Source organism: Notamacropus eugenii, chromosome 1 (assembly GCF_028372415.1).
Source record: "Notamacropus eugenii isolate mMacEug1 chromosome 1, mMacEug1.pri_v2, whole genome shotgun sequence".
NCBI classification, from domain to species: domain Eukaryota; kingdom Metazoa; phylum Chordata; class Mammalia; order Diprotodontia; family Macropodidae; genus Notamacropus; species Notamacropus eugenii.
The window spans coordinates 416,639,453-416,741,270 of record NC_092872.1 but is presented as its reverse complement, the minus strand read 5'-3'; the positions used below and the strand labels follow the sequence as shown (position 1 = coordinate 416,741,270).

Sequence of the window (101,818 nt, the reverse complement as noted above, 5' to 3'; positions counted from 1 at the left end):
TGTGTCATACCATGAATCTCTATTTGGCATGGCAATTTTTTAATCCCATTCATTTTATTGCAGTGATTTCAACACTGCTTTTATTGTCCCCTTCTGAATTTCCTCTTACTCTCTTCTATTTTTTTTTTAATGTTTCATTGGTGCATCTTTCTTTTCTTCTTTTTTCAGGGTATCACTATCACTACTCACTACTCTGTCCCATAACTCCCCCCACAAATGTCTTCCCCTACAGCAAATACGTATAGTTAGACAAAAAAAATTACATATTGGTTACATCTTAAAAATGTATGTCTCACTGCACACCTCCAATCCATCACTTCTCTTTCAAGAAGTGAGAAACATGATTCATCTTCAGTCCATTGATATCCAGATTAGTTGCTAGTAGATCATAGATTTTAAATCTTTTACAATTGTCTCCTTTTCAATATTGTATAAATTGGTCTCCCAGTTCTGCTCATTTCATTGTGCAACAGTTCATATAATTCCTCTCTGTTTTCTGCTAATTCATCCCATTTTACCTGAATCCGCTAGTGATATCACTGGGTTAAAAGCTAACTTGTAGGAAAATATTTTATTATTTATTCATAATATTAATATTGTCTGAGTCTAGCTTTATATGGCTAGAAAATTTTCTAATCCAAAGTTTACAGTAGAGGTCAGGCTGACCTCACAGATACTCCAAGGAACCCAGATGGTTGCAGGGAATACTTTAGATTCCATCCAGGTCTTGTTTTGGGTCCACTCAAAGGTTATGTTTTGGATTAAGTTGGATTGAATTTTTATACTTACCTGTTGATATGCATCTCAATTTTACTTACAATCTACCCTTTTTCTGGAAACTACCTACTGTTCCTGTGCTGGTATTTTCATCTGAACTCTAAATAATGTAAACCTCACAGATATTCAAAGGAGCCATACCTATCTCTGACACATTTTTTCTGCCAAATGACCAAATAAAATTCTTTCTAAAATTTTTTTTCAGGTTTTGGGATTTGTTTGGTGAATTGGGGGGAATAGTTTCAAATTGCTTTGCAGAATGGTTGGATCAATTCGCAACTCCATCAGCAGTCCATTAGTGTTCATATTCTCTAATAGCTCCTTATTTTCCTTTTAGCTATAAGGTGGAAGCTCAATTGTCTTAATTTGCATTTATCTTATTATTAAAGATTTGGAGCATTTTAAAATGAGTACTGGTAGCTTCCTTTTCTTCTTTTGAAAACTGCTTCTTTGTGTCCTTTGTTCATTTATCTGTTGGGGATTGGTCATGTTTTCATATATTTAAATAAATTCCTTTCATATCTTGGATGTTAGACTTTTATCAGGAAATCTGCTGCAAAAAATTTCCCCCCAGTTAATTATTTTCCTTCTAATTCCCATTGCGTTGATCTTGCTTGTGCAAAAACTTTTCAATGTTACATAATCCAAAATTGTTATTTTATCTCCTTATCTACCAACCTTTTGACTTCTTACTTAATCCATAGCTCCTCCATTATTCATAGTTGTGAAAGGTTTCTCTTTTCCCGCTCCTCAAATTTGTTTGTAATATATAATCTTTTAAATCTAGGTCAGGGATCAGCAAATTATGACCTGCCAATTCTTATAGAAGGGAAAGTAGGTGGTGCAGTAGATAGAGTGCTGGGCCTGGAGTCTGGAAGACTCATCTTCCTGAATTCAAATCTGGCTTCAGACACGTACTAGTTCTGTGACCTTGGGCAAGTCACTGAACCCCATTTGCCTGAGTTCTTCCTCTGTAAAATGAGCTAGAGAGCACTCTTTTTTGGCAGCCAAAAACTGGAAATCAAGTGGATACCCATCAATTGGGGAATGGCTGAATAAACTGTGGTATATAAATGTAATGGAATACTATTGTGCTGTAAGAAATGATGAACAGGAAGACTTCAGAGAGGCCTGGAAAGACTTACATGATCTCATGCTGAGCAAAAGGAGCAGAACCAGGAGAACTTTATACACAGCAACAACCACAGTGCGTGAGGATTTTTTCTGGTAGACTTATAACTACATTGCAATGCAAGGACTTAAAAAATTCCCAATGGTCTCTTAAGGCAAAATGCCTTCCACATCCAGAAAAAGAACTATGGAATTTGATCGCAGAATGCAGCAGATCATTTTCTTTTGTGTTTTGCTTTGGTTTGTTTTATGATTTCTCCCATTCATTTTAATTCTTCTATGCAACATGACTAAGGTGAAAATGTATTTAATAGGAATGTATATGTAGAACCTATATAAAATTGTATGCCATCTCGGGGAAGGAAGGAAGAGGGAGGGGAGGGAGGGGGAAAAAAATCTAAGTTATATGGATGTGATTGTAGAACACTGAAAACAAACAAAATAATAAAATTTTTAAAAAATAAAATAAAATGAGCTGGAGAAAGAAATGGCAAACCACTCCAGAATCTTTGCCAAGAGAACTCCAATGGAGTCACAAAGAGTTGGAAATGACTGAACAATATTTTTGTACAGCCTGCAGCCTTAGAATGATTTTTGCATTTTTAAATGTTAACAAAGATAAAAAAGAACAATATTTGTGATAAATGAATATCTGAAATTAAAATACCAGTGTCTATAAATAAAATGTTACTGGAATACAGTCACATTTATTTGCTTATAAATTATCAATGGCTGCTTTTATGCTACAACTGGTGAGTTGAATAGCTGTGACATAGACCATTCATATGTGGTGCATTCCTCTTTTCCTTGCTCCAAACTGCTACTAGACACACTAGAAATTGCAGTGAAGTAATTATATGTCAAGAAAACATCTCAAGCACCATACACATCACTTTAACAATAACTTTTTTTTTGTTACCAATGCATATCTATCATGTCAAAACTTAAAGTTTTATTACAATATTTTAAGCTCAAGGCCACAACTGAAATTTTTTTTGAAAAAGAAAAATCATCAGCCACTAATGTCAAACACTGAAAGGTTTTGGAAATTTGTTTTGCTACAGGCTTGATAATGTTTGTTAAAGAATTCAACCTAAAAATTACAAGGCAAAACAGTGCTTATAAGTGAAACTTATACTGCCCTAAAGTCAATTTGACAACAACTAACACTGTTTGAATTACAAGTAATATCAAGTTGCTTTATATATTTCCTATGCTGCCAAAAGTTAAAAGAAGTCAGATCTGCATTCCCACACAAATTTGCAGCAAAAATACTTCCTGAGCTCAAATTACAGTTGCAGTAGCATTCTTTGGGAATTCAAAGCAAGTATGAAGGAAATGTGTATATTTCAAAATCCATTGAACTGTGTAATCGAGGAGCTTCTACTAGTCTTCAATTGGAATTAATTAATCTGCAGTGTAATAATGTGCTAAAAGGCAAATATTGAGATGAATGTAATAGAATTCTACAAATGTCTTCCAAGAGACGAATATGTACAATTGAAATAATATACTCCTGGATACTGTCAGTCAAGAACAAACCTCAAAACCTGAAAAAGTTTTAGAAAGAATTTTATTAAGTCATTTAGCAGAGGAAAGCCAGAAAGTGGTATGGCTCCCCTCCTCAAGTCTTTGTGAGGTTTACATTATATAGAGTTCAGTGAAGATGCCAGCACACATAGGCAGTTTGCTTGAATGCATGTCAACAGATAAATATAACCATTCAATGAAACTGGAGCAAAACCTAAACAAAAGCTATCATTTGAGTGGACCCAAAATAAACACCTGGACTTCCCTGGAGGGTTTCTGAAATTAGCAATAATTAGAAATTATTCCAGTTGAATAATTTTCTAGCCAAATAAAGCTAAGTTCAAACAATATTAATAGATAATAAATAATAAAGTATTTTCCCTGAAATATCAATATTTGGCAGTACCTATCTGTATGAAAAAACACTTTAAAGGAGTAAATAAATAAAATATCTCATTACAGATCAGTATTAACAGATGAATATTTGCAATCAATTTTGATAATAGGGAACAATTTGAACCCCAATTAAGCAAAATGTTGTTTTTTTTAAAAAAAAAAAAAGGATTCCATTCATCTCATTAGTAGTTCTATATTATAAGAAACAAATTATAGGGCAGCTAGGTAGCAGAGTAGACAGAGTTTTGTGCCTGGAGTCAGGAAGATTGCTCTTCTTGAATTAGAATATGGACTCAAACTAGCTGTGTGACCCTGGGCAAGTCACTTGACTCTGTTTGCCTCAGTTTCCTTATCTGTCAAATGAGCTAGAAAAGAAAATGGCAGATCACTCCAGTATCTTTGCCAAGAAAACTCCACATGGGGTCACAGAGTCAGATGTGACTGAAAAATAACTGAACAAACAAATAAAAAATTATACTCAGTTATTGTTATTGTATATTTTTTATTTCATCAACAAAAATTTTGTAGAAATTTGTTCTCTTTTGTTATGTAAGTACCTATATAATGTGCCTGCTTTGGCTTCTTGGCTTACAAAGCCTAAAATATTTACTATTGTACCCTTTAGAGAAATTGTGACCCCACATCTAAATTTTGTCAAATGATCAGTTTTTACTGCAGGAGTTGAAGTCCTTGGATTTATCAAAGACTATACTACTGTAAGGGTGAAGGCCAATTGAATCAATCAATCACCCCATCCTATTTAGTCCTGTTCCACTGAGTCAACCAATCAGAAATATGAACAAGGCCTAGACATATCTTTTGAATTAATCAATTAAAAGAATTTCGACAAGATATAACAGGAGGCATATTCTGATGGAGGAAATGTGATCATGCCCTGTGGGCTTGTACAAATCTAGCAAGCTCATTTGAATTTAGACATTCAAACATGTCTAATGGTAGTCTAATGATGGAGGCTGGTCCAGCTAAGCTCCTGACAAGGAACAGCTGGGAGAATGAGAGAGAATAGGGAAGCACCTTAGCCTCTTCCCACTCCTGGGGAAGCCCCGTATTGGGGTGAATATTTCAGAATAACTGAGCAACAAAGCCATCATTCCATTGTTTCCATAAACCATTTCCTCAAGAAGTCAATGGGACTCAAGTTAAAAAAAGGAACCTTCTTTCCATCAATACTTTCTCAGTGGAGAAGAGTAGGTCCTAGAAACAATCACTTCCACAACTTCTCTGAAGGACTTGGACAGTAGGAGCCAAAGTGTGAGAACATGACCTATGATTCCACAGTTAATGTAAGCTGCCTTGAATGAATGTAAACAGCAAAAGAAGCTCTAATTATTCCATGGGAAAACTTGCGTGTGACTCTGGGCCATCCTGGACACTACCCATTCTTTGTTCTGTTTCTGTATAGCATCTAACTTGACCTAAGGGAGTTGTGGGGACTCGTTACTCCTGCCACCAAGGACCCATATCGTGAGTAAACTCCCTAAACTCCCCCAAATAAATCTACAATATACCCCCACACTATCATGGATTGCTCTTTTTAATTTGATATCTTGGTATTTTTTTGGAGTCTTCTATCTAACAATTGGCCTGATCAGGGCAGAACAGATCTTGCATCTTTACCATTGGTGTAGTTTGCAGGATACTTAAAAGGTCTCTCATAGGGGCAAGTTAGAGGTTGGTCACCCACATGATTAGAGGTAGGGGGGGCCTGCAGGCTAGATGCCTGATGTGGGCCCCAGGAAACAGGCTTCAATGGGGGAGATCCCCAAGTTGGTCACCTGTGCCCATGTGTGGAGGGCAATAGGTCAGCCAGTGATAATCTTGGGTACAGCCGGCTACATGAGTTCAGAGTATAATATTTACAAAAATATAAACTGCCTAAATTAACAAAAGACCAAATAAAATATCTAAATAAACCTCTTTTAGAAAAAGAAATAGAATAGACCATAAATGAGCTGCCTAAGAAAAAAGTAGCAGAATCAGATGGATTTGCAAGTGAATTCTGCCAAGCATTTAAAGATCACCTAATTCCAAATCAACCGTGAAGGACCTATGAAGGAAGGTGCTATTCACATCCAGAGAAATAGAAGTTTAAATAGCATGGTATGTGTGTGTGTGTGTGTGTGTGTGTGTGTGTGTGTGTGTATGTGTATGTGCATGCATATATATATATATATGTATGTATGTATATAAAATATAATTTATATTATATTATCATTTATATTTGTGGGTATGTATATGTATGTGTATATGTACATACATGTGTATGTCTATTTAGGGATTCTAAATTCTATATGTATACACACACACACACATACACACATAGAATTTGTGTCCAATAGTAGCCTTCTCTAGGGTGGGATAGAGAGGGAGGGAGAAAAAAATTAAAATTGCACAGCAGAGAATAAAAGAAAAATTAGAAGGAAGCGCAGAAAATCAGGGTAGCTTTGAAAATGATGTGTAGCATTTATTACATAGTTTTTCAAAAGTAAATAGTGTGAAATGGAAATTTAGGGTTTTATATTGAATCCTCTTCTCATGGTATACTGTATACATGGAAAAATGTTCTTTTTTTTTTAATTATCTGGTATTAAAGATAGAATTCCTTTCCTCTAGCGAAGATGAAAATTTTGTTGTTCAATTTTTTTCAGTGATGCTCATCTCTTTGTGACACCATTTGGGGTTTTTCTGGCAAATATTGGAGTGGTTTGTCATTTCCTTCTCCAGCTTATTTTACAGATGAGGAAACTAAGGCAAACAGGATTTAGTCACTTGCCCAGGATTCCACAGCTAGTAAGTGTCTGAGGTCACATTTGAAGTCAGATCTTCCTCACTCCAGGCCCAGCACTCTATCCACTATGCCACCTAGCTGCCCTAAAGATGGCAATAGCAGGGACATTTTCTGCTGTTTCTTGGTGGGAGTGGGGAGGCTCCATGAAGCTGTGGTGATGAGAAAGCTCATTTCTTGCTGGGTCTGTTGCCACTACTATAGGCCTATACTGATGGGGCTCTGTAGATGTCTATCCCCTTCCCCACCCCATTCAGTTCTGGAACCTAAACAAATTAATTCTACCATTGTACCTGGATAGGTTGTATCAAGCTACCTCTCTCTACAATCCCATTTCCCATTCCTAGTAATGTTCTGGACCAGTGTCGCTCATTGGCCACCATTCCCCTTTGAATGTTATCTTGTATCCCCAGAGCTTAGCACAGTGCTTGGCACTTAGTGAACTTTTAATAAATGTTTTTTTCATTCATTCATTCATTTACTAGCAAGCTCTGTTTTCAGTCCAACTTTCTGATATCTTTATCTGTTGCCATTCCACCTCTCCCTTTGCCTTGTGACTTCAAACCATCTTCTTCCTACTCACCACAACCTCCTCTAGTCTTCAGTTCTTTCCCAGGCATCACATCTGCATTTGCTACACTTGCCTCCCTTCCCCATCTTGACCCCTTGGTGAACTAGTTCAATTCTACATTATCCTCTTCTCTCAAGTCTCTTGTGTCTTTATTCTATTGTGGCAAGTAAAACAACACTGAAGCAAACTGAGGCACACTTTTCTTTAGGGCAAGATTACAGTTTATTAACAGTGATACTCATAGCTGTTAATAAAATCAGTCTCACTGGCCACTTCAGGAAAGCCAAAGATTTGAACATGATCAATTTATTAATTAGATTAGAAGAAACCAATAATTTTGGTCCATGGTCTCTCTCCATGACCAAGGCCCCCAGAGAGGGCCAACAGGATCTTTTAAACCTAGGTGTGTCTTCCTTCTGATTAGCCTGACAGTACATCATTTGGACCTCCCCTGGCAGAGGTAAGACAATCCCATTGGGAAGACATTTTAATGAGGAAGTCCTTTAGGAGTTACCTCTACTCCTCCCTGTTACTTCCTTGTTGGAAGATGATAAAAAGCCCCAAGTGATAGGATTAGTTTGTAGCTGGGGACTGTGGGTTGGCCCTCAGGTGTGACTGATCATTTACCTCTCTGAAAATTAAGGAATGTTAATTGTTTTATGGGATTCAGCTGCCTCTAGTGTTGTTTAACCTTCTTTCCAACAACATTACTGGTAATGTCTTTACTTGCAAGTGAATTGAATTTGAGGCAGACTTGTGCAAAGTCATTTCCCTCACTCTCTTCCACAGTCATCATAGTCCAGTGGCAGGACAAGAGTCAGGATGACTGGTGATGGCCCTGGATGAGGTGGATGACCTTTGCTCTTTAACATCTGACCAAGCTCTAACGATTTCACAATGTCTGCTTCAGCTTCTTCATGGTTGTTGAAACAAATTGTTCTCATCTAACCATTCTGCCTGAGGAAGTCTTCACATGTTTGGAAATTACACTCCTAAATCACTGATGGGTTTGACATCCTTCTGGTACCCTCAACCTGGTTTAGCCCATCTGCTACGATGGGTGTGGCCATTATGCATGCTACAGCTTCTTGAAGCCACAGATGAGAGTTGGGTGAAAGGTGGATGAGCATCCCTAGACAAAGTTTGACAAGCCATGTGCTAGTTCTCCCTAAACACCCTATATAAGACTGCTTTTAGTAATCTTAGCCAGAAAGTCAGAACCACCCCAATCAGGATTCATTCTCCCCACTCCCGCTTAGCATTCCCTTTGAAGACCACCAAATCACCCCTAACTTTGACAAGGAAAAGGAATGACAACCCTTTGCTGGGGGGGAGGGGCAGCCCAAGCTGGTCCTTTGTTTATGGGGTGAAGGAAGCATCCCACTTTAAACTGGTTAGCTAGCAAATGCCCTGGGGGCTAGGAGTGATCACATTATTCAACCAGCCTTTATTTCAGATTGGGAGACACTATTTTATGAATTAGCCTGAGAAAAGGTATTTGACAAAATGGGGAATAGGATAGATTACAGAGTAATATTATTAAATGATACAATATTGATTTTCCTCACTATCACTGATCATGCCCTGAAAAGAAAGCCACAGCCTTGAATATTGTGAAAAATGTTTTTTCATGTTTTTGGAATACTTATTAATCATTATACTGTTCAGATTTAACTGTATGTGATTAGAGAGTGTTTGAATCCTGAATATTATCCTGACCTCAATAACTCTAGGAATATAGGAGATGGCTACAAGGAATTTTGGATTCCTTCAGGTCTTAGATCCATGTGGCCAACCATTTATATTTTGAATTAACCACATCCAGATCTTGTTTGGGGTCCACTTGTTTAGAGTGGGTACACTCAAGCTTGTATTTTGGATTCCCCTGTGTTTTGGCTTCTGCCCTAATTTTAATCAAATGCTTACATTCACTGATAATTCATATCAATCTGCCTTATTTACAAGATTACATAACTTCATCCTGTAATTTGTTTGTGGGTATCATCAGTGGATAGAGTGCTGGGCCTGGAGTCAGGAAGACTTGAGTTTAAATCTGGCTTCAAACATTTACTAGCTGTGTGACCCTGGGCAAGTCACTTAACCTGTTTGTCTCAATCCCCTGTAGAAGGAAATGGCAAAATGCTCCAGTATCTTTGCCAAGAAAATCCCATGAATAGTATCGGTGTGCTATGGTTTATGGGGTCATGAAGAGTCAGATATGACTAAATGAACAACCACGATGCCTTTGTCAAAATCCTACACAATGTGAGCCTTCCAGAGCCACATCTCCTTTTCACTTGCTCTCGTCTACCAAAACTAATATTTTTCTTTCTAAAACTATTTCAGATTTGGGGGTTTGTTTTTTATGAACAAGAGAGTACTCCCACCATCTGTTGCCTTTGCTCCAATTTACATGCTGCTGAACCAGACTGGAGAAAATCACACACTGGTTTTACTACAAATTTGTTGCACAATCTCAGTTGGGCTCTCACTGCAGCAAGGAAATTCTTTTCCCCCTCACTAATTGATTCACTATCCTACTCACTACAGCAGTTTTCATTCCTCCTCAAACATTCACTTCCCTCACATCTCATGTAAACCTTGCTTCATATTTCACTGAAAAAAATTGAGTCCACTCACCGACAGCCCCTTCCTCTCACCCTCTCCTTATTTCACATCACTCAGATGCTTTTCCACCACTGTCCCCTCCTTCACCCCTTCTCCTTGCCAAGCACGATGCCTCTACATGCAAAGGCACTTCTATTCTATCCTGCCTTCTCTAGCAGATTACTTCTTCTATCACCCCCAACTATCTCACTAATCTTTAATCTACCCCAATTTACTAATTGCTTCCCTGCTGCCTCCAAATACACCCATATCTCCCCCATCCTCAAAATATCCTCCCTTTATCCATCCTACTATGTGTCAGGCACTGCACTTAACATGGAAAGCAAAAAAAAGTAAAAGACAGTCCCTACTGTCAAGCAACTCACAGTCTAATGGAGGAGACAACATGCAAATAACTATTTACAGGAAAGATATGAACACAAGATAAATTGAAGATAAACAACAGAGGAAAAGCACTAATGTTAAAGGGGATCCAGAAAGCTTTCTTACAGAAGGTGGGACTTTAGCTGAGACTGGAAGGAAACCAGGGAATCCAGAAGGCAGAGATGAGAAGGGAGATAATTCTAGGCATGGTGACTGAGAAATCATTAGCAACTTTGGAGAGAGCTGTTTCCGTTGAATGATGAGGTTGGAAGGTAGACTGTGGAGAGCTTTAAAAAAATGAGAGAAAATAATGGAGGCACCTATTGTAGCTGGCCTCAAGGAGTTTAGCCAAAAAAGACAGGTGGGATGTGGGACAATAGCTAGTAGGGTTAGATGGACCAAGTGAGGATTTTTTGAGAATGGAAGAGACACAGGCATGTTTGTAGGCAGTGGGGAAGTGGCCAGTAGAGAAGTAGATATTAAAGATAAATGGCTCCCCATGGCTTTTCTTCCACTAACCCTCTCTGTGAAGGACTGATAACGTTTGTCTTCTATGTCACTGAGAAAATTGAGACCACTCACTGAGAGCTCCCTCTTTTCCTCTCCTCCTCATCTCACATCACTCAAAAGCAAGGAGTAGTACCATCCAGAGGCAACCACTGGTAATGAGCATGACTCCCATCTCTCTGAGAAATGGGATATGGGAGAGAAAAATATCTTTCTGGCTTTCTTATTTTAGACCACAAGTCTGAGGCAGGGAGAAAACACCCCTTTCTTCTGATTTCTTTTCCATGAGTGAAGAGATCTAGGAGAGCAAAGAGCTGGAGGGCTAGGAGATGTTTGGAAGTGACTGTTTCCAGATGGGAGTATGTTTGATTTTGTGTCTTTTTTACCCTCTTCCATGTACTATTATAAACTCCTGATAACAGTTTGCCAAATTTCTGAGTCTGTCTATACAATAGGAAGGGAAGTGAACTGAGACCTCGAAATTCAGATGAGTTAGAGGCTCTGAATCAGGTATGGACAACAGATTTCACATTTTATATAGTGTGAATGCTAGATTTCATCCCCTAGTTTAATTTCAGACCCAACCAACTTGGGGTTAATCTGTTTGGCTTAGTGAGGCCTCTGGAAGCAGCTGAGGTATGTGCAGGCTGAGCAACCTAACGCTGAAGAGCAGTGATACTATATCCTCTCAGAAAAGAGCTATCTAAACCAGAGAGCTAAAGACAGTAGTAACTTAGAAAGACCAGGCCTCGTGGACCATGTAAAGCATCGCGTGGGCAATTCAGACATTGCATTCTATCAAAGGAAAGCATTGATGTGTTGTCTTTCTGTAGGCTTCAGAAAAAGAGTATCTGAACCATACAATCAAAGGTCTCCATGTAGTAGGGTAAATGTCACATGGGCAAATACCACATTAGGTACAAGCTGTGATGACAAAGTCAGCTAGGTAGCACAGTGGATAGAGTGCCAGACCTGGAGTCAGGAAGACTCATATTCCTGTGTTCAAATCTGGCCTCAGATACTTACCAGCTGGATGACCCTGGGCAAGTCACCTAACCCTGTTTGCCTCAGTTTTCTCATCTGTAAAATGAACTGGTGAAGGAAATGGCAAACCACTCCAATAACTTTACCAAGAAAACCCCAAATAGGATCATGAAGAGTTGGACATTACTGAAAAATGACAGAACAATCACAAAAGATTTAGAAAACAAGAGAAGTTTCTCGGACAGCCCCAGCAGACAATGTCTATCTCAGTTTTAGCACCCCATCTCTTCTTTTTAATCTGCTTCCATTTTCTCCTCTCCTTCTTCCCCAAAGCACTGTGGGAACAATGGTGAGGAATGAGAACTGTACCTCAAAAGTAATTTCTCTACTCTGGTAAGCAGTCACCAGGAAGGTAGCCCTTTAAGACCCTCATAAACACCTGGGGGATGGAGGCAGTGTGGGAGTAGAAGGCAAATAGGGACAGGTATAATAGAGGGAGTAGAAAGGGGCCAGAGACAAACTTCCCCTGCTTTGGTTCTGCCTGAGCCCCAGATTGTTTGGAAAGAGGATTAGGGGAACTCATAGGTCCAATCCCTATGGAAGATAGGCTGGATAATGAGGATAATGAAGGAAGAAATGTCCAGGAAGGAATCCAGGGGCAGGAGCAGGGCCAGGGTGGAAAGAAGAAGCAGAAAGTGGCCAGAGTGGTCCTCTGGGACATTCCATTTATTCAGGTGTCTGAGAACGGGGAGTAGAGGGTGCTCCTCCCATCACCTGGGGAAAAGGGCCATGGGGTCTATCAACTGCACTCCATTCCTCTTTCTCATCTTCTTCTGCCAGACATAGGCAGTAGCCAAAGGGCTTGTATCCACATCTAGCTTCTTTTCCAGCAGTTGCAGCCGGGCTGTGGTGTCTGTCAGCATATCCATGAGGAGTTCTTGCTGGAGCTTCAAATAGTTGTTTTCTTCCAGCAATGCCTTGTTCTTGCTCTGGTGGATAGGATGCTGCCAGTAGGCAGTGAGGTTCAAGGGTTGCAAGTTACCCGCGCACCCTCCTTCCATCACCCACTTCCCAGCCTGGAAGACCAAGGTATATTCACTGAGCTGAGTGCGAGGAGGACCATAATTGAGACCTAGCTCAGCCTGGCGAGTGTGGTGGTCCAACAGGTAGAAGGTGGACATGGAGGAGAAGTGGCGCAATGGGGGTCGCTTGGGTGTAAAACGGCGGGAGAAGTGGTCAGCCCAAAACTGCCGTAACTGATCCATCAGAATAGAGAATGAGTTCATGCTAAAAGTTTGGGGAGAGGAATCCAGGCTGCCAAGGACTGATGGACCAATTGAGGGGAGGAGAGAGGAAAGATTGGAGGCCCCACCCACTGGCCTTGGTTGCTCAGTGGCAGACTGTCTGTAGGGGAGCCCCAGGATGGAAGTCACTTTAATGGCCAAGCAGCTGGGTTCTGGATAATCACCAAAGGTTTCTGTGGGGAGACAGGATCAGGATGAGTAATTCTCCTGCCCTGCTCTTCCCAGGGAAGCTTCTTGTAGCCACTAATAGTAGCCCCTGTTTCATTGCTTGCCCACCAGAACCTTTCTCTTCTGCCCCCTTTACCTTTTTCTTCCTTTCCTATATCTTTTAATGGTTAGGGACCTGGACTAGAAATCAGGAAAACCTAGGTTCAGATCCCACTGCAGACACTTCCTATCTGCGTGACCTTAGAAAGGTCACCTAACTCTTTAAAAATTAGAGAATAGGACTCAATTTTATTCTAAGGTCCTTTCCAGCTCTAAATCTATGTGAGCCTATGATCCTTGACCACCTTAAATCTAGGACCTAGAGCACAGCTTAGCCCCGTGGAAGGCTTTGGATTCCTTCTTCAAACAAGGCTGAACTTCAAAGCCCTCTTTGTCCCATCCCTATCCCCTTGGCTCCTACCAGACACACCATCATCAGCCTCATGACCATTCCTGTGTGTCCTCACTAGTTTCTGCACAGGAAGGCTGTATAACATGATGCTGGAATTTACAATATGTGTAGAATATCATTCCTGACCTCAGCAAGCTCATACTTTTAGGCTGTCTAAAACTCAGGAATCATGCAGACTCTCAATATGGGGAACAGACTGCTCCATGGAAAACCTAATGCTATTGATGCTGTCAGGTCACCACAGAGACATGGATTTTTTTTTTTAATCCCTATTCTCACTAAGATATGATTGGGAAGAGCTAGGCTGGGGCTGAACTCTCAGTAAGTGATGCTGGTCTCACTTGATTACTACCACTTCTAGGGATATATAGGGATACTACTGAGTCACTCTTCTTGCACTCAAGTTCACAGGTGAACTCTGGTTCTGTTGACATGTGACATCTTTATCTATGAGCTGACAGGCAGGACAGGACCAAGTACATTCTGGGGCTTGGGCCATCTCCCCAGAAGGGAATGCTGATTTCTGATCCTTCTCTACATCCTCTCAGTCCCCCTTATAGCTCATCTATCATACTTACCTTCAGCTTCTTTCATGGGCCCCATACCCTCAGCTCCCAGTCAGCTCAGCTCCTGACTATCTCATATGACTCACAATGACTGACCACTTACCTGGCTTTGTGGAGTCTACTACAGCTACAGTGTAGCTGAGGGTCAGTCACACTGGGAAGTCCAAGCCTCTTGCCTTCCTTACATCCCAGGTGGTAACATCAGAGCTCTTTACTCCTTCTAACTATCTTTCTAACTATCTAACTAATCTTTCCAAAGCACACATCCATCCTGTGACCCTCTGCTTAACACCTTCAGGATACATTGATACTTCTAGCACTCATGGTTTCTCCCAGTCTGTGTCTAATGATGTTGCTAGTAGAATCACGGATTTGGAACTGGAAACTTGGAACCTTAGATAACATTTGGTTCAACATCACCACTCCATTTTGTAGAAGCTCAGAGATGGGAAGAGACCTTTCCAAGATCACATACCAAGCTAGTGACAAAATTGGGACCAGAACCCAGGTATCTTGATTTCTGGTGTTCTGGTGTCTCTCTACTAATACTATGCTGCCCATTTCCTAGAGTGTTATTAGGTGAGCAGCAAATATTTGACTAAAAATTTAAACTGATGACCTAAAGTCTAAAGTCAGGGTGGGCTCATAGAACCTGACTGTGAGGGAGACCCTCATCCAGGGGTATCCTGGTGCCAGCTCTAAACAGATTGGGAGAGCCCATTGTTAAATTTTCAGTATAAGTATTTCCACCTCAAAAATTGGCAGTGAATACAAACCAGGTCTTGTTTTATTATTTTGTTGATTGTCTAGCCTTAAGGAGGTGCTAATAATTCAGATTAACCATAAAAATATATACATACATTTCCCCCCAGAACATATTTGTTAAGCATTTCCCAGCACACTTCTGCCCTCATGCCACTATTAGTCCATCCTTAGACATGGTGCCAGAGAAAGCTGTATATTCTCCTCATTCTCTAAAAGTAGGGTAGCCAATGATCTGGGTTTCTTGGGGGCCTGGGAAACAAGCAAGAGAGGACAGAGAAATGGGAATTTCCTTTGATAAAACTCCAATTACCTCTTTGGTAATACTGTAATATTTCTGACTGTTGTCAGACATTGTAGGTGTCCCTCCCCAACATAGCCACAGCAGAACAGCTGGAAAACAAGGCAGCAATAATAAATAGGTCATGTGACTAGAGTGAAGCCAAGATAGCTTGTAACTTTTGTTAAAATATGGTTGGATTTTCTTTGCTTCAACGCCAGCCTCTCCTTTAAAGAGAGGTAGCACACCCACAATGACGTATCATCCTTGGTAGAGTACAATAAGACTGCATTTGATCTTTCAGAATCTAGGTTTAGATCTCAAATCTGTTATTTATTAGCTGTGTAACCCTAAGTAGATCATTTGACCTTTCTGGGCATGTTTCGTTACCTGTAAAATGAAGAGTTGGGACTGGATCAGGAGTTCTTCATCCTTTTTTGGTCATGTATCCCTCCAACAGTCTGGTGAAGCCTAAAAACCCCTTCTTAACATAATGTTTTAAATGCACAAAATAAAATACAGAGGATTACAAAGATTCACTCCAGGTGTCCTTGGATGATTTCTAAAATCTTTTTTTAAACCTTTAGCCTATGAATGCAAAAGGTACAAGTTTGACCTGCAGCCTTCAGGGGTTGCTGAGAAGTTAGTTAGAGCAGCTTTGTAGTAAAAGCAAAAGTGAAGCATTAATTACATATAATAATCTGACTTCACCTGGGTGCACAGCATTTCCACTTAGCTCTTTGCTTTCTCTCTGGTGGCCTCGTGAGACAGCACTTTTGGGACTCCCATCTGACAAGTAGAAATGAGTACAAATAAAGCTCTCCTCTTTCTCTGGTGGGGAGCAGGGAGCCTTGAATAGTCTTATGGGTCTGGATTTATGCTTTCTTTGGCATAAGCCTCCCTCTATGAACTTGTAGATGCAAGTCTGGTGCAACTGGCAAGCATTGTAACCTGAGGACACTGAGAAATACTGAAATGGTTTGCTCAATATCATCCAGCCAGAATATGTCAGTAGAGGGACTGGTCTCTCTGAATCCCAGGTGTGCTCTCTATTATGCTACATTCCTAGAATGTCAGGGTTAGTAAGGCAGTCCACAGGTATTCTTCAAGCACTTAAAATATGCCAGGCGCTGTGCTGAAGAGAATACAAAGAAAGGTAAAAATGCTGTTTCCCTCGTAGAGAAACTGTATCTTAATACAAATTCCTTGAGAGTAGGAAGTTTCATTCTTTGTATTTTTAACTCCAGAGCCTAGCACCATGTCTGGCACATAGTAGACACTTATAAATGCTTACTGGCTGATTGATTAAAAAAATAAAAGCTCTTATTCATGTCAGACAAGTTACTTATGTGTCCAAGGGGAAAAATAAAAATGGGAACCAAGTCTCCTGGATCAATAAAACCAAACCTCTGTGTCCCTTGATTATACAGCATGACACCTTTAGTGAACTTTAACAGACATACTCCATGCTCCAAATGTATGACCTTGAAACTTAGATGTAGTTAGGGAGAATAGCAGGCTCCCCAGCTGCCTTTCTTGACCTTCTGTACCCAGCACAGTCAGACTAATGGAATAAATAACTACCAACACTGGGTATCATTCTTGGTTGTTTTTTGTTTTGGGGGGTTTTTTTGCTCATCTTGGGAAGAAGAATCTTTCCTTACCCCAAGGCTCAGTTAGGTGGGATACTGAATGAGGTAGAAAGGAATGGGAAATCAGTTTTGTTTATTGACTCCAAAACATGAAGAAGAATTCTTTCCTGAAACTGTTGGCCAAGGCCAAGACATTTATAAAGGCTCCTATGCCTGCCTGCTTTCAGCAAATATCCCATTTTTCTCCCAATATATTTTTATTTTGTTAAACATTTCCCAATTACATGTAAATAAATTTTTAACATTTATTTTTAAAATTTTTGAGTTCAAAATTCTTCCTTTCTCTCCTTCTTGAGAAGGCAAGCAATTTGATATATGTTATACATATGAAGTCAAGAAAAACACATTTCCATGTTAGTCATGTTGCAAAAAAAGAAAAAGACCAAAAAATCCAAACAAACAAAAAATCAAATTCTAAGAAAATTAAAGTAAAAAATTATGCTTCAATCTACATTCAGACTCCATCAGTTCTCTCTCTGGAGGTGAATAGCATTTTTCATCATAAGTCCTTTGTAATTATCTGGGATCATTACACTGATCTGAATAACCAAGTTATTCACAATCATGCTTTTATTATGTACAATGATCTCCTGCTCAATTTTTGGATCAGTTCATATAAGCCTTTCCATATTTTTCTGAAACTATCTTGCTCATCATTTTTTATAGTGCAATAGCATTTCATCACAATCATATACCCCGCTTTGTTCAGCTGATTCCTAGTTGATGGGCATTACTTTGATTTCCAATTCTTTGCCACCACAAAAAGAGCTGCTATAAATATTTTTGTACTGTTTGTACCGTAAAATTTAAAACTGATTTTAATTATATTTTAAAGAATCTATTTAAAGAATCCTGTAATTACTCAGAATTCAATTCTGTTCTGAATTAAATCTTCACCCTTGTATTGTCTACCTTTGTAACCTCATCCACTACTCACTTAAGTTCAGGGGTGTATGAGGTGTTTCAGGAGGACCAGCCTCAATGGTGTGAGGGCTTGCTGAGCCCTTTTCAGAGCTACTCCACCAACTTTCGTGTCCACCTTTCACCTTTTACTTAGCTATCACGTAGGGCTCCAAGAAGCTGTAGAATCCACAAAGGGCCACCCACTACCAAATTGGGCAGATGGGCCAATCCAGTTTGTGGGTAACCCAAGGGCCTCAAACCTGTGGGTGAATGATAGGGATGCCTACCCTAAGCATGTAAACTCTTCCTTGGCAAAATAGGCAGATGAGAACAATTTGTTCAGCCATGAAGGCAGCTGAAGCAGTCCCTTAAAGTGAAGAACTCAGATCTTGGTTAGACATTGAAGATTCCAAAGTAATCCACTACATCTCCACCACCGCCAGTCTTCCTGATTTTTATCTAGCCACTGGCCTATGATGACTCAGGAGGAGAGGGTGAGGTTGATGACTTTGTGCAACTCTATCTCATTTAAATCAAATTCACCCAAGATTCAAGTTATTGGTCCTCTTAAAAAGCAAAAGGAAAACAATTCAGATTCAAGTTGATTCAAGTCTGTAGGCTAACCCTTTCAAGTTAGGATTGCTTTTATCTCCCCAAAAGGAAGAAATGAGAAGGAACTGAGGTGATTCAACCCACCTCCTCTTTAGAAGATAATACACTTAGAGCACCGGAAATTTTTCTCTGTCATCTTGTCAATTGTTATAAAAGACCCTGTTAGCCCTCACTCAGGGTCTTTGGTCATTGAGAGAGGCCATTGACCCAATTTATTGGGTACTGCTTGCCTAACTACTAAATGTATCATGTTTGGGATCTTGTTTCTCAGTTTATCTTGATTTCAATCATAACAGTACATATAAGTTCTTTTCTTTTTTCTTTGATCTCTTTGGGATACAGACCTAAAAATGATATTCCTGGGCCAAAGAGTATATAGGCCTTTGGGAGTAGTTTCAAATTGCTCTCCAGAATGGTTGCATCCCTTCACAACTCTACCAACAGTTCATTAGTGTCCCAATTTTCCCACTTCGCCTCCAACATTTGTCATGCTCCCCTTCTGTCATATTAGGCAATCTGATAGGTGTGAAGTGGTACCTCAGAGTTGTATCAATTTGCATTTCTCAAATCAATAGTGATTTAGAGCATTTTTTCATGACTATGGATAGCTTTGATTTCTTCTTCTGAAGACTTCCTGTTCATACCCTTTGACCGTCTATCAAATGAGAATGACTTATATTCTTATAAATTTGATCTAGTTCTCTATATATTTGAAAAATAAGACCTTTGTCAGAGAAACTTGCTGTAAAATTTTTCTTCAATTTCCTGCTTCCCTAGGTATCCCAGTCTTAATTAAGGAGGTGAAAGGTTATTTGTATTTGGGAACCCTTCTCAAGTTTCCTTTGGCTGTACTATCTGTCCCAGATATACATGCTGATAGGCAAGTACTATAGGTTGTCCAGCCAAATTTATGTTGTAATCTGGGTAAAAGGTGCTCTTCTTCCACTTGGCCTTTCTGGTATAAATAGTCCAGTCAGACTTCTTTGACTGATTATTGGGCTGCCTATTGGAGTTCTGCCTCTAATAGATTCTGGTCATGTGACCAGACAAGTTTACGTCTCAGTGTCTTTGATAACTCTAAGACAAGCAGTTACAGAGGAGTTTCCTCAATGAAAGCATTTTTCACAGGAGAGCTCCCCAAAATGATGAAAAAAAAATCTGTTTTCTCCTTCGCACACTGAACATACACAGTTCCTTCAGCTGATCATGTCCAATTCCCTCCTCCATCCGAACTGCCAGACTTCTTGTTTCAGCTTGTTCACGGGGTTCCTAAAATACAGCATCCAGAACTGGACACGGTACCAGTGCAAGCGCTGCCAGCTCCCTCCCTCCGGACACCAGACTTCTCTTGGTGCGGGCCAAGGTTGCACTCCTTTGGCTGCTATGTCATACTGTGGATTTAGCCACATGACAGGGCTGCGCATGAGGGAAATAGCTTAGAAGAGTACACAAGTGTGCAGAGTGGGCTGGGGAGAAATTGGAGACAGAGAATTTAGAGGGCTACTGAATCAGCCAAGAAGAAGAGCCTGAAATGGGGAGGTGGCGGAAAGGGGGACTCAATGGAGACGGGGTAGGAGAGAGGGGTCAAAGGTAACACCATGGTTTTAATCCTGGCTAACAGAGGGGAAGGCTCTGCCCTTGACAGAAAATGCCAAAAGGGTCAGTTTTGGCAAAAAAGTGACAAGTTCCAATTTAGACGTGTTAAATTTGGGGTACGGTAGGGCATCCTGTAGGCATTTGGAAGTGCACCCATTTAATAAGGGTGCCCCAAGGGAAAGACAGAGAAATTGGGAAACATGCCCTTTCCAACTCCATCAAGCACAGGCCTCAGGCAACAGGGGCAGTTGTTTCCCAAAGCGGAGAAGAACGTCTGGTGAGCCAGCCCAGAGAGCGGATGGACGCAGGAGAGGAAGGGGGTGCTGGTGTCATAACACAGACCAATAAGGAAACGTATCCCGGCCTTGAATGTTTAACTTAAACTGCTATCCCGGCCGGGGCTCACAACACTGACCCTGAATGAAAGAACAAGATCCCTCTTCAAGCTCCGGGTTCAAAAAGCCCCAAAGTCACAGGAGGCTGAGGGGCCTGCGGTCGTGGGGGCGGGGAAATCAAGCCCGAAAGGCTGGAGAGATCTCCGGGGCCTGGGAAGCGTGACGTCCGGGTGTTTAGACACATTCACCCAGTCCGTTACTTCTTCGGTACTTCTACGGCCAGCAAGGCTTCACAGACAAGGCGGCACCGGCCGTTACCCACGCGGGACGGTCTGCTTAATGCGCTAACTCGGAAAACCACCCGACTGCGCGCAGATCACTGCATCGCTGTCAAGTCTTTGGCCTGCCTGGCCCGGCTGCCCATGTGTACACTGGGAATGCGAATCCCATTCATTATCTGTGCCAGCCCTTTCAAAAGGAGGCGAGCTGGGAAGCCTGGGTGCTCCTAGGCCAGTGCCTCTCCAGCCTGTCTACGGGGGGGAAAGTGGGAAGAAAGTGTCGGGTCGCAAAGCCCTCACAGGAAAGCAACGAACGAGCCGGGCTGGCTAGAGTAAAGCGGGCGGCAGGCCCGGGAGGGTGCCCAGCGGGTGTTTATCTCTAGCTCCGGGCCAGGTCGCCCCTCCCTGACCCAGGAATCTGCACGCCCCGGCTCTCTCCGCCCCGAGCCAATCATGAAGGCGGGCGCACGCGCGCGCGCGGGAAACCGAAGGGGGAGTCAAGGAAGAGAGGGGGAGAGCTAAAATCCTGGGTCATTTGCACTAGCGCCACGCGGAGACCAGGGCTACCGACCCTCTTCTAATCTCCCAATCCCAGGCTTCCACAGGAGGCGGACGGGTGGAGTCCAGTGCTACAATCCAAAGGCCGTCACCGCCCAGTCTGGTCTATTCCTGGCCCACAGTCAGTCGGGAGGGCCTTCCCTCCTTGCTCTTGCTCCCTTCCCCCACCAGCTGTCTTCCATCCAATCAGCAGGCACTTCCTGCCCTCCCTTTTAGCCAATCCGCATCCTCCACGAAGAGTAGCCCTAGGGGGCGTGTGGAAAGGTATCTGGAGCGATGGTCAAACAGACCAATGGAGTGCTAGCACGATGGGAGAGAGGCAGGGTTGAGATGCAGCATTGACCAATCAGAAACTAGGGGTGGGGCCTGGGCAGGGCGCCGCGCGCGTTGGGGTTCGCTCGGCGTCCTCCTAGTCCTGAGGCACGTGACGTTCGCTTCGGGACGATCCGCTGCAGCATCCGAGGTGCTGGGCGTGGGGCGAGGGGGTGGGAAGTGGCGCCGGCGCCGGCCGCGAAGCACGAGGTGAGACGGACGCAGCTGCCCTAGTCCTGGGGACTTGGGCGGCCGGGGTCTGGGAGGTCGGTTCACGTCCGGGGCGGAGGAGGGCTGGCCTAGGCTGGCCAGGCTTGAGTGGTGGGGGAAGAGGCCTGAGGCCCTGGGGACCAGAGGACTGGTGGGAGTGACGCGGTCTGGGGCTGGGGACCGGGACTGCCCAGCGGAAAAGCAGGATGGAGCCCGGAGCCGGGCCCGTGCGAAGATTTGTGGGAGTGGAGAGGCCTGCGGAGGGAGGCCGGACGGGAGGTCAGCGGGGCCGGAGCCCGGAGGGGGGCGTGACCTCCGGGCCGGGCTCGCCGCAGCGGGCGGCGGCCCAGGCGCCTCGGAGGCCCGCGTGCCCCTTGTCTGTTCGCTCATCCCCAGGCGGGCGATGTGCGGCCTGGCCCAGCCCGAGTGGGAAGGCCTCTGGGGAGAGACAGGCCTGGGGCGGCGCGGGGGAGAGAGAAGCCATCTTCCTGCGTTTAGGCAAGAGCCCGGGAACGTACCGGACGAAGAAGGCAGACCCTCCCGGCCACGAGGTGGCTGAGATGTTGAGAAACCAACGATCTCGAAACGGGGGCAGGGTGGGAAAGGGGACCTCGCTCAGGGGGTAGGTAACTTGTTGGGAAAGAAACTGCTGGAAGACAGGTCGAAAAACTTGTTCCTAAGTGTTAGGAACGTGGACGTCTGTCTATATATAGTTCTTCATTTGTCTTTAGAGAGTCATAAGTATTCCAAAGAGTTTTGGGAATCTTATCTCTGGAAAGATAACCTTTCCAGGGCCGATCTCCTTGTTTTAGTGGCCCAGAGAAGGGAAGCAACTTGCCCAAGGTCACACAGCCAGGTGATTGGCAAAGCTGTATGGAACCTCATTCTTCTAGTACTTTCTTTGGTGGTCTTAAGCCCATACCATTTTCTAGGTCCCTTAAGCTCTGATACAGTACTAGAAGTAATATTTTCTCTGTTTCAGGCATTATATTCTCACTTTTAAATTCTGTCTTCCACGTGGGTGCTCCCCATGAGACTTTTCTGTCCTTCGACAAGCACTCTCTTGGCTATACCACTATCCAAGTTTCTAACCCTGTGCAGATAATTCCTCAATTTATAGTTCCAGACACATCTCCAAATGCCTAAGGAATATCTTCATTGGACATCCTACAGAGACCTAGACCTCAACATGTCCAAAAGCACATTAATTATATTTTTATCAAAACAGATTCCTGAGTACTGGTTTGTATCACCACTCTCTACCTAGTTTGCCCTGAGGGCAGCGGTCCTTTTGCACTGGCAGGTGTTTAACAAATGTTCGCTGAATTGATTAAAATTTTTGGAGTCAATCAGTGTGACTAGATCTTCTGGAATCCATCCATTCTTGAACTCTTAACCAGCCCTTTTCAATCTTTCATTCCAATGCCAAAATAACCTTTGAAAATGGATCTGGTCATGCCACACTTACAAACAAAAGATCTTTTTAAGTGGCTCTCTCCTGCCTACTGAGTAAACTTCAACAACTATTCCTGGTATCCAAGGCTCCAAGCCTGGAATCACCCCATCTACCTTTCCAAACATTATTCTTTAACATGTTCTGATCCAGCCAAACTGGACAACCTTGTGTTCCTGAGCGCAAATAGCACACTCAACTTTATGCCTTTGTTGAAGTTGACCCTCTTTTTCCCTAGTCATCTTGTGAAATCCTACCCAGCTTTTAAATCCCAATTTAAATGTTAACTTCATCCCAAATGCCTTCTTTGATAATAATCACATTCTCCTCAGACCTCACTGGCATTTTGCTTTCTAATTCTTCAAGGTTCTTATATGGTATTGTGTTGCAAATTCATATTGATGTTGTATTTCTCTAGATTTTTAGAGGATAGGCAGTATACCTTCTATATGTTTTATAACATCACATAACCATTGCTCTGTATTGGTAGGTGCTTAATAAATGTTTGGGGATGGGAACAAGCATTTATTGAGCACCTGCTATGTGTCAGGCACTGCACTAAACATTTTACACATATCTAGTTGAGATGTTGGGGAGAAGGCAGGGAAATTTAGCTGTTTACCATAAGCAAAGGCATTTATGCTGATGAAGAAAAATAAACTTGGAGTTGGTGGTAAATCTCACCATTGCCACTAAGGGACAATTTGGAAGGCAGTACTGACATGTGTCTACAATATGGGAGAGGAAAGAAATATGCTGGAAGGGAAACTCCAAATTACTTTTAATTTTGAATTAGATTTTTGTGTGGTTTTGAATATTGCTTTGGAATCGAGCTTTGTTGAATATTTTTTTAATGGGGTACTATTGTGATGATCTGTTACCAAATATAAAGTGGATCTTTCTTGAGCCATGGAGGCAGCTTTTCTTTTGATTCTTTCGCTCTAGTCCGGGCTTAAGAGTAATTGTCAATTTCATGGTAATTCTCACTTTGTGCAACCTAATGTAGTAGGTGAATGAATTATAAAGAAGCTTTGGTTAAAAAAAAAAAATCTTAAAACTGAAATTAAAGTGACATGTATTGGCACTACAGGTATATGTAGTAAGTTAAATTTGAGACTAGACAGGACTTTTTTCTGTTAAGATATTGGGGGATCTGAGTATTCTTTTCTGATTTTACTAATACACAAGTTGTATCTATTGTAAGTGCCTTTATCACAGTAAACGCAGATCCTTGGTATCAATATGGAGAGCAGACTTTTGTTTTTGATAACTAGCATTAAACTGCTGAATGATAATCTTACAAAGCCCACTGAGTTAAGTGGTTCTAGAAGAAAAATCCTTGCTGCTACTTTGTTACATAATATTAGGCTGTGCATTTGCCCCCCAAATGAGGCAATTTTGGTTGGTAAAGTGATAGCTAACACTAGGGCTGGGTAATGAATGGTGTTTATATGTAGCAGATTTCAGATTTAATCTGGGCCTCAGTGTCTTCTGTAGTTTGGAGAGATAACATGGAATTCAAACCAGATGATCGCTCCAAAAATATTTTGAAAAGCTTAAAATACTACTCAAATGTAAACTAAAATAAATCACTGTAAGATGTGTCAATACTCAGAAAAGAATAAAAACGCATAAACTATGTATGTGATCCAGTACATTGTATTGAAAACTAAATGTTAATAATAAGATGAAATAATACAATGTTTAGAATGACAATTCAGATAATTCTTTAGGTAAGTTTAAGTTTTACACTTTTAAAGAGTTTGCTTTTTAAAGAAATCAGAGACTCGAATATTTAGCATTACTATTTTATAAATGCAGTTGTAAAGAATAAACAACTGGGTCTTCTGTTATTGACAGAGGCCAAAAAAAGGGAAATAAAGAGGTAGTGGAAGTTATTCTTGCAATTGATGGGTGGTAGGAAAGACTAGGGAGAATCTGAGAAGTGCACATGGATTCAGCCTTCTTGATTTCCAGTGGAGTGAACAGAGGCCCAGAGGTAGGGGCATGACTTGCCAGGGTGTCCAAGCTAAGTGGCTAGATTCAAGCCTGCATCTTTTGATTGTCTTTTATGAATCATTTTTCCTCCTTTATTTTTAAAATAAAATTTTATTGATAGTTTCATGAGTATTTTTTACATCACCAGAATTTCACCAGTGTCCTCTAGCAAGTCATTCCATATAACTGTTTGGGGTGGGGGGAGTGTTGGTAAACACATCAAAAGAATCTGAAGTGCCATACCTTTGGACCTCTTCCCTTTACAAAGATTTGGGATTATCTTTACTTTGAAACTCGTTCTTTATAATTTGACAGCATTACTTTTGGGGGGAGGTTTGTTTTTTGGGTTCTTTCCATTTATATTTTTGTCACTGTTTTCTTGTGTTCACTCTGCATCACTTAATGTAAATCTTTCCATGTTTCTGCACCATCATAGTCATCATTTCTTACAACAGAGTAATATTCCATTGCATTCACATTAGCCATTCCCTAGTTGATGGTCATCTACTTTGTTAACAACTTTTTGCTTTCACAAAAAATGCTACTATAACCATTTTGGAGTATATGGAATACTACTTACCTCTTGGGTTTTGTTTTTGTTTTTTTGTTTCGTTAAGTGTTCACTTTTTTTTTTAGCCCTGAAGAAAGATTATGTTAAACTTTGGGAAATATTTTCACTTTGGGTCCAATTCTTTACTTATAATTACACAGAAAGGTATGTTTACTATTAACCTATTTATCCTTTCAACAGTGACCAAAAAATGATATGGACTAACAACCTTAGAAATTTTTGTTTTTATACTTTTAGGTCCTATGAGGAAGTTTTGGCATAGTGGAAAAAGGACCAGACTTGGAGATAGAAAACTGAGTTTCTAGAGCTAGCTAGCTATTTTCACTGTAACTTTGAGAACAGGTCATTTTCATTATCTAGGGGTCTCAGTTTCTTCATTTCTGAAATGAGTGAGTTAGACTTCTAGTTATAATATTTCATTCTCCTGTGTTATCTTGAGAATTATTTGAGGACCAAAATTAAATGTAAAAGCTGCTGAAGAACACTTCCTTTTTGGTGAAAACCAAATCTTTATAAATTAAGGAAACTACCATTTGATAATTTTATTGACAATTACTGACATTTGTGCAATATTTCATAATTTGCAATGTACTTATATATTATATTATGTGAACTTAACAAAAGTCCTTTGAGATAGGTAATATTATCCTCATTTTGTAGAGGAGGAAATTGAGGTTCAGAGTTAAGTGAACTAGCCTGTGATCACAGGGCTTAGTAGTTGTCAGGCAGATAAGTTTCTACCTGAACAGAAGAGGCAGGTACTGAACTCTCATGCAAACAGTTGACTAGCAGTGAAATATAGTTATCACTCCTGCAAATAGATGTCAGTTACTTTAGACTTTAAGCTTCCAGAAAACAGTGATCCTTTTCTGATTGAAAACCTAATTATATTTGATTGGTCAGTGATGGAAAAAAAAAATCTTGTTTCTAGAAAGGACCTTGTAATCTAATCTAGCTCAGATTTCTCATTGTTTAAAGTAGTGGTGTCAAGCTCAAATTCAAAGATTTCTTCAGGCCACAAATTGACTTAGGAAAAAACCTTACATTAACATTATCTATATTCTATTGTATTTTTGTTAACTATTTCTCAGATACATTTTGATCTGGTTCCAAGTATACTCTAAACTGTTAAGGGCCTTATGGTTTAGAGGACCAAGATTTTTAAAAAATCAGTGTGTTGGTAGCTTAACATTAGGTCATATTAGGTAGCTTCATTAGGTTACTAAGTCACTAAAGCCAGAGTGCCTGTTTTGGAATATATGGGGGGGAGGTACTTTTTAGTAGCATTAATTGTATTAGGATTTGTGAGGGCTTGCCTTTTTTTCCCCTAGAGAGAAGAGAATGGTGGGTCATCAGTGCTGTTTTAAATGCCTTTGACATTATTTTCTAGGTTTGAATATTTCCTTGCAAGGATATCACCATCAAGCAAATTGCTTATCTAATCTTGTGTTACTAAGTTGACAGTTTCCTGAATAAGAGGTGAAAGAAGGCTTGTACATATCCACCCTCAACTATCTTTTCTTTCCTGTAGCTCCAACCAGTCTAGAATTTTTTTATATGGTGGTTTGAGATGACCTTGGGATATAAGCCATATTTTTACTATCTTTGATATCTTTGTATATTGGTTCTTCAATTTAGTTGTCTTTAGCACAGAGCCACTTTTTATACACTAAGTTTTGACAGCTTTTCCCAGTTCTGTTATTTTTGTATTTTTATACTGCCATTTTTAGTGCAATTTCTGTCTCTTCTGCCCAGAATGGTTATGTTAGGGGCAAAGTATGGTGGTTCCACTGTCCTTGATCAATGAAACAATTATGTAATTTTAAAATTCTTTGCCATTTTTCTTCCATTTTCATCCCTGAATGTCCTTGGGATGTGTTACTTGGGCTGTCTTGCCAGTCTTTCTTTATAAACCCTCAACTGCTTCTCTGCTTTATGAAGACAACCATGCTCATGATCTTTTGTCATCATTTTTTAAGATTTTACAAAGTAAATGTCTCCCTATGGAGTAAACTCAGGTTCTCTCCATTAACCTCAAGGATCAAATATAAAATCCTCTTAGGCATTGAAAGTCCTTCAGAATATGACCTTAAACTCATCTTTACCACTTTATGGAACATTTCTTTCTCCATGGGCATGGAGTGCATGTAGTCCAGCCATACTGGCTACTTTGTCATTTACGAGGCACTCACTCGCCCACCCAGCTCTGTGTCTTTGCACTAATTGTCCTCCATGCATTTTTTTATTCTAACTTTTATCAGCCATCTTTCTCTGTTTGGCACGGTGTCAGATGTTTGCTGCGTAAGGCACTTTCTGGGCTGTTTTGGTGTCCTAGTAGCAGTTAAATTTCTTGATAAAAGCATTATAGTTGATGTCATTTTTGTTGTCTTTTTTAAAAAAATTATTAGTAGTTCAAGGTTAAATTGACTTACTTGCATGCTTTTCTTCAACCCCAACCCCCATTGTTTTTGTTTTTGTTTTTAATTCTGATTTTAGCTCTGACTAAGCCAATGGACTGACTGTACATAGCTGCCTCAAGGATAACTCCCACATAATTATCAAGTCTTTTCCTATCCGTTAATATATAATCTATTTTGTTCTTTGTGGTATTATTTGTGCTCACTATGGCCAGTGCCTACCAATTATCTTCTTGAAGATGATGTCATATAGAAGTCTGGAGGCTTCTTACAGTCTACAAGTCTTTAGTATCTCTTATTCTTTGTCCTGAACTATATTTTCCCACTAAGAGCAAAAATGTCTTATTTCTCTAGTTCTAAACTTCTTGAGAGCAGAACAGTAATATTTTATCATTTTTATTGTCTGTGCTTTTTCCTATGGACCCCTTGACCCTCCTGTCTTAAGTAAGTGCTTAGTAAATAAATATGTGTTTAATCAGAAATGGTTGAAGAGAAATTCAGTCAGAATTAGTGGGCAGCTCTTATTGAAGGTTTTCTGAATACTTGGAAGTTTGTTGTCTTGGGTTATTAATCAGGATACCTCCTTGAGCTGGGTGTTTGAGGATGAGCTTAGCATTGTTTTGAAGTTGTTGACAAATCAGTATTCACTTTTAAATCATTTTTGCTGTTTTTCTGTTTTCCTTAACTGCTAATATCATAGCACTATTATTTTATTTCAGTTTCATCATGAGCTAAATAGTTTTTTGTGTGCTGACCTGGGAAACTTAATCACCCAGTGTAATATTTTCTTTTTGGAAAATATGTACTAGGTTACAAACAACTGACAAACTTTTTGAATATATATGATTGAACTAACTACAATAGCCTGCACAAAGCAAGTGTGATCATTGTTAGTTTATATATGTATGGAGAGAGAGAAATTATTTTGACCATGGTGTAGACAGTGGTAGAATATTCCTGGTGAATAAATATAGACTTGAGTAATTAATATTTCATTGTACTCTAAAACACGCATGGAAACATTGCGGAAAGCAGCAGAATACTGTGGAAGGAATGTTGAACTTGGAGTCAGATAAGACCTCAGTTCAAATTCTACCTCTGATGACCTTGTGATCGAAGACTACAGAGGGACACCCCCTCTCAGTGATGTTTTCCTTATCTATATCTATAAAATGGGGGATAATGCTACCTATAGTTCAAAGCTGTTATGAGGATTGAATGATTGGGTATTTTTATCATTATACTTAGGAAAAAGTTTATCATTTATGTAAGAAATTTTTTTAAATCATATGTAGATATAAAGATGTGAACTGTTACCAGAATGGGCTTACAGTTGATGAATACAGCTTTAGATTTGGAAGCAGTGTTGGAAGATAACTTTAAATCAGCTTCTCCACTACAATAAGACCTAAGAACCCAAGGCAGCTTAGTAAAAGTGTATCCAACTTTAAACCAGCTTTATGTAAATGTCTAGTTAGAAAACAGACATTTGGAAAGTATACTTATTCGCTTTATAGCGGATTCTTAACTGTGTAGAGGAATCTTTTGAATGTAGTATGTATGGAATATTCTGATACACACAACCTTCATTAAAGTCCCAGTACCTCCTCATGCTGTGAGAGATGAGTGACAAAGGAATGTTGGAGGACTGTGTCAGTGGAATGAGCACAAGATTTGGAAGGTTAAATATGGGCCTTACAGTGGACAGTGTTATCTAGGAACTAGTCTAGCTAAGTACAGAGGTTTATCACCAGAGGGTTAGGCCATAGTAACACATGGAACCTCTGCTTGGTTACAGAGAAGCAGTAGTCTGAGTGGTTGGAGAGAGTGAGTACCCAAACCTTTTAAATCATGGATCTCTTCAATTATTCAAGATTTACACTAACTTCTTAATGACATTAATATTACATGAAATGGGGAGTTTGTGCATTTTGGGCACTTCTGTGTGAATCAAGACCTTGTGCTCATGAATGAATTACCTTTAGTTCTCTTCTAGATAAAGATCAATAGAAATGTTTCTTCTACCTGTGGTTGCAACCTCCTTGAGAATTTGCTTAGGTGGTCTTTTAAGATTTGCCATGCCAAAAAATTTATTATATTTCAACCAACCTGGTAAAAGATCAGTACTCAACCCTCCCAACTTGCAGTACCTGCCAGATTTTATGCTGTGTTGACCTTACCCTTCAGGGTCATCTTAAAGTGATGAGCCTAAAATAGTAGAGGTAAACTAGTCAGGCTAAAACTTAGGTTTGTGAACCTGGAGACTATTCTGTGCAGGTTTAATATTTTTCACCTTTTGTATTCCCCTTCCTTTCATTTGTATACCTTTAGCTGTTATAATGGAGGACTATTTGGAAAACTGGTTTTAGAAAAATGTGCTTAGCCCTGGAAACCAAAATTAAGTGGCATATTTTGACCAAGGTTAATTGACTTAAGTACTTTTTAATATTCTAGGCATTTTAAGCCAAAGTTCAGAGATTGTTCCACAGCACCAGTGGATTAGTCTTTAAATCTAGATGAATGTGAGAAATTATGCCAGCGAGCTCTACTGCCTTTGAGGACTTGAATCTAAGCCCCATTATTGAATCTGGCTTCTGGTAAATGGGACTGGAAAGCAACAGGGCCAGCAACATGCTTCCAAATTGATTGGTCAAGACCCCACTCAAATTATATTCATCTAGGGCATTGTGCCTCGTAATTGCATGTTTCTGCTGTTGTAGAATTGGTCTGCTTTTATTGGAGAAGATGAAACATCCTGAAAGAAAAATAACTCAACTCCTGTGTTCTCTTAAGATTAAGAAGTTTGACCATCATTATTTTTAACTACATCAAAATATAAGCATCATTGAAAGCTAATATGAAAATGGGTTTTTGGTAAATGGTACTTTGAACAAGATGTTGGCTGTGAGGCTAGTGATTTGAGCAAAGCTGAGAAATCTGTTTGCTTCAACTTAGATGTTTGTCTTTTAAAACAATTCATGTAGTATAGTGGGAAGTAGATTGGCATACCTAAGGAGATTTGTAATATAAGAAACTCCAATAGACAGAAATGAATTGTCGTACTGAAACTGTATTGTATCAAAAAATAATTTTTTAATCAGCTGGCCACTGGAAATTAGAAATTAAACTCTTGGATGACTAAGTTAAAGAAAAAACCAAAAAGTAACCAAAAAAGTGAGCATTTCTTAATTTGTGGCGTTGTCTTTCCTTGTCTAAAACGACTCAAGCATCAGGGAGGTGATGCCATAATATACAAGTGAATTGATTTAAGTGAGGGAGGGCTGTGCAAAGTTACCAGCCTCATTTTCTCCTCTGGATCCATTTGGGTACAGTGGCAAAATCAGGACAACTGGAAATGCCCCCATGCAGTGGGAGACCATGATCTTTTTTTTTTTTTTTTTTAAGGTCTTTCCCTGTCTCCCCTTTTGTCATGTATTTTAACCTACTCCTAAAGGATTTGGAAATTCATTAAGAGCTTCTAGCTGTATCCTGTTATAGTAAGTTATTTGTAAACATACTTAAAATTGTGTATAATGGGATTTTCTTTTAGATCACTGTCCAAAAAAAATTGTACTGAAGATACTACTTCAAGATGTCTGGGTTGAGAATACCTCATACTTGATAGATAGGGGGAAAATCATTAAAATAATTTTTTGCTAAATTTGGGCCCAAGAAGATGAACAGGTGAATAGGGTGCTCTTAAGGCAGCATGGGCAACAGCACTGGAAGTTTCTTGCAAGCCACTTTCCTGTATACGTGGAGTCTCCTTAGGACTTCTGTTTCTGATTTGGGGCCTTGTTTCTTGGAAGGGAATGGGCAATTGATTTCTGAATAGCCATTGGGTATAGTACTCAGTACAAACAGTTTTGGCTTTTTGCTTGTATTTTGTTTTTGTGAGAGAAAACGGATCGTAGAATGTCAACTGGAAGCAACCCTAGAGATCATCTAGTCAACCCTCTCATTTACACAGGGGGAAACTGAGGTAGGGAGGTGGATGCTCAAGGTCATATAGGTACCAGGTTTGGCAGAGTAGATAAGAGAACCAACTAGTTTTGGGTGGGACCCTCTCAGCACTTGGAAGAATTTATAATTGGCTTTTTGGCATACCCTCAAACATCCTTTCCCTTTTTAGCCTTGGGGTAGTGTGGAGTGAATGGAATGAAGCTCTTTGTTGCCTGTGGGAGTTTGGCCTATCCAAGGCCTCCTTAGTGTTTGTTTAGGTTTTAAACCTTGAAGTCTTCAGTTTTAAGAAATTAGCTTATTGTTTATTACCTAAGTTGGTTTAACAAGCATTTGAAAGCCTATAGTACAGCGTTTAAAGCACACATAGGATTCTGAAGCAGGCAGACAGTTCCTATCTTAGAAGTTTGTGTAAAGAAAGGAAGTTTAGCAGTTCTAGATCTTAAACTATGTTATAAAGCAGTAATTATCAAAACTATCTGGTACTGGCTAAGGAGTAGAAAAGGTAGATCACTGGAATAGAGTAGATATACAATACACAGTAGTAGTAAATGATTGTAGTAAATCTTGTATTTGAAAAATGCAAAGATTTTAGCCTTTAGGATAAAAATTCAGTGGTAAAACATTGTTGGGAAAACTGGAGATTATTCTGACAGAAACTAGGTATAGACCAATATCTTATACCATTTTCCAAGATAAAATCAAAATGGATGAGAAGAATTTTTGAATACACAAGAGATAGTACTGTGAGATGGAAAATGAATAATTTTGATTACATTAACTTACATATGCATCTGAAATTAGAAAGCCAAAAGAGGAAGTTTTTGTAGATGGTTTCGCAGATAAAGGCCACATATTTCAAATATACAAAGAACTTTGTCAAATTGTAAGAATATGAGTCATTCCCCAATTGATAAGTGGTTAAACGATAATGATCAGGCTGGTTTTAGAGGCAGAAATCAAAGCTACATATTGTCATGAGAAAAATACTCCACATCACTCTTGATACTTTGAGGTACCATCTCACATCTATCGGATTGCTAAAATGATAGAAAGGGAAAATGACAAATGTTGGAGGGGTGTGGAAAAATTGGGACACTAGTACTCTGTTGGTGAAGCTATGAATTTATCCAGTCATTTTGGAGAGTAATCTAGAATTCTGTCCAAAGAGTTATTAAAAAAACTGTTTAATCTGTGACACAGCAGTACCACTGTTAGGCCTGTTTCCTGAGGTGATCAAGGAAAAAGGAAAAGAACCTATATGTTTTAAAATATTCATAGCAGCTCTTTGTTGAGCGACGAGCTGAAAATTGAGGGGATTCCCATCAGTTGGAGAATGGCTGAATAAGTTGTGGTGTGTGATTGTGATGGAATACTACTGTGCTATAAGAAACGATGAGCAGCTTGATTTTAGGAAAACATGGAAAGACCTGCATGAAATAATGAAGAGTAAAATGAGCGGGACCAAAAGAATATTATAAACAGGAATAGCAGTATTGTTCAGAGTCAGTGAGAATGACTAAGCCTTTTTTGAATTATGTGAATATTCAGAACTACAAAGAACTTATGAAAGAAGATGTTATCCATCTCCAGAGACAGAACTGGTATATAGCACTTTGTCAGAGTTTCACATTTCTATGTCAAATGTTGGCCCTCTCTAGTGTGGAGTTGGGGGGAAGGAAACAGCTTAGAACTCAAATGTAACAAAAAATAAAAATTTTTAAATGCTCCTTTAAAAAAGAGTGAGGTAGGATTAGGTTTATCAGATTTTTTCAAGTAACAGGAAGTTAGGAGAGATAACTAATACATTATTGTGCCAGATCCAAGAGACAGTTTGATAAAAATAAATATAAAATCATTTAGGTTTTGAAAAAGCCAACAGCTTCTTAAAAATCTTCACTAAAGAAGAGCTGGCCAAAACTTGATGCAGAAAAGACCAGGAGATTTTAGTAAACTGCAGACTTAGCATGAATCTGGTGTAACTGAGTTTGCCAGTTAGGGAAACCAAATGATTTGCTATGGCGTTGGAAGAGGAGGGGGCGGTGCTTTGACTATCCTTAGAAAATTACTAGTTAGGGTTAAATTTAAGTTACACATTATGATGAAAGTCTTATAAAAGACTACTCTTGCAGAAATAGGCTTCTTATTTTGATTATTTCCCAAGTTTTTGTGATCTGTTCTGTGTGCACAGAAGTGTATGTATCTGTGTGGGTATGTATGCAAAATTGTTTGATTTATCTTGACTATTGCATTTTCTACCTAACTTTGTGTGACTACAGCCTTAGGGGAATAATTTTTCTTGAACCTCTGCTTTTTCCTGTATTGTAAAGGGGTTGACCCAGATGATCCCTAGGGTTCTGCATGAAAATAAAGTGCAAGAGAAGTTTAAAGTCATTTCAGCTCTCCCATTTGCACTTACAGACCATGGAACCCAAATGGTGGTTGTTTATGGTTTTGCTGCTCCTGGGAACAGTGATTCAGGCACATGATGGACATGATGATGAAGATGATGATGATGATGATGATGATGTAATTGATATAGAAGAAGACTTGGAAGATGGCATTGAGGAAATAGAAGACTCAAAGCCTGGAGACGGTGCCACTCTTCCACCTCCATCACCAAAGGTTGGAACACCTTTAACATTACATATTTTTGTTTTGCTATAATTGATGCATTAAGATAAACTGAGATCTTTATATTTCAAAGCCAAGAATATATATTGAGAATGTATTTTAAAAAAACAGTCCTGAAAGAAAACAAGCTTAGTTTTGTTTTTTTTTAAATACTCTATCTTTACAAAAGGAAAATCTGGCCAGTTTAAATAGTTTTTGAGTTGGTTGGAAACAAAGAAAGTGGCACTTGCTACCCAAATAGATCACTGAAGATTCAGTATTGATTTTTATTTTGTTATTGTTAAATTCAGGTCACCTACAAAGCCCCACTTCCAACAGGGGAGGTTTACTTTGTTGATGCCTTCGATAAGGGAATGCTCGTTGGGTAAGCATCATGATTTGGGGGGAAATGTTTAAAAGAAACAGATATTCTATAAATTGAACTTAGAGTGATGTGGTATGGAACTTGGATCTTTTATATATACAGAATTTTGCAAAATAACCTGAAATTAAGGTTCCCTTTAATTTTTTTGATTTTGAAGTGACTGTTTATCCTAGGGTTTTGTTGCATTGTTATAGTACACAAATAGTAGTGAGCTCTACTGATAAGAGTATGTGAGGATTATTTTACACATTTTAAATTTAGGACTGTGTGGTTGAGAAAAATATAAGTATTTATACAGTGTGTTAATGGGTATATAAGATAGATTTCCTCCCTTCCCACCAGACTATTTTTGTAATATAAAAAGGGGGAAAATTCAGTAAAACCAACCAATATAATCACTGATTCTGATAGTAATATACACAGTATTTCACATGCTTATCTCCCAACCTCTTCAGTAAAGGAAGGGCAATACATTTTCTCAAGTATTTGAATCCAGGGTTAGTTGGACCAGTCTTTCCATTCCATTGTTATGGTCAGTGATACTTGCTGTGTTCTTGGTTTTGCTTATTTCACTCTGTATCAGTTTATATATCTGCCCCAGGAGTCTCTGAATTCTTAATATTTATTGTTTTCTACAGCAGGGTTAGAATTACACGTACCATAATTTGTTTATCCATTTCTCGATATATGAGAGTATATTTTGTTTCTACATCTTTGCTACCCTGAAAAATTTCTGCTTTGAATTATTTGGTGATAAGAGACCTTTAAACTTAGAATACATTTCTAGCATGAGGATTACCAAGTCAGAAAATACTTCGAAGAATGGGAATAGTAGAAATGTGAATTAATGCATTTTGCTTTACCAGGAATGTTGTTGGCATATGTAACGAAAATTATCTTCAAAGCTGAACTTTTAGCTATATCTTAATGTTTGTTTGGGTTTGTTTTTACTGCAGATGGGTTCTATCCAAAGCCAAGAAGGATGATACTGATGATGAGATTGCCAAATATGATGGTGAGAATTCCATCTAACTAACAGATTGGAAATTTATAACTTAGCAAAAATAACTCCTTGTCTTTTTGCTTTACTTTTGTTTGCAGGGCAAGTGGTGTGGGCAAAGAACTTGATCTCTTAGGCGGTAGTTTAATTCTTACTATATTCCTGTCTTCCATATACAGTAATTTGAGCCTTTACTAGTTTGAGCAGTAAACTCAAAGCTTGTTTGTAGCATGTGATGTCAGCCTAGAGAATTTGTCAAACATCTATGACCTCCCAAAAGAGTGTATTACAGCCTCATCTGTAAAATGAAGAAGGATTTAGAGTTGGAAAGGGATCTTAGAACACATCTAGTCTAGTTGTCTGTTTTACAGATGGGGGACCTGAGGTCAAGTCATGTGATTTGTCTGTCAGAGACATGTAGCTGAGTAGACATTTGAACCCAGACCCCCCTGACTCTAAAGCCAGTCCTCTTTGTACTGTATCATACCTTGTTTCCTAAACTAGATTGGGCTACATGAACTCTTAAAATTTCCTTGTGCTTAAGATTCTGTTACTCAGTACAAATAACGTATGAATAAGGAGCCCTGAATACATGTGTTGTTATGCAGGTAAATGGGAAGTGGAAGAAATGAAGGAATCTAAACTTCCAGGAGATAAAGGGCTTGTATTGCTATCACGAGCCAAACATCATGCCATCTCTGCGAGGTTGAACAAGCCCTTTATATTTGACACTAAGCCCCTCATCGTTCAGTAAGTAAAAACTAGCTTTGATTGCAGGTGCAGGGTGGGGAGGACAGTATTTTTTAAGTTTTGATCTGAAAGTTACACTATTTCTAAAAGTGCTCATTTTAATTACTCTTCTGGGCTTTCATATTTTAATTCTTAATTGGCCTTTCCTATAAAATATAAATGGGATAGCTTTTCCCCCCAATAGTGAGTGAATATGTGAGCTTTTCTGGTAAAGAGCACTAAAGTAAGTGCTTGAGGTGTACAAAATAAGATTAGTACACAGAGTAGTAAAGGATTGCTTTTTACTTTTGGGGTGGTACCCTATTAATGTAGGAAATCTCTTCTACTGGTATAAATGAACCTGTAGTCTCTGACTTAATTTTAGCTTCCTGGGGTACTGAGTGGTTAAACAACTGGAGATACCAGAGTCTGGACTTAATTATACCACAACTGACCTGTGTCCTCCATGCCGCAATGCCTCTCCAAAAGCGTTTTATTAGTACTAAAATTAAGAGTGGGTTTTTTGCTTTGGAGTTCTGTGTTTAAAATTTGTTCCTGTGAGACTGCTGTGAACTCATGGATTTTGAGACTTTCCTTTCCACAGGTGTGGAGTTAGAATTGTGCTGTTAGCCATACACCTATAACCAGCAACATGTTAGTTTTTGATTCACTTTCTGCCAGCAAAAGGAATGACAGTTTTTCTAGAATGCTAACATTAGAGAGGGAAAACATTTCATTTTTAAAGTTATCTCCTTCCCTCTAGCCAAAAAAAAAAAGAATGCTTATATAGCCTTCTGACTTTCTATTTAAAATCAGGTATGAGGTGAATTTCCAAAATGGAATAGAATGCGGTGGTGCCTATGTGAAGTTACTTTCAAGAACCCCAGAATTGAATCTGGTAGGTATTTTTAATTTACTGTATCCAGATAAAAAAGTGGTTTTTGTTGGATTTTTTTCCCCTCCAGAATCTCCAGGGATAGGAAACATTTTAAGTCACATGGGAATGCTTACTTCTTATATATTCCAGAAATTTTAGAGCAGCTGCCTCTTTTCATGAAACTAGTGTTTTAAGAATTAGGAGTAAAGGAGTGGTGACCCTCTGCTAATACAGATAACTAAGAGTTTTTCTGTACTTCCCCTTCTAGTTAGAACAGCTTGATAACATTTTGCTACATACAGTTCCTTATATAATCAGTTCTGAGTACTTTGCATCTTTCAGTTGGAGGTGTCTTTGGAAATGTGTTTAAAGACTTACCCATTGGCCCTTTGAGCTTGTCCTCAGTTTACTTTACATCTTTGACTCAGAAATTGAGATTTAAAGAATTGAATAAGTTAGGGAAAGTTAAGGGGGAAAAGGCTAGGATAGGCACTTGAATCCAAATCCTAATGTAATCCTTCATAATTTGTTTTTGTCTCTAAAGGATCAGTTCCATGACAAGACCCCTTACACAATTATGTTTGGTCCAGATAAATGTGGAGAGGACTATAAGCTGCACTTCATCTTCCGTCATAAAAATCCAAAGACAGGCATCTATGAGGAGAAACATGCTAAAAGACCTGACACAGATCTGAAGGCCTACTTTACTGATAAGAAAACACATCTGTATACATTAGGTAATAGCCATGAGGCTGAGCCTGGTGGGAATATCAGAAATTCTCTCTTTATTTGAATGGAAGCTTCCAAACAAGGAAATTTTAAGTCTAGTAATAGAAGTCTATAGTGACACTATTTTTAAGAGACAAACAGTTGTCGGTTTTTAGCACTGAAAGTTAAAGATGGCAAGTTCAGCTGAAATCTAAGCTTGAATGTTTTAAGAGCAAACTTCTGGTCCCAGAGCACGTGTTTTACAGAGAAATGTTTCTAGCAAAGAAAGCACTGTATGACCTATCTTAATTCCTTTGTTGTTGTTCAGTTATTTTTAGTCTGTCTGACTCTTTCATAACCCTATTTGGGGTTTTCTTGGCAAAGATACTAGAGTAGTTTGCCACTTCCTTTTCCAGCTCATTTAACAGATAAGAAACTGAGGCAAGCAGGGTTAAGTGACTTGCCTAGGGTCACACAGCTTGGAAGTGTTTGAGGTCAGATTTGAATTCAGGAAGATGATTTCTTCCTAACTCTAGGCCTGGCGTTCTATTCACTTTGCCACCTAGCTTCCCCATCTTAATTCATGATTAGTTGATTAATTCTTAATTTATCTTAATTCCTTACACACCTTAGTTTCTCTTAGATTTTGTTTTCTTTGTTGCTCAAATAATGTTACAGTAAATTGAATGGGATTATTTAAGTGAAAAATATGAATGCATGGAGTATATGATTTTCCCACTGTTTTGAAACATTTTTTTTCATTACTTAGTTTTTAAAATTAAGAAGATAAATCATGCAGTGAAAACTTAGATACCTTTTCCCTCTAGAGCTATATTGATTTGCCCCAGGGATTAACCTCTCCTCTCTGTCCTTAACTGGGGTGCCCTACTCAGGGGAAAGTACACTACCATGGCTAAAAGCTGCCTTTTTTCCTTTGGGTTTACTGACTAGATTCTTGCTCAAAGACCAAGCCCTAACCCAAATGGAGTTCATAGATTAGACAGCAGGTCCCTGCCCACCTAGCACAGAGTGAATGTAAATACTAAATAGTAACTGTTTCTCTTTTACCCAGGAACCCTGTGGGTCTTCCCCTCCCAGTTGGATTTTTTTTTTTTTAATTAAAAGGGGCCATTCCTTGAGTAACTACTTAAAGAGGCCTATTCATTGAATGGGTATATCTCATTCAAAGTGAGAATTTGATAAGAACTTAGCCCAAAATGGCCAGGGTCCCACATTGCATCCTGGGTCATGTCCAGGCATCCTGATGAATATCTGGCCACTGGACTCAGATGACTCTGGAAGAGAAAGTGAGGCTGGTGACCTGCACAACTCCTTCACTCAAATCAAAGTCAACTGCAAGTCATGTCATCATCTTAATGTCATGGTCCCCTTTGAGAACAAAAGACAAACACAACACTTTGTGCACGTCAGTGGTATGAGTGAGGTAGAATGTAAACCACCTTCCATTCTCCCTTCAGATCTTATGTTGGATATACACTTTTGAATGAATGGCCTATTGATCAGGTCTTGCACAGAATATAAATGTTTAATAAATGCTTGGGTGATAAGGCCCTTCTGTATTAGAAGGAAATCGGGAGCGATAAAGATGATTTATGTTTTGGGCAGTGGATAGAAGGAACAGTATTAGAATAGGCAAAATTCCTCTTAGTCTGTAATATTTTCCTGTAATTTTTCTTCATAGTCTTGAATCCAGATAATAGCTTTGAAATATTAGTTGATCAAACGGTTGTGAATAGTGGGAACCTGCTGAATGATATGACTCCTCCTGTGAATCCTCCCCGGGAAATTGAGGACCCAAATGATCAGAAGCCTGAGGACTGGGATGAGAGGCCCAAGATAGCAGATCCTGATGCTGTCAAACCAGATGACTGGTGAGTGAGGGCTGAGGGTACTTGAATATGAAATGGGAACTGTTGTGTAAATTCAGAATTTTAATGAAATTATTATGTGGTTGGAATTTATCTTTAAGAACTCTTAAAACACACCTCCATTTTGCACATTGGGAAACTGGCTCCCAGAAAGACAGAATTTTTGAAGGTCACTTAGCTGGTTCAGTAGCAAATAGACCCCAGGCCTCAGGTTTCCTAATATATTATTTCTTCTTCTATACCAGGACTGGGTCATGTTTACATTAAATAATTGAAGCGTGAAACAATATAGGAACAATTGTAAACCACTTGCTTTTACTGTTAATTTAATTACTTTTAAGTTTCTAGCTCTTGGTAACAAGCCAAATTATTTATATCTAAGCAAAGCTAGATTACAACAATAAAGCTTAAGTTATTGTCTAAAAGAGTTCAGGAGAAGAGAAATATAATATCAGATTATAAGCATGTATAAGTGATTTCCATGTGCCTTCAGGTGTACACATGTTAAATATAGTCCATATAAATACAAGGCTGTTGAGGAATGAGGAGGGTACTTGAATTTGGCAGAATCAGGAAAGGTTCCATGTAGAAAGTAGTGCCTGGGTTAAACCTTGAAGGAAGTTAGGTATTTGGTGAGGACAAAGAAGACATGGGGGATTCATGTATAAAGAATAGACAGAAAGGCAGTTTGCTAGACCCAGAAGTGTTGTTGTATTTGCCCTTCAGTCTCGAAGAGGACCATGACATCAGGGAGATGATGACGTGACTTGCAGTTGACTTTGGTTTGAGTGAGAGAGGGCTGTGCAAGGTTACCAGTTTCACATTCCCCTCCAGAGCCATCTGGGTCCAGTGGCCAGATATTCATCAGAGAAACTGGAGATGGCCCAGGATGCAATGTGGGACCAGTGGAGTAACGCATATAGTGAGACTGAAGATAAATTGGGTCCAGATTGTGAAAGACTTTAAAAGGCCAAACACAAGCAATAGGGAATCCGTGAAATTCTTTATTAGTGACATAGATACATACTTTAGGAAAGTCACTTTGGGAGCTATGTGGAGGATTGGATGAAGAAGAGACTTGCATCAAGGGAGACCAATAAGGATACTATTGAAATAGACCAGAGAAGATGAGATGAAGGCCTAAAAATTAAGGTGTGACTGTGTACACAAATAAGTATGATACAGATTTATAGTTTGGAAACCAAGGTAAAATATTCTTAAGAAAATTTGAGTAAGCAAGGAATGCTTTGAGTGAGCTGGGAGGGACCAGGGCAGAATATAGCTCACGTAAAACACACCTGGTTCTCTTCTGTCATATTCTTTCCTTGAGCTTCAGTAGAACTAAAAAGCTATTTGGTGTCTGAAGGGAATGCTCAATGTAGAATCAAGAAAGCTGAATTCAAATCCTGCCCTCAGTAACTTAATGTAATTGTACACCAGGCACTTAACCTCAGTACCTTAGTCAACTTCCTCATGTTTAAAATGAGGATAATAATATTTATGCTGCTTTATTTAGGGGGTTGTGAGGAAAATCCTTTGCAAACCTTATATAAATGATATCAGTGGGTTTGGTGGAGCATGGTGCTAATAATTCTCTATCAAGTCACCTTATATCTGTTTTCCCCCTGACTCTTAAGGGATGAGTCTGCCCCTGCTAAGATTCCAGATGAGGATGCTACAAAACCTGAAGGCTGGTTGGATGATGAACCTGAATATGTATCTGACCCAGATGCAGAGAAGCCAGAGGATTGGTAGGTCTAAACTCTCCCCACCCCACATGCCCCTTCCTTTTTTTTTTTTTTAAAGGAATTCTTAGATTTCACTGGGACTAAGGATCTGTCATCAGCAGAATATTTTTAAACTATTGAAATAATAAAGCATGGTTGTTTTTAAAAAGTATCTTAGACATTTTAAAAAGTATCTCAGATATGTAGCAGAACATATTTAGAATCCTAAAATTTTATTTCTAGGGATGAAGATATGGATGGAGAATGGGAAGCTCCCCAAATTGCAAACCCAAAATGTGAGTCTGCCCCTGGTTGTGGTGTCTGGCAAAGACCTACCATCGACAATCCCAATTACAAGGGCAAATGGAAAGCACCTATGATTGACAATCCTAATTACCAGGTTGGTGTCTGCTGTTGGTCTGCTCTCTTGACTCTTTGGGGACTTTGAGGATGGTCATTTTGTTGAGAAGTTAGCTGCCTGATTTCTTTCATTGATTCTGAGAGTACTCAAAGTTTACATTGAAGCTGAATTTTATGTTAATGAAGAGATAGCTGAGTGGTTTTAAATGTTATCAACCTAGATAATGGAGAATATAATATGTCACTGTATAATTTACAGATTTGTCCCTTTCTCTCTTTAGGAATGCTACCACCAGGTGGCAGCGGTGCTTCAGTCCTGGAGCTAATCTCTGAACCAAAGAGTCAGAGATCTGGGCTCTTTTCCTAGCTAATCATTCTTTCATGAGCAAATCATAAGACCTCTCCTAGCCTTTGTTCTCCTTTTCTCCTTAAAAGTTAGGGAGATTTCTCTCCGAGCATACATCATAGGGTCGATATGAAGATCAAATGAGACTGTGTAAAGTTACTTTAAATTATTTAAAAATTAATTTCTATTAAAACAACTTAATATTTATCAGATAATAAATTAGAGAGATACATACATTTTGAGCAGCTTTTAGGCAAATCTGTTCTGATTCATTCTCATAGTAGTGCTTTGTTAACGTAAAAGACCTTTGATTAATTGTTCTAAAAGATTTTTTTCAGAATCCTAAAAAAAATACATGTTCCTTACACAGGAGAGATTGTCTTGAATAAAGGTTTCATTGCAGTGCATCAAGAGAAAGGCTTACAATGATTTTGGAAAGAGGAGAGTAGAAATATTTGAGAAGACAGGAATCTTTCAGTAAGGAAATTAAAAGTCTCAACAGTTTTAAGGGACATTCTGATTTAATGGATTGGAATTAAGAATAGTACCTTGACATCTACTTTGGGGCATAGACTTATGGTACAACTTTTTATCATTCAAACTACAGAATGAAGGCATTTCCCTTTGAGAGATGGATCATTATATAGATGTTTTGCTTTTTCTAAGATATATTTTAAGTGATTTGAATCTAATTGGATAGATTAAAAAGTAGACTGAAATCCATTACCTCCTAATCTAATGGTTACAGTTCTAGTGATCTTAAATGCAATTTCCCTTCATCTGTATAAATCTGTTTATTCCTTTTTTAGAAATACTTAAAATTTTTGTTTTCATGATGAGAGATGGTTTACAGTTATATGCATGTGCCTTGGCAATTTTTATAAGGAGTATAAAGAGAGGATTTCGCTTTAATTAATTTTCTTGTTATTTTCTTCATAGGGAATCTGGAAACCCAGGAAGATTCCAAATCCAGATTTCTTTGAAGATTTAGAGCCTTTCAAAATGACTCCTTTCAGTGCTGTGGGTCTGGAGCTGTGGTCCATGACGTCAGATATCTTTTTCGACAACTTTATTATTTGTGCAGACCGAAGCGTTGCAGATGATTGGGCCAATGATGGATGGGGTCTGAAGAAAGCTGCCGATGGGGCTGCAGAGGTTGGTGATGTGCTTCTGAGAAGACATAAGAATTCACTAAAGTATTCAAAGGGACTAGAAAATTTGAGCCTCACTGGCCCATGCAGAAAAGCACAAGTTCCAAAAGAGAAGGGAAATGAAGGCAAATTGAGCTGGATCTTCTATAACTTAAGGCTCAATTTTAGAACTTCATTTACCAAATTGATATAATAGTTTGCCTTTTGATTGTCCCATCTTTGTGAATTATACTTTGAAAAGTCAGAAGCTTAAGTTGCACACTGGCTCCTTTTAATAGACTTTTAAGAGTGTAGACATTGTAGAATTAGAGCAGGAGAATTGAGTGAACTTCTCAATCAACAGGCATTTGTTAAGAACCTCCTGTGTGCCGTGCAATATGCTTCGTGCCTAGGATACAAAGCCCTGTCTTTGGGAGACTCTTGAGGAACAAGAAGCACGTTTTTAAAAAAATAACATATTCAAGGTAGTTTGGGGGAGGGTGGATAGCACCTTCAGTAGGGGATCAGAAAAAGCTTTATATAGAAGGCCAGACTTGAATTGTGTCTTGAAGGACCTAATGAGTGTGGTAAGATAGAGGTGAGGACAGTTTAATGAAGAAGAGGGAAAAGCTAGTGAAAACCATAGGAGCTAAATTTTAGCCAAGATTGAAATCAAATGCCTTCTGCTTATATTCCAGCCTGGTGTCATGGGGCAAATGCTTGAAGCAGCTGAGGAACGTCCATGGCTTTGGGTGGTCTACATCCTTACTGTGGCCTTGCCACTGTTCCTTGTGATCCTCTTCTGCTGTTCTGGAAAGGTATGGGTTTCTTTGGAGAAAATTATATGGTAAGATAGGAAATTTGGTGACTTAAAGATAAAAGCCAGGTTCTCCTGGACAGCTTAGAAGAAATAACAAAGCTAAAAGGGCTCTATAGTCTCTACCCTAGACTGGCTCACCAATTCACAAATACTTTCCTAATTTGAATTATTTTGTCCTAGTAATGCACTGGAAATGTGTAAACCTTCAGTCAGTTTTATGAGGATTTTATTGTTTTAGAAACAGCCCAGTGCTGCAGAGTACAAGAAGACTGATGCTCCTCAGCCAGATGTGAAGGAGGAGGAGGAGGAGGAGGAGAAAGAAGAGGAAAAGGAGAAGAAAGATGAAGAAGAAGAAACTGAAGAGAAGATTGGTGAGGACACATTCAGTATTTCAAATCTGTAGCACTAAATAAAGGGCAGCTAGGTGGTGCAGTGGATAGAGCACCAGTGCAGGAGTCAGGAGGACCTGAGTTCAAATCTCACCTCAGACACTTGATACTCACTAGCTGTGTGACCTTGGGCAAGTCACTTAACCCCAATTGCCTCATCCTGGGTCATCTCCACTCATCCTGATGAATATTTGGTCCCTGGATTCAGATGGCTCTGGAGGAGAAGTGAGGCTGGTGACCTGCACAGCCCTCCCTCACTCAAAACAAAGTAAAGTGCAAGTCATGTCATTATTTCTCTGATGGCATGGTCTTCTTTGGCAACAAAGGATGAACACACACACGCTAAATAGTATCTGTTGAAACTCAGGATTGAAAGGCTAATAAATGCCAAATGATTTGATTTTGCCAAAAGTTTTTACTCATAACTCTGAATGAATTTCCACATAGCATGTCTAAAACTAAATTTACTCTTTCTCTCCCTAAACCTGTTCCTGCTTTTGCTATTAGTCTGTGGCATTAATCAAGCTTTAAAAAAAAATTTTTTTTAATTTTTATTTTAATGCTCATTTTTACAGAATTTTGAGCCCCAAATTCTCTTTCCCACCCATCCTTCCCCTTGCAAAGTCAAGTAACATATTGATTGTACATGTGAAGTCATGCAAACATTTCCATATTAGCCATGCTACAAAAGAAAACAAAAAATAAAGTGTCAGAAAGTATACTTCAAGCTATACCCAAGAGTTTATCATTTCTGAAGTCCTTTGGAATTGTGCATCATTGTACTGATCAAAATAGTTAAGCCATTATTCACATTTTATAAGTGTGCAAAATTGCTGTTACTGTGTACAGTATTCTCCTGGTTTTTTTCATTTTATTTTGCATCAGTTCCTTTAAGTCTTCTCAGATGTTTTTGGAGTCATTTCTTATGGCATCAAACACTTGACTTTTTTATCTCTTGCCTCATCCAGTCCTATCAGTTATACTTCCAAAATAGCTCTCAGCTGTACTCTCTTTTACAAATGGAACCACCTTAGTACAGGCTCTCATTATCACGATACTGCCTGAACTATTGCAGTAAACTCCTTATGCTTTCTTTTCTGTCCTTGAAATTGCTGCTAGATTAATTTCCTTTATGAATAAATCTAATGCTCAAAAGTCTTCCATGGCTGCCTATTGTATACCAAATAGCATTTCTGGTCTTGTACAATCTGTCTGGTACTTTTTGTCCTCATCTCATTGCTCACCTTCATGCCTTTGTTATGTTCTCCCTTCCTGTTGAATGTTTATCCTTCTTTCATGATTCCAGTGCTACCATCCCTGACTTCTGTTCTTCATACACCCCCTCCCCTCCATTCTACAATCTGTCTAATTTCATTTGCCATGTAATGTCATTGTGTTTATTTTATCTCAACCTTCTCTTGAACCGTAAGCTCCATGAAGGCAGGGACTGATTTTAGCTTCTTATATCCTTCTAAGCAAAGAAAGGACTGGTTTAATGTTTACTGAATTTGTTTTGTATAGAAGGTTTTCTTAATTTCTTTAACTTCTCTCATAGAAGAGAAGCAAAAAAGTGATGCTGAAGAGGATGCAGGTACTGTTAGTCAAGAGGATGAAGATAGAAAACCTAAAGCAGAGGTAAGGAAAGGCCAGTTTGGACGTGAAACAGCAGTTTTTATTTCTTTGAATTCATACTAAAAACAATTACAGTTGTATCATAAGTTGCACTTAAGAGATAGTTAAATTCTACAGGTCATGTGTATACCAGACTGGTCATGGAAGGGATCAAGTTTTACTTCTTTTGAGATTATATAGTTACAGTACCAGTACCACATTTTTCACAATAAATTATATGAAAGATAAATTCTTCAGTTTTCCTAATATTTTAAAGAGTTACCCTAATTTAAACTTAAAAATTGCTTCATACTTTCCCATCTGAACTCCTTAGTCTGAAATTCTGGCCAGTGTCATCACTACAGCCTTTCACTACTGCTTAACACAGATTAATCCAGTCCTACAGGTGTTTTCATTGTCCCGTGGTGAGTGTCCCACAAACAGCCTTGCCTTCGGTCCTTTATTTATATCTCTCCTTGAACTTGTCCAAATCCTACCCTTATGTCAAAACCCTGCTAAAATATCATCTTTTCCATGAAACCCTTAACTCATCACACTAGTCAACATTGATTTTTCCCTTTAAACTTCTAGTTTTTCATTGTTTCTTATGCGTCAGCATTTGGCATGTACTTGGCATGGCCCTTGTACTGCTTAGTTCTTATGCTTCTTTGGTCCCCAACGTCCACTACAGTCCTAGATGATGAAGTCCAATCTGGCACAGGATCTAGCAGTCTAGAAAGGTCTTGTTCAAGCCTGATGAGTCCCAGTGTAAACCCGTATAAAAATTGGCCATTGACAGACAAAAGTTTTTCAGGTCACAACTACTCACCTGTCAGATTTTGTTTGTCAGACTTTTGAGGAAACTGTCTTGTATTCAGGTTATTGTATGGCCTGTCTTCTTAATTAGATTGTATGACCCTTAAGGGTAGCAAATATGTCTTAGCCACACTAACAAGCATTTCCGTATTTGTTGATCATAACAATGGATTTCTTATGAAGCACTCTAGCTTGCATTTCTGTATTTGTTGATGATAATGATGGATTTCTTATGAAATTCTTTTCAATCAACAGGAAGATGAAGTTTTGAACAGATCACCCAGAAACAGAAAGCCACGAAGAGATTGAAAGAATTTAAGAACTTGATCTGTGATTCCTTTTTTCCCCCACCCTCGATGTGATCCTAGGAGAGGACCTGGGATACACCTTATATGTTGAAACCCAGAAAAACCTCAAGACTTCACTATCAACAGATTCCAGTCAACTACTATCCAATGAAAATTTGAGCATCTAGCAGTAATTAATTGCAATTGTGATAAAAAAAAAAAAAAGAACACCATTCCTGTAGAAAGAAAGCATTTAATGTATGGTCTATGGATTCTGGATGTAACATAAAGCAACTAACTTGTTGGGGTTCTTTTATTTTATTTTTTTTTTGGTTTTGTTTTTTGGTTTTAAAACACTTTTAAAAATAGAATGTTAGAGTATTGCCAATCTTCAAGAACCTTGGCTTAATTTAATGTATTAATCTATCCATGGAAAAATAACAAGCAAAGTTTAGAAAATGCTAGGTGATGAATTGCAGTTTTTATAACGTAGTTTTTTTTTTTTTTATAAACTTCGATATTCCAAAACACTGAAGTGTCTATGTCCCTTAAAATTGATAATCATGTTTAAAGTGAAGTCATTTGTGTGGATAACATTGATTACTCTCTCCCACTCTTTCATTCTTCCTCTTCTGGAGATTTGAGATTGGGGGAGAATTCCAGACTATAATAGATACTGTTTGATTAAGCTGTATTAAAAACAGAGCTACAAAAAAGGCCCTTCTTTTTCCACTCCGTGTTGGAAGGAGCATAATCAGGCCACAATATGTGCGTGTTGTGTTGCCTTTGGTTACTGCTAAGTTCCCAGTATTCCATAGTTGGCACTGAGAGTAAATAGGTGGGGAGACTTACCATTGGTACTTAGGCATTCAGGCTTCCCAGGCTGGTTGTCTGGGCTCTAACCTTATGTGGTTTCTCTAGACTTTGAGCACTACTCATTGGGGCTGTCAGGGGGTGTGTGTGTGTGTGTGTATGTGTGGGGTTTTAACAATTTCTCCTTCCACTCTGTTAATGTTCCCCCCATCCCAGGCTTTTCTCTGCTGCTATGCAGTTTCTTCAGAGTGCAGCTTGCCCTCCATTGCTGGAAATGATTATATGCTCAGCACAGTGTTAAACTTGAGTGGTGATATATATATATATATGTGTGTGTGTGTGTGTATATATATATATATATATATACACACACACATATATATATACATATACATACATATATATACACACATACATACATAGGGTTAAAAAGAAAAAAAAGACCCAAATGTCTTCAGTGTCCAAATACAGAATAGAGCATAGTCCCTCATTTTTCCATTTATGTCTTTAGAGATTATATTGGTCAGAACAGACAGGCTGATGCAAATTTGATTTCAAACTGAATGCAATTGTTCAAAGGATTTGACTAGCCGATGGAGTTGTCTGGGACTTGTAGCATGAGCTACCTGGTATACGTAACCGTTGAATTTGTTCAAATTTTTATTTGCTTTTCATGTAACAATTGCATCATAAAGTACACTGAATGTAAGGGATTCCAATTCAAACAAAAAGTTTGCTAAGTGGCTTAGTGTATTGCTGGTCTTAAGTCTTTGGAGGGGGATTAAAATGCAGGTGAGGGTTATCTGAGCATTTTACTCCAAAGAGTTAGTGCTTTGTAATGACATCACACTCTACTGAAATATACTGGGAGCTGGATGTTGATATTTTAGCTCTTATTTGTTTAGAATAGCTTGAAATGTACTGATTCACTGTCCTTGCACTGAATATGTAAACACTCCACAGTGTTCTTATTGGGAACAGCAGGAGGTGATATTAGAATTCTCAAAAGGAATTATGTCAGTTTATTTTGTAGACTACTCCATGACTGGCACCTTTCTTTAAAGGTTGAGAGGCGACAGGTGGTAGAGTAGAGAATATTTTTTCTGCCTGTTAAATGCTATCTCCTTTCATGTTATCTTGCTAGGTCAAAGTGGCCATAAATGTAGCAATGAAGTCCAGTACAAATAAACCTTTGTTTAGTAAGGGCCTGAAAGCATGTTTACAGGTATCTACTTGAAGCAAAAGTATGGGACCATTGCACTTCCAACTGTACCTTCAGAACATGTTGTGTGCCTCTCGTTGAGTTTTGGTGATTTTTCTTCTGCCTGGGCTATGGAAACTTAAGCTTACCCTGCATTATTTTGATTCTTTGAAACAGGCAACTTCACACACCCTATGTGACCAGGAAGTTTTCAGGACTTGTCCCATAGACTTCATATTGCTTAACACAAGTGTTTTTACAAACAGTGGCTCTTCCTGGTTCATTCCTTTCCTTCATAGTGTAAGGTGAGGCCTCCTACTTCAGTATCTGACAGCTTTGTCATGGATGACCAGCAGCACTTTGCACAGCAGCTCAACAAGAGGCAACAATGTTTAATTATTTTATACTCCAGTTGTCTGGTTCATTAATGTGCAAATTCCTGTCCAGCAGATGTACTCCTCAGTTTTTCCCATTCACAGAAAAAAAGTGCTATTTTTCATTTGTCAAGCTACTAAATGGTGTTGCATTAAAGCTACATGTTAATCTCCTGCTTTTGACTAAGCTTCTTTACCTTCACTGTGCATGTTTTCTCCTTCAGTGTGCACTACTTTGATTTTTGAGGGGAACAGGGTGTGTTAAGTCAGTCTTCCCCTTAATTTCCAACATATTGTGAGAAAGTTAATATAGATCTTGACTCAACAAAAAGTATTGGGAACTGTCTTAGGAAAGTTTTGATTTTTATATAATTGGAATTTAGGTTCAGAAAAGGAAGCTGGGAACGTGAACAGCAAAACAAAAAAACATACTTGTTCGGTTTTGTTGGTCAGATGATAGAATTCAAGGTATTTTCGAGTGTTAATTTGTTTGTAGGTGGTAAGTATTTGGAGGGCCAATGATGATTTTTCTCAAAAATTAACCATTGCTACTCCAAACCAGATATTCAACTCCAGTTTTAGTTTCTGATACTGGGAGTATTTCTGAAAACTATGCCAAAAGGAAGCTTTTCTACGAATAGAGGATTTTTTTATGTTGCTGTACTAAAGGGGGTACATATAGATTCAGCAAAATTGATTTCTTATTACTGGCTTGTATTTGGTTTTATCTTTAAATGAAGGAAATGGAGAACATTTCTAATAGATTAATAGGAAATCTGCCCCAAGATGTATGGTGACCTTAGGAAGAAAAGTTGGTGAATAGGGATGGTGTTAGTGATAAAAGTGATGGTCATGCAACGTATGTTTCTTTCTTATGCCTCCATTTAGGGCAGTAAATAGGGTGCTCTTAGCCAGTGACTTTATTTTATTTGACTTGATTTGGGCCCAGACAGTCTCTCAAGCCAGCATTGCCTCCATAAGTCCTGGGAGCAGTTTCCTTGTACTGCTGAACAGGAACTGTTCTCTCAGCAACCACTCCCGTGTCTGTTGTGGAAGGATAATTATAGATGCGATATGCATATATAAATATATTGGATAAGTTATAATGTAACAGTTTACTCTAATAAAGAAAATTAAAATCTATAAAGCTTTTCCCTTTTTTTTACGAATTCGCACCAGACCTGAGCAATGGGGGCATGCCTAATGACCCAAGACTTCCTTGGAGGCAGAGAAACAAGTTTTCGGTTTTACAGGAATGTCACCTGTCTCGCAGTTTAATGTGAGGTAATCTCATACCCATAAACTATAAAAATTTGACATTTCCTTTTGTTTCCACACAGAAGTAGCAGCTATTTTCTGCTTTAATAAATTCATTCCTCATCTCCTGTCTGCTCCTATAGGTGAAGGGTGTATACTTCTTCACAGTCGCCCCTTTCTGTACCTGATTTGGGTTTTTAAAGGCTGGAAAATATCCATTGCCTATTCATCTAATAAGGAATAGTGCACACTTACCAGCATTTGCAACTTGATGACTGAAGTCAAGCATTTTTAGCCTTAGTCTACTCTCACTTGGTCACAGAGAGGGTTCCAGAGGACTTCAGTGAGCTTCCTTTTTTTCCTCCTGGGTTTGCCCCCAGCAATACTAGACATACTGTTGATATGTTTTTGCGTGGGACTGTTTGGTATGGAGTAACGGTGCTCTCCAGTCCCAGGAAAAGCGCGGCGGGAAGCGTCCTGGTGGGACGCGGACCGTACGCCGAGTTCAAACTGCTAACCTAGGCTTAGTGGACGCTTGGAAGTGGGCAATAACCTTTAAGCCCGGGTGGGAGGCCGCAGAAGGCTAGCTTGTGCACGCGCGTTCCTCTTAACGTAACCCACCTAAGTGCATGGACAGAAGGGCCTGAGGCGGTGGCAAAGTCAGGGGCGCCTCTGGACACCTGATGAGGAAAGGCTGCCTTGGCTGGCTGCTAACCATGTCAATCACTTTCCAGCTCGCCCAGCCCCCTCCTGTCTCATCCCTTACCCAGTCCCAGACCCTCGCCTTGTCATTGGTTGCCTTCGTTTTCCTTCTCTCTTCAGTTCCTTTTAAACATTATTTCCGTCCCAGACCTTCGCCCTCTCATTGGTTGCCTTCGTTTTCCTTCCCTCCAGTTCCTTTTAAACGCTATTTTTCCGAGCCGGGGTCCCGCCCCGTACACGTAGTTCCAGGTGCGTATGTCTCCTGCTCCTCTCGGGTTGGTAAAAGGCCTGTACGTCAAATCATGACGTCAAACGTAGGCTCCGTCGCCGCCGGCGGAGGGCCCGCCTCCTCCCGAAAGCGTCCCGAACAATTTCAAGATGGCGGTGGCGGAGGCGGCGCGGAAAACAATGGAACTAGGGCCGCGGGGGTCGGCCTGGCTCTGAGGCGGGGGATCGCGGCCTCCGCCGAGCAGACGCTCAGCTCCCGGGCCTGCTGGGCCGCCGCTTCGTCCTCCGTGCGCGGCGCCGGTCTCGGGGTTATGGCCGTGCTCTAAGGAGAGCTGCCGCCGCCGGGACAAGGAAGGGGAAGGAAGCAAGCACAGGGGCCCGGGCCCGGCTCGGGCCGCTCGGGTGGGACAGCGGAGGAGGCGGCGCGGCCCGGCGCCCGCGGCGGCCCATGGTGCTGCTGCCGCCCCCCTGCCCCATGGCGGAGTTCGCGATCCCGCGGCACAGCGCGGTCATGGAGCGCCTCCGCCGCCGCATCGAACTGTGCCGGCGGCACCACAACACCTGCGAGGCCCGCTACGAGGCCGCGTTGTCCGAACGCCTGGAGTTGGAGCGGCAGCACACGTTAGCCCTGCACCAGCGCTGCCTACAGGCCAAGGCCAAACGCGCCGGCAAGCACCGGCAGCCTGCGCCGCCCTCCTCGGCCCCCGCCGCCGCGCCACCCGCTCCGGCCCCGGTCCCTGCCGCAGCCGTCGAGGCCTCGGACGGCAGCGCCGCGGAGCAGAACCGCTCCAGCAGCGCCCTCATCGCGGTGAGTGAGCCAGCCCCCGGGGCGCGGCGGGAGGGTGCCCCCGGCTCCATTCGGGGGCCCCGCAGTCTGCCAAGCCCGGGGCACCTCGCGGCGGCATTCCTGGGGCGCCTTTTGGTCCTGAGTCGCGGAAGGCTGCTAGGAAAGGTGCCGCCGCTTTGTGCGTCCCGGGGCGAACGGAGTGCGCGGGGCGGGTGTGAACCGCAGGGGCCCAGGGAAAGTGACGAAACCGGTTCTGATTTGAGAAGTGGGAGGCTTCCCCTGCCTGCTTCTATGGGTGTGAAGTCGGGCGGGACTGGGAGGAAGCGGACCCCGATAGGGAGAGAGGCGCCGCGGCTGGAAGCGCCCCCCCACCCCCGAGCCCCTGGTGCAAGTGTCTGGCTCCCAGCGCAGCTCCCACAGCTGAGGTCGCGATTTCCTAACCCTCCCTGTGGTTAGGCACCAGAAAGGCGGTCTTGGCACGTTCATTCCCCGGGATCGGGGAACAATATGGTTTTATTCCATGCCTGTTTTTAGGAGGTAACAGTTCACGTTTATAGAAACTCCCTAAGGGTTGCCAGAGTACTTTCTTTCCAACCGCGAGTATTATCGCCGTCTTATAGCTGAAGACACGGTCCCAGAAGCGATGTTCTTGGACTTGGGGGCTGGAACCGAAGTCCTTTTACATCCAAACCAGACCAACGTTTGAGGATGTTTTCCCATAGGTAGACTTTGAAGTAGACTTGGTGACAGCGTAGTTGTGTGAAGTTTTCTTTTCGATAATTCGGTATACTAACTTAAAGATTGCCCACAGCATAAGTAACTCCTACACGGTGTGAATTGTAAAAGAGTCCAGACCCTAACGGTGTTAGTGGACCTGATGCTGAGGCGAGGAGGCTTGTCAGGAATAGGACAGGATGAAATATTGTGAAAGCAAGTTCTGTAAATGTAATCTTACAGCGGCACCACGGAAAACTCGCTAGGAAACCTTTGAGTCTTGGAATTTGACAAAAATGTTTCTCACAGTTTTGAGATTCCTGAGAAGCTAGAGGACAGTTCTAAAGGAGGCTGTTGGGACTTTGTCCATATGGTGGTAAAGTGACAAATGTATGGTATAAGCAAACACTACTAGGATCTTTTCCTTAACTGGGTTTTCTACTATTGGACTATTCTAACATATGGCTTTGTTCTATAGCAGTTGTCAAGGAAAGATCCTAATAGCATAATTCCACTTTTTAGAATGGATGTCAGTTTTAAACTTTGTGTAAAATGTGATTCCCACCATACTGCAGTTGTGACAGTGGAACATTTTATAGGTACAGTGAGAATCCCTAGTGTGAAAGGTAATGTGTAGTCACATGGGTGAGCTTTGTTGATGTAGGGTTTTAGTTCCTCCCAGGAAGAAATAAAACAAGAAAAAAGCACGGAAAGATTTTCTTGGGGCTTGAGGGGATGTTGGTTGGTTTGTTTTTAATGATTTAGTAATTTCAAGGAAGGAAAATGGAAGTACCAATTTAAGTATTAGTGGTTGTAATACAAGTTTAATTGGTTTTGTTAATGTTCAAAAGTATGCTTACAGTTTATAAAATGAGGAATCCTTGACCAAATTTGGCATGTGTTCATCCTGATTCAAGTTCTTATCACTTCACACCTGGATCAAAACATAGCCAGAGCCTGGCACTTACTAGGCACTTAGTAAGGTGATTGATGAATTGCTCAATCGTTCTACCTCCTATTTCTCCCTTACATTCCAGTTGTACGCTGAAGCCAGAATAATCTGCATAAACCTCCTATTTCATCAGAAAATTTGCTGACATGATAATGTTCAAAATCTTTTACCTGCAAGACTTAAATGTAATCTGGCCAAGATCTTATGTTTCCAGTCTTAGTTTCCACCACTTATCTCAATCTGTCCACCTCCAGCCAACCTGAAATACTCTGCTTCTCCCACCTTTATGCCTTTCCTGTTCCCCACATCAATCTTTGCCCATATTCCCCTTTCCTCACTTCTGCCTCTCTAAATCCTACTCTCCTACAGAACTCAGCTCACTTCCCTCACCTTTTGAAAAACTTTTGAAACCTTCCCTCACCTTTCAGCCTACAATGATCTTTCCCTCCCTCCTTTCTGTCCCTGTAGCTATCATCTGTCCTACTCTAATCATTGCCACCAATCATGTAACTGTCTTGTCTTTACAGTGTGTGTCTTTTGTCTTCCTAGTTAGATTGTAAGCATTTTGAGGGCAGAAGCCATTTGTATCCTTTCATAGGGCCTTGTATTGAACTACCACTTCCTAACTGTTTGTTGATGTTAAGGATTTTCCTTTTCTGCAAGAACTGTACTCATTGAATAAATGATCTCCAGTGCCCACTGGAAATGATTTTTCTCAACATACAGTGCTTGTTTTAAGAAAAGATCATACTGTGTATTATGTTGTGTGTTCATTTATGATGTTACTCTTCAGACAAATACTTGTAAGACAACATGGCATAGAGAAGCTGGGCAGGAGACTTGCATAGGAATTCTGACAGACAGGTACCAGAAGTGTGACTTTGGGCAGGTTATTTTGCTTCAAAATGAAGGTGATAATACCTTCACCACTCACCCACAATGTTATGAGGAAGGACTTTTTGCAAACCATAAGTGTTATTATTAAAAACTTAATTGACATTTATCTCTAATTAATTACAAGCAGATGGCTGTGGCCTTGGACACTTTTTAGACAGTTTATTTAAACAATAATCACATTTAATATGTTCTTTAATTTAGTAGATTCTTAAGTACAGCATTCTTCATTAAAGTTATTGTCAGAATTCAGATTATACAAATTTTTTAGTCTGAAGTTGTCTCAGAAATTTGATGAGCTTTTTAAGACAACCAAAAATAATTTATCAAGCTCCTACAGTTGTGATAGGTATTGTGCTAAGAAAACATAGGAAGAATGAAACAATCTTTATTCACAAACAGCTTACATTCTAAGGGGAGTGGGAATGTAAGAAGAGAGGGAGGGGGAGAGAGAGAGAGAGAGAAAAAGAGAGAGATAAAGTGAATAAATAGAAATTGGAAAGTCATCTAACTTCCTTTTATCTTAATTTTCCTCACGCTAAAATAGGAATATTAATACTGATATTGTGTACCTCACCAGAGTGTTATAAAGAATACCCAAGTGCTTTAATGTGAACTCTTTGAAGTGATACAGTGTTTCACAGAGATGTTTCTGGTTTTCAGGCATCCATTAGCGTTTAGTAGTTAGCACTTAGAGCCTATTTCTTACCCTTGAGACTGAAACCTGAAGGTATCTTTTGATTACTATTATTTTTTTAGCAACTTCATTTGTGAATTTGATCGTATTACTTTGCATTTTAATGAGACCTTACTGGTTTTTTTAACCTACTGTCTCAGCACTGGCTAGCAAACCATTTTACACAGCAGAAAAGGGGCTTAGCTTTTGAAAAACTCTTTTCCTGTAGAGCCTTTACTTCTCTACCCCTAAAATGAGGAGATAGAGACTACTGTTTGCTTAATTACTATCTAATCTGAGTCAGTAACAGATTTCAGGTTGTTGGGTTTTTTTTTAAGTGTTTGGGATGTATTATGTCTATATTTTCCTTTAAAAAAAAACCAGAAGTAGCTAACTAAGAGTTAAGGTTGAGTTGTTTACAATGGGTCTAGTAGATTGTGGAATTTTGCCCTGGAATGTTCACCAACCTTCACTCTGTAAACAAAAAATAATAATTCAGAATATCTGAAGCACTTCCTTTTAGTAAAGTGGTACAAAAATCTTGAAATGATCTCTTCAGCTCTTATGCAATTCTGTATCTGTGGAATTTACTAAATGGGCAAAGGGAATGAACATAAACAAATTTCCTTAGGAAGATAGTGTTGTCATTTCTTAGCTTTCAGTTGACAAAACTTTGATACTGATTCTGTGGAGAGGAAACATTTTATCATTTTAATTTAATTTTTTTCAACTAACAAAAATCTCATTTTCTCCCTCCTATCTGCCTCCCCTTCCCCATTGAAGAAACTAAAAAGAGAAATTTAAAAAACCCTTGTAATAAGTACAAATAGTAAAGGAAAATGAATTCCAGCATTGGCCATGCACAAAAAAATACGTCTCATTCCGCTTCTAGTCTGTTACTGCAGGAAACGTTTTAAATAAACAATATGCAAATAAACTCACCGAGTTTCTCCTTTTGGGACAACTTTCTAAACAGTTCCATACCTATTCAGTCTTCTTTATGTAAAATAGTAAAAAGAAGGGGGTTGTAGGACTGCAGTAGTGTCGGTAACTTGGATCTGCTGTCATCTAAGGAACTATTATAAGTGTTGGGGGCGCTTCATGGAATTTTACCCCTAGTTGTCAGCAACTCATGAAACCATCTACTAGGGAAGTGTTGACTGCATTATAAACTATGAAACTGAATGTCAAGGTCTTTTGCTATTTATTTCTTGAAACTAGAGTTTAACAAAAAGAGCCACAATGTATAAATATTGTTCTTGATTTGGTGGTGGTTAGGGAAATTCTTTTTTACCATTATGGCTTAGAAATATATTTTGAAAAGAGTTATGTCGAGAGAAAACTTGTTTTCATAGTTCTACATTGAAAAATACAAAATGGAAACAATATTCGGTTTTCTTTTCCGTAAAAAAAACTCTTCTACTGCATTAAAAGTTACATGGTTTAGGTTCTGTTATGACCTTTCTTTTTTAAAAAGAATAATTTTAATAGTTCCGACCTTCAGAGTATTTACCTTTGCACAGTGACAACATACTTTCAATAGTTTGACTTTGATCTTTAAAATAACCCAACCTTATAAATCAACTTGAATAACCACATGCATCCCCTCTGGTGAAAACATCGAAAGGAAAAGGAAGATAGGGCAGGAGGTCGGTAGAGATTAGTTGTTTTTTTTAAGGTGAAACTGTGTTAATGGAAAAAAAGAAAGAAATCCTAAGGTTAAGTAGAAAGAATTTAAAAACATAAATGAAAAATACTTAATCATCTAGATGATGACCCAATGAATATGATTCTTCAGTATTAAGCTCCTCTTTGTGAATGAATGAGGATAGATGGAGATGTTTCTAACTCATTTCCTGTTAAAACTTGTGATAGTCACAGAAATTAGAGTTTGAAGTGTTCCAAAATGAAGTGCTTGGTGATCATTTTACAAACTGAAGCTTGTAGTCATTTGATCAGTTGCCACACAGTGAGTTAGTGACAGAACCAGAACTAGAACCAAGTCTTCTGACTAGTGAGCCCAGGCTTTTTTCTAAAGATTTTCAGTTTTCCAGTACAGAATATCTTAATACCATTTATTCTCCTTTTTTAGGGGGAGGCAATTGGGGTTAAGTGACTTGCCCAGAGTCAGACAGCTAGTAAATGTCTATAGTCACATTTGAACTCAGATCCTTCTGACTCTAGGGCCAGTGCTCCAGCCACTGTGCCACCCACCTGTCCCAGTAACATTTACTCTCAAATGAGCTACCTGTATATAAAAAGTAGACTTTTCCCCCTAAAATCTGTCATCTATAAAACCTGAGCACAAACTTAATTTTCCTTTTGAAGGTATCACAGAATGGTCTGTATTGGAGATAAAGGAACATGCTCATTGTAAAGAGTTATTCCTAGAAAGACCCACATGCTGTTTCTAGAAAGGCCGAAGATTCAGTAGATTCACGAGCCTGAAAGATTGCCTAGTAGTCAGATTCACTATGGAGAATACCAGCAGATAGATGCTGTTCTAGAGGCTGTAAGAAGTAAATTGATGCTTGATAGTATTTCAAGTGAAGGATGTAAATGGTAGGAATTAGTCAATAGATATGTACATCTGTTATGCGCAAGACACTCATCAGGTGTTGAGTGGGGTGTAAAGACGCACAGTCTGGTTCCTAGTCTCTGGGAACTTAGAGGAGATAAATACGCAAATAACCAAACATGGCACTATAAAACATTAATTTAAAATTTTATATTAGGTAAACATAAAGATTTTTAAAGAATTCTTCTGTTTCTTCTCTTTTCAATCTGATGTCTAACAGTAGAGACCAATGGTTTATATTTAATTTCCTTTTTCTACCATACACTGGTTTTTTGGGTTTGTTGTTTTTTATTTAGAGTCATCTTAATGAAGTAGAAAGAGCACAGGAATTGGTATCTGAGAACCTCAATTCAAATCCTAGCTCTTTTCTCTGTGGGACTCTGGGCATGGTTCTTAACTTCCCTGGACTTCAGTTCTCTCATCCATAAAGTTAGGGTATTACATAGTTTGACTTAATGTGCCTTCAAACTTGCTGTGAATCTGTAGTTCTCCCCTCTTAACTCATACTCTATATATTTTATCCTACTCCCTAATTTCTTCTTAGCACTATTTTTTGACTGAGAATAAACCCTTAGCTTTTCAAGCCTAATTTTTTGAAATTTTTTTCTATGAGAATTCTTACTACCATTTGAACTACTTTAAACTAGGCAGTTATTTAGCAGTCTTCCTATTGCTACATCTGATTTTGTCTGGCTGCTTTGCTCCATACTCTGATAGCCTGTTTCCATGGTATCATGGTAACACTTAGAACCAACAGAAGGCAACTATTCCATACATTATGCCAAAGATCTATGGTTTCATTGGATACTTCCTTCACCAGTGCAAATCAGGACCATTCCATATCCTAATAGATGGTCTTCACAAGTTACTATAACAAAAATAAAAAGAAATTATCACTGTGGCCAGCTTTGTGGGAATGAGTGTCTCCATGTTTAAGGCTAGTTCTCAGATGACAGACCTAATGCAGTTTGTACTCTGCTGGCATAAGCTTTTAGAACAACAAGCCATCACGATGGAGGATACTATACCTTATTCACTGTTTGTTAACTTTATTGGAAAAAGTTATATATTCACTTAAAAAAGCAAATTATTTTCTATGTCCAGTTTCTGTGGATTTGGCTAATACCTATTCTGAACACTTCTAGATAACATCTGCATTGATTGAGTCGGACAAAGCATTTTCTCAGCGGAGAGATTAGAAGTTCCAGCATTTAGAAATCAGCTAATATCTGGGCTTGGTGAGCTCAAAGTAGTTATGCGCTGTCCTCATACAGTCAGGGTTGCAAACCTAATCCTGTCCATGATTTAGTGGAATGAGCACTAGACTGGTAATCACTAGTCATGGGTTCACTTGGAGCTTTTATATTAGTTAACCCCTATCTTTTGAATGGGATGCCTCTCAACTCAGTGTTATTTGCAAGGATAAAAAGTAGAGAATATGTGTGAAATACTTTTTAAATGTATTTATTTTTTAAATTTTATTTATTTTTGGTTTTCAGCATTCATTTCCACAAGATTTTGAGTTACAAATTTTCTCCCCATCTATCCCCTCACCCCATCCTAAGACACCATGCATTCTGATTACCCCTTCCCCCAATCTTTTCTCCCTTCTATCACACTCTTCCCTTCCCTTATCCCCATCTTCTGTCTTTTCTTGTAGGGCAAGATAGATTTCTGTACCCCATTACCTGTATTTCTTATTTCCCAGTTGCATGCAAAAACAATTCTCAACATTCATTCCTAAAACTTTGAGTTCCAAGTTCTCTCCCTTCCTCCCTCCATCCCCCACCTCCACTGAGAAGGCAAGCAATTCAGTATAGGCTATACATGTGTAGTTATGCACAAGTCTTCCATAATAGTCATGTTGTGAAAGACTAACTATATTTCCCTCCATCCTGTCCTGCCCCCCATTTCTTCTGTTCTCTTTTGACCTTGTCCCTCCCCAAAAGTGTTTACTTCTAATTATTCCCTCCTCCCATTTGCCCTCCCTTCTGTCATTTCCCCAATACCCCACTTATCCCCTTCTCTCCTACTTTCCTGTAGTGTAAGATAGATTTCCATACCAAATTGAGTGTACATGTCATTCCCTCCTTAAACCAAATGTGAGGAGAGTAAGCTCCACTTTTTCCCCTCTCACCTCCTCCCTTTTCCCCTCCATTGAAAAAGCTTTTTCTTGCCTCTTTTATGAGAGATAATTTGCCCCATTCCATTTCTCCCTTTCTCCTCCCAATATATTCCTCTCTCACCCCTTAATTTTATTTTTTTAAATATCATCCCTTCCTATTCAACTCACCCTGTGCCCTCTGTCTATATGTATATAATCCCTCTAGCTACCCAAATACTGAGAAAAGTGTCAAGAGTTACAAATACTCTTTCCATATAGGAACATAAATAGTTCAACTTTAGTAAGTCCTTTATGATTTCTCTTTCCTTTTCATGCTTCTCTTGATTCTTGTGATTGAAAGTCAGATTTTCTATTCAGCTCTGGTATTTTCATCAAGAATGCTTGAAAGTCCTCTATTTCATTGAATGATCATTTTTGCCCCTGAAGTATTATACTCAGTTTTGCTGGGTAGGTGATTCTTGGTTTTAATTCTCGTTCCTTTGACTTCTGGAATATCATATTCCAAGCCCTTCAGTCCCTTAATGTAGAAGCTACTAGATCTTGTGTTATCCTTATTGTATTTCCAGAATACTTGAATTGTTTCTTTCTAACTGCTTACAATATTTTCTCCTTGACCTGGGAACTCTGGAATTTGGTAACAGTATTCCTAGGAGGCTTTTCTTTTTGGATCTCTTTCAGGAGGTGATCAGTGAATTTTTTCCATATTTATTTTACCCTCTGGTTCTAGAATATCAGGGCAGTTTTCCTTGATAATTTCATGAAAGATGATGTCTAGGCTCTTTTTTGATCATGGCTTTCAAGTAGTTCCATAATTTTTAAATTGTCTCTCCTGAATCTATTTTCCAGGTCAATTGTTTTACCAGTAAGATATTTCCTATTGTCTTCTATTTTTTCATTCTTTTGGTTTTGTTTTGTAATTTCTTGGTTTCTCATAAAGTCATTAGCTTCCATCTGCTCCATTCTGATTTTTAAAGAACTATTTTCTTCAGTGAGCTTTTGAACTTTCTTTTCCATTTGACCCATTCTGCTTTCTAAAGCATTCTTCTTCTCATTGGCTTTTTGGACCTCTTGCCATTTGGGTTAGTCTATTTTTAAAGGTGTTATTTTCTTCAGTATTTTTTGGGGTCTCCTTTAGCAAGCTGTCAAATTGCTTTTCATGATTTTCTTGCATCTCTCTCATTTTTCTTCCCAATTTTTCCTCCATCTCTCTTACTTGATTTTCAAAATCCTTTTTGAGCTCTTCCATGACCTGAGACCACTGCATATTTTTTTTTTTTTTTGAGGTTTTGGATGTAGAAGCCTTGACTTTTATGTCTTCCTCTGATGATATGCTTTGTTCTTCCTCATTAGAAAGGGTGGAAGAAAATACTTTTTCACCAAGAAAGTAACTTTCTATAGTCTTATTTTTTTCCCTTTTTTGAGCATTTTCCCAGCCAGTTACTTGACTTTTTGAGTCCTTTGTCAAGTGGAGAGTATACTCTAGGGACCTGTAAATTCTCCATTCCTCCAAGGAGGCTCAATCAAGGGAGAGGAGTTTACTCCTCTCCTGGCCTGTGCTCTGGTCTGGGAGCCAACCTCAAGCTTTTCTGCCTGGGATCATCTCCAAAGTCTCCACCAGGCTAGCACTCCTCCTCACCCCAGCACCACCACTCAGAACTGAGACCCAGATAAGCCACTCAATTCCCCTGCTGCTGCCCTGGGGCTGGGGCAGACCCCCCTCTCACCTAGGTGAAAGAGCTTTTTCACTGACCTTTAAAGCTGACTTTGGCATTTGAGGTTGAGAAATCTGGGAACCTCAGCTGCTGCCCGTAATTCCGCACCCTGAAGCCTGCTCCAGTCCTGTCCCTGCCCATCCCATGTGGCCAAGGCTGGCCTGCACTCTGCTCCGAGCCTGATGCGATAGACCTTTCCTGTCAGCTTTCCAGGATATCTTGGGCTGGAAATCTTTCACTCTGTCGTTTTGTGGCTTCTGCTATTCTAGACTTTGTTTAGAGTCATTTTTACAGGTATTTTATGAGCTATGGGGGGAGAGCTAGAGTAGGTCAGTCTTTCTACTCCGGTATCTTGACTCTGCCCTGAAATATTTTTTAAAAAGAACTAATGATTGATATATATATACATCATGCCAGTGTGAGAACTGTTGATCAAATGCAGATAAGTTCTTTATTTCTGAGAAAGTCCAGTGATTTAGTGATCTTGTGCTACTTTCTGGTTTATTGCTGAAATAAGTTAGAGTCCCATTTCTTTTTTTTTAACTTTTTTAAAAATGTGTTTTAATCAGCCAGGATCCACCGTCTCACCCTCCCACCACCATCCTCTAAATTGAGAACACAAGAAAAACAAAATCTATTAAAAACCCAAGTTAATGAAAATAAATGTCCACATTGGCCATATTCACCACCTCACCCTACCCCCATCCCCAAATTTATCTCATTCTACCTCCTTATTCCTTCATCTATCTGGATGGGTAATGCATTTCCTTATTAGTCCCCTGAAATCCTGATTAATCATTTGCTTGTAAGAGTTCAGCACAGTGGTATTTCATCACATTTATATACCATAATTTGTTCATCCACTCCACAGTTCATGGGCACGTCCTCAGATTTTCATTCTTTGCCACCTCAGAAAGAGCTATAAATAGTTTTGTGCATTTTAGAGTTTGTTTTGCTCCCCTTTTTCTGTTTCCCCGTTTGAATGAAATGTATTTCTTTATCCAACTTGTATGTGTGAATGTGTATATTCCTTTTTTTAACCAGTTCAGATGAGAGTGAGGTTGGATTGACAACTGCTTCCCTCACTCCTCCTCCTTATTTGTGTGTGTGTGTGTGTGTGTGTGTGTGTGTGTGTGTGTGTGTGTGTGTGTGTGTATCTGCTTGGCACCCTGATTATATGAGAGAATTTTCCCTAAGCTTCCTTTTCCTTCTCCCTCCCCACCAGTGAATTCCTCTTCTCTTTCCCTTTCTTTCCATTTTTTTATTTTAAGATCAAAACATAACAAAACCACTCTCAGGCCTTGTCTAATTGGACTCCCATTATGAACTCTGACAATGATAGGATTCATAGGGAACAACCTGTGTCATCTCATATTTGAATGTAAGCAATTTGTCTTTGTCTAGTTCTTCATTATTTTTCATTCCTGTTTAACTTTTTTATGTTTTTCTTTATTCCTGTATTTGAATTTTATAGTTTTTCTATTTGCTAGTCTTTTCATCAGGAATGATGAAAAGTCCTTTATTTCATTAAAGATCCATCTTTTTCCCCTGTGTAGCATTATGTTCAGTTTTGCTGGGTAAGTTATTCTTGTTTGTAAGTCCATAGCCCAGACCGTTGGGCCTTCTGGAATATCATATTTCAGGTTCTCCACTTCTTTATATTAGTGGCTGCTAAATCATGTGTGATCCTGACTGTGGCTCCTAAGTGCTTGAATTCTTGCTTTCTGGCTGTTTGCAGTATTTTTTCTTTTACCTAGAAGCTCTAGATTTTGGCTATGATGTTCCTGGGAGTTTTCATTTTGGGATTTCTTTCAGAAGGTGATTGGTGGATTCTTTCTATTTCCACTTTGCCTTCACGTTCTGAGAAATTTGGGCAGTTTTCTCCTAAGATTTCTTGAAATAGAATGTCTAGGGTCTTTAGGGAGGAAGGAGGTCTTGGCATTCAGATAGTTCAGTGACTTAAATTTTTTTTCATTTATCTGTGTTCAAGAATCATTGTTTATGTGGAGATACTTTACATTTTTCTTCTTTTTTTTAAAAAGCCATTTGATTTTGTTTTGGTATTTCTTATTGCCTCATGATGTCCTTGACTTCTAATTGATCAATTTAAATTTTCAGGGAGTTTGTGACTTGGACAAAGTATTATACCGTGTTATGCCATGTTATTCTCTTTGCAGTTCTTTCTTCCATAACTCTCATTTCTTGTCCAGTTTTTTTTTTCCAGAAGTGCTGTCATTTTATTTATAAAAACATCTTTTAACTTACTTAATGTCTTCCAAGAATTCTAATTGAGTTTGTGCCCCACCTATGTTTTTCTCTGAGGCGTTGCTTGTAAATGTTTTGGAGTCATTCTTTTCCACTGTTTATGTGTCCTGAGTTTCCTTGCCACCAACTTTTTGGTGGGATTCTTTTTTTGTTTGCCCATTCTTCCGGCCTACTTCCTAACTTTGGTCTTGATAATAGAGCTGGGTTCTGCCACATTTCTCTATAGAAGACTGGTTCTGCTTTCTTGGTATATTGAGTACCATCTTGTGTTATGCCAGAATTTCAGGGACAGGCTGGGGACGTGAAACCCGAAGTGGTCTGATCCAGAGCAAAGTCTGTTTGCTGCCCCCAATTTGCCCTTTGTAGATTTCTGACCTGGATTTGAGTCTGTGCAAAAGTAAACTGCTATTTGACTCTGTTCCTGTCAGCTAGCTGAAAAACTGTTGATGAGGTGACAAATTTGGAGGCCTAAGGCCCATCTCAACTGATGCCAGCTTCTCTACTTCCTCCTTTTTCCATACACAGCCCAGGGCCTCCCTGCCTAGAAACATCAGTCCCCTGCAGCAGTCTCCTCTCAATCCACCCAACTTGTATGGGGGGGGGGGGGGAATATACATCTTTATTTTCAGTGTGATTGGTTTCCTTTGTAATCCTATGTATTTATGCATTTAAAGGCATGAATCTGAAAAGAGCTCCCTTGGGTTTACCCACAAAAGGGTTAAGAATTTCTGGCTTAAAGGGATGTGAGATAAATGATTGGGGTACAGTAAAATCTATTATCATTTGAAGACTATGTGAGAACTGGCATATTTTTAATATTTAAATCACTTCCAGTAATCAAAAGATGATTTTAGTTAATAACATAATAATAACACATAACAGGAAAGTTGACAGACTATCTAGTCCAAACCATCCCTTGACTCTTCAGTGTCACTGGAAGGCAACTGTCCAGCTTCTGCCTGAAATCTCTCCTGACATGATGGGAAGTGATTAAGGAGCTAGCATCCGTCCTACCTGTCATCATGACCCATTCCATTGTTTGGAAGTTTTTTCTTAAACTAGTCTGAAAGCTGCCTCTGAAACTTCTACCCAGGGTTCAGAGTTCTGCTCTTTCAGCCAAACAAAACAAGTCTTAAGACTTTTTCTACAAGACAGGCCCTCAGATATTTGAAGACAATTTTCATGACTTCACTTGGCTTTCTGTTTTCCAAGCTAAATGTACCCGATTTCTTCAATTAAGCTGCATATGACACAGTTACCATCCTGGTTTCCCTCCTCTGACCCTACTCCAGCCTTTTAATCCCGTTTCCTAAAATGTAGCACTCAGACCTGAACAGAATACTGCAGATAACTCCCTGGCAAGAGCAGAATCCAACTAGCTTACTACCTGCTGTGACCTCAGGCAAGGTGCCTTAACCTCCCAGGGCTGCAGTATCCAAAAAGTGTTGAACAAAATGACCTTTCGAAGTCTTGTCAGGCTCTAGACCTATGATTCTGTTACTGATATTATAGCAAGCATTTATATAGCACTTCAAGTTTTGAAAAGAACTTTGCATATGTTAACTCATCTGAGCTTTACTGTAATCCTATAAGAATAGTTGCTGTTATTATCCCCAATTTATTTATAGATGGGGATGCCAAGACAATGAGATTGAGTAACTTCCTCCAGGTCTATCTGAGACAGAATTTTAACCCAAGACTTCCTATCCCCAAGTCCCCCCTTCTTGGCCACCGCACCACCTAATTCCCTTTGCTTCTGTTCATTCTTTTCTTAGCTTTTTTGGTCACCATTGTCACCCTTTTGCAGTACAGTGAGTTTGCCATTCACTTATACCTGAAGTCCTGTAGATAACTTGGACTTCCCTTTTCCTGTGTCTATGTCTGTTCCTTTCCTTTCTTCCTCATATTTCTTGCTAGCATTTCTAGAACTGTGCCAAATAACAGTGGGAATGGGGGCCGGGGGCATGCCTATTGTATTTCCATTGCAGGTCAATCACAAAGCATCTGTTAGTTGCTAGCTGTGTTGCCAGGCTTTGTGCTAAGCACTGGAGAGGCAAAAAGAGACAAAAAGCAATCCCTGACCTTGAGCAGCTCGCAATCTAAGGGGCAGACAATAACAAACAAAACAATACACACACACACACACACACACACAAGTTGTATACAGCTTGTTTGTATCCTGTGTACAAGATAAATAGAAAATAATTAAGAAAGGGAAGCCAGTAAAATTAAGAGGAATTGGAAAAGGATTCCTGTAGAAGATGGATTGCTCTTTGGGACTTGAAGGAATCCAGAAGTTGGAGATGAGGAGGGAGAGCATTTCAGGCATGGGGGACAGGCAGAGAAAATGCCTAGATCTGGGAGATGGTGTCTTGTTTGTGAAACAGCCAGGAGACCAATGACAGTGGATGGCAAAGTATGTAGCAGGGAAGTAAGAAGAGTAATATTTACTTTTAGTTTTAGTTGTAGTCTTTTTGTCGTATCATAAAATGACCTTTCTTTGCCTATTCTTTGTAGCATCTTTCACATAAATAAATGTTATGTGTTAGCGGAGAGTTTTTTCTGCATCTGTTGATGACTTACTGCTTCTTGGTCATCACCATTTCCTTTTGTAGACACTTGAAAACCATCCCTTTACTGATACATTTAGATTTTTGTCTGGAATTGAAGTTGAACTCACTATCCTATAGTTTGAAGAACCTACTTTTTCTCTCATCTTAGAAAATTAGGACACTATTTGCCCACTTCCAATAATATAACACTTTCCCCTCAATGATTTTCCAAAGACCAAAGGCTCAGCAATCATATATGTCAATTCTTTCAGTACCCTGGGATATAGTTTCTTGGTACCTTGGATTCATTGAGAACAGACAGATAGTTATATAGTCCTGCCACCTTCACTTATCTTGGGTTTCAGATAGCTGTTAATCATAACTCTTCCATAGTTCCCAGCTGGAAAATCAGTCTCTTTGGTAGAGAAAATAAGCAAAATGCAAGTTGAGTAGTTTGGTAATCTTATATTCATTCACATCAAATAATGTTCCCAGTTCTTTGCTCTTTTTAGCCCCCTACATAGCTTTTTTAAAAAGTAGTTTGATTTCAAATGTTAAGTGTGATGGCTTTAAGTAAAAGGTGAGGAAACCCTTCTTAATTTTAAACCTTTAGTGTGTTATCTGGATTGATCTGGCTAAAGATTTAGATGTTGAGCTAATAAATTCTTCATTTGTACTTTTATCAGAAACCATTTCCTTGGGGTTCTTTTTACTTTCATCTTGAGATAGAAAGAGCGATCATATGACAACAAAAATCTGTGTAAAAATTTCTTTGCGTTACGTAGACTCTGGTACCTCACTGACTACCATGGCCTAGTTACCTGGATTATCCCAGTAGCCTTGTTGGTCTCTTTGCCTCTCATAGAGCTCTTTCCACTCCAAACCATCTATGAAGCTGCCAAAGTGATATTCCTGAGTTACAGATCTAACCGTATAAGTGCCAAGTAAGTTCCAAGTAGGATCAAATGTAAACACTTCTGTTTGGAATTTAAAGCTTTACACAATCTCATCAGTCTGCCAGGCTTACACATTTTATTATACATTCCATGCCTTTGCACTGGCTTGCCTCTCCATGCCTGAAATGCACCCCCACTTCACCTCCACTTTTTAGACTCTCTAGCTTCCTTCAAGGCTCAATTCAAGGGCCACCTCCTCCATGAGATCTTTTCTGATATCTCTTCTCCCTCCCACCCCACCCCCACATTAAGTTCTTACCCACTAAGAAAGTTCTTTTGTATTTATTTTAAAAATAAATTTTAAAAAATATTTTAAAAAATATATTGATATGTCTGTGTTGTCTCTGTCCTCTTCCCTTCCCCATAGAATGGCATAAGATAGACTCTTAATAAATGCTTGTTAACTCATTAAGCCTCTTGAAGTTTATTTTTGACATGTAGGACAGTGCAGAATAGAATTGTACCAAGTTAGGAAACTTAAATTAAAATACCACTTTTGCAACCCTGGGTAAATAGTTGTTTCACAAATCAAATAAAATGTGCATGCACTTTAAGAATTATAAAGGGCTATATAAAATGTGAATGTGTATTTTGAACAGGAAGAGAGGTAGCAGAAGGGAAACAACACAAGTAGCCATGTGGTGCAGAAGAACTTCTAAATATCCCAGTTCCTTCCCCTTTCTCATCTTTTCCTGGGGGATCATCAAGTAGCCCCGTCTGGCCCTGGCAACATCACAATCCACTGTAGTAATGTTATCCAAAAGAGTCACATCACTATAGTTACAGTCTTCTCATTATTGAGTTCTGCTAAGAATTCAGTTGTCAGTGGTCAGTTAATTTGGTACAGAATTCGTACTTAGAGAGATCTGATCAGCCTCCCGAGGGCTCCCTCCACCCTCCTTGGGCAGTTTGCTGCAACCCTTTCTCTTCTTAGATTTCTTAGACGTAGTGCTTTCTGAAAAATTCTTGATACTTAAAAGGAAAAAGTATCATGACATTGACACCTTAGAAAGAGTACTGTACTGAGTAGTTAGAAGTACTCTACTGCAAACTGTATGATTAGCATTTTGTCTTTCTGCCTTCCTCCCTCTTTCTCTGTCATCTTCCCAGTACCTTCATGTGGGTGGCCCAAAGGTCTCTCTTTGGCAGTTTCTCTCGTTCTGGCTTTCACTCCTACCTCTATACAGTTAACTCCTAAACCTATATCATCATTCGCAGAGACCTAGCACAAAATTTAACAGTTGACAAGAACCCCAAAGGCTATACATAGGCCATTCTGTCCCTGACAAAGAATCCCCTCTACAACATTTCCCATACATTTATTAATTATTACTATTAACATTATTACCTATTGTGTACCAGACACTGGGAACAGATATAAAAGTGGGACAGTCTCTTCCCTCAGAAAGCTTACATTTTGCTGAGGAGATACTTTGTGTTCACCAATAAGAATATAGATTTTATATACAAAATAAAAACACGTTCAAGGGAGAGGGGACTCTTAAAAACTGGATGAATCCAGAAAGGCCTCCTGAAGGAGGCAGCACTTGCACTGGACTTCGGAGAGAGGTGGGAATTCATCAAGCCACTGAGGTGAGGACCAGGAGCCCTCCAGGCATAAGGGTCATGGGTGCCAGGGTTCTGAACCTTTTTGTGTCCTAGACCCCTTTGGTCATCTGGGAAACCTATGGACTCCTCACGTTGTTTTTAAATGGCATAAAATGAAATACATAGGATTACAAAGGAAATCCATTGTACAGAAATATATTTATCAGAATATTAAGAAACAAAAGAACAAGTTCTTGAACCCCAGGTTAAGAACCCTGAACAAAAACATGGCGACGGGATAGGGGATGTAGCATAAGAATAATGACAAGCAGACCAGTTTGCTGGCAAGTAGAGCATGTAAGAAGGTGTAATGTGTAATCAGCTTGGGAAAGCAGGCCAGAGCCAGACTGTCTTTAAATGTTAGAGGAGTTTGTATCTTATCCCATAGGCAGTGAGTAGCCGCTAGAGCTGTCATAGTGAGATCTGTGCTTTAGGAATATCAGTTTTTCATCTGTACAGAGAATGAACTGTACAAGGGAGAGAGAGTGGATGCAGGGAGGACAATTAGACAAACAGTTGTCTGGTCTCTACTTAAAGACTTCTAGGAGGGGGAGGAAGCGGAGAAGGAGGGCAACCTCTAACCCAGGGGTTAACTCAGGATGGATTTGAGAGGGTCCATGAACTCGAATGGGCAATATTGACATCTTTATTTTAAGCCTTGAAATACAATTAATTAATTATTAGTGCCTTGCCAAGCCCCAGCCCTGAATTTCTCCTGTCTACTTCTGTTCATGTGCACTGCTGAAGAGTCCTGGAAGCAGTCATACAGCTGGGCTAACCAGCTACAAATCTATGTGATCTAACCTCAAGTGAGCCCTTAAGCAAGGCATCTCTTTTATTTCTCCTTAGTTGATTTTCTGTCCCACTCTCCACAGAGATTGATTGTACAAGACTTCTCTTAAGCTTTCCAATACACTCCCTCTTCCCTTCTCTCTCACCTGAGGATCTTGCCTCATATTTTACTGAAAAAGGAGTTAACATTTGGTAATCTCTCTTTTCTTCCGTTTTCTACATCTTAGAACCCTTTGACATACTCATTGTCTTCTCCTTTGTTTCTCTCCTGAAATGGTAATTCTCTGTCAGGTCCAGCCCTTCTGCATTCATCCTTAATCATACTCCCTCCATGTTCACTAGCAGATTGCTTCTACAATCATTCATTTCCCTGTCATCTCTAATCTTCCCTTTCTCTCTAGCTCCTGGTTACTTCCCTTCTTACAAACATGACCAAGCCCCACTCCTTTATTAAAACTAAAACAAAACCCTCTCAGTTGACCCTTTCTTCTTTCAAATTAGTTCCTTTCATTCTCAAATGCCTAAAAAAAGAGCTTTCTACACTTTCTGCCTCCATTTCTTCTGTTTCATTCACTTCTCAACCTTTTGCTATCTGACTTCCAGCCTCATCCTTCACCTAAAACTACTCTTTCCCAAGTTCCCTTTGTTCTCTTAATTGGCAAATTTGATAACTTTTACTCAGTGCTTATCCTTCTAGACCTTGATGCAGCATTCTGCACTCCTAAACACTCTTTCTTCTCTAGGTTTTTGTGATACTGCTCTCTTTTGGTTTTCCCCTTATCTTATAGGTCCTCCTCAGTCCCCTTTGCTGGCCTATCATTCACATCACCTGCTCAAACTGTGAATGTACCTTAAGGTATTGTCCTGAACCTTCGCTTCTTTTTCTGTACTCTCACTGGGTAGCTTCATTAGTTTCTGTGGGTTTAATTATTGTCTCTATGTAAATGACTTCTAGATCTGTATCTAGCCCTATTTTTTCTTCTAAGCTTCAGTTGCACACTGCTAACTAATTTAAAATTAGTTATCTCTGTATAAAAAGATGTTACATTGAAGCACTGAAAGCTTAGTTGAGGTTATGTAACCTCAACTTTAGGTTGAGATATAGATAGATAGATAGATAGATAGATAGATAGATAGATAGATAGATAGATATACATACATATATATAAATGTAGAAATTTATAGTGGCATCACATGAGCAACAAGATGATGAACTCAGATTTTTTCCAAACCCTACAACCTTTCAGAGCTCTTCAAAACAGAAATTAATGTAGCATAGATAAAGTGGCTTAAGCTATCTTCTTGGTCTGGGATACCAGAATTCAAAAGAAGGTTAAAAAAAAAACCAAGAACATCAACACTTACTGACCCTGAGCTCCCTCAGCATTCCTCTTACACCTTCCATGCTACCAGCAGTGAGGCTTAATTAGTAGACCCCAAGGGTTTGACTGACACAGGCTTACATCAAATGCACCCTGGTCTTCCCTCCCTCTTTTTAGTGCCTTGGACCCCTGGAGTCCAAGCTGCAGAAGTTTTCTTGGGCAAACTGCTGGCACCAAGCCAGAGAACTAAGGAACAAAATGGGACAAGTCACCAGGACAGGACACTGTGAGTGTGGGGGGCCTATGCAGCACTCCACTAGGACTGAGGGAAAGAGCATGGCGTCCAGCTGGGGACAGTTTTGACCACCTAAACGTCAGTTGGAGCAGAGACCTAGTCTAGTGGACTATGAATTGCCCAATGTGGGAGAAGACTGAAACTCTTTGAGATCCAGCCCCCAAGGAAACTACAGTCAGAGGGGAAAGAGGTAGGAAGTGAGTGGTAAAAAAGGCTGAAAGTACCAAAGATGTCAGGAAAAAGAAAAATCAAATACTTTGAACACAGATAAATCAACAGGAAAAACAGTAACAACAAAAGGAAATATCGCCTCCAGAGTTAATAAACAGGTTAAGGCATCTATTAATAAATACTAAAAATAAAGGAAAATGATCCAATGTTTCATGAGGCAGAAAACACTGTGGAACTTGAAGAGAACATGGGACCACAATACATTATTCCTGAGTGGTTTAAAAGAGAAATGCAATCACGAGAGCACAATGTATGTCCTACACAGCAAAGAAACAGAAGAGAGAACAATAGATTGGAAATACAGATACACAAAGTGTGGAACACTCTAGAAGAAGAGAATTAAAAACTGATTAAAATAAAATATGCTAACTGTGCAAGCAAAACAGACTTAACTTGAAGGTGGGATGTACAGAGACAAGGATCCTAGGTCTCTCAGAAGAACACAATAGAATAGAAGCCTCAATACCATAATAGAAAAAAACTGTCCAGAACTTTCAAACATCAAATGAAATTCCAATGGAAAGAATTCATAGATCACCTCCAGAAAAGAAAACAAAAACTCAATGCTGTAAACTCCAAGACACCTAGTAGTTAAATTTAATAATTCAGTTCAGAAAGCAGTTCTATAAACCATCAGGAGAAAGACCTTCATATAAAAAGGAAAGGACATTGAAATAGTGCAAGACTATTCCGCATCCGCTGGAAAAAGAAGAGAACAAAATGTTCCACGGAGCAGTGGTGCTCACTATCCTGCAGATCTGAGCTCAACTGTATAGGACAAAAATGGACATTCAATAATAAAGAAGAAGCCATTCTAGAAAGAAAACCAGATCTCGATTTGCCTCTCAAACACCTCAAATAACAGAAAAATATAGGACACATGAATGAATAAATGTAGCAGGCAAGTACAGTAACAGCAATAGTGACAACAGAGAGACTAATAAGAGACTTCTTACTAAATGTACACAAGGAAACAGTAGGAAGTAGAAATCTTTCCACTGTAGAGATAGCAGTGGGTGTTATGAATTGAACCTGACAACACCCTGCCTTCAGATGAATCAGTGGTTTTTTTTGTTTTTGTGGGACTATATTACAGCATGGAATTATACAGAAAAACACAGAGGGGAGCAGGAATTTAGAGAGGAATGAAGGATGCACCAGAGTCAGATCAAGGGTTAGCAATGAGAGGAAGGTATTATCTATGGTCTCAGAAAGAGAAGAGCCTACAAGGAGATGAATGAAGAGAATGGAGGAAAGATTGAAAAAGAAAGGAAAGGAAGGAGGACTTATATTGGAGGTGGTTTGGGGTTCCACTAATGAATGCTCCTCTGGGTAAAGAGAGTTGATCGTTGAAGGGAGATGAGGACCTTACATTGGATGAGACCTGAGAGATTTAGTGCTTGAAAATCTACTTTCCTGGGAAGTGGAGTAGAGGGGAAGGGGAATTGGAACCCATGTAGGCAGCCAGCACCTGGAGGAGTAGAAGAGCATAATTACAGGGAGATTTCCAGGCAAATGTAGGGAAAAAAGGGTAATGGGAGAGGGTCTAGATCTCAGTGGTGAGCTACATAATCAGAAACATGGTGGGGGAAGGGCCCTCTGACAATTGTAATAATTGACATGGTTCTAGAAGTAAGACGTGAAAAGGGAAATCCAAGGGACAAGCCCTACACAGCAGTGGCGGGAAGTGCCTTTCAGAATGGATGCCTTGGAAGCTTTGATTGCATGAAGAATACAGAGAGAAAGCAGAGGCCACAGCACTCATGAATCAGAGAATAAGGGTGTAAAGTGAACAGAAAGAAAAGGTGGATAATGAAGAAAGTGAGAGAAATTCTTTTTAGAAAAGGGCACAAAAATGAAATTTTAAAAATTAAGGAATAAGACTAGCTGAAGGGGAGAAAAGGAAAGGGGAATATCAAATGAGAAGGAGAAGATGAGGGAAAAAGGGCCACTTAAAAAAAGATTAAAGTAACTGAAGGAACCTAATATTATGTTTACCCCCAGAAGAGGGAAATTGAAACTGAAAAAATGTCTGCATAGACAGCATTAATGTATTTGGGATAAGAAGTGGTTGAATGGGGAAAAAAATCTTTGTATCAGATTTCTCTGATGGGAATTTGGTATCAGAGACAGATAAACAATAAATACATATGAAATTAATAGCCATTCTCCAGTAGAGAGTCCAAGGATACAAACAAACAATTTTTAAAAGAATTGCACAGTATTCACAACCACCTGGGGAAAAAATGCCCCCAAACACTAATAATAAGAGAAATGCAAATCAAAACAACCCATCCTGCAAAAGTGGCAACAGTCAATATTGCCAGGGTTGTGGAAAGATAGACATACTGATACATTGTTGGTAGAACTTTGAAATGGTACAATTTTGGAAGGCAATTTGGAATTATGAAAAAAGTAACTCAAATGGCCGTTCTCTTTGAATTAGAGACGCATTGCTGAGCTTATACAAGGAAGCCGTTTATAAGAAAAAAGTCCCTATGTACTCCAAAATGCTTAAAGCAGCACTTTTTGTGATAGATAATAAGAATTGGAAACAAAGTAGATGGCCATCAGTTGAGGAATGGCTAAACAAATTGTAGTACATAGAGTGGAATACTACTGTGCTGTAAGATATTATGTGTACAGTGAATACAGAGAAGCATGGAAAGAGCTATATGAACTGATGCAGAGTGAAGTAAGCAGAGCCAAGAAAGCAATATGCACAATAATTATAACAATATAAATGAAAAGAATGACTTACCAAAACAAAAAATCAGTAGTAAATGTAACAAAATTATAAAGATCAAGTACGATTCAGATGAAGACATATGAAAAGATACTTCCAACTCACACACATTTCACACACCTTTCGGAGGTGAGAGGACCACAGGTGCAACACATGATCAGTTGTGCTGACTTTTTTCTTTTTCTTCTCCAAAAAAACCCAATATTTGTCATATGGGATGGCTCTCTGGGAAGGGGAGGGATACAAGGGATTTTATGGTGACATAAGAAACAGAAAATATCAATAAAAACTTTTTTAATTTAAAAAAAATTATTCTCTCATAGACATCTCAAACTCAACAGAAATCATACCCAAACAGAACATCAAGACTACCCATCTTCTGAACTTCCTATTTCTGTTGATACCTACCACTGTTCTTCCAGGCTTCTAGATTCATAGCCTAGGAGTTATCCAGGACTCTCTCACCTCATATATCCATTCACTTGCTACATATTATTATTTATGCATCTTCAGCATCTCTTGTACCCAACCTTTTCTCTCTACTCATGCAACCGCCACGCTCCTTTAGGCTCTAATCTCCTCTCACCTGATCTGTTGCAATAATTGATGTCTGTGCCTCGAGTCTCTCCCTCACCAATCCATCCGTAGAAATGCAACTTCCAAAGTAATTTTTCTAAACCACTGATCTGACAGTTTTTACTCCTTTATTCAGTAGACTCTAGTAACTTTGTATTTGCAATAAAATATAATTTTATTTTTATATAATTTATACTTCATATGAAATAAAATATAAAAATGTAATTTATAATATTGTATTTATAATAAAATATCAGTCTGACATTCAAGCCCTTCACAACCCAATCCCAACCCATCTTTCCAGTCTTAGTATAAGTTATTTCCCTTCCCATATTCTACAATCCTCCCAAAATGGTCTTCTACCTCTTTCTCATACACAGTTTTGTACTGGCTGTTCCCCATATCTGTAATACATCCCCAACTCAACTCTGTCTTTAGGAATTGGTAGCTTCCTTCAAGACTTAACTCAAGCACCACTTATGTTGTTTTCCTTGATCCTCTCCTTGTCTTCCTTCCCCCACCTCCCAAAATTACCTTGAAGTTGTTTTCTATATATTCCCTATGTGCTTATTTATATGCATGTTGTCCCCTCTGATAAGCTCCCTGATGACAGAAACTGTTTGATTTTTGTCTTTTCACCTCCAGGACCTTTTAGAGTACTTGGCACTAAGTACACACTTAAATGCTTGTTAAACGGTTTCAGTTTTTGTTTTTTGTTTTTTACCAGACTATAGGGATAGCCAAATCTTGAAGGGCTTTGAATGCCAAAAAAGTTTGATTCTAGAAGCAATAGGAAGCCACTAGAGTTTTTTGGGCCAGGAAATGGCATAATTAAACCTGTGTTTTAAGAATATAACTTTAGCAGCTATGGGGGAATACATTAGAGAGGGAAGAAAGAGAAAACAGGAAGACCAATTAGGAGCCTTTGTAGTAGACCAGGTAAAAAATGATAGATAGCTTGACTTAGAATGATGGCCCTGTGAATATAGAGAAAGGGAAGAATGAAGGAGAAGTTGTGAAATTATAAACTATAAGACCCAGTCACTGATTGAATAATGTGGTCTGTGAGTTGGTGGAGAGTGAGAAGTTGTAGACCAGGGTGACTGCTCTCTCCTGAGTCACCTTCTACCTATTTGGAAAGTCCTTAATCTCCTTTCCTTGATCATCCTTCCCTCTGTAAGTGCATTCCAAGGTACTATACTGAATTCTCTCTTTCTGCATCTTCTCTTTCAGTGACCTCATCAACTCCCATTTGTTTCATTATCACCTCTTTTGCAGGACTCCCTGACCTATAATATATTCAGCCCTAATTTTTCTCCTGACTCACTTTACCAATACCCCTACTTGACATTTTCAACTGAATGTTCAATTGACATACAGATAACTAGATAAAGCATTTATAAAGAATTGACTTTGTAGTAAGAACTGTCAGATATGTCTAAAACAGAACTCATGATATTTCCTGTCAAGCCCACTGCTTTTCTTAACTAATCAGTTTCTATTCAGACCATCACCATTCCCTCGGGGATGGCTCCTGTAGATGTGGGAGGTGGAATGCTTATACAGTTTAGTAATCCAATCCAGTTAGAAAGTCCAAAGAGAGCAATGTAAGATAAAGTTGGAAAGTAGATTGGAGCCAGATTGTGAGGGACCTTAAACTGCAGCCTCAGAGGAGTTTGTACTTTGTCCTAGAAGCAGTGGCAAGTCAGTGAAGGCTTTTGAGCGGATAGGAGTGACATGGTCAGACTTTGTGCCTATAGGAGATTATTTGGATGGGCAACTTACTGGAGCATCCATTGTAAGGGGGATGCTGAACACAAGGAAGCTGCTTAAAAGCCTTTTTAAATAGTCCAGGAACAAGTGATGAAGGCCTGAAACAGTGTGCTGGCTGTGTAAGTGCAGAGAAAGGAATGTATGTGAGAAACATTGAGTTAACAAGACTTGGCAGCTAAATGTGTTGAGGGAAAGGTTAAGAGTCAAAGGTAAGTAAAGAGGTTGTAAATTGGGGTGTCTCATGTGAAGAAAGTACCTGAAACAAAAATAATGAAGTTTAGAGGAGAGGCAGGTTTAGGGAACAAAATGCAATTCAGTTTTGAGCACAATAAATTTGAGGTGCCAGTGGAAACTGCAGATGGAACTGTATAGAAGCAGTTAACATGGTGAGAATCAATTCAGAAGAGAGAAGATGTATGTAGGTTTGGAAGTCATCGTTGTAGAGTTGATCATTTAATCCATATGCTTCCGTATACTGATGAAATCACCAAGCCAAAGAATATAAAGTCAGAAGAGGACCCAGACAGACCCAGGACAGCACCTTAAGGAGAGATACACACTTAGGGAGTAAAAAATAGATTGGGTACCAACAAAAGAGTCTGAAAGGAAGTAGTAGGCAGTAAAGTGTTAGAACTGACAGCAATGAATAAGTTTGAATTCCTCTGGAATCCAGGAGGATGCAGTGAATGGTCAACAGTATCAAAAGCTGCTGAAGAGAAGAGAACTGAATGGAACAGGCAGTTAGTTACTAAATGCCTGCTGTATATTAATTATCTCATTTACTGACAGGTCAGGAAGGGTGAGAACTGGAAAAAGAAATTGGACTTAATTCAGACAGCGGATAACCTTAGAGACAACAGTCTGTCAGTGGTGGTTGTGAGTTATTAAGAAATGAGGCTAGAGAAGTGAAAGCCACTCTTTCTGCCATCTTAGCAGTGAAAGTAAAGAGAAGAATGGGAGGGCCATTAAGCAATAGCAGGAGTTTGTGAACATTTGTAAACAAATTGAGTTTATTTGTTTGTTTGTTTTGAAGATGATGAGAGAGACCTGGGTATGTTTGTAGCTGGCCAAGAAGATTGTAAAAGGAACAAAAGCCTTTGGCATTTAAATTGTGACATTTATTTTACTTTAAATTAGAGTTTCTTAACTAGGGAGTTCATGGACTTTTAAAAAAAATTTTGATAATTATTCAATAAAATTAATTTCATTTGTAATCCTATGCATTTTATTTTATCCATTTAAAAATATTACTCTGAGAAGAGGTTAATAGGTCACTAGACTTACCAAAAGGGTCCATGACAACAAAAAGATTTAAGAACCCCTCCATTAGATAGAACAGTGTATTTTGTTTATTCCTAAAGTACTAAAGAAATGAATATATGGTAATACTTCATGTATCTGACCAACCACACCACCTGAAGCCTTGCTGAAAGCTAGGAAGGCATTGAAATAAGACTCTCAACTAACAAGTTGAGTGGCACATAATCCACATACCAAACCTTATGCACTTTATTCATAGGAGAGTGTTCAAGGACCTCACTGAGAATTTATTATTTAACACACAGCTGTCACATAATTGGTTATCAAACTTTTCATCCCACAGCCAGTTAGTAACACCGAACAAGGAGTGGGCTGACTGAGTGACCATGAGAAGTGATGACTCATGGTAGGAATCAAACGTGACAGAGGTTCAATTATGTCCCATATCCTCGCTTTATGGGCAGGGCAAAATGTAGTGTTTACAAAGATTTCTATCCTTAATTGTTAAAATAAAACAAGTTTGTGCTTGACTAAGTTTTATTTATTTGGAAAAATGATTTATGAAAAACCCTTTTTTCCTTCCTCAGTGAATCCCAGGTACATGAATAAACATGACATTACTGACTCTTAACAAACAGTGTTTAACTCAAGGACCAAAAGGCTTTCCAGTATGTGTAATTGTCTGATCAATGTGCCTGGATTTTATCTTTTAGTGACTGTTTTAGGAAATATCTTAAAGATCAAAGATGTTAGTAGCAGATTGGAGAAAGCAAGCTTCATGGTATGGATTATTTAGAACTTTTCATAATCTTCTCTGCCCAATGTTCTGAGATTCCATCAACTAAACAGGTTTTTCTTGTGCTGTTGCTTTGGTGGGGGGTGTCTGTGCTTAGCTAAGGGGCTTTCTCTTCTCAAAATTTCCAACTTTGACTCATGCCTTTGAGGCACATGGGTTTCTTAAATGTGCTTTTCTTTTAGCTCCACACTTGAGGAGAACAAGTTAATTTTGGAACATTTTGCAGTTATCTGTGAAGAGACTAAAAACTGAACTGTATAACCTCTTGAGAAGAATGCCCCCTTGCAAGAGCAGCTAGGAATGGGGTGGTCTCTCCTATCTGGGGGTGACCCAAGTGCACTTCTCTCATCTTGGCTGAATCCAGAAGCCTTCCTGTTTTAACAGACTCTTAACCATCCATGTCACAGCTTGCTTTTAAGATCCCACATTTCAGCACAGAAAAATTCTAAGCTATCTATTTGTCCATTGTGTGAGGATTTTTGTGTTCTTAGTAATCATAATTAGCCAAAGCTCCCCCTTTGTATTTTCTAATAGGCCCCCCAAAATAGCATTTCCTCTCATATCTTGTAACTATTCAGGAAAAGATACTAGATCAGAATAAGCTAGATATCTACCTTGGGAACAAAATGTTTAAAAAACACCTACAGCATTCATGGATTCTTAAAGACTATGACATAGTCTGGGGTTTTGTTGTTGTTAACCTTGTTCTTCCAGTAACAGTTGACCTACTTATGCGCCACACTCATGTACTTTCCTGTTGCCAACTATCAGCACCTTTTGAATGTTCTGCTTTTGCCTCAAATACAAGTTATGCGAAGGAGCTCCCCATTTCAGCTTCCCTGTCTCTGGCAGTGCTTTCATATACTATGTGTCACTCAATCTCAAAACCCTAGAGTCATCTCTCTCCTCATGGAGTCTCCCTCCTCGTTGGAAGGGACCTATGAAGTCATCAGGTACCAGTCCGGACCTTAATAAAGATCTCTTCTGCAATATCTCTGACTTCACTTGAAAACCTTTGGTGAGGGAGAAACTTGCTACCTCCAGAGTCAGATCAGGCTGATAGCTTTGATTTTTACATCACCTACATTCTCATTATATCTGTCTCCCTCTTAACCCTCCCAGAGAAACATTTCTTCCAGTAAAGAATTTTAAAAGAGAGACAGAGGAAAGCACAACTAACCACCATGTCAGGTAAGTCTGACGTCATATGCGTCATTCCATAACCATAGCCTCCATCTCTGCAAAGAAGTGGGAAAGGTATTTCCTCTGGGACCAAGCTTGGTTACTCTATTTTTACAGGATTCCATTTCAGCTGTTTTGTTGCTCTTTCCATTTACATTATTACAGTCATTTGCATATTGTTTTCCTGGTTATACTTGCTTCTGTTGGCTTTTTATCAGTTGGTATACCTTCCCATTCTTCTCTGTATGTACCATATCATCACTTCTTATTGCACAGTAATATTCCATTACATTTATGCATTACAGTTTGTTTAGCCATTCCCCAATCAATGTGCACCCTACAGTTTAATATTTTTACATTGTTTTTAAAAAGTAAATTATTATTTATTAACATTTTAAATTTCTGAGTTCCAAATTCTCTCCCTCCAGTCCATCCCCTACCCATTGAGAAGACAAGCAATATTATAAAAGTTATACATGTGAAATCATGCAAAACATTTCTGTATTAACCATGTTGCTAAAAAAAAAATTAAGAAAAATAAAGTGAAGGGATTATATTTCAATCTGCTTTCAGTCTATCAGTTCCCTCTCTGGGGATGGATGGAGATGTTTCATCCAGAGTCCTTTGGAATTGTCTTGGGTCATTATATTGATCAAAGTAGCTAAGTCTTTCACAGTTGATCATTTTTTGTTACAATATTGCTGTTACTTTGTACAATGATCTCCTAGTTCTATTCACCTCCCTTTGCAGCAGTTCATATCCAGTCCCAAGTTTGCAGTTTTTTGTTTTCATTTGTTTTATCTATTTTAGTCTTGTCTTCTCTACTAAACTTTGAACTTTTTAAGAGCAAGGCCACTGTTTTTTGTTATTCTCTTCTGTCTGCCTCTTCGAATTTGTCAGTGCTGGACACATTAGGTAATGAATTTTTTCCTGTTTTGAGTATAGCATTAGTCTATGGAAAAAGTGACTTTTTTAAAAATTTTGTTTCAGTCATCAAAAAGTCTGACTTCTCACTTTTTCCATGCCAATCCTCCCCCCAAATGAGAACAAAAGAAAAACAAAACCCATTACAAATGTGTGTAATCAAGCAAAATAAATTTCTACATTGGCTATGTCCAAAAAATTTTTAAAGTAATTTTTTCTAAAGGTAGTTAATTAATTGTAATTTTTAAAAAGTGCATGTAACCTGTTAGAAATTTGAGCAAGTATGTTCTCTGTAGTTTTGGGAGTGGTGATTATGACAGATTTTATTCGTGGCATAATTGTTCGTCTTCTTCTCCCAGATAAGTTTAGAGCCTAGCACAGAGTACTAAACTCAGTAAGCATTTTATAACCATTTTACAAAGAGGTTATATTGTTCTAAAAGTTTGTAAGTCATTTGTTTGGAACCTAGACTGTATTGTCCCATAAAAACAATATTTTGTATATTTCCAGACAAACCCCCACAGCCTTTTTAATCTATTCTAAATCCTAATAGTGTTGGCAATATTTTCATAAGAAAATCATTTAAAATTTTTCACTTTGCAGCACAGGAACACCCCTTTCTTTTCTTTTTCCATATCTGGGCATGCAAGAGATTCCCCAAGTTTCTTTGGTACCAATTCCAGTGACCTGGAGAAATAATGGGATGGTAATACAGAGGGGTAGAGAGACATAGGGTTGCAGAATGAGTTGTTATAGACTTTGAGTAAGGAGACCTGGGCTCAACTCCTACCTCAAATACCTCACCTCAGAAATATCCCCACACTGTGATCATAAGTAAGACACAAGCTCTCAGAACCTCACTTTTCATATCTGTAAAATATGGCTAATATCTGCACTGCCTGCATCACCACTGAATTGTTAAGAAAGCTTTCTGCAAACCTTAAAGTGATATATACATGTGAGTAAGTTGTTTTGGAGGGAGGTGAGGAGTAAGGTTCAGGATTCTGAGAACAGAAGCTGACAGTGACAAGTGACACTGCTGTGATTTTCTCCTCTCTCTCTGTTGCCACTGGCAGACGTTGTCTGTCTGCTGCAAATTTATGGAGAGTTTAGGATAAGATAAGATTGGCCTGGCCATACTTGGGGCCACATCCATCTGGGACTGGAGCTTCTATTGTCATTTGAAAAGTGTGGCGTTGACAAGTCCTGCCTATGTATTATTTGAGAGTAGAGTACAGGAAGGCATAGAAATGTGGATGCCAGCGTTTGAGTTGTAGAATCTTAAAAAGTTAGAAGTTCAAGGTCAAATCATTCAGAATACAAGTACATGCTTTAGGCAACAAATAATATATATACCAGTACTGCCCTTATATATACCAGTGCCTTCCTTATTGGTGTAGCAGTTAATCTCTTATTACCTTAACTGTAGTCTTTCTTGTAAATTGTGACATGAGAGGTCTTGATCTCTTGCCTCCTTCCCTCCCATTTCTGATGGTAACTTCTCTTATGGCAGAAAGTTTGGACTTCCCCCAAACTACCTTGTCTGCAACACACACTCTGTACATGTTTGTTTGAAAGATGGTACAGTAATTACCTATTTTAATTTGTATTCTAGAGATTTCTGGGAGTGATGAAAAAATGGTTTTGTTGTAATTAGATGAGCATTCCCATTAGGAAGTAGTTGCTCTGAAACTTTCCAAAGCCTATCTAAATCTGTTTGCATGTGGTTATTGAGGGAGTGGTGTCTTGTAAATGGTTAGGGCAAAGGAGGATCCTGTTTCTAATCTGAGCCTAGCAGCTGACTCATTCTGTTACTTCAGGCAAGTTCCTTAGGTTCCACTCATCTGTTGGAAAATGGAATACACAGCTACAGACTTACTGACAATCAGCAAGGTTTATTAAGTCAGATTTTCTTAGGCAAATATTTTTACTAAAAAGAGAAGGGGAACAGAAAGAACTACAAAATAAAAAAGGTTTAGAAATGAGAAGATATGTTCGTATATTTCTTTGTAACCAATCAGATCATCGAGATTTTGCCTGCCGTTGGAATTCTTAGACAATGAGTTGAAAAAAGAAGCTTCTGGTTTTGGAGCCCTTGGAAGGTAGCAGCTGTTTTTTTAAAAGCCTAGCTCTTCTGTCTCCTCCCCGCTAGGTGGCAGTAACAAACAAGAGAACCACATGTGAAATAAGACAACTTCTCTCCATTTGCAGGAGCAGAGTGCACCTTAGTCTTCTGGAATTAGAAATCAAAATCATAGAATATCAAAATAGTCCGTCTATACTTGAAAAAAAATCTACTCTGCAACATACCTGGCAAAAGTTCACCTAGTCTTTTCTAAAAGACTTCTAGTGAGAAGATAGTTACATTTTTGGATAGCTCGAATTGTGTGACCCTGGGCAAGTCACTTAAACCTTTTTGCTTCAGTTCCTTATTTGTAAAATGTGCTGGAGAAGGAAACGGCACCCCACTCCATTATCTTTGCCAAGAAAACCCCAAATGGGGTCAGGAAGAGTTTGAATGCAACGGAAACAACTCTTAACTAGATAATTCTAATTTCTAGGCAGGTAGGTGGTTCAGTGGTTAGAGTACCAGGAATTTATCAGCTGAAGGAAGCCAGGAGGTGGAGATAGTAGGGAGAGAGACCCTGGCAAGGGCAATATCCAATGAAGATGTCCAATCAAGGGTGTCTTGTACCAGGAACAGCAAGGAGACCAGTGCTACTGGGGAAGTGTAAGATGTAAGAAGATTGGGGAAAAGGGGAAGGCTTGAACACCAAACAGTTTGGCCCTGGAGGTAGTAGGGATCTGCTAGAATTTATTGAGTAGAAGAGTGACAAGTGAGAGAGTGGGGCTAGTAGAAAAAGCAGTCTACTGGAGAAGACAGGATGAATGGGCTCTCTGGTGCGTATAGAGGTATTTGCCTTGGCCAGGAGAAGGGCTACTTCATTATTTGAGGTGGGATGAAGGAGGAGGTAATCTAGATGATGTGAAATGAGGAGACAAAAAGAGGGAATTCTTAGCGAATGATCTCAGTTTTCCCAGTAAAATATAATTTCTCAGCTAAGGTTGGGGGGAAGGAAAGTCACGAAAGGTTTAAGGAGGAAAGAAAAGATTTGGAAGAGCTGCTGTGGTGAGTGGAACGGCGGCGAGCTAATTATAATTAGGGAGGTATGAAAGAATTACCTTGCAGCCTTGAGGGCCCGCTTGACTTTACCAAAACATAAATTTGTGACATTCTTAGGCCTCACTTCCATTCCTACCTCATTGGGCTGCTGTGAGGATCAAATGAGGTAATATTTTTAAAGTGCTTAGAACAGTATAAGGCTTATTCTTCCTCATTCTCTTCTCTATTTTGGACCCTTTGGTGAACTAATTCTTCTTCTTAGTCTCTAGGGTTTTAATTTTGTGATGCTGATTTTCTCCACTTTTGTTCAGCACCGTAGGAATTAGTGAGTTGTGGGAATGATCCAAGGCTGAGGCTTTCTTTTTTCAAGGCAAGTTCTTTATAAGATGAGGGGACAAGAGACTCAGAAGTGAGTGCCGCTAGTTCATATGCATCATATGGACAAAGAATAGGATTTGGAGTTGAAAGGCTGAGGGAGAATTAGAATGATGAGATTGTGGTCAGAATTTCAAAGTTCATAAACATAGAAGTGTGGTGTCCTTGTGTGTGATAATAAGATCATGGGTATGACTTCTTTGTGTGTGACTGAGGTGGAGTGGCCATGGAAAATGTGTAAGTTGAGGAACTGTGACATTAAAATGTTTAAAGGAGTATCAGTATGTATGCCGAAGTCCTTCAGTAAGAGAACAGGAGTTGTGGAAGACTGAGTGAGCCAAGCATTGAACTCATTGAGCAGAGAAGGGGAGTGTCCTGGAGATGAGTAGACAATAGTTACCTGAATTTTGAGTAATCCAGTTTGATACTAGACTCTGCAGGGGAGAATATGAGATAATAAGGTGCTAGATTATACCAGACAAACTAGTTTGAACTTTACTTGGTATTTTATTAGTTTATAATATCTTTTAAAAAATATCTTGTTTTTTCCCAGGTACATGTAAAAACAATTTTTTTTTTTATTTTGTAATGTTTAACAATCACTGCCATACAATTGCGATTTTATCCCTCCCCACCTACTCCCCACTACCCCCCTCCCTCCCCACGACTGCATACAATTCTGTATAGATTCTACATATACTTTCCTATTGAGTATATTTTCACTATAGTCATGCTATGTAGTCAGACTAAGATAAATGAAAGAAATCGTATAACAAATCAGAACATGATACACAAACACATACACATACACAAACATGATCTGCTACAATATGTGAGTGACTTCCATATTTCTCTCTCTGAGTGTGGCAGGCATGTAAAAACAATTTTTAACGTTCATTTTAAAATTTTGAGTTCTGAATTCTCTCCCACCTTGCTTCCCCTATCCCCTCCTTGAGAAGACAAACAGTTTGATACAGATTATACAATATGTGCAGTCATACAAAATACATTTCCATATTAGTCATGTTATGAAAAAAAGCCACAGACCCACACACCCCCCCACACACACACACACAATAGTATCCTTTAATCTGCATTCAGACTTCATCAGTTCTTTCTCTGGAAATAGCATTTTTCATTATAAGTTCTTTAGAATTTCTTGAATCATTGTATTTTTGAGAAGAGCCAAGTCATTCACAGTTGACCATCATACAACATTGCTGTTACTGTGTTCAGTGTTCTCCTGGTTCTGCTCATTTCATTTTGCATCAGTTCATGTAAGTCCAGGTTTTTCTGAGAGTATTCTCTTCATCATTTCTTATAGCACAGTAGTATTCCATCACAATCATATATCACCACTTGTTCAGCCATTCCCCATTTGATGGGCATCCCCTTCAGTTTCCAGTTCAATGCCACTGCAAAAAGAAGTACTATACATATTTATGTGCATATAGGTTCTTTTCCTTTTTGTTTTATGTCTTTGGGGTACAGATCTAGTAGTGATGTTTCTGGGTCAAAGGGTGTGGCACAGTCTTATGTAGCCCTTTGGGCATAGTTCCTGATTGCTCTCCAGAATGGGTTGGATCAGTTCACAACTCCATCAACAGTGTATATGTCCCAGTTTTTCCACATCCCCTCCAGTATTTGTCATTTTCTTTTTCTGTCATATTAGCCAGTCTGATAACTGTAATGTAGTACATCAGAGTTGTTTTAATTTGCATTTCTTTAATTAATAGTGATTTTAAGCATTTTTAATGTAACTATGGATGACTTTGATTTCATTTGAAAACTGCTTTTTCATATCCTTTGATCATATATCAATTGGGAATGACTTGTGTTCTTATAAATTTGACTCATTTCTCTATGTACTTGAGAAATGAGACCTTTATCAGAAAAGCTTGCTGTAAAAATTTTGCAGTTATGATTACACATGTAATATACACAGGTACTTCCCTCCATCCCTATTTTTCCTCCTATTTGTTTATCCTATTCTTTTTCTCTCCTTTCACCCTGTCCATCCTCAAAAACCTTTTGCTTCTGACTACCCTTTCCCCTAATCCACGCTTCCTTCTGTCAGCCCTCTCCTTATCTCTTTTCCCTCCTACTTTCCTGTAGTGTAAGATAGATTTCTATACCCAACTGAATCTTTGAGTCAGTTCCATTAAGAATAAGGTTCAAATGTTCCCCTCACTTCCCCTCTACTGCAGAAGCTCTTTTGTGCTTCTTTTATGTGAAATAATTTACCCCATTCTACTTCTCCCTTCTCTCTTCTCCCAGTGCATTCCTCTTTCTCACCCCTTAATTTTATTTTTTTTTAGATATTATCACATTCAACTCATACCCATTTTCTTTGTCTATGTATATTCTTTCTCACTGATCAGTGAGAAAGTTCTTAGGAGTAGTTTACAAGTATCATCTTCCCCTGTAGGAATATAAGCAGTTTAACCTTTGTTGTACAATCATTTTTCAGTCATTCCCACTTTTCATGACCCTATTTGGCAGATACTGGAGTAGTTTGCCATTTCCTTCTCCAGCTCATTTGACAGATGAGGAAACTGAGGCAAACGGGGTTAAATGACTTGCCAGAGTCACACAGCTACCTATGGTCTGAGTCTACATTTGAACCAAGGTCTTCCTGACTCCCAGCCTGGTGCTCCATTGGGCCACCTAATTGCTTATTAAATCCCCTATGGTACCTCTTTCCTGTTTACCCTTTTATGCTGTTCTTGACTCTTGTATTTGAAAGTAAGATTTTTCTAGTCAGCTCTGGTCTTTTCACCAGGAATACTTGAAAGTCCTCAATTTCATTGAATATCATCCCCCCTCCCAAGGATTATGTTCAGTTTTGCTGGAAAGATGATGCTTGGTTATTATAATCTTAGCTCCTTTGCCCTCCAGAATATCATATTCCAAGCCCTCCAATCCTTTAACTTAGAAATCTTGTGTTATCCTGACTTTGCCTCCATGAGTTATTCGATTGTGACTCTAGGATTTTTCAATTGTTTCTTTGAAGCTGTTTGCAGTATTTTCTCCTTGACCTGGGAGCTCTGGAATTTGTCTGTAATATTCCTGGGAGTTTTTATTTTATAATCTCTTTCAGGAGGTAAGTGTAGATTCTTTCAGTTATTATTTTGCCCTCTGATTCTAGGATATCAGTGTAGTTTTCCTTGATAACTTCTTAAAAGATGATTTCTAGGCTCATTTATTTGATCATGGGTTTCAGGTGGTCCAATAATTCTTAGAGTGTCTCTCTTCCTTCTATTTTCCAGGTCATTTGTTTTTCCAATGAGATAGTTCACATTTTCTTCTATTTTTTTCTTTTTTCTTTTTTTTTTATTTTGTTTGATTGTATTTCAATGTCTTGTGGAGTCATTAGATTTTACTTGTCCAATTCTGACTTTCAAGGAATTATTTTCTTCAGTGAGCTTTTATACTTCATTTCCATTTGACCAGTTCTACTTCTTAAGGAGTTTTCTTCAGTGAATTTTTGTATCTCTTTTTCCATGTGGCCAATTCTCCTTTCTTAAAGAGCTTTTCTCTGTAGTGAATTTTTATATATGTTTTTCCATTTGACCAATTCTGGCTTTTACAGAAACCATCTTTATAGGTTTTTGTGCCTCTTTTACCATTTGGCCTGTTCTGTTTTTAAGGTGTTAATTTCTTTCAGTATCTTTTGTGTGTGTGTGTGCTTCTTTTACCAAGCTATTGACTCTTTTTTCTTGATTTTCTTGCATCATTCTCATTTCTTTCTCCAATTTTTTCTCTGCTTCTCATTTGATTTTCAAAATCCTTTTTGAGCTCTTCAAGGAATTCTTTTTAGAGGGTGAGGGGAGAAACCTGACATCAATTTATATTTTTCTTTGAGACTTTGCATGTAGCTGTTTTCACTTTGTTGTCTTGAGTTTGTGTTCTGAACTTTCCTGTCACCATACTAACTTGCTATGGTCAGGTTCCTTTTTTTTGTTGTTGTGTGCTCATTTTTCCAGCCTATTTCTTGACTTTTAACTTTGGTAAAATTGGGCTCTGCTCCTGAGGTGGAGGAGGCACTGTTTCAAGCTTCAGGTATCTTGTGCTATATTCAGAGCTGGTTTTCAGGGTCTGTAAGTTTTCAGTTCTTCCAAGGTGGCATGATCTAAGGAGAGGTGGTTACTACTTTCCTGGCTTGTCCTCTAGTCTGTGAGTGACCACAGGTGCTCTTTTCCTCCCTGCAACTGTGGCTTCTTCCCTACACATAAGCTATGGTGTGCTGGTGCTTGCCCTTTCCCTGGACTGTAACCCAGATCCAAGTTTGGGCAGTGCAACAGAGTCATCTACCTTGTGCCAGCAGAAGATTGCCTTCCAACCAGTTGTCTGACCCTCTTACCATCTGTGAGCTGAGAGCTCCAGAAGTTACTGATTCAGTCACCACTAAGACCTGCTGCTGACTTAACTAGTACAGCCTGCACTGGACTGCTCCACTCTTATCCCAGTGCTACAGGCGTTTCCTGCTGGCCTTCTATATTGTGTCAGGCTGAACAATTGTTTCTCCCTATCCTTTTATGAGTTCTGCTGCTCCAAAATTTGTTTTGAGGTGTTATTTTAAAGTTTTTTGGAGGGGAATTTGGGGGAATCACAAACAAGCTCCTCCTTTCCCCTGCATTTTCACTCTGCCTCCATTGTTTATAATATCTTTATGCAGATGTTGGCCCAGTTAGCATAAATAGAGTTTGCTACTGGATTTCACTGCCTTCCACAGCCAGACTTGACCTCTCATCCCAAGCAACAGTACTAATAGTATCAGCAACCTGATGGATAAGCGTTTGTGTGTGGATCAACATAAACTATGGAAAACCCAATGAAAATTAGGGATGCCTAATGTTGAATTTAGCTTCCATCTTGTGTGTCTTTTTTGAAAAATTGCATAGCTTGTGTCATGAGGTACCATAAATGTATGCCTTGGATGTTACTTGTAACAGCACCTTGAATCTATTTGCTCTCTTTACTCATGGTACGCTCCTTATTTTCCCAAAGGAAAAAAAAACAAGCTGAGTCAAGAGACTAAGAGGGCATATTGAAGTAGTCCTTTTTTTCTAGTTTTCTCTGTAATTCTGTCACAATTTAGAGTTCCACTTTTTCAAGGTCTTTTGTATCTGTTCTCTTAATCTTCACAGCAATCTTGTAAAGACAGGTTAATAATTATTAAGACAAGGATTATTAATTCTATTTTCAGTATATCTCTTTACCAGTTTTTTCTCCCCTTCCCTTTCCTGGGTTGCTGTGAACTCAGGTCAGTACCTTTGACTATAATGCTTTCCTTCCCTATGGAAACCCAACATCAAAGTTGAACTCATAGTCTGCCTTTCATGAAGCCTTCCCTAGTCACTCCAGTCTACATAGATCTCTTACTCCTCTGGATTCCATCCTGGTTAATACTTAACTTATATTAGTACTCACTCATGTGGCTTTTAACCTGAACTTGTTAAATGAAACCCATAGCTTCATGTGGCATAGCTGAGTCAGGAGGTGTTAATGGCAGATTAACCATTGACCATGTGGGTACTTCATCACAGAAGAAGAAATATATCTCTCCCACTTCCATAAGAGACTGAAACTTCAGGGAGATTATTTGAGTCAGACAAATATTGAAACCATACTCACTGTGTCTTGCCTCTTGATCTAATAGTGATTTCACCCTTGAATTTCTGTTTCTGCATCTGGCTTTCCGCTTCCTTAAAATCCCTAGGATTTAGGTGACATTGGACTTCACTCTGGGCTGTCAGTTGACTGTGCTTGCTTGAACCCTTATTCACACCTTTCTACTCCTCTCTTTCCCCAGGTGGGAATTGCCTCAATTTGGGTGAGATAGCTCTCCCTCCACCTAGATAACAGGAATTCCATAAGTAATTATTGTGAATTTTGTAGAGAACAACTAATTAGGGAAGCAGCATATCTACTCAGGAAGCGGTTGAGTAATGCTACAAGACAGTGTGACTAAGTTAAATCTTGGGGGCCAACGTGGTATTTCAAACGAAAGAAAGATCCTAATGAACTGAGGTTTAGGGGTTTGGTTTTGGTTTTTTGGCAGAGGTGGAGGGGACGATTTAAAGGAGGAGAAATAGAACTTGAGTTAGGCTATGGAGGTAGGATTTGAACAAGAGAAAAAGAGTAATTGTGGCTTGGGGGAAAGGAGATGGTAAGCAGACTAGCCTAAATGGAGTGCAAGGCCCCCAGCCAAAAAGGAAGAAATGGGATTAGGGCAGTGCAAAAATGTACATTTGTGTTTGTATGAAACTTAGGATCAGCACCTAGCACAATAATCATTCATATTAATACTAATGTTCATTAACGGGGGAAAAAATTGTAGCAGCTTTGCTGAATTACTAACAAAAAGAGGAGGAACTTAGGACACAATATTAAATATGTAGCTCAATTATTTTAAATTTCTTCCAGCAACTCCATGAATCAGTGAAGAGGAATCGGGATAGTGCTGGCTCCCCTCAGAATGGAGATCAACAGAATGGTTATGGAGAAATGTTTTCTGTGCACAAGAAACCACGCCATGAAGATACTCTTGGGGTTAGTGTCTCTTCTAATGGGATGCCTCCGTTGTCCCCCATGCATCAGCTTGACAAGTCATCTGGAGGAGATGCCTTACAGCCCAATGGAAAACATTCACTGGGACTAGATGTCATCAACAAAAAATGTCTTCCAGATTCTAACCTACACTCAAATGGCAGCACTAATGCAAATGATTCATTTCAAATCAGTTTGAATAAAGAACTGAAACAAGAGCCCGTAGATGACCTTCCTTGTATGATCTCTGGAACAGGCGGGTCTATGTCTCAAAGCAACTTAATGCCTGACCTAAACCTTAACGAGCAGGAGTGGAAGGAGCTCATTGATGAACTTAATAGATCAGTACCTGATGAAGACATGAAGGATCTATTTAATGAAGATTTTGAGGAGAAAAAGGATACAGAGACTTCAAGTTCAACTACACAAACCCCACTGCCACACGACATCAATATTAAGACTGAATTTTCACCAGCAACCTTTGAGCAGGAGCAGTTAGGATCTCCACAAGTAAGATCCACGTCTTCAGGGCAGACCTTTATTGGGGCATCATCTGTAGCTGTGAGTACAGCCTCTCCAGTTATAGGTGCCTCTCAGACTGGGTTCCAGGCTACTGGTCCGCCAGGGGCTGAAAATCCCAACCAGACCATGATGCAAGCATCAAACCAGTCTCAGAATGTACAGAGGCCTCTAGCCAATGTTTTATTATCTGGTCAGGGCTCTGGAGGGAACAAAGAAATGTCCTCTGCCCACCAGCTTCAGCAGATAGCTGCCAAGCAGAAGAGAGATCAAATGCTTCAAAACCAACAGCAAACTCAACAAGTTCACCAACCTGGTCAAATGACCAATTGGCCTCCCTCTGGTCCTTCTCATAGTCCATTAGCTGTCCCCTACTCTGTGGAGAACCCAACTAGCCCTTCAGTTTACCAGCAAGATTTCAGCAACCAGAAGCTCATGATGTCCAACATAACCAATAAGAGTTCACCTAGACCCGGAGGTAATTACCTCCAACCTAGCCACGTAGGCCTGCTGACTCACCAGCCAAACACCTTGAACCAGAACTCTGTGGCTGGCCAAGCATCCATGCTTGACTATGGCAACACCAAACCTCTTTCCCATTACAAAGCTGATTGTGGACAAGTATCTGGCCAAAATAAGGCACCCATGTTAGCTTATCTGCCACAGCAGCTGCCTCATATGAATGAAGAACAAAACACATTGTATATGTTGAAATCAAAGCCTGGAAATATTCCCTACAGACCACTGGTTCCACATAGCCAGGTAAACAGATTTGGATATCAATTGCTCTGTGATAGAATAAACTATTGAAGTGAATGGTGGGAAAGGGAACTGTGGGAATCAAAGGAAGGGAGCAACTGCTGTTAGTTTGTTACATCCTGAAAGCATGTCTGAGTTAAAGAAAATCCAATCTGAAAATCCTAATGTGCAAAAAAGATCATTTGGAGAGTCATGCCCTAACTTTTAAAAATGCAGCTTCCTCATACATTTAAAATATGATTAAGCTTGCCCACATTGGCCATACCCATTTCAAAAACATAACCGTTGTGTCACATCATTGGTGTTTCACATGTTTTGTGGTTTCAACTTCATAGAAATTGGCAAACACCAACTTGCCTTCTTCATTGCTTCCATCTATCCTAGTGTTTCTGCATCTCTAGGCAGACAATCCCTGATTTTTTTGGTAAACAGAAATAATTTCAGATTTTCACTACCTGAGTAGCCCTCCCTGTGGCACTCAGAGAAGTGTGGCTGATTGTAGGAGCGCTGCCTGCCGTGGTGTAGCAGCCCGGCCTGGGGAAGAGGAAGGCAAGCTTAATGGAGAGTTTACACTCATTTTTAACCAGCTTTCTGTTCACTGGTTTTTAAATTTTTAATTCTCTCTTTCCAGTGTGCCTTAGTCTAAGCATAAGATTCTGAGAAACAAAGAATGTGATATTATTCAACATATAGATGCTCTTCATGAAGTATTTTGTATGAAAATAAAATTCATATGTTAATTAAAGTAATAGCTAAGACTCAGTCGGACAACTGAGGCTCAGTGGAGAGAGCTCTAGGCCTAGAGATCGGAAGGCTGGCCTGAGATACTTCCCTGGGCAAGTCACTGAACCTCTCTGTTTCACCTTCCTTCACTGCATCTACCTAGCAGAGTTGTTATAAGGATTGAGGATCAGATGAGATAATAGTACAGTGCCTAGCACATGGTAGGCACTGTTTAAATACTTGTTCCTTTTCCCTTCTCCCTTAAAAAACAAGCAAACTAGGATATTTGGCTTTTTAAAAGTCGAACTTCCCAGTGAGTCCTCACCTGCCACATTGTTTTGCCTCTCTCAGGTGCATCTCTCACTCATTTGTAAGCCTAATGAATGCAGGGACTGCATTACATCTAAACTGTATATCTCTACAGTGTTCTGTACATAGGAGGCATTTAATAGATGTCTTTTGAATGAAGGCTTTTTAAAATTCATTCTAGTTATTTGTGGGATCCTGTTCATCTTGAATCAAGGATTTGTATTTTTTTTTTTTAACAAATCCATTCACTTGAGTCCTGCTTTCATGATTGTTAGGGAAGTAAATTATTCTCTCAGAGATATGTTTCTTAGCTTATTTTTTTAAAAGTCTAATAATCTGGGTCTAATGAATAGAATCTGATCTGAGTCTCAACCTGACAGAGCTTACTTCAAATTAATCCATGGATTTGGGGATTACTTCAAAAGGTTTTGTTGTATTTTTAGTAGTAAAGTCTCACTGATAAAAACTAAGATGAAAACCTGGGTTTCTACAAAACTTCTTTTAAACAGTAGTTTAAAAGCTAGAATTTTTCTGGTCACCTTCAGCATTCATTTCCTTTGCAGTCCAACATATAACAGAAAATTCCCATTTCAAAAAATGCAGTGCAAACCCACTATCAAAATGGCACTTTTTGACTCGTGTGGTCAGCCTATTGAAACCATTCTCTGTAGTACCTGCTACATAAAAGTGTCAGATATGCAGACAAATGCTTGATAACTTTGTTTTTAAAAAACAACCTTTAAAACCAGTCATTCTGTAACTTGGAAACGAAGTCTTCTTTCATGATCCTAAGACTGCTTGTATTTGGTTGATGGTCAGTTGTTTTGAACAGAATTTCTCAATTCTGCAGAATCCCTGACTAACTTGTAAGTGACATCTGTTTGGCAGGACCAGAACCCGTCTAATGTTCCTCGTGTCCCGGTGTCTGTGCCAGCGTCAAGTGTTGGCACCCAGCCACCAGCTGTCTCCATGGCAAATACCCATGGTTCTGCTGCCTATCTCAACACCCAACAACAAGCAGCAGCCATGAAGCAGCACCAGCTGCTGCTAGACCAGCAGAAGCAGAGGGAACAGCAGAAGCAGTTGCAGCAGCAGCAGCATTTCCTGATGGGGCAGAGGCAGCAGCAGCTTCTGGCTGAGCAGGTGAATAAGAGGAGGGACTGCACTGTAACTCTCTACTTCAGGTCCCCTACATTCACTTTCAAGGCCAGGGCCAAAGAACTGTCACTCTGTGTGTCTTTGGTGGAGTCAGGCAGCTTTGTATGTCTGAGATCATTGTGTTTTATACTTACAGCTGCCATAGGCAGATCTGCCATTTTCTTAACTGAATTTCCTGCACTTATTCTCTGGGCCCATCACGTGGACTCTTTATGGAATCAGTGGCTTGTGTTGTACTATACACGATCAGCTACCTTGTGCAGTGGATTTTTTTATAGGCCTTTTCAATTTTATAGGTCCCCAACACTCTGAATGGGTAAGAATAGGCCACTTGAACCTGAGGACCAGTGGCCTTCCACCGCCACTAACTTGATAATCCATGTAATCATCTAGTATACTCAGGCTATATAAATGGGCATTTTTCAACGATCCTTCCATATCACTAAGACATTTCAGTGGAGTTAAATGTCCTTGTTTTAGAAGAGTTCGACTTTTCTAATTATTCAGTCATTCAGTCAAAAAGCATTTATTAGCACCATGCTAGGAAGGGGAAATACAAAGAATGAAACTCCCCTTAGGTGGGGAGCCACAAGTACATATCACAAATATAAAGTGAATAAACAGAGATATATGCGAAATAATTAAATACAAGGTAGTTGGAGAGGGAGGGTACTAGCATTTGAGCAGGCTCAGAAAGGCTTTATGTAGACAGAAGATAGTAAAGCGAAGAGAGGGACATCATGAGGAGGAAGGAATGAGAGAGTGAATCCCACATATGAGGGGGAGCCTTTGCAAAGACCTACGGATAGGAGATGGAGGGTTGAGTGAAGGCAGCAGAGAGAAGGCCAGTTGGGCTGAATCAGAGAGTTCTGGATGGATGATGATGTCTGATGAGGCAAGAAAGTTAGGTTGGGATCAGGTTGTAGAGAACATTAAAAGCTAAACAGATGAACTGATGTTTTAATCCAGGAGCAGCAGGTAGTCTGTGGAGTTGATTAAGTATCAGTACCAAGTAGTCCCGTTGCAGTGATTTGGGAACTTCCATTTATTGCAGCAATTTCAGATTTGAGTTTTCCGAAGTTTTAACTGGTGTATACACTGCTGCCTGACCTGTAGCTTACCGCTCCCTAAATATGCCTCCCCTTCTACTTTTAAAAGGAAGCTGCTGCCTACTGCCTACAGCCAACTTAAAGGGCAGGGCCTGAATCTTTGTTACATCATCAGAGTGGCCCTGAGCTTTTAGTCTGGAAGAAGCCAGGGGTTATTCAGTTTTTGTTTGATTCTCCCCTGCTTCGTTCTGTTTATTGTTGTTTTTCTTTTTTTCCAGGAGAAGCAGCGTCAAGAACAGCAGTTTCAAAGACACCTGACCCGGCCACCACCTCAGTATCAAGAGCAAAACCAGACTGCCTACCAGCAGGTTGGACAATTTACAGGTAAAAAGAGGCTTAACATTGTTAACAAAAACAAATTGTGTGTTGGGCATAGTAGAAGCCAGAATTCTCTGGATAGGTTCATTTCTTCATAAGATCATAAATCTAGATCTGACAGAAACCTCAAGAGGCTGTCTATAAATACAGATGAGGAAATTGAGGCCCCTGGATGTTAAGTGACACTTCACTCAAGTTACGTAGATAGTAAGCATCAGATGTGGAATTTGAGCCCAGATTCCAGGTTGTATCACGGGACAATGGAAAGAGCCTTGACCAGAGCTCCTTGGTCCAAATCTCACCACTGATGTTCGCTATTCATGTGACCCTGGGCAAGTCACTTAATCTCTATGAGCCTCAGTTTCCTCATCTGTAAAATGAGACGGTTGGACTAGATGACGTCTGAGGTACCTTTTGGCTCTAGAGCTGTAATCTTAGGGTCCTCTGACCTCAGAGCCAGCTCATTTCCCTCTGTTGGGACCTTTTGTGGATTTTCTAGGGCACCACTCTGATCATTTCACTTTACATAATTATTTCTTTACACTCACTCACTAGTCTAAACAACACAGCCTTCCCAACATGCTCCATCCTCCTTCTGCCCTCCCTCCTTTGCATACGCCTAGAACGCAATGTCTGTCCTCCCCATACCTTCATTTCTCATCTTCTAAAAAGATTTAGTCTCTCCCTCCCTTCAAAGCTCTGTTCATATCACATCTCTGTAAAGCCTTTCCCAACATCAACATACCCAACGACAGTCAGGGCCACTTCTCTTATTCTTCCTTCTTCTTTTCTCACCCTCTCCTTTCTGTTTAGCTCACTTTCCCTTTCTTAGTGCAGTATTTGTTTTTATTGGAGAATAATCTCCTTGAGGGAAGAGCCTGTGTTGTATTTTGGTAGCTCGAGTACCTTGCACGTAGTAGTTATTTAGTAAATGTCAGTTATTACAGAATTTGTAATCCCTAACAATACTGCCCATGTGAAGTTGACAATTCCAGAAGTTGTGCTTTGAAGGCAGCTAGAATTTTGAGGAGGGTACTATAATAAAAATGGAGGTGGGGAAGGAATATATAGATGTAAATAGATACCTACACACACACACACACACACACACACACACACACACACACACACGTTTAAAAATTTCTGGTCCCTTTTTATGAGCCTTTTCTTGCTAGACTCACAGGAGTGGAGAACCCGTGACCTGTGTCAGAGCATAGTACCTTCCTAATAGCCAAAATAGAGCTTCCTGGGTCTGAGGAAATTGCTTTGCTTCCACAGCTACATGTTAATAACTGGTTCTGTTTCTGTTGCCGAGATAAGAAGAGACTTAGGAAAGTATGTTCCCCAATATATTTTGCTTCACATCCTTTCTCTCTCTTTAGCCAGACCCGAATTCAAAGGCAGCTTCTTATGTGAAAAGTGTTGCTAAAAACAAAATTGTTGGCAAACACATGAAAGGTAGAATGTAGTTGTTGTTATTCATCACACACAACATTCCATCTCCTACCTCTTTGCACAGGCCATCCTCATATCTGGGCTGCCTTTTGACCTCTTAGAATAGTTCCTTCCAAGGTGACTTCACACTCCATCTCCTATATAGTCTTTCCTGATCTATCCAGCTCCACCCCATGAAAATCATGGTGAATTAACTTTGTCTGTACTCATCAGTGCACATGTAGAACATGTTTCCCCTGTAAAATGTAAGCTCCTTGAAGGTGGGGGTGTATCCCCAGGTTTCAGCAGTGTCTGGTACCCAGCAATTGGTCAGTACTTGTGGGCTGTTTGATGGCTTCTCATCTCAACCAACATTTTTGCCAGGACAGAGCTTGTTCCACTTAACTGTGTGGATGGCAGTTTATATTGACATTTGTAATATTTTCCCTCCCTTCCTATCTGTGCTTTTTGATCATTTCTAGAGAAATCAGCCTTCTCTATTGAATTACAACAGAGCTCCGTTGGAATCTGTGTGGTCAGGTCCTAATGATACTGCTGGTAAATATGAACATTATAAACTGCAGATCGTTATGAATCTTCAATGGAGGATACATCTTCTTAGTAAAATTTTAGTAAAAGTTTTGTCATAGATGCCAAACACCAGAGTTTGTCAGTTTAGTTTTATCTTCTCTGTCAGTCAGTAAAGGTTTGTGAAAACCCTGCTATGTGTCAGTTATTGCGCTAAGCTCTGAGGATATAAATCCAAATAAGAACAGTCCCTTCCCTCAAGGAAGTTACACACACACACACACACACACACACACACACTCTCTCTCTCTCTCTCTCTCTCTCTCTCTCTCTCTCTCTCTCTCTCTCTCTCTCTCTCTCTCTCTCTCTCTCTTCAGAAATATCCAAACACTGTTCGGCTTCTGGGAAATAGGAGAAGGCTGTGTTGAGACTTCTCCTTAGAGAGAGGCCCCATTGCTCCTAGCCTTGCTCTTCTGTCAGGAGCAAGGCTTACTGATAGACTATGAGTACCAGGCAGATTCGGTCTTTTTTTTAAATTTTGAATAATATTTTTTCCCAATTACACGTAAAAATAATTTTTAACATCTTTTTTTTTTTAATTCTCTCTCCCTCCCCTGATCCCTTCCTGATTGGGCAAGCAATTTAGTATAAGTTATACATGAGCAGTCATGCAAAACATATTCCATATTAGTCTAGGCAGATTCAGTCCTGCAGGATGAGATTTCCCAGTGATGAGTTTCCTGGGGAAGGAAGGCATGATGGGAAGGTCCAGAGAAGTTCAGAAGCAGCGTAGCTGTGAAAAATTGTATAAATTTGGTCTGTCTTTGATTTAGATGTTAAGAGAAGAGAAAGAGATACAGATAATTTGTAAAAATCAGTCCCCAAAGAATCACGGTATTATTTCCATCATGTGGAATGTTTTCTCTGGATTTGGCCTCTGTTCTCTGGGAAGCCCTCCTGACCACCCCTTCCACGGGGACCATTCTCTGCCTGCTTTAAGTGCCTTGGAGCTTGACCTCTGCACAAGATTTCTGTCCCTTACAGGCTGCCTTGTGTTATTTTATCTTCTTTCCCCAGCTACGTAAAGAGTAAGGTCTTGAAGCACATAGACCATATATTAGTCACTCAGTAAATAATTGGATGCTTGATTGAAAGAGTTATTAAGAAAATCATCTACTTCGTCTTTCAGGGTCATCAGCCGCCATGGCTGGAGTGAGTAACCTGGGTCCACCCAACTCTAGTAGTCCCCGGATGTTTCCTCAGATTCAAATTGGACCCGGACATGGTTCTGTTTCTTCCATTCCTTCAAATCCAAACCAGCAGGATCGAAGTGTGGCTCAGTATGCTGGTGCACAGAACCTTCAGAGAGGAAGCCTGTACAGCGTGGCACCTGGCATGACTCAGATGGTTCCCCAGCACACACCTCAGGCCTCCAATGGGCATGCCCACATGCCACGGCAGCCCAATGTTGGCCAGAGCAACACGGTTTCTGCTAGCTATGGTCAAAATGCCCTGGGGAATGCTGGGCTTCCTCCACAGCACAGTAAAGGGGCCCTGAATCCCACTTTATCTAAGCCCTCTTTGCCCAGAGTGCCTGCTGCTGTGGGAGCCCAAAATCCATCATGGCAGCACCAAGGTGTGCCCAGCATGAACAGCCAGCCACAAGGGAGCAGCAGTGGGAGCCCTTTTCCTGCCCCCTCCACCTTCCACATGCAGCAGCCCCACCTGAAGATGACTAGCCAGCAGTTCCCCCAAGGAGGGCCTCAGGTGAACCTCGGCACCAGCCGGCCAATGACATCCATCAGCTCTGCTGTGTCAGGGCAGATGATGTCCTCCATGAGCACACAGCAGAGGACGAGTGCTTCTGCCCAGCAGCAGGTACCCTCTCAGCAAGTGCTGCCCGGGATGAGCTCGGCTGTCCCAGACCTGACTGCATTCAGCCAAAATCCAAACCAGCAGCTGGCAAATAGAGCCGGGCTGCACTGTGGTCAGGGCTATCAAGTGAGGACAGCAAATCAGGAGCTCCCTTTTACCTATAGCGCTCCACCGGGCAATAGTGGGTTACAGAATATAACTGGTGACACAGATCTGATAGACTCCCTGCTGAAAAATAGGACTTCAGAAGAGTGGATAAATGACTTGGATGAGTTATTAGGAACACATTAACATGGAGTTCAGGGTATCCTGGTTTTGCTACATCCTACATTTTGGTTCTTAACATCAAGAACTTTTGGACCAAAAACCTGTGGCATTGAGGAGCTTTGGAAACCTATTGGGAACGGCCAGGAAATGGACATGCTGCTTCTCACCAAGCTGTAGTGCCCTGTTCTGATGGCACCCGCCATCTGCACCTCATGGGGACACTGCATGGGGGCAGGTGGGGCCCATGGCATTGGGTGTATTCTGTTAGTGATATCACATGGTGGGGAGAAAAAACAGAAGGCTTTTAAATGTGCATTTATATTGAAAAGACCAAAAATGTAGTATCGGACTGGAAAAAAAATCAGTGCCATTTTGTTACTAAACCCAATTTCCCCCTCCATTTTCCATATTTCTAGATGCTGTATTTGTTTTGTTTTGTTTTTTAATTGTTTTGTAGCCAGATTTTATGCAATTTGTTTCATAAAGATGATAAAACACATTTTGTCAAATGCTTGGTTAAGTCAGTTGTGATATTAGCAAATCTGGAGGCTTATCATCCTAATTGTTATGGCAAGCCTTTATTTTCATTTTTGGAAGGGAGTAGGATGAGATTGTTTGTGAGAGAAAACCAGCATTTTGTCTTAATCCACCAACATCCCCACATTCACATCTTTTGTGGCTAAGAATGGTGCGTTTGAGTATCTGATGGAG

The 101,818-nt window shown here is 39.6% G+C and overlaps 3 protein-coding genes across 5 annotated transcripts; 2 read left to right on the top strand and 1 right to left on the bottom strand.

Moving 5' to 3' along the window:
• Positions 1 to 12,288: 12,288 nt before the first annotated feature.
• On the bottom strand, positions 12,289 to 14,259 carry CBY3 (chibby family member 3). The gene is made up of 2 exons (XM_072631264.1): positions 14,195 to 14,259; positions 12,289 to 13,170 (listed from the first exon to the last, which is right to left on the bottom strand). Exons 1-2 carry the CDS (start codon positions 14,217 to 14,219, stop codon positions 12,464 to 12,466), a joined length of 732 nt encoding a protein of 243 aa, XP_072487365.1. The 5' UTR covers positions 14,220 to 14,259; the 3' UTR covers positions 12,289 to 12,463.
• A 7,239-nt stretch (positions 14,260 to 21,498) lies between these two features.
• Positions 21,499 to 51,301, top strand: CANX (calnexin). Of its 3 annotated transcripts, none has more exons than XM_072631263.1 (15): positions 21,499 to 21,680; positions 34,501 to 34,704; positions 35,004 to 35,077; positions 36,034 to 36,092; positions 36,686 to 36,827; positions 37,623 to 37,704; positions 38,228 to 38,420; positions 40,094 to 40,283; positions 41,918 to 42,031; positions 42,251 to 42,407; positions 43,653 to 43,868; positions 44,542 to 44,661; positions 44,902 to 45,034; positions 46,611 to 46,687; positions 47,735 to 51,301. In XM_072631263.1, exons 2-15 carry the CDS (start codon positions 34,504 to 34,506, stop codon positions 47,786 to 47,788), a joined length of 1,812 nt encoding a protein of 603 aa, XP_072487364.1. In that variant the 5' UTR covers positions 21,499 to 21,680; positions 34,501 to 34,503; the 3' UTR covers positions 47,789 to 51,301. The 3 variants fall into 3 exon arrangements, with proteins under 3 accessions (XP_072487364.1, XP_072487362.1, XP_072487363.1); XM_072631261.1 differs by having other exon boundaries at positions 46,608 to 46,687; positions 47,735 to 50,330; XM_072631262.1 differs by lacking the exon at positions 21,499 to 21,680 and adding an exon at positions 31,525 to 31,616 and having other exon boundaries at positions 46,608 to 46,687; positions 47,735 to 50,330.
• Positions 51,302 to 52,531: 1,230 nt separating this feature from the next.
• Positions 52,532 to 101,606, top strand: MAML1 (mastermind like transcriptional coactivator 1). The gene is made up of 5 exons (XM_072631260.1): positions 52,532 to 53,149; positions 91,986 to 93,389; positions 95,307 to 95,561; positions 96,904 to 97,009; positions 100,155 to 101,606. The coding sequence occupies exons 1-5, from the start codon at positions 52,790 to 52,792 to the stop codon at positions 101,129 to 101,131; spliced, it is 3,102 nt and encodes a 1,033-aa protein (XP_072487361.1). The 5' UTR covers positions 52,532 to 52,789; the 3' UTR covers positions 101,132 to 101,606.
• Positions 101,607 to 101,818: the final 212 nt, after the last annotated feature.

Coding starts and splice junctions, on each gene's coding strand:
- MAML1 (XM_072631260.1), top strand. CDS start 52,790: ATGGTGCTGCTGCCGCCCCCCTGCCCCATGGCGGAGTTCGCGATCCCG. Junction 93,390..95,306: donor CACTGGTTCCACATAGCCAG/GTAAACAGATTT, acceptor TCTGTTTGGCAG/GACCAGAACCCGTCTAATGT. Junction 97,010..100,154: donor GCAGGTTGGACAATTTACAG/GTAAAAAGAGGC, acceptor TTCGTCTTTCAG/GGTCATCAGCCGCCATGGCT.
- CBY3 (XM_072631264.1), bottom strand. CDS start 14,219: ATGGGGCCCATGAAAGAAGCTGAAG. Junction 13,171..14,194: donor GCCCATGAAAGAAGCTGAAG/GTAAGTATGATA, acceptor GTCTCCCCACAG/AAACCTTTGGTGATTATCCA.
- CANX (XM_072631261.1), top strand. CDS start 34,504: ATGGAACCCAAATGGTGGTTGTTTATGGTTTTGCTGCTCCTGGGAACA. Junction 34,705..35,003: donor TTCCACCTCCATCACCAAAG/GTTGGAACACCT, acceptor TGTTAAATTCAG/GTCACCTACAAAGCCCCACT. Junction 43,869..44,541: donor CTGCCGATGGGGCTGCAGAG/GTTGGTGATGTG, acceptor CTTATATTCCAG/CCTGGTGTCATGGGGCAAAT.